This window comes from Cibotium barometz, chromosome 36 (genome assembly GCF_041138505.1).
Source record: "Cibotium barometz isolate CiBa-2024 chromosome 36, ASM4113850v1, whole genome shotgun sequence".
Taxonomy (NCBI): Eukaryota; Viridiplantae; Streptophyta; class Polypodiopsida; order Cyatheales; family Cibotiaceae; genus Cibotium; species Cibotium barometz.
In genome coordinates, this window is record NC_141081.1 from 37,947,053 (window position 1) to 38,091,231 (window position 144,179).

At 42.8% G+C, this 144,179-nt stretch overlaps 2 protein-coding genes across 7 annotated transcripts; both read left to right on the forward strand.

The window, feature by feature from the left end:
• Positions 1-25,919: 25,919 nt before the first annotated feature.
• Positions 25,920-89,041, forward strand: LOC147617867 (homeobox-DDT domain protein RLT2-like). Of its 3 annotated transcripts, none has more exons than XM_086776113.1 (18): positions 25,920-26,220; positions 28,058-28,479; positions 47,873-47,946; positions 48,053-48,556; positions 48,727-48,816; positions 48,977-49,129; positions 49,228-49,450; positions 49,584-49,684; positions 51,263-51,349; positions 54,456-54,608; positions 54,830-54,982; positions 55,135-55,341; positions 55,456-56,142; positions 56,239-56,766; positions 67,498-68,160; positions 68,278-68,382; positions 68,497-68,766; positions 87,287-89,041. In XM_086776113.1, exons 2-18 carry the CDS (start codon positions 28,170-28,172, stop codon positions 88,154-88,156), a joined length of 5,178 nt encoding a protein of 1,725 aa, XP_086632239.1. In that variant the 5' UTR covers positions 25,920-26,220; positions 28,058-28,169; the 3' UTR covers positions 88,157-89,041. The 3 variants fall into 3 exon arrangements, with proteins under 3 accessions (XP_086632239.1, XP_086632240.1, XP_086632241.1); XM_086776114.1 differs by having other exon boundaries at positions 25,942-26,220; positions 28,146-28,479; XM_086776115.1 differs by lacking the exons at positions 25,920-26,220; positions 28,058-28,479 and adding an exon at positions 47,542-47,763.
• A 26,154-nt stretch (positions 89,042-115,195) lies between these two features.
• On the forward strand, positions 115,196-121,669 carry LOC147617868 (filament-like plant protein 7). 4 transcript variants are annotated; one of them, XM_086776118.1, is made up of 6 exons: positions 115,196-115,358; positions 116,125-116,262; positions 116,376-116,532; positions 116,692-119,149; positions 119,269-119,335; positions 120,757-121,669. In XM_086776118.1, the coding sequence occupies exons 2-6, from the start codon at positions 116,149-116,151 to the stop codon at positions 121,240-121,242; spliced, it is 3,282 nt and encodes a 1,093-aa protein (XP_086632244.1). In that variant the 5' UTR covers positions 115,196-115,358; positions 116,125-116,148; the 3' UTR covers positions 121,243-121,669. The 4 variants fall into 4 exon arrangements, with proteins under 4 accessions (XP_086632244.1, XP_086632245.1, XP_086632243.1 ...); XM_086776119.1 differs by lacking the exon at positions 115,196-115,358 and having other exon boundaries at positions 115,378-116,262; positions 116,692-117,171; positions 117,376-119,149; XM_086776117.1 differs by lacking the exon at positions 115,196-115,358 and adding an exon at positions 115,378-115,912.
• The last annotated feature ends 22,510 nt before the right edge of the window (positions 121,670-144,179 follow it).

A 144,179-nucleotide genomic window follows, 5' to 3' on the forward strand; every position in this document is an offset into this window, starting at 1 on the left:
ATTCCAACAATTATCACTTAACTAGGATAAAGAAGGGTTGATTCTAAGAAGAGAGAGGGGGAAAGCCTTTCGATCAAGGCATAGCATCCATTTATCACTTCAAACAATCATAAACATTAGAAAAACATAAAATCAATAAAGAAAATTACAAGAATCTCTACTTACATAATTTCTTGGAGCTTTCCTTTGGCTTGATGGTTTGAGGGTTCAACTCTTGTTTGTAACAAGAGTGGCCACCAATCTTTGGAAGAGGGAAATGTCAAAAACTAGTGAATTATTAATAAATTCACACTTCTTGGCTTGGGAGGAGTAGAGTGACAGTGCATAAACACTATTATTTTTCAACAAAGGGGGAGGCTTCTATTTATAGGAAAAATTGAGCTCCTAACCAAACAAACTGATTCTAGAATTTTCCAAATCAGTTTGGTTAATTTTTTACCATTTTTAGGTCAGTTGAGCTAACTTTTTGGAACTAGACTTGAATTAGGAGAGAGGAGAGATGAAATATCTCAATTTTTGAAGATTTAAAACTCAATTGCACATGTGAAGTAGGCGCCTCATTCATGAGGGGGGAATCCCCCATGCAGAGGTGTCAAAAATACATCATTACTTTTAAATATCTCCCCTTTTTAACTATTAACCTTGTCCTTAGTCAACTCTTCATCTTATGTGAGTATTTACTCATTTTTGGAAGATTTTTCTTTTTTTTTTTCATTTATCTCCTCCCTATATTTGGATGAATCTTATTGTCATAGGAACCTTAATTTAAAATTTCAAAAAAATCTTCACTCCCAGGATAATGCCTCTTGAACCGATTATACTTAATTTCTAATGCACCTTCTGAAAATCTTTTTGAACTTCTGTTTCGAGGAAACTTATTTTAATAAGGAGAGTTATTTTTCCATCCAAAAATATTCAAAATCTAAATATTCTCTCTCTAGAATATTTTCTCTCTCTAGACTAAAACAGGTAGACACAAGATCTTTTATATTTCTGAAGAGGGAATTGATTACAGGGAAAGATGCTGGACATCTTGAGAGACTGGGGAGGAATCTTACAGTGAGCATTGGACATACAACAACAAAATGATCTCCTCTAAATCATAGGATAAACGACAAGGTAGGTAGTCTTTATAAATTAGGCTTTTACAAAAGTGATGAGTTATAGAGAAATGTGGTTCACTCCCAATTCTAGTAAGCATGCTTCACTCCTCAACTGGAAGAGTTTCTTATCATGTGAAGAACTTTCAAAATTTCCCTCAACCTTAGTAATATCTTTGGTACCATCTCTTCCATAGTGGTTTCGTGCACCACCCTTGTTGCTCCTTCGCTTTGATGAAACCATCTTCTTGCAAAAGATACATTTCAAGTTGGATTTGGACGTACCATTCTTTATTACATTGGCTTCATTGGTTGCATCTTCGTGCTTCTCTAATCCTTTCTCATGGTAGACATGCTTCATGCATACATGTCTCCTTCCAATCATGCTAGCTTCCTTAGTCCAGCTGTCACATAGACTAACACAAGGCTGCCACCCATGTTTCAATAGCTCATGCATATGCTTCTCAATATGCTTCTTGCTTCCACCTTCCACTTCATCATGATGCATAAATACATACACCAATGTGGACATTGATTTAGGAGAGGTCTTACCACTTGTTTATCAACACAAGGGAAGTGTCTAACTCCATTACAATGTAGTAGATAACTTCCATGTTGTTGGAATTAGGGTTGCAGAAAAGTACACAAAGCTTGGAGAAGAAGAAGCAAGAATGCACACAACACACAATGTATTAGATTGTGTCAATGTACAAAAGATAAGTTAGTCCTAGAAGGATGGGCGTATATACAAGCCGGGGGAAAAAACCTCCTAAAGAGGGAAAAAGTACCCCGGCGATCCTAAGTGTGTTCACATACATCACTGGCTATATATATATGGCAACAAATCCCCCCTGGGAGTGATGGTGTGAACGAGAGCTGGCACTCATGTGTAGGGAAGTGCCATGCCCGAAGTAGATAGCCCAAAGCTTTGCGGAAAGCTTCGAACTTCTCATGAGGAAGCGACTTTGTGAAAAGATCGGCGAGGTTGTCCTGTGTTGGTACATAGGCCAAGCTGATCTCTCCTGCTGAGAGTCTCTCCCTGACATAGTGATAATGCACCTCAATGTGCTTTGTGCGAGCATGAAAAACTGGGTTTCTCACAACTGCCAATGCGCTCTGACTGTCAGTGAAGATAGAGGTGGCAGACTCCTGTCCAACACCCAAGTCAGCCACATAAGCCGTCTGAGCCACACACTAAAGAGGAAAAAAGTACCTCGGTGGTCCTAAGTGTGTTCACACACATCACTGCCTATATATATATGGCAACACATGTATATGAGTTCATCAAAAAAATTTAGGATCGGATTTCATGCTTGATGCGTCGATTTTGCTTGGTTTCGAAAATTGTGCATACCTTGCACTTCCCAAGCGAGAACGGCAAAAATAATAATTTCTTCCTCCGCTTGTCTCGAGCTTGAAAGAAATGACGAAAAAAATCCGTTGTAGAATCTCTAAGGACTTAGAGAAAAAAAATGGTTGAGAACCTTAGAGAAAGAGAACCTTAGAGCAAAAGGTTTAAGGAGAGTTTTGAAAGGTTTCAAGAAGCTTAGTAGAGATTGGTTTTTTTTCTTCTTAAAAGACTTAGAGAAAAAAAACGGTTGAGAACCTTAGAGCAAAAGGTTTAAGGAGAGTTTTGAAAGGTTTAAGAACCTTAGTAGAGATTGGTTTTTTTTTTTCTTAAAAAAAACTTCATGAAAAAAACCTTTGGAAATGGCTTTTTTTTCTCTCTCTCTATATTGGCACAAGCGTTGTGCGCTCGTCAGTTGTCGTTTGCGCTGCCAGGCTATGCACACAGTGCACAAGGCAGACTTTGCTGCAGTCGGCGGGCGGATATTGGACGGCCGGTGCTGTTGGACGGAAAACGCACAGGCGGCCGTTTATGACGGACGTACAGACGAAAACGGAAACGAACGGAACATCAGCCGGATGGCGTTTTGGCGTTGCTGTGCGTTGATCCTTGCGCCGCGTTGCTACAGATTTAAACCCCTTAGCACTGTACTCGAGTTGAAACGCCCGTTGATGCCGGTTGCCTGTTGCTAAGGCTGCCTTGTGTTGTAGCCAAGCAAACCACCCAAGCACAAGGCGGCAGGCGCACCAGTCCGGTGAACGGACTGTGACGGAATCTTTGGACGGACGACGGTCGACGGTAAAAATGCAGACGGACAGATTGAAGAGATGCGTTTCTACCTCCTTGATGAGAGTTTCATATCCAAATAAATTTGCAAAGAAGCTCCAATGCTTTGTCTTCAAGCCTCCAAGGCTCCAAACAGAGATCTCGATGGACGGAATTGGATTGACGGAAGAAACCAAAAGTTTACAAATTTGTTTGTGTTTTCTTCTCCTTTTTCTTCCTCTTTTTCTTCTTCTTCTTCTTGTCGTTGATGAGGATCACCTTCTTCTTCTTCCATGCTTTCTAGATTTGCTAAAGATCTTGAATTTGAAGAATCTCCTCTTTGATGAAGCTCTTTTGTTACCATCTTTCTTGAAGTCTTTTTGCTTCTCACCTTCTTCTACCACCGTCCTTCTTGATGAGGATGTGAATGGCTTATGATAGTGAGAGAGAAAGAAAAGGGGATTGAAGGGAAACTTAGCCTTTGTAAGGCTCTGATACCATGTCAAAATAATGGGGAGTATGCACAACGGAAGCAATAGTTGATGGCAAGATAGAGCAACATATATGAGAGAGAGCAAGAACACAAGATGTATAGAAAGCAAGAACACAAGATGTATAGAAGGTAATATAGAAAGCTTCTATATTACCTTCTATTTTAGCCACTCCAAATTTGGCTTAACCTTCACCCTCAAGTGTTGTGTTACAAAAAGTGAAGCCTCCTGCCCTTTATATAGGGTTCACCAAGGGCTAGGGTTGGGCCAACCCTAGATCCCTTTTCCACCCACATGCCCACTTTATTTGGGGTGTGTTCACACCTACATGACCTCTTTCTCTCACCCTTTATCACTTGTACATCATATCTTTCAACAGGAGTTGGTAGCTAAGCAGGATTCGGGGATGGCCTATTCGAATCATGTACACTCCAGAGGGTCGCACACCAGTTCAAGGATTAAGGGGAGATCCACTTCATTCGTCTCTTATGGAGGCTGGGGAGGAATTTTTCCCTCTACCTAGCAGTGGGGAGTTTGGAAGTTGGGGTTCCTAGTGGAGAGGGTTTTTTGATGTAGAGGGTGTGGTGCCAAATGAGGCATCAAGGAGTGTAGATGGGTGCACTAACAAAGAGGGTTGGTCCTTGGGGAGTAGCGGTAGCAGGCCCAATCCTAGATGGAGAGAGGAAGGTGGCAAGGGTGGCATTGGTGAAGGGGGTGGCAAGAGAACATGAGGTGGGGTGGTATATGGTGAGGGAAATAGGGGAAGGGTGGCTGGGGAGGAGGTTGGAGGGGCGAATCTGGTGTCAGAGAGGAGTTTGGCATGGAGGGTGGGGAATTTGAGAGGACATTTGTGGGCACCAGTTGGGGGCAAGTTTCGTGGCAGTTGAGAGGGGGAACCTTTGTGGGCATGGGAATGAGGGCCGTGAGGAGGGTTCTGAGGGTAGGTTGCGAGGATGGGGGTCTCCACATGTGGGGGATCATTGTCATTGTCATGATCATCCTCACTATAATTGTCACACCACAATTTCCCACAGGGATTACAGCAGGTCATTTGGAGAAGAAGAAGGCTTTGGCCCATCGAACCTCTTTGAGAGAGTGAAATCTTGGGGGAAAGCCACATGTGAGTCATCTAATTTGAGTATTGCAGTGGCCGTGGGGATGATCTCCACAATTGATGGTAGATCCTACTGTATAGTACAAGAATGCCATGTGGGGGGAGTCAGGTTTTATGACACCGTGAAGAAAGGCTTTGTAGGCTGCGTAAACATCTATCCAACCTTGCCATTCTATGTAGGCGTTGGCAGTAACAAATTTGGAAGAAGCGTATGGGTACAAACAAATGACAAGGGGTACTGTGAGCGCGATGGAGACATTGGTGGCTTGTCCATATAGTAGGAGGTGGGCCCAATTGGAGAGGTTGGTGGTGAGGGGATGGATGGAGGTGGTGAACAGGATTGTGGAGGTGTCGAGAGAGATTTGTCTCTAAAGGAAGAGGGTGACAAGTAAGTTAATGCAGGGGGAGGGATTTGGGTGATGAGGTAGGAGAGGTTAGAGGTAGTGAGAGGCTCATCCAGAAAGATGTTATGCTGAAGTAGATTTAGCTGGAGGGCCTGAAGTGGAGCGCGAGGATCTGGGAAGGGTTTTGGGGTGGATAGGAGAGGGTAGGCAGCTCGGTGGCAACATCCATCAAGGTGTTGACCTGGCCCAATTCATGGGCATACCCTAAAGGACTCTGCAAGGGTGGAGAGGTTGCAAACAGTTAAAACGATTCACCGCACCCAACGTTCCTCCTCACCGCACGATTCACCCAACGTGCGGTGAGGAGGAAGGAAAGGGCTCTTGCTGGCATCACGAAGTCTTGGCGGGCAATGTTGTGCCATTCCATGCCATACTTGATCGTAGGGTGTCGCGCACATGCCTATTACATGGCTATAGTGCACATAGGGCTGCTTAAGTCTAGACAGTTGGAGTGCATCCCTGACTAGCTCAAGACTAAAGTGCACTGTGAGGGGAGCACCTTCTGAGTCTTGCACCTGCTTGGTAGCCTAGCCGGCATTGTAAGTTTTGATAAAATAGAGGCAATTGAGGAAGTCAAGTCCCCAGGGCTCCATTATGGGTAAACTTTTGAGCCCAATTTGCTCTAGGCATGTGACCACTACGGCATGGTAGGTGTAGTAGAGCAGCTTGTGCTCCAATTTGTACATGTTCTTCATGAGGCTACAAATGACCTGGCCGTTCGTCGACCTACTTCATAAGTGCCTCGCTTAGATGAGATATCTGGGTATGGTGCTTGCCGTATTCCTCAAAATGATGGCCCACGTGCCATCTCTTCTTCTGAGGAGTATGGGCGAAAACCTCGAGAGGGGAGTCAAAGTGCTCGATAGTTGCCATGTGATGGGCGGGGAGGCAAGAAGGCAAGAGAGTGCAAAAAATAAGAAGAAAAAAGGACAAGATTTTAGCTAGGGAGCAAGAAGAAAAGTGGAAAAAATGAAGTGTGGTGGGCCCTTATATACATTTCCAGGGGAGGTATGACCATGGCTTTGTTGAGAAACAATCATAGCTCTACATACAAAAAGGAAACGATTGTGGCCACAGCTTTACTGAGGAACGGCCATGGCTTTGTAGATGAACGATCGCGGCTTTGCTGAGAGGAATGGCCATGGCTTTATTGAGGAACGACTATGGCTTTGCTAAGGAACGGTCGTTCTTTCGCACTTACAATTTTTTTTAAACATTCTATTGAGAGGTTTTGTGCCCTTAGACTATGTGGTTAGCACCCCATTATGGGTTTTGTACTAACTCCTTGCACAATTTTCAAGGCTACAAGTTGGGTGGTCCAATTGGGGGTGAAGCCTAAGAGTCGCGTGATGACGGTAGGTGGGGTTGCCGAGGTTGAGGGTATATCACTTATGAAATTAGTTGTTGTAGTAGGCGTGTTCGTGGCTCCCTCATGTACTTTCCCTTTGCCCTTAGTTGGTAGAGTAGTACCCTCCAACAAAGCCTCATCACAACGACAAACTCCACAACACGTCAAACCTCGCCAATGATGCCTGCTAGCCCAGCTAACACTATTAACACTACTAACTACTGACACTAGAACTGCTAGTAGAGGTACCACCTCAAACCTTTCCCACCCGAACCCCCAAACCAAATTTCTCCACCCAATCCACCAATACTCATTGGTGGGTACCAAGAAGGTCCTCATCGCACAAGGTTACTATGAGGGTGCTACTACCATATGGATCCCCAAGAGATCCCAACTTCCCTTTCAAACCTCGGTAACACCAAAGGCTCCAACACATAGATAAACTACCACAACCTCACTTCAGCCTTCCACCAAGGCAACCACAAACCCACAAGGTCAGTGTAAACATCCAAAGAAAGCCACCACCAAAGCAAAGACATCAAAAAAGCTCACCTCGTCCTCAAGCCACAACCACTCAAAGGTGGGTACCTAAGGATTCCCTCATAGCCCAAAAGTTATATGAAGGCAATAGGAAGGTATGGCTACCTAAGCTGCTGCCAACGCACAACATCCTACCCCACAAATCCACCGCACCACTACACTCGGGACCAATGGCAGCCAAAGGTGGGCACAACCACCACGCCGAGATTTTGGTAAAGGATAGGCCTCTTTTTTGGTGGTACAATTCTATCTCTTTCGGTAATCATGGGGTTGTGGTTGGTGAAGAGGATTGTATACCTTATGGATGTGGGATTCACAGCCGTGCTTCTTTGTTCGTCATCATGAGGACCATAACTTGCCCTGAGGCAAGTTGTAGTGTTGATGTCCTTGTGTCCCAACCAATGTGACACCGATTGTAGCCCATCCATCCTCTTTCAAGGAGGATTTATTCTTGCATTGTCCCTACAGGCATGACATAGAACATTCCTACCAGGAGGTTATTCCCAATGTGAAATAGAATTATCACAACACCTAAGCACTTAACACAATTTAAAGCAACAATAGAAACAGTGGCCGTGGTGTGGAGTAAAATTGGTCGATCGAGAGAGTCCCATGTGTTGTAGGACATTAAATTCTGATTAGCACATATGTCTACAAGTGCTAAACTTTGGGTGAAACTCGTCGGTGTGGTCATTCCTAAAACCACAAATGGGTAGGTTTAAATTTCTAGTCCTCTTCTTTAAGGTCCACTACCTGAGCCATGTTCACAGAGATTTGCTTGCCTCTAAGTTTCGCTTGCCTTTACTTGGCTTCTCTTTGTGCTTGCCTCTAAGTTTCGCTTGCCTTTACTTGGCTTCTCTTTGTGCTACCTTTTTCATCTCATTCTGTTTTTGTTTTTCCTCCTTTTTGAGGCAAAATTCCCTCAAGGCGTTTTGCATGAGTGGTCCGTGATAGCGTCGCAATTTTCTACCATTGAAATAAATAGTCATCTTGACACCATCGAGTGTTTCAATGCGTATAGCACCCTATGGGTTATTTCGGTCACTAACCCTCTGTATTTAAGTTTTTTTTGTGATTTTTTGTGCTATAAAGAAGGATCATGTCCCCCTCATTCATCTCTTTGTCCTTGAGCTAGTCATCAAACTGGTGCTTGCACCTTAGTTTTTCCACAATCATACCATAAAGAGCCCTTAGACATGTTTTGTCGAGTTTCTTAAGCTCAAAGAGTCAGTCGGCTCAGAACATAGTCTTTCGTGTACTGCTACCGTAAGCTTGATATGAAGAATTCCATAGGCATGACCGCTTCAGTTCCATATGTTAGGTTGAAGGGTGGTGTGTTAATGGCCACTTTGTATGTTGTGCGATAAGCCCAAAGTGCAGGCGCGGTAACTTCATTTCCCAGTCGTTTTGCAACTCACCTCTACAGTCTTGGTTAAGATGGCGCATAGAGTCTTGTTAGTGCTTTCTGCTTGGCCATTAGCTTGGGGGTAATAAGGTGAAGATTTACAGTGTGTGACCAAGAATTCTTGTAGCAAGAATTGTATTACCTCATTTATGAAGTGGGTGCCATTGTCACTAACTCAAGGGGACACCCAAAGCGAGTGATTACACACAATTTAGCTATAGACCTTGAGTGGGATTCCTTATGGCTTGAGCTTCGACCCATTTTGTGCAGTAGTCCATTGCCGCTATGATATACCAGGCTTGAGTGTGTCGAGAGCCGGGCTAATGGGACCGACAAAATCAATGGCCCATTTCTCGAATGGTTATAAGGACATGACAGGGTAGAGAGGAAACCTGTCCTTATTGTGCGAAATTGCGATATATTGGCATTCATCACATCATTTGCCGTATTCGACCACGTCTTTAAACAAGGTTGCCATAAGCCTACCAACAGGAGTTTCCGAGCAATGGTATTTGCTGTGTGAAGTGTCCGCCTTCCATCCCAGAGTGGGCTTCTTCCAAAATAGAGATTCCTCATGGATGATTTGTCTCATTATTACATCTTTTCCCCTTGTTTGTACAACTACCTCATGATCAATTGATAGGGGGCGGCCTTCTTAATAAGACGTCCTTTTGGTCTCTGGTGATCTTGCCCATGGTGCAAGATTTATTCACTAGAGTAACTGTATAGACCATGGCTAACCTTTCTCTTTCTGTGGTGGTGTAGTTTCATTCTGCTTCGTTTGGCGATCTGACAATCCTAACAGAGAAGTCCTTGATGTGTTCTTCGGGTTGAGCCAGTATACAACCAATTGGGCGAAAGCAGAAGCATCTATGTGGACATGAAATAAGATTTCCCAATTGGGGGATCTCAAAATGGGACTGCTCGTCACGCCAATTCTTTTTTGAGGGTATCGTACACTTGTTGGCACTCCTCTGTCCATTTGAAAATAACTAGGAGCCCATAAAGGGGACAAGCTATAATGGTATACATGAAGATGAAGTGTCGATAATAACTAGGAGCCCATATAGGGACAAGCTATAATGGTATACATGAAGATGAAGTGTTGATAATAACCAACATGCCCCATAAATTGCTGGACTCCCTTAAAGTTGGTAAGGGGTGGTAGCTCGAGAATGAGTCACACCTTACTATCATACGTGGAAATGCCATGTTCTGAGACAATGTGTCCCAAGATCACTCCATGCTAGACCTAAAACTAGCATTTCATAGGGTTAAGAGAAATTATGTAGAGTCAACATCTCTCTAGCACTTTTCTCAAGCACCATAGATGTGCTTTCCATGTAGAATTGACACAGAGGTTGTCCATAAAGACTTCAAGGAATTTCCATAAATACTCCTTGTAGGATGTGCACATTAGAAATTGTAACGTTCCTGGGGCATTGGAAGGTTCCTAGGGCATTGGTCGACCAAACAGCATGACATGGTATGTATGTGTCCCATTCAGTGTGGCAAAGGCCATTTTACATTGATCTTGGGTCTATCAGCACTTGGTTGTAGTCGAAAAAACCGTCAAAAATTTGTAGGCCTCCTTTCCTATACGACGCAATCTAGCACATGTTCTATGAAGGGCAATGGATAGTGGTCTTGTATCGTGTTGGCATTGACCTTTTTGAGCTCCACACACTCTCACTTTTCTGTTTTTCTTAGGAACTATCACAATGGGTGAGACCCATTCAGTGTGCTCTATTTCGTAGATAAATCTGGCATATATGAGTCAATCAATTTCTTCACGGACCATCTTGGAGCAATTGGGGTGGTTCATAGGATACACTCTTTGCTTTAGTGGCCTTGCCCCTTCCACCATGGGGATAGTGTGTTTAACCACTTCTTCAGGAGGTACACCTTTCATATTAGTGTATTTCTAGGCTACGAAGAAATCTTGGAATTTGGTGAGGATGTCAGTAAGGTCCCTCTCTTCTTTTGCAGTAGAGAGATCTTCCCCAATATGAGCCCAATATAGATGGGTCTCGGATCTTCCCCTAGACCTATCAAGTTGATCTCCTTAACTTTGGTCAGACTATCATAAGATGTTCCAAGCTTTCCATCATGGATTCTTTGGGCCTTTTCATATTGTACAAAGCGGTCTTCCATCTTGTAGGCTTTGAAGTGCTCAGGGACCTATTTGGTCTCCTTAGCTTTAGCCCTTTCCAAATCCATTAATTTTTTAGGCCTCCTGCTTAGCTTGCACCAACTTTTTGTTTTGTGTTCTACGAGTAGAGCGACAGAGTTTTTGGGGTTCACATTGGGAGTCAGACGACTCTTCTTTTTTAGCGGTTACCTTGTTAACCGAAATGGGAACTGGTCGAGCTCCTTTTGCCAGACCTGGTAGAAGTCAAAATTTACATTAACAGTCCCTACATACCTCAACTAGTGTTCTTTTGATTCTATTGGGAAGATGTAAGCTTCCTTTCCTTTGAAGCTGTTTTTAAGGGTCTTACTGGTTGATTTTTCCCATAATGATCTTACTTCTTTGGTGCTTATAGGTTCATGGTTCATAGCATCGAGCATGCACTCACGCTCAACATGTAGAGGAAATATATCCATGCTAGCAAGGATGTACATCCAATTCTCATAGTCTTTTGGCTCTGGGGGATACCATGCTATTTCTTTCATCTTCCAACGTTTTGTGACATGTTTGGCACAAGTGTACTGTTATGGACCTAGCCGTAGTTACAAAATCTTTCGCCAAGGGTCCCACACTCATTGGATGGATCTTCCAAGTGCGTAGGCTCACCTTTAGCATTCAGTCTTTTTTCTAAATGTAGATGTGATCCGTGTTCCAATCATGGATCATCGTGGTTTCTCTCATGAAGGGCCGTCCTAGATGAAATCGTAGGAAACATGCTGCTAGCCAAAGTTCATCACCACAAAGGTGTGTCAAAAACTGGTTCCAAGAATCTTAATCCTCAAATCCCGCAAAAGACCTATGGGCTTCACGGTGGCTCCATTAGTTAGTTTCACAATCAGTACAATGTCATCCATAGGAGGTTTTTCCCATTTTTCTCATCAGTGCTTGGTAACAATGCTCTGTGATTCCATCTGGTTCTATAGATCCTTCTTCATCGAACTTGTTGGAACTTCTCGGTTCCACCTTCTCCTCCATTCTATCTACAAGCCTTCCTTCCATCGAATACTTTAAATCCTTTCAGAGACTCGGGCTATCTTAAAGTAAGGTGCCAATGGGAATCTGGACTTATGAAGATAGAAAGGATGAGAGACTAGCTATGTCTCTCAAAATGGGTGTAGGTTTGTGAATCTAGTTATCCCTATTCATGCTTAGGCTTCTCAAAGTGTAGGGTATAGGGATATAATGTCAGTTTTTCTTGGGCAGTTGTCCTTCAAATTCTTAAGATAGGTAGCAATAGGATCCACCTGTTATGGCTTCTGGTTCAACTTCTTGAGGGAGATCCTCAAAGAGTACTTAATGGTTGAGGCCTCTATTAAGCTCTTGGATTTCATCAATTGGTTTTATTTTGGGCATAGAGGAACTTCCCGCAATTTGAACTACCTAAGGTTTCTCCTCCTATCGAGCTTGGCATTCCTTGACTAGCTCCTGAGCGGCCTTCAGCTTACCCTTCTCCTCAATCGGGTTTCGATATTTAGCTAACTCCTTGGGCAGACGATTAGGGTCTATTTGCTCCCTTGTTTGAGGGGTGGATGGCGATATCTTTGCTTTATTAGATGAGGAAGATGGCACATTTGTGGTTGTCCCCTCGTCAAATCCACTTTTTATAGTAACACGGCTATCTCCCTTGAAGATCTTTGTGGCCTTTTTCTTTTGGGGGCACCTAGTTATTCGTGCTTGCTTAGAAACTTCCTTAGAAGAAAAAATCCACTTTTTATAGTAACACGGCTATCTCCCTTGAAGATCTTTGTGGCCTTTTTCTTTTGGGGGCACCTAGTTATTCGTGCTTGCTTAGAAACTTCCTTAGAAGAAAAAATCATCAGGTTCCCTACTTCAATGAAGTAGATGCTTGAGTAGTAGCAACAGCATGAGCTATGGCTCTCCTCTTGCTTTACATTCGTGCATGCATTAAGCGGCATTGTGTGGATGAAGTCATCTCGTACGCTCAACAAGTTAATGTTGGTACTCGGTTTAGCTTCATTTTATTTCCCCATTACACCCGTTCCTAATGGGAATCCTTGTACATATGGTCTATTCCACAACTTGTACATAAGGGAGTTAAGCCGAGAGTACCCATAGGAGTACTTGCCATCCCTGTCTTGACTAGACATTCAGTTATTCAATGAGGTCCCACACAGTGATAGCATTACATATAGGAGGTCATCTAGACATACTATTCAAGTCTCACCCCTGATGTTGCACAACTGCTAGGTATATGGGGTACATGTGCTCACCCTCCATCACATAATGACTTAGGATTTGTGGGGGTGGGCTACTTGGCTCAGGGGCCCCGAAGATGGTGTTGTTGGTTGCCTCTCTCTCCTCACCTTTTCAAAAAAATTTGTCAAGGTCAACTCATGAACGAGGCTCACTTGAGGTAACGCAGGTTGTGGTGGAAGGACTAGAGGTGGCAAACAACGGTACTTTGTGTTGGTGCTGGCAAAGCCATCGGTTCCCTCAAATTAGGCGGTAAAGCCTGCGGCGGCAGCGGTAGAGGCCTGGCATGAGCAGCTCTTTGGTGGTGGCAGTTTGATGCTTCATGATTACCTCATCTCTAGTAGTAGGTGCAGTAGAGACTTGGTCTATGTATCAAATGTGGACATTCCATACTAGTGTGGTTTGCTTGGCAAATCGGGCACCACAATAGTTCTCTTCTGGGATAAAGACAGCCTTGACCTGTTCTCCATTTTTTGGTCATTTTCTGCATCAAAGCAGCTACTGTGGCTGCTCCACCTATTGTCCTGAAGAAGATTCCTTTTCTTTTCCTTTAGATTTTGTGCTTGTGGTTTTGAAGGAAGCCTCATAAGTTCCCTCATGTAATCCTCGAGAATGAGTTCCCTTGAAATTGTCTTTGAAATCCATGGTGCTTCCATAGCATTGCTCCAAAGGAGGTATGTCTAAGAGCATATAGGGAATTATGAAGGGATACATCTTTAAGCCCTTCTAGGAATCAACTAATCAATCTTTCAGAGAACTTGTCCATGTCTACAGTGAGAATGAAGATATCTCACTTGGTTGATATAGTTCCAGATGGAATCTCCCTCTTTCTGCTTCAAGTATGCAAGTGTTCAACTGGGCTCCATCAAGTTCCTTGTCTCGAATATCCTACTTTAAAAGCTTCTTTCAAGGCATCAAAGGTATCCTTGTCTTCTATGTTTAGTGATCAGAACCACTATCCTACTTTTCCATCGAGGGTGAGGCTAAAGACACTCACCTTAACCTGATCTTCTACATGGCCAAATGCCTCACATATCTAGTTAAACATCTCTAGATGAGGTATGGGATGTCTTGACCCATCAAACTTAGTGATAAGTTTGAAGATATAGGCATGTTTATTCCTTCATGTTCTTTGCCATTGCATCGACTGCGTGAGCTGGTGATACTTCTTGAAGCTACCCCCTCCCTATTTCCATGGCTATCCTCAACATTTCGGGCGTCAATCTTGCCATGGCTAGAGCTGGTGTAAGTTGAGGTTCAGGTATGATAGGTGGGGAAGCAAGGCCTAGAGGATAGTATCCGATCTGTGGGCCATGCGTCAGTGGGTGGGTAGGTGTGCGGTTTATAAGGATCCATATGGTATTAGGGATATACCCCTCAAGGTGGGTAGTTACTATGCATGGGGGCCATGTGTCGGCTAGAGAGCTCTAGGTGGACTCTTTTCCTTTGGTAGGAGCTTTGAATTAGATTCTTTAAGCCCTGCCCCACCTCCGGTCTCAGGTCTAGCGAGGGTGTGACAGCTCTCTTAGGTTGACAATCCATGCTCATTTCCTTGGGGTGACGCTCTTCTGATTGCGTGTTTCTTAGGATAAAGTTTCTTAGCCTTGAGACAAGACTGCTCTATGAATGTGCAGGGGATCCTGGGGCTTTCTCTTGAGTCAATGGTCTATCCATACATTGGGTAACCAATTCTCCTATCTCTAAGTGAGGGGTGGTTTGTCATGTGCTTGGGTGTTCTTCACTTTCGTTGGTGCTATCGAAGACCAATACTGTTTGACTGCACGTGGTGTTGACTAAAGGGTCAGATCTACCAAGAGATTGTACATAAGAGGGTTCAGTGTCATCAAATAAAGGGTTGTTTTGCCCCAATTTCCCTGAGTGTAGGTGCATGAATGTGTTGAGCAAAGGTGTAGAATCACACTTTGGGAATAGGGAGAATTTTTTCCCTAGAGGTTAGGAATGGTCGCTCGTTCACAAAGGAATGGACGTTCTCTTGATGTGAGTACAGGACTGTCTTAACTGGAGCAGACCATTTGTTGTTCTCAGGTATGGTCGTGGGCTGAAAACAAGAACACGTGTACCCTTGTGAAGGAACGGACAATCGTACGTCAAAAAAGTGCAGCCGTATAGCTAACTAGAAGAACGGGCGTTCCTCCACAAAGGAACGGTTGTTCAATTTCAAGAAGGTGCGGTCGTGGCTGGTGTTACGAAAAGGACACTCACTAGTGAGGGGGAACAATCATGGGCTTTTGAAAGTAGGACGTTCGTCTGTGAAGCTATAGACGTTCACTCACATACTAACAAGCAGGTGTCTTACCTGCACCGAAATGGTATATCTATCACATCCGCCTCTAGATATTCTCCTGACATATTCTACTGCACAACATTTATGCTCTTTTAATACCCATTGAAGGTATGACCGTACCTCTTTGAAGTGAATGGCCGTTCACTTCATACAAATGCAACCCGAGAATGAGTTGCGTCTAGTTTTCTCCTCGTTTTTCCCTAATTTCTTCCCCTTAGTGATAATTTTTAAAGGTTTTCTTTTTATGTATATCTTAGGCTAATCCTAAGCTACCTAATGATGTAAGGAATGCCCAGTTTAACCTAATGACTTAGGATTAATAGTGTGATTAAGCTAACATGCAATTTTTCTATCTACTTGAAGAAATAATCGAAAATCAATGGAATCAAGGGCAAAATTAGGGAACTTACTTGTAGCTCCTGATTTTGGTATAGCCTCTGAAGCTCCTACTTCTCCCAATGCTCCATTGCAACTCAATTGTTCCAAGAAAAACAAATAAATAAAACACAAATCAAACAAGCAACTCATACCAAACTCCTACAACCAGTGGATTTGCATTCCATCCGGGCAAGATAAGTCTCTAGCTTAGGAAGAGATTGTGAAGGACCCTAAGCTAAGTTTTATCCCCCGTAGTGGTGCCAAAACGAGCATTCTCCTTCCATGAGAGAGGAAGAAGAGAAGAGAAGAGAGAGGATGCAAGGGTCAGTTTAGGAACATGCACTTAGCTAACCCTAAGTGGGTTAACTCCTTGATGTGAAGCCGCTAGGGTCTCACTCCACCACCATTTGTGTCACCCAAGTGGAGCTTTCCTTGAGCTAGGTAGAGAGTAATTAGAGAACAAGATATGGAAAGCTCAACTCCTATCTCAATGCCTTCATGTGTGCAAGAGGAAGAGAGAGAGAGAGAGAGAGAGAGAGAGAGAGAGAGAGAGAGAGAGAGAGAAAGAGAGATAGGGGAGAGGGAGAAGATGGGGAGAAGAAGAACCTACAAGCACACACACAAAATCAAGCAAGCAAGAATGCATCAACACACAAGCTTACCACCATAGCCACAAGAGATCAACAGGGGAGAAGAAGAAGAATCAATTGTGATAATGGGATTGTATCCTTTTCATATTACATAAGTCACTTATATACATGAGCTCACTTTTTACAATGGTTGGCGGCCACCTATTAACAATTGGGGGCCCAAAACTGGTTCTCTAACTCTATGTACACCTAGGCTTTGTTACTCATGGCCAGCATTACACATGTCATAAGCTCGATCATCCCATATCTTTTTACATGAAGTTATTAGCACGGTTTTGCACAAAAATAAATTACATGAAGTGTAACCACGCTTTGAGTAATGTTAAACCATTGTGGTTAACAATAATCAACATGGCTTATTCAATGTTCTTAGGATTTCAAATAGCGCCTATGCTAGAGATAGGAAGGAATGGGGGATGAGATTTTGCCTCTCTATCTTGATGGTCCAACCTCTACATGGTTTAAAGCTCTTGTTCAAGAGGTGAAAGAAGATTGAGATATGCTTAAGAGGGTGCTCTTGGATATGACAGATAAGAAACTATGGGGGTTTAACTTCAAAAGGTGGAGGCTTGTAGAAAAGACCCAAAGGAGTTCATGGTTACCTTTTGTACAAAGTTTGATACAGTTTGGGTGAACAACCTTTTAGGATTACATATTATGCAAGTGTGCAAAGGTGTAGGAAGTTTCCTTAGGGAGACTTGGTCCTTGATTTAATTGAATCAAAAGATAAGGCTTCGCTAAAGCCTACAAAAAGCATTGTACTCAAGCAAAAATAATCAATATCATTGAGTAGTGCAATCTTGTTCTCTCTTAAGCATTATCACATCTCTCTCTCTCTCTCTCTCTCTCTCTCTCTCTCTCTCTCTCTCTCTCTCTTACTTCTACATAGCTATGGATTTAATTTTTGAGCCTCTATAACTGACAACAACTATTGCTGCCTCCTCCTAGGGCTCTCAATCACTTCTAACCTCCCTGTTCATGTAATTTCTCTAAAATCTGAACAGGTTAAGCCCTACCCCCTTATACTTGGGAGGCCATGGTTGATCAAATCCAATGATAACGGGGTCAAGGGGACTTCCTTATTAGTGAGATAAGAAAATTAAGTATAACTATCCTTTGTAAGATCATGACACTTCATCCTCTTCTAGTAATAAAGTCGTTCCCCGAAACCAATGGAATCTCCTCCAATGAGTATGATTCTGAATCTGGCACTAGTTCTAGTTTCATGGAAGTTGATTTTGAATCTGGTTCTAGTTTTAGTTCTATGGCAGTTTATGGAATCTTGTTGTATGATCGTGATAAAGAGTTAAAAACAACTTTTGAGGATAGGAAGAAGATGTATGACAAGACGTTGTGTGAAGATCTTTCTCATTAAGAGAAAGAAGAGTATACGTATGTGTTGGAATGCTTTCATAGAATTTTTTCCACTAATACAAGGATTTGAGGGGTATTTAAGGAGTGAAGGATCACATCAATCTCAAGGAACTCTCTAAACCTCTGTTCAAAATTAAGGAGATTAGGGCAAGCTAGGGGAAAGGCTTTGAGGATAGAAATCACCAAGCTCTTGAATGTAGGATTTATTTTCCTAGTGGAAGATTCTAAGTGGGTCTCAGTAGTAGTAGTGGTTTCACCTAAGAAAGGAGGGAATTGGAGAATTTGTATTGACTTCAAGCCACTTAATGCTTGCATAAAAAGACACCATTTTCCTCTTCTATTCATATTTCTAGTCATGAAAGGTATACAATATGTGATGGATTTAGTGGATATTTTTAGATTCATATTGTTGGAGAACCAAAATAAGACCACCTTTGTAACTCCTTGGGGAACCTTTGTTTATTAAGTAATTCCTTTTGTTCTTTTACCAATGTTGCTGCCACTTTCCAAAGGTGTATGAATCGAGTTTTGGACCATACTTGAGTAAGTTCATATGAGTATTTTCTTGATGACTTTTGTGTCTATGGCTCAATCATAACTCATATGAAAAGCTTTACCTAGATTTAAAAAGATTAGATGATGCTTTTGGTTTATTGAATTCTAAGAAGTGTCATATAGGGGAGAATAAGGTTACGGTATCTCAAGCTCATAGCAATGGATCTAGAAAAAGTTCAAGCTATTTTAGCTCCAAAACCACCCTCCATAGCTAAACAACTCAAGTACATGCTGCAAAAATATTAGTTATCTTAGTCGTTTCTTCTCTTACTCGCCTCTCATCCTTTTCCTTTTCCTACTAGCCCTCATGCTCTCCCCCCACCTTCTCACCTATCCTTTTCCTACTAGACCTCATGCTCCTACTTGCCTCTTGTCTTTTTCCTACTAGCCACCTCCTCCTCCTACTCACCCACATCCTCCTCCTAGTTTTCCCCCTCATCCTTATCATATGTGCCCCCCCTCATTTTCCTACTTGCCTCTCGTGCTCCTCCCTACTCCCCCCTCCTTTTCCTACTCACCCCTCATCCTCCTTGTACTCAACCCCCTCCTTCTTTTCCTACTCGCCCACCTATGCTTTTCCTACTCGCCCTTTACTCCTCCTGCTCGCCCCTCCTCTTGCTCCTACTTGCCCCCCACTACTTCTCCAACTCGCCTCCCTTCCTCATGCTTTTCCTACTCTCCCTCTACTCCTCTTGCTCGCCCCCTCCTCTTGCTCCTACTTCTCCAACTCGCCTCCCTTCCTCCTTTTCCTCCTAGCCTCCCCTTCCTCATGCTCATCCCCAACATATCTAATAACCACCATAAAATTAGCAAAAGCAAAAATTAATGTGCACTTCACTTCCATGGGCCCTCATACGTGGTCCTCTCTTGATTTTGGGCTCCGCATACTTGGGCCCCTCCTAATTTTGGGCTCCTTCCTTTTTTTGTTTCCTTGCCACTGCCTCACTCCCCAAAATTTATATTTCTCTTCTTTGCTTTCCCCTTTTATATTCTTTTCCTCTACCACACTTCCCTCAAGGGTAGACAACCTTCCCCCTACTCCGATTTTTCATATACAAGCACTTTATCACCAAGTTCCCATGACCTTGATATCGTAAGCTCACAACAACATAGTTGGCCCTCGGTGCCCTTTCATCATCCATGACTCCCATGACTACACCTCCTTTGGTAGCTTGCTCAATGGTGGTGTAATCCACACAACTTCCACATCTAGCAGTAGTGTTGTAATGATGCATGTACAACCTTCGATCGCTTCCACATCATCCGAATATTCTTCAACCTTTGATCCTTAGTATCTTTCCTTTGAGGATGACGTTGCTAGTACTGCTGCATCCCCCTTACTTGCCCATCTACTCATCTCCGTCTTGGCTAGACCCCCTTTGCTTCCACCCTTGTTTTCATGCAATTTTTCATTTGTCACCTACATCCACCTCCTCATGTGCCACCCCTTTCCCCATCAATTTTATGTCAGTCCATCTCTGTTCAAACTTCGCCAATTTCTTACTTTGTTTAGTCAAGATGAAATATCCACCCTAGGCTAAACCTGTCTTGCTTCCATCCTGACTTCGCCTATGATGGATGCCTTCCTTTGTGCAACCCTCATCACCAACTTTCCAATAATGTCCAATGGTGGTTAGCTCAGCTGACTTCCATCCCATATCTGCCCACAATGGATGCCTCCCTTTGTGCCACCCTCATTACCAACTTTCCAACCATGCCCAATGGTTAGCTGGCTGACTACCACTTTCATCTCTTGCATCATTAGTCCCCCAAAAATTTTGTTACTCAAACACTTTGATCACCGGTAATCTACCTATTGAGGTATCTGTTGCCATTATTGTGCCTACTGCTGCTAGCTCCCACCTCTTCCCTTCCCAAATCCTCTTTGTATACCATGCACCTCGATATCCTTTTTCATTATTATTTTATGCTCAAAGAAATTCCCACATCACCTCTACCTTTCTTTTCCACCCACTACACTGAGACTTTTCACTGCTTTTGTACCATTTCCCTTCCACCATCTCCTCTATGAATCCATTTGCCTCATTGCCATCAATTTTGGTCTCAACTCAACAAGCTTGACATTGTACCATCATTCACTTGGCCTTGTGCCCATTCATTCACTTGACCTTGTGCCCATTTCCTCACCTACACTTCCTTCCATGCTTGTAGCCCTCCACTTCACTTCCCTCCATACTACCACCTTGCCATCCTCATTGTTCTTCTCCTCCCGCATTCCACATTTGACCTCAAGTGCAAGAAAGTTCCCTAGCCTCATCCTGTCACTCTACTACACAACCCCCTCTTGGCCACTCCTTCCAAATCCAACCAATCGGTGATCCCCTCTACCACCCTTCCAATCCACTCCACTCTACTCCCATTTCCACCATAGAGGTCTCTCTTGGCATATTATCATCCAACTACCATCCTTGCCTCTTGTGGTGGTCTCCACTCTCTCCATCTCGTCCATATCCTTGTCAGCAACAATTTTTGCCCCCTTCCCTATCTCACTTCCCAACCATGGCAACCTCACCACTTTCCCTCCACTTCACAAGGTCTCATCATCCAGATCTCTCCCAACTACCCCTTCAACTCCTATGGTGGTCAACCTCACCAATTTCCCTCCACTGCACAAGGTCTCATCACACTTCATGTGCATCGATCATAGCTTCCAAGGAGCCCTCTCTTTCTAAAGCTAACTTTTGTGTTCTACACATGAGGTAACCTTCTGTGTTGATCGAAGTGATAGTACAAAGTACCTTAAGCTTACCGACTTCCCTTTTTCTTACAGTGCTTTGGATATTTCCATTGGAGGTCTACCCTCTTTCTTGCAGTTCCCTGATCCTCTAGAGTGATTACCTTTGCCTTATCCTTGTTAAGCTCTCACCCCATAATCCAAGGTTTGGATAACCTCTCCTTTAATCTTTGCATTTACTCCACCAACCTCAAAGATTATTTCTCTGAGTTAGAACGAGTTTAAGTCTTCCTCTTTGCTGTGTGTGTGTGAGAGAGAAAGAGTTGAGAGTAGAGACTAGTTGCTCCTTAGTTCATGTTCCTATCTACACTTTGTATGAGAGAGAGTAGGTGAAGCAGCTTCCTTGGTAACAATAAGGAAGAGAGAGCTTGAAGAAGAGGACCTAGCAACGAGCTTGGAAGCAAGGTAAGTTTCCCACAACCATTGTTGCTTATCTTGAGCTCTTGCCAGTGAATGGGGGGATTTTTAGAAAGAGCTAAAATGGGCCATAACATTTATACATTTTACAAACTAATTAAAACTAATTAAAGTGTAAAGGGTTGTCAATTGATGGGGTTATAAGCACTTCAAATTTGATTCTTTACTTATGCTTAAAAAATGGAAAGGTGAATAAAATTAGAATGCCAAGTAGACTCTTGGTTATTCTTTTTGTGAAATGGTTAAGGCACACTAATGTATATTTAAGAGTTCTTTAATATTATCTAATGATGATGTTATGTGAAATGCCATGTTATGATTATGCTATGTAAGCGATGTATGTAAGCGATGTGCCATGATGTATGCTATGCTTAGCTATACTATGTATGCTATGATGCATGTGACAGTGATGCCATATGAGCCCATGAATGTTATGATACATGTATGCCATGTAAAGCCATGACCAAATGATGCCTCTACATGCAATGCCATGCTATGTCTGTGCCTATGTCTACACCATGGAAGTTAAAGATGTCAAAGATTCTATGTGATGGTGGTGATGTTATGCCACATGTGTCAATGACAATGATGCTGCTATGTTGATGATGACGAGGCTACAAAAGTCAAGCCTCATGATGAAAAAGCTGCTACCATGTATGATGTTTATGTGGAATTGTATGCCCCAATGATGATGTGATAATGTCACCCTTTGATCCTACTCCCATGCTATGATGATTATCTATGTTTATGCCCATGCTAATGCTATGTCCCATATGTTATGTCATGTAATGGGACCATGTATTCTCATGTATGTCTATGTCTATGTGTTGACCATGGCCACTCATAATGTAGGCCAGGTAACAAGGTCTGTGTACTCTTACCCTTAGGATAAGACTCATGTGGGCACACTAAGGAGGGGTACTCATGTATGTCTATGTTATGTGCACTACCTACCTTTGGATGACACCTCGTTTGGCACCAAGGGGGTTGTTGGAATAATGGTGCTGATCTATGTGTAAGCACATGTAGGTGTAGGCATGCGAAGTACATAAGAAACCTAGAGTGTGTGGATGATGAGTCAAGTTTATCCCATATGTGATGTCATAGCAAATGGGTGTATGGCTATGTATAAAAGGGCATTCCCTAATGTAATGCAATCAAGCTTTGTGTAGGTATTTCTCTCTTATTCTCTCTTTTCTTTAACCACCATAGCCTTCACCTCTAATCTATAATAATCAACATTGCACTCACTATACCATGAGCCCTCACACTTCGAGCCACCATAGCCTTCACCTCGTCCACCATCTCCACCATAGCCATGGTGAGCTTAATCCATGAATGTTAACATAGTACACAATGGGCAAAAATGTGCAAAACTTTCATAAAAAATATCAAGCATGGACCTTCTCCTTCTCTCTCTCTCTCTCTCTCTCTCTCTCTCTCTCATGTAAGCCTACATGGGCATTAGCATAGGGCGTCATTATTGCATACTTCATAGCGTCGTGGCATAGCATATCATACATAGACTCATACATAGCATACATTGGCACATACATCATAGCCATAGAATCCATAATTGAACTTTAAGAATGCAATGTATAGATACTTCTACTTATGCCGATTTTGATTTTGCAGACCATAAAAGCTAAAGTGACCAACCACTCATGCGATGCTCACATGGGAGACTCAAACACAGCAGACCCGATCGACAGCTAAATCCCAGACAAGGAAACCTTGAGCTTCAAATTGGTCATGACTTGAGCGAATTTAGTGCTTAATGATAGCTTAATCAACGATTAGCAGGCTGAAACTTCAATGGACTAGATTGAGCTTGAAGAGGGGCTAATTGATGGGAGTTTTACTTGAAGGAAGTTTTCCTTAGTAAATAGCAAGGCCCCAACTCCAAAAACACAGCTTAAACTGACCAACAATTACAGATTTGAGCAAAACAGCTTGAACCGGTCTTTTCACTACAATAGTTTACACAGAGAGCTTCAAAAGAGTTGAGAATTGGTGAGCAAGCTTCTCATAAGGTATAGAATGCTCCTCTAAGAGGAATTTAGCTAATTCAAAGTACAATGGGAGGACCAACATTCTCTGCAGTCGAGGAAGATGTGCGCAATTCAGGCCATACAGGGCGGTTCTAGAAGAATGCCATGGTGAGCAATTCCGCCTTGGTTTGCCAAAAAAATCTCCCAAGGTTTGAAGAGAAATGGTGAAGACTACAAGGTGCACTAAGCTCTACAAATGAAAGCCACAAGAGCTCTGATACCATGTTAACATTCATGTATCAAACTCACCATGGCTATGGTGGAGATGGTGGAAGTGGTGACGGCTATTGTGGCTCAAAGTGTGAGGGGCTCATGGTGTAGGTTGATAAGGATAGATTAGATGAACTTAAAGCAAAGAGAGCACAAGAGAGATATGCCTACACAAAGCTTGAATTAATTACATATTGTTGGGGAATGCCCTTTCATACATAGCCATACACCCATTTTCCATAACATCACATATGGGATAAACCTGACTCATCATCCACACACCCTCATCTACTTCACATGGCCATACATAAATGTGCTTACTCATGTATTGACACCATACATGTGCCTACACATATAGATCAGCACCAATATTCCAATATTCCAGCACATTTATTGATGAAATGCAAAACAAAACACTTAAACGACTAATTTTTGGTCAACTTGGTTTAATATCTACAAAGCAGCTTGTAAAAAATCATATCTAATAATACTTTTCTTTCCATCCAATTAATGAAGCAGACAAATGAAATGGCCCAAGACAATATTATTTATGCATTAAATGAAAGATGGTCCCATAAGTAAAAAGACAATTCAATTTTGTGAGGTTGTTGTAGCCATTTAAATATGCACAATACATAAAATCTTAAGTTATTTGAACTTGAGTACATCAACCCTCTAGAGAAGACTTATCCCATTCATTTGTCCTTTTGAACATAATGATGTGGGTAGGTACGCTCTTTCTAAACATTATTTAGCATTTACGAAGGTGGAAGTAGACCTTAAGGCATAGAAATGTTACACAATCATTTAGATGATAAATCTTGGAAATGCCATACATGTTAACAAGTTTGTCTCATTTTTGTTTGAGAAGGTGTGGTAGAGATTATGTTTGAGGGTTTGGCTCATCTTGCAGTGAGGCAATGCTTCACTTAATCATGCATATGAAAACTGACATGTAATGATGACATCTGCATAAAGAGCGAAAGGTGTTGGTGTTGTAAGTTAGTATAAGCGTTTCAAATGGTGGGCTTTGAAGGGTATTTATGAAACAATGGAAAAAGACACCATATACTTGCATAAGAACAAAGAAGTGTGTGGCATTTGGGTGGAGAAGAGCATCATGCAATTTGTTTAATCTCGACAATTACATGCTCTTGACATACTTTTCCTCCCTCTTAGTAAGATTGGTAGAATATACAAGCCAAGTTCTAAATGTGAGATGTCTAAAAGTAGGGATAAAGAAGTAACAAGGATTCAAAGAGTGATTGAACCAAATTTGAGAGAGAGAGAGAGAGAGAGAGAGAGAGAGAGAGAGAGAGAGAGAGAGAGAGATTAAAGGTTGGCTAATGTTGCTGTGTGTCTTCAAAGCCTATGTTAGGTGAACAATATGTGATCACATTATCTTTCCTATGGGAGAACCTTTATTGCATGCATGTGATTTCATGTTCGATTTGATTACGTGCTTGATTAAAGGTTGGCTAATGCTTCTATGTGTCTTCAACACCTGTGTTAGGAGAACAATATGAGATCACAATATCTTTCCTATAGGGAGAACCTTGATTGCATGCACATGCTTACAACATGTGATGTCGTGTTGAATCTGAGTAAGTGCAATCTTGTGAAGACTTGGGTCTTTACACACTGAGGAAGACTTGTCCATTGCCTACATGTGAAAAGGCCCTTAAAAAGCCCATCAACAACGTCCGGGTTAGAGAGCACTATCTCCTGTGGGATGTATAAACAGCAGAAAGTGTGAACACAGTAGAAAGAGAGGGTATCCGAATGGTGTGTACAAGGGGTGCTTCAAAGGTGTTGCATATACTATAGTAAGGAAAGGAGGGTGAGCAATTCCCATCTCAGTAGGGTCAAATATATACATGTAGTGGTGGTTAATAATGACAGAAAGAAAAGTACAATGGGTGATAACCACAAATATAATTATCATTTTGTGGGATTTTTAAGAGGTTGGCGTAGTAATTAATTTCCAGAAAGAGTTAGTAATCATCCAACATATTTCATGAAAAATTTCGGGGGAAATTTGATCGTTTAGTTACGCAACACAGCAAATTAAATCGAGATGGCCTGCTTGTGGAGAAGTTCAATCCACGCAGCCCATGATTTTTCCAAAGAAACCCAATTGATTTTCAGAAAAGCCCACATGGAATCGTATATTAAATCCTGGAAAAAGAAAAGGCATCGATGAGGGGCAGTTCTGAAACTGCTACGGCCGCATTAACACGAAATTATTTTTAAAAAAAGTTGGGGAGAAAATCGCTGTTCAAAAGTAAACACAAAAAAACAAAGTTTTTTTTTTTGGGGGATTTTCGGGGATCGGTTTCTTTCAATTTTAGGTTTTTGCCCTTCTTTTGTAAAAGATTAAAATCGATTTTAATGCAAAAAAGAGCAAGCCGGGCTCTGGAGATTTTTAGGTTTTGTGTTGGAAGCAAAGGAAGGAAAGCAGATCTTGAGGTAGAAGAGAGAGGGAAGATCGCTAGGATATGGTGTTTTTCCGGCGAGAATTTGAATGCTTGTGATGAATCGGAAGCCTCTGCACGTAATCCCAGCTCAAGTTCAATAGTCGGAGCTTCAAGCCAAGAGGTTTCCGGTAAGAATTCCCCGGCAAAATCACCATGAATTGCAACAGAGTTTACAGCAATCTTTTCTCTCCGTTTTGATGGCCTTGTGCACAATTTTGATCAAGTACAAGAAGGTAAACAAAAGGATTTTATTTTCCCTCCCCACTGTTTGCAAAAATTTCACATATTCTCAGAATTTGGATTTTACGAAATGTTGCATACAAGCCGTCTTTTCCTGAATTAGGGTTTTGGGATATCGTTTGCTCTGTCTGCTCTTATGGGGAAGCTCTAAATTGGGGTTTTAGGAGCTTGGCCTTGCACCTACAAAGTCTTTTTTGTGGGGAAATAATTTAGCATTTTTTTTTGATTTTTCAAAACCAGTATTTAGCACGCTAAGAAAACAAATGCAGGAGTTATATAAATTTTATGGTTTTTTTTGCTTGTTTTGGTCCTTTTTTTTAAATATGGCATGCTATGGAAGAAGGTACAACAAGCTACTGCATAGTTTTAGCAACCAAATAGTGGCAATTGGCTTGCTTTCCAAGAAATATTATACCCTGAGAATTTTGTTTGTATATTTTCAATCTTCACTATCACCTGTAGTCAAGTCAGGGTTCTGGCACTGTGGATAACAGTCTGCTGCTCCACCTTTACATTTATTGTGCATCATGTGCATCAGAATTGTGCCTAAGAGCAGGCAAGTGGGATTTGAGGATCAAGTTTGTTAAGAGTAATGTACTGTCCTTTTCCCGATTTGGATGATTGTCGCAAAAGAAGCATGAAGTGAGTTTTAAGCAACAATTCTTTTTCTAACATGGCAAAATCCTCTCACCAAGTTCTTAGAACATGGTTCAAGTAATTATGGGTTCAAGATAGCTTCAGTTTTGTTACATGTAGCTTCTGTAGGGGTTGTTCATATATTCAAGATCTTATTGGTTGGTTATCAGCCCCTATATTGCCTCACGGATATTACTGGTGGAAGCTCAGGTATTGATATTTTTCTTAGTAACAGAAAATGGCCGTTTCCTAGTAGCCAAATGTTGTGTTCTTAGGAGGAGCTGTTACTGTTTCCATTTTCCCATTCCCTAATCCCACCTGTGAATTTTCCCACAATTTTTCCCTAGTAAGTTCTGATTTTGCTCAATTTTCCTTGTTCTCTGTTAGATTATGATCTATCCCAAGTTTCTTCTCTGTTTCTATCAACTTTTTTCATCATTTCTGTTTACATCTACTATAAAAGACATGCCGTTTCCTAGTTTTTCCGTTGCCATTTCCATTGCATAGTTCTGATTTTGCCCAATTTTCCTTGTTCTCTGTTAGATTATGATCTATCCCAAGTTTCTTCTCTGTTTCTATCAACTTTTTTCATCATTTCTGTTTACATCTACTATAAAAGACATGCCGTTTCCTAGTTTTTCCGTTGCCATTTCCATTGCATGCAATTATGATATTTTTACCTCTCATATAAGCCAAAATCAAGCAATGAGCCATAAAAAGCCCATGCAACCACTAAGTTTGAGAGTGGCGGAGGGAACCTGAGTATTTTTGGGAGAAGTATGGGCTATGCATTATGTGGTCTATATGGCTCGTCAAAGCTGCAAGTCATTTTAATTCTTCTTGACCTTGAGATTACTGCTGATTATTATTATTTCCCTCTGCCCTTAATCATGTGTCCTGTGGCTTAAAAGGTTGCTTTTTATTCCTTTCTGCAAATCCATTTTTGTGCATGTGTATATGTGCACATGCAAACGTACATACATTTTCAAACTACAATCGATTTTTCGTGTCATTTGTTGTGGTTTCCTTGCTGCCGTAGTGCTTTGGTTGTTTTGGTTTATCTAATGTGTTTTCTCTACACTTGCACAGGGATGGCATTTGTCTGAAGTGCATTTTGCCCAAATTAGGCTTTCTTTATATACAGATGAGCTAAAGAGATGCAGTGTGTGCTTTAAAGGAATATTCTGGTGCTTGTGCACTTATGGAACCGATGGTCATGGCGGCAACTAATCATGACGAGCATATGACAGCCTTGGCTAGATTCACACAAGACAATTCGTCAAGTCATCCCAGAAAGCAAGGTGGGAAGAGAGCAGCGAAGGAGGTTGATAATCATTTCAGAAAAAGGACCGCACAGGGTTATTTCAGCAATGTGGATCCATGGCGGGCAGTTGAGCTTAGAGCGATAGCTGCAGTTGAGGCTCAACTGGGTGAACCGCTGAGGGAAGATTGCCCCATGCTAGGTGTGGAGTTTGATGGATTGCCACGTGGTGCTTTTGATACTTATGTGTGTAAGTCCTGACTACTTGTACCCTCATGCAAATGTGCAATATCAAAGGTCTTTATTTCAGAAGCGGTTATACATTAGGTGTTCTTTGTACCATCATTCAAAAGATTTTGAATTCTAGTGCAACATCTTGTGGGCAGCTTTTTCTTTGTATAATTGTACATAATTGTACACTAGTTTTACTTTCCCGTGCTAATTAAATAAATGTTAAATTAATGAAGAATAAGTTAATTTTTAGTTTGTTCATTTTTTATTTGACAATACAATTGTTTTCATAACACACCCCAATCCCTCCCTCACTTTTCATAACACACCACACTCCCTCCCTCTGATACTGCCATTACAGATTTCGTTAGTCTCATCAGAGCCCATCACCCGCACTAGCGGTCCAGCCCTTTGCGGGCCAGATGCCTATGACCGAGAGCATCACGACCCTCCACCCGACAGATATAGATCCAGGAGGCTCTCGATGCCATGACAAGATTCCATCACAGAGGCCTGATATTCTCTTGGCCATCAGATCGGTATTGGTGGAGGCGGGCGGGCATTACCATTAGTTGATCATGGTTAGTTTGTTAGAAATCTAAGGTGGTTCAAATGTAATTAGAGCCATGAGATTACTATAACAATATTGCTAGTGAAAAGAGATAAATACTTAATCACATGAGCAAGTTAATGAGAGCATAATGATGTAAAATGAGAGTCGATTTTGCATTAGATGTGTGCCAATTTATAGGCAAGTACAAAGGTGATTAGATCAAGCTAACTCATGGTCTCATAGACCATTGGGATCTTTTGTAGAAGTTAATCTCTCTCTCTCTCTCTCTCTCTCTCTTCATAATCATCTCCCTGATTCTAGCAGACAGGACTCCGAGCCATGATGTACCTAGACACAGGATCCTGACAGATTTCTTCGGCACCAGCACCAGCAGCCCATCCCACACACCTCCTGATACCTCCTCCATCGGGCCATCATGGCACTAGCCACGTTCCCAGGGAGTCACCACTGATAGAGCAGTCGTCTAATGTCGTGCTCGTCGGCCACGCCCACCAAGATCCCGACCACGACATCCTCACCATTGTCAGCTTAGAGCCATTATTGCTCGGCATCGGAGGTGCCTACCTCGCTTCTACGACCTCTCCATTCTAGACAGCCCCATGGCGGCGATATTTGATCTGAGGAGAGGGCAGCATTTCAACTGATCAGCATACATGGATCTACTTGATATACATTTTCCAGTATTTTCTACTCAGTATCATCTAGGAGTCTTACTTACAGTTCTTATAACTGTAAGACAGTCAGTTTATTGTACTTTTCAGTTTCATTTGGTTGTTCTCTTTGATGAGACACCAACTTCAAATGTACTCTCAGTTTTGGTCTCATAGGCCATTATGGCCTTATAGAGACGTTAATATATCATTTCATTTCTCTCTTTGCATCGGTGTGTGCATGTGTAGTAGGTCAGGTCTTTGATAAACTGCTTTCTGCTTGGCGCACCCCTCTGCTTAGCAGGGAGGGGTTAGTTTCCAGCCCGGGGGTGTGTGCATGCGCATGCATGTAGGTGTGGGTGTGCATGTGTAGCAGGTCAGGTATTTGATAAACTGCTTTCTGCTGGGTGCACCCCCTCTACCTAGTAGGGAGGGGTTCGTTTCCAGCCCGGGGGTGCGTGCATGTGTGCGTGGGTATGTGCATGCATTGTTGCATGCACTGAGGTTGATCATGATAATGCACAACAGGGCCTTCTTTATACCTTTATGTGGTGAGAATATGTAGCATCAACTCTAGAGAATAGGGAAAGAGTAGAGAATGTAGAATGTAGAAGATGACACCGGCTTGGGTCCCAATACCCAGTGAAGGGCCCCCTTGCAAGCAGGAGTATTTGCTTATATTATTCTTTGGAGAAATGATGTACAATGCTGAGTACAAATGATATGAATGCCTAACGCAAGGACGAGGAGGCCCAAACGTCGGCAGAGTATCTAGCTATCCCGAGGCTCTGTTGAAGACTCTCCTTGGCCGCTGATGCAAGTCGAGATGACTGAAGGATTGCACATATGCTGGCTGAGATGTAGAGTAACTTACTTGTTGCCTGGAGATGAGATGCTGCAAACTGTAGTCGCTTTCTGCTGAATACCTGAATATTGAAGTGGGACTGAGGCACATGTTTTTATATTGCCTCCAGGGGCTGGTCGGCTGCTTGAGCAGGCTGTCGGCCTGTTGTATTATTTCCCACAACTGCATAAATGCTCAGTCGGCTGGTATAGAACAAGTCGGCTGCTGTACATACTCCTCACGACTGTGAAAAGCCAGTCGGCCAGCATTAAATGCTGGTCGGGTACTGTACCACCAGTCGGCTGGTTCATTAAATGCTCACGACTGCCCATATGCACAGTTGGCTGCCCACAATACCTGGTCGGGTGCTGCCCGACTGTGAGGCAAGGCCATGGCTGCCTTTGCAAGGCTAGCCAAGCTGGGGCTGGCCCCCTTCTATGTGAACGCACCTAAAATGCTTTATATGCAACTACTGCTAAGGCTCCTGAATGATGCTTTCTCCAAGTGGGTTAAGAGGACTGACAACTGACTGACCTCTGAAGCTTAGAGACTGACCTATGTAGCTCGTGCCTGATTGTCCCTGGACGGAGGGCTCACAATGGGGTCACAGCATACGACAAATAATCCTAGAAAAGGTTCTACTTCTGTACAAATGCTACACTGAAGATCATGCCAGTGTGTCACTGTGTACCCCAGTGCAGGGTGCACGTGACATGCATGCATGCATCTTTGATAAACCGCTTTTTGCTTTTTGCTTTCTGCTGGGCGCTCCTCCTCTGCCTAGTTGGGAGGGGTTAGTTTCCAGCCCTGGGGGGTCCTCAACTAGAGTCCCCACTCATGGACAACCCTTATGATACTTGTACCCTTTTCTTGGAGTTTGTCCACCTCTCTCTTACACAAGCCCCACTAGGATTCTCTTGTAACTCCTAGTGTGTTGTGTAAACAAGCAATTAAGAATTAATGAAAATTAATCCTCACTAATTTTCCTTCTTTGTGATGCAATCTTTGGGCTCTAATTATTCTTAGTAGATTGATCAATGCATGCAAATGAACATATCATTAAATTCCTCACATAATTGCTAATGTTTTTAGTACTCATTTGCAAGTACATTAATCAAAAATATAAGATTAATTGAGTACTTAATTTGGCAACACAAAATGAGCTTAATGAAGCTCAAATCCATGAGTTTTGATTGATCTTTGAGTCAAAATGAAGTATTGATGTGTAGAAACACTCCAAATCGCCAATGGTTCATCAAAGAATCATCATTTGCACTCAAAGAGACACATTTTAGCTCATTTTTCAGTTTTTTAGTCACTTTTAGTTCACTTATCACTCCCTTAATGGAAAAAACCAGCCCATTAAGAGAAATTTAGACCGGAACCATGCTTCCATCTGTGGAGGAGAATTTTCTCTGGCTCTATGACTTCGGCTTCATCTATCATATTTGGCTGTTGCTCTTTTGATATATCCTGCAATGTTGGACCTACATATGGCTTCAACCTAGAAACATGAATGATGGCATTAGAGGCTGATGTCACACGTGTGGAATGGGGTTGCTACGGTTGCTATTGTGGAAGTGGATGCCTTAGTAGACTTTTCAGCTTGCAACTTAGTGCAATCTTTCTTCCCGTGTCCCACAGTGTGACAAAAGAAACAATGGTTCTCCGTTCAGTACCGTGTCTGTTTATCTGGTTGGAGACCTCCAGTGATGCCCTCCTTAGATTTTTCTTCAGCAGTCTTCTTGGGCGTAGAATCTTTCTTATTGTCTGATTGACCCTGAGAATTTTTCTTTTGGTCCTTTTGGTCTTTGTTGTTCTGAGCCTCCTTACCCTGGGTAGATGGCTGCCGAGTAGATGACTGACCCTGGGTAGATTGCTGCTGAGTAGATGACTGCTGTTGGGGCTTAGGGGAAGACTCTACCTGCTTAGGCTTAGCGCCGTTCAGCATTAGTTCTTGATTTTGAGCGAGGGTCAGTGCCCGTGCATAAGGTGGATCAGCCACATCTTTTGGCAAAGATGCTAATAAGAGTGACAATGGGAAGCCCAAGAAGAAGGACAAATGTAATTGTTGTCACATTAATGAATGCAGGAAGAGACTTACAAAAGAGAAAGAGAAGAAAGACTCAGGTATGTTTGTGGCCGATGCATCAATACCTAGTGCTGAAAAGAAGGAAACAACAACTAACTATGCTGAAGACGACTGGGCATTCCAGGTTCAGTCTAGCTATGATCCTTCTTTACACGATGCATGCTTACTGGTGCCAGATTCTCATGCATAGTCACAAGGAACGGGGGACGGTAACGGGGGACGGGGACGGGGACGGGACGGGGGACGGCCATAAGTAGGGAACGGGGACGGGGTAGGGAACGGCACTCAAAAAATACTTTTTTTAAAAGTTTTTCTACTCTACACTTATTCTACTTTGGAAGTACATCAAAATGAGCACAAATTTACATAAAATGGTAAGCTTTTGAGTCATATTAACACCGGATGGTGGCCGATTGTGGCCAGATAGCATGAGAGTCTGAGACGATTCTGGAGAAGGTTGGCACACTGCCAACCAGGCTACATGCATATGCGGTGAGTTATTATACACCTACTGCATATGGGCTGTAAATTTTGGGTCCGTTGCGGCGCGCAGTTTCACACCAGCCTACTTGGGTGAAGGTGCGGAGGGGGGCGTGAGCCCCTCTCTGCAGGGGGTCCGGGGGGGAGATGACTCCCCCCCGGCCCGAAGGGCCGTTTACGCTAAAGCCTAAACTCCATGCTTGTAGCCTTGTAGCCTTGTTCTTATATAGATATTAGATAGGCAAGTGAGAGAGAGAGAGGCAAGGGCCAAGCCTCAAGGGCCAAGGCCCAAGGCCCCAAGGCTCAAGCCTAAAGGCCAAACCTCAAGGCAAGAGAGCAAGGGCCAAGGCCCAAGGCCCAAGGCCCAAGCCTCAAGGCCCAAGCCTCAAAGCCTCCCCAAACGGCCAAGCCAAACGGCTAGAAACGGCCCCGCAAACGGCTAGAAACGGGCAAAAAAAACCACGGAATAGCTCCCTGCCGTCCCCCCACAGGGCCGTCCCCCACAGCCGTCCCCGTTCCTACTGCCGTCCCCTTCACCGTCCCTTGTGAGGGACGCCTCCAGGGGGACGTCCGTCCGTCCCCTGCCGTCCCCGTCCCTGCGCCGTCCCGTTTCGCCGTCCCGGCGTTCCAAGCCTCCGTCCCCTCCGTCCCCTGTGACTATGTTCTCATGTATGGTACTTTGACAACGGTGCTAGCAAGCACATTATGTCATAGTGCCATTTATTTGTCTCATTGGGAGATGTACCCAAGCGGGGTATTGTTACATGTGCTAACAACTACTCTTATGATGTCAAAGGAGTCGGGAAGATTGTGCTCACTATCGCCAATGGTGGGACAATCACGCTCTCAAATGTATTGTATGTACCAGGGATCAAAAAGAATCTCCTGTCAATCTTGGCCATTGCTTGGTCCGGCCTAGTTGTCCGTTTTCTTGATGACAGATGCACTGTACATTATTGCAGTGATGGAGATATCATAGTTGCATCCGACACTTTATGTCATGGTCTCTACAAGCTTGATGTATATGACAGAGCTCCACATGATGCACTTGTAGCTGCTGCCACATCCAGGATGACAGATGTTGAGCTATGGCATGTTCGGTTTGTTCACCTAAACTTTGGTAGTCTACTATGCCTTGAAAGGCATGACATGGTTTCAGCTTTGCCACCAATTGATGCAACCATCAAGCATGTCTGTGAGGGTTGCATATTGGGAACAATGCATCGTGCATCATTCCCCAAAGATGGTTCAGTGAGGGCTGCACGGAAATTGCAGCTTATATGGAGTGATGTATGTGGTCCGATGCGGACACCATCTATTGGAGGATGCCTCTACTTTGTCACGTTCATTGATGACCTTTCCAGATTCAGATGGGTCTATGCTATGAAGTCAAAAATCAGAATTTTTTATTCTTTTGTCACTTTCAGCACATGGCTGAAATGTGTCAGCAGGTTGCAAATTGCAGACTCTTCAAACAGATAGAAGGGGGGAGGACATGTCGAAAGAGTTTGCATACTTGTCAGAAATGGGCATGTACTGTGCTTTATACACCACAACAAAATGGTGTATTAGAGAGGAAGAATAGGTCTCTCATGGAGATGGCACGATGTATGGTTAAAGGCCAAAGTTTGCCTTATAGGTTTTGGATAGAAGCTGTTATCTGTGGAGCATATGTACTTAACAGTTGTCTAGCGAAAGCCTTAAAGGCTATCACTCCTTACAACGCTTGGCATGATAGAAAGCCATCTGTGGCCTATGCTCTTGTGCTTGAGCAACACCGTACCAAGCTTGATGACAAGGCAGTGAATTGTATTTTTGTGGGCTATAGTGCAGAGAGTAGAGGGTACCGTCTCAGCCATCTTGCTTCTTAGTGGATTTTGGTGAGTAGAGATGTGTTTTTTGTGGAAAACTTAGTTCAGCCCATGCTTCATGCAAAAAACAAGAAGTTGTGCCAAAATGAGGTGATAGCTCAAGTGGTGAAGGTGTTTGCCTAGAACCAAGAGGTCCTAGGTTCAAAACCCCCCTTGATGCTTCCTCGGCGGCATTGCCTACTGGTGGATAATTAAGCATCAGTAACTATAGGAGGATCTTAGGCCTAAGGCCAGTCGGGAAAAAAAAACAGCAAGTCGTATGCTCATTCTTCCCTTGTACAATTTGGGATACCCACATGTGGAGCATTTTGGTGCTCAACAGGGTGCTGAAATTCACCCCATAGACGGTGCAAATCAGCCCGCTTTGGCTGAAATTCAGCCCATTTTACAGCCCACAGATCATGCCTTAGATGAAGCCATTGTGGATGATATAGTGAATGAGGAACTGACAGCCATTCAAACGTCCAAACGGGTGCCAAGATGGTTGTTGGTGGATACACTCCATGATAGCAAGATCACAGGTCCTTTGTCTAGCGGAACACGTGGAGGTTCTCATCATGCATTTGGTTACTATGTGGATCATGCTCTCATTGCCACCACTTGCAATGACGAGGAATGTGTTATGAAGATGATAAATGGATGCATGCCATGTAGGATGAGTACGACTCAATCCTCAAGAATGACACTTGGTATTTGGCTGATTTGTCTCTTGGCAAGAAAGCCATTGGTACAAAGTGGGGTTACAAGCTCAAGCATAAGGCAGATGACAAGGCGAGGCTTGTAGTAGCAAAGGGTTATGCTCAGCAGAAGGGCATCGATTATGATGAGACCTTTGCTCCAACTTCTCGTATGACTACAATTAGGTGTATTATTGCCATGGCTGCAAATCATGGATGGAATGTGTATCAGTTGGATATCAAAACGGCCTTCTTGAATGGTGATTTGCATGAGGAGATTTATGTATCTCAGCCTCGTGGTTTTGTTTAGAAAGGTCGGGAGAACAAATTTTCTATGTTACGCAAAGCTTTGTATGGCCTTAAGCAGGCTCCCATAGCATGGTACAAGAAAATACATGCATACTTGGTTGAGGCAGCACATTGTACTTGCTGACTGTACTGCTCTGCCTGTTGTCCGTTTTGTAGAACATCACTGTATGGATTGCATTTGTTGCTGTAATATCTCCTGTATCAGCTGTACCGTCACCTATCAGCTGCTGTTTGTCACCTATTCCAGATGTACATGATTACGTACCTGCAATAGTTGGTGAAACAACATTTGTTGTACGCGAGCTGTACATGCTGGTTGTATCTCTGTACCAGCCATACCTGCTAATGACAACTTGGCACCTGTTTTGAAGACCTATTTATCTGAAAGATCAGTACCCACAAGTGAAAGAGAATCCTTGTGTTGGCAACAAGGAAAGAACACCACGATATTTGGGTATTTTGGTATTCTAAAACATTGGTGATTCTACTTGGATAATTTGGCATCTCTGTGAGGAGAGAAGAGCCCTCAATACTTGTAACTTGGATAATAGAATGTTCCAAGCTGGGGGTTGGCCAATTCCAGCCCGAGTGTGGTGTCCAATGTTTTAGTAGTGTGGCTGCTAGTCTTTCAGAGGGTTTAATGGCATTATTGTTATGCGAGAGTATTTTGTAGAAACCATTGAGACATGGTTACATTTTGAATGCACATCATATATGACTTAGACCAGCATTTACCATATATTGGCCTGCCAAAGGCAAAGGCCTTAGTGGTGGATTTTACAATTTCCCTAGGGGAACTCTCGAGAAAAAAGCCTTGGGGTACTTCTAGGAAGAGTGATGATAATTAGGATTTGTGGTTGGATTCTGTGTTCGTTTCTCTTGGGGTTTGCATTCTCATGATATGTGGTATGTCACACATTTATGTAAGAGATGTAAAATACCAAGATGAAGAGACTTTTCTCTCCATACCACTCTTGTGGGTCTTCCTTATATTATGAATTTTATTTTATTTTTTAAGGCTCTTTCAATTTGCTTTAGTATAATTGATTCAAAAATATCACTTTTTAAAGCCCCCTTATGGATTTGACACACTCTCTCTCTCTTCTCTCTAAATCTAGTTGGATTTAACTTTAAAATTTTGAAAACCCCTCATGGATTTGACAATCTTTGGCTCATGCGTGCGCGGGCACGGGCACACACATACACATAGTCACAAAATTCCTTACAGCTTCTATTTTTCTACTCTTCATGTGTGGCATGTGGAGCCTGACATGACATACATGTATGGTTGGTGTAGCCTGACATGGTGTGTCTGTGTGGCATATGGAGCTTGACATGACAGTACATGTATGGCTGGTGTAGCCTGACATGAGAGTACATGTGTGGCTTGTGGGGCCTGACATGGTGTACATGTATGGCCATGGAGCCTAACATGATGAAAGTCTCTGGGACTAGCTATCTTGGAGATCTTGTGTATTTATGTTCTGGGAAGGTTCCGGAAGGATCATGAGCCCTGGACATTTTATCGGATATAACTGAGTAGATGGGTGTTTCTTCCAATATAATTGCACTCATGTGTGTGCATGACTTTGATTTTATCTTTGGATGACTTGTCTTGTTTGCCTGGACAATGCCTGAGATTTCTGCCTGTGATGTCCATGGGGTTGGGGACGCCTAGGCACCCTGTGGACGTGTATGTGCACACCTATTTGGGACTGACCACATGTGTTTTGCAGGTGGTAAGTATTCCCAAAAACTCAATTCACAGCTTTATGAGTGCACATGTTAATAATTATGGGTGCAGGTTCACACTCACTTATAAGTGACCGGACAACTTATAAGTGAGTACACATTGAGCAGGACTTATTTAATACACGTGGTGGCCAAAGACCGGGCACTGGACATTATTTGGACTCCCTTCATGTAGGCGCCCCTTTTTGGACCAGAAAAGCACAGGTGTGGGCTATTTTCAGCAGGGGAGCCTCCAATATTAACAAAAACTCCAGATTGAGGGGGGCGCATGCTTTTCAGGAGTGCATGAGGGCTGGTCGGCTGGTTTTCAGCCCATTGGCAAGTTTCTACAGCCATCCATCGTGACTGAAGTTCACCGGATGCATGGGAGAAGCTGGCCGACTCTTGCTGCATGTTCTCCACTGCTGGGCGGCTGATCTACAGCTTGAATAGAGGCTGGACAGAGGTTAAAAACAGGGAGGAAGAGCTGGTCGTGGGCTTCTAGACAGTTTTCCTTCTGACCGGAAGTTTGCAGGCTTGTGCACAACTGCTGATCGCTTTCTTCTGTGGCTACTGAGGGCTGGTTGACTGCTGAAAACAGCCTATGAGGGCTGGTCGACTTACCCTATGAGCCAGACAGAAAGAAGATGAAGATGTTGAGTTGTCGCGGGCTGATGTGGGAGTGCTATGGGCTGTCCATAGTTGTCCTGCATGTGCTTGATGCCGGGAATGCTCACTTGTGCTGAGAATTGTCAGCAAATTTAGATTGTGTGATGTATTCTTGTTTTCATATTGTATTGGAAGAAACAGGTGTAGCCAGTGGTGAACCCTTTGCACCCGCATAAGTTGTATTGGAAGCAGATTCCTTTTTGGTAATCTAACCATGAAGGGGGGGGGGTCAGCCCATCTTCTGGCCCCTAGTGTGGTGTACTGTGCAGAGTTGTCATCTTGTTTTATCTGCCATGCATATGTGTATTTTCAGATTTCATGATTGATTAGATTTTCCGTGTTCAGTTGCCCCTTCCGTTTACGTTGGTATCAGAGCTTGGCTTTTTACACAGTTGTGCCTAATATGATGCTGGATATGGCTGTAAGGAGTCATTATCCGTGTGAGAAGGTTGGGATACTGAGGTAGTCCTCGTCTTATTGTCGCGCCTTGAAAGAGGTTACCTTTGGTTTAAGTGGCAGTGAGCGTGCGGAAAGACTTCGTGGCGCTCCTGTCTGTGTAGGGGCACTGGTGCAGCCTTGCAGTCTATTCGGTATCATACTTGGGAAACTGGTAGAGAGCGAATCCGGGGCACGGAAAATTCTTTTCTTTCTGAAAAGCTGAAAGATACATTATGGCCAGCCAGTCTGATCATTTTGTGGAGGACTCTATCACCCGTATTCGCCGCATGCGGGAAGAAGATAGAGACAGGGTTCATGTTGGGGCTTTGGCAGGTAACGATCCACCATTGTCTGCCAGGGCTGAGAATCAGCAGGATATTGATGCCTTGATGAATGAGCTTGAAGAGCTCGGTGCTTTGCAAAGAGATCCTGATGTACAGAGGGTCATTGCCCAACAGATGGGAATCGACAAACCTCGAGAGTTGGCTGTTGCTTATTTAAAAAGCCATGGCGAAGTTGTCTCCGATGATGAGGGCAAGTGGGTCTTCATACGGCAACCTCACATGCTATCCCGTGAAGGGAATTCCGATGATGTTGTGAGAGGGCATGCAGGCCGCACCAGTGATGTGAGAGGGCATGCAAACCGCACCAGTGATGTAAGTGGACATGTAGCCCGAGCAAGTGTTTTGAGGGGGCTTGCAGCCCATGCAACAGGTTTGAGGGGGAATGCAGCCCGAGGAGATGATGTTCATCGACATGCAGCTCGTGGGAATGATGAGGGGTTTTCAGCCCATTTGAGAGATGCAGAAGATCTTCATGCATTGTCGGTGGTATCTCCACCTTCTAGGTATGCTCTTGCTCGTAAAGTTCCATCCAGGGTGGAGGGTGTTACGCGGGAAATCAACCCTAGATCTGGGCATCGTCGCCAACGTAGGCATGATGAGGAGGAGGATGTATTAGAGCGTTGGGATGCCCGTCATGGCAAGAAGGCCAAAGAGTTCAAATCAGGGGACAAGGACATTACATTCGAGAGCTATAATGGAAAGTTGGATACTACCAAGGCACTTGCTTTCATAAGGCAATTTGAAATAGCCTTTTGCGCTGAGGAATTTACTGAGAAATCTATGCTCAGGCATGTGGGTATGCATCTTAAAGAGACTGCAAGTGATTGGTGGATGGCAAAGCTTTTGGATAGGACAACTGCCCGTACATGGAGTGCTTTCAAAGAGCAATTTTATGATCAGTTCCTTCCTCCTCACTTTGAGAAGGATGTACGAAAGGAATGGGATTGGCTAACACAGGATGAAGGCGAATCCGTTTCTTCTTATGTTTCAAAGTTTTGGCGGATTCTTCTCAAGGTCACACCTTTCATGACGATTAGTGAGGACGAGAAGAAAAGAAAGTTTGAGTCAGGGTTGCAACGAATCATTCAAAAGAGCCTTGCAGTGTACCCCCACAACACTTTCCAGGAGCTCATACACTCAACAACTATTTCTGGGGAGTTGCATGGCAAGGGAGCACCAAAAAGACAAGAATTCAGCTCATACAAGGGAAAATTCAGAGCTGGAAATGAACAGAGAAAGGGTGGACAGCCACCTAAGTTTATGTCTCATGAGTCCAAGGATGCAAAAGGGGGCTCAAAAAAGAAGCCGGGGGGTAAAAGCATGATCCTAAGCTGTCCAGACAGTATATCTTTGACTACATGAGAGAGGGGAAGTGTTTCTCCTGTGGGAGCAAAGATCACATGAAAGCTCAATGCCCTCAGAATCTCAAAAAGAATAATGTGCAGGATGCCAAACCAAGTGTGAATGTTATGTCTGATGTTCAGGGTAATACTGCACATGTACCAAAGAGCAGGATTTTATGCAAAGCTTGGGGCAAGTTAAAGGACCAAATAGCTTTATTCCTTTTTGATAATGCCTCAAGAGATAACTTCATATCCATACAGATGGCTGCTGCTCTTGGGTTAAAGCCTGAGGAATTGGGCATGGACTTTCATGCAGATGCTGCCTTTGAGGGCAAGGAAGTTAAGGTCACTCCCATCATTGGCAAGCTTCGCATACAGATTCAGGGATATTTGGATCATGAAGACTTCCTCGTGGCACCACTTACAGTAAGGCCAAGTTCTTTACCTTATTGCTCTCCAGTTTTACTTGTGCAGAAAAATGATGGGACATACAGGATGTGTGTTGGTTATAGGGCCCTTAACAAGATTACTATCAAGAACAGGTTTCCGATTCCCCGAATCGATGATATTCTTGATAAACTTGAGGGAGCTGCTTGTTTCAGTCGCATTGATCTTAAGAGTGGTTACCATCAAATTCAAGTGGTACCTCAAGATGTGCACAAAACGGCTTTTCGAACATCATTTGGATTATATGAGTATTTGGTTGTGCCATTTGGACTTACGAATGCTTCCGCCACTTTCAATAGAATGATGGACATAATTTTTAGACCTCACCGCAAGTTCACAGGAACTTTCTTTGATGATATTATCACTTTCGCAAAGAGTGAGGCTGAACATAAAGAACATCTTGCCATTGGTTTTGAAGAGCTAAGGAAACATAAGCTTTTCATCAATGGGAAGAAGAGTGAATTCTTCTTGTCAGAAATTCACTATTTAGGGCATATTGTTTCCAAGGATGGAGTACGCGTGGATCCCACAAAGATTCAAGCAATCAAGGATTGGCCAGAACTGCAGAATGTGCATCAAGTTAGGAGCTTTATTGGTTTATGCTCGTACTATCGTCGATTCATTCGACAGTTTGCTTTCTTAGCTTCACCGTTACATGATCTAACGAAGAAGAAAATAGCATTCCGTTGGTCGGAACCCGAAAAGACAGCTTTTCAGAAGTTAAAGGATGCCATCATATCAGGGCCAGTTCTTATTATTCCAGATTTGCATAGGCCTTTTGTGGTCGAGTGCGATGCATGTGGAGATTGCTTGGGGGCTGTTTTGAACCAAGAGGGACATGCAGTGGCTTTTGAAAGCCGCCGCTTGCAACATGCGGAATTGTATTTGCACGTTTATGAGAAAGAGTTGTTAGCCATTATTCATGCCCTTCAAACATGGAAGCATTATCTTTTGGGGGCTGAATTTATGGTAAAAACAGACCACCAGAGTTTACGGCATTTTCTTACAGAGCTTCAACTCTCGAAAAAGCATCTAAGGTGGGCAAACTTCTTGTCCATGTTTCATTTTCAGATTTTGCATACCCCGGGCAAGAAGAATTTGGTGGCGGATGCTTTGTCACGCAGGCCACAAGTGCATGCCGTAACTACCGCCTACCACCAGGACTTATCAAGGATGCCAGATATGTATGCTTTGGACACAGATTTTCAGCTTATTTGGGCTGATTTGAATCATGGTACTGCTGTCTCATCTTATTCGATTAGAGATGGGTTTTTGATGATGCAGAATCGTATTGTGTAGTGTGTGAATTACGTCAAAAGGTTATGGAAGAGTGTCATGCTCCGCCATATGCTCGTCATTGTGGTATTCTGGCTACTACACAGGCTTTGGAAAGATATTTCTTTTAGCGAGCTCTACGCAGGGATATTGAAGCTTATGTGCAAGAGTGCATAGTGTGTCAGAAAGTCAAGTTTGACAGACACAAGACACCTGGTCAGCCTTTACCCATTCCAGAGGAACCATGGGGAAGCATTGCTATGGATTTCATTATGGATCTTCCGAAATCGGCACATGGAAATGATGCTATATGGACTATTATAGATCGTTTTAGCAAACAGGCACATTTTATTCTTGTGAGGAAAACAATCAAGCCAGAGAAAGTTGTTCTTAGCTTAGATTTTCAAACATCATGGCATGCCCAAGTCTATTGTGGGGGATAGAGATCCTCGGACTACCAGTTTATTTTGGTGGGCATTGTTTGATATATGGGCACAAAGTTGAGTTTCTCATCAGCCTATCATCCTCAGACGGATGGTCAGAGTGAAATAGCAAATTCAGCTGTGCTTGACTTGCTTAAATGTTATGTATCTAAGCAGAAGTCAGATTGGGAAAAATATTTGCCATTGGTTGAATTTGCATACAGTAACATAGTGCATTCTTCAACTAATAAGGCTCCATTTGAGATAGTCAATGGCAAGGTGGTGCTTCCACCTATCTTACGAACATGAAATCTTTGCAGCAGATGAGTATGTCCGTGATTTGGATAGTGCATTTGCACAGGTTCGGACAGCCATAGAATAAAATAATATTAACTGCTAACATAAAAGACATGTGAATGGGAATGCATTGAGTGCAATCTTACCTTATAGCTTGGATTCTCTTCTTTAGGTCTCCAGAACCAGGCCTCAAGTTCTCAACATTTTTGAGCTTTCTTCTCCGTATGCGCGGTCCAATGCTTGTGTCTCTTTCTCTATATTTGCGGAGGTCACTTCTTAGTTTGTTGATTTAACACTCTTGTTCTTCCAATCTAACTTTCTATGTCTTGCATTCAGCAGACAAGCCAAGAAGCTCAGTTGCTAAGTGTTGTGAATAATGCCTCTCTCTTTCTTGCATGTAAGAAATCTCAAGCTAAGCAGAAAAAGGCAGCTGACAAACACAGGCGAGAGGTGGTTTTCAAGGAAGGTGATTGGGTATTACTAAAGTTTGAGAAAGCACGTCTTCGGAAGCGGAGGAAGGCCGGTTTCCTAAGCTTTCAAACAGGTATTACGAGCCATTCCAAATTTTGCAAAAAATAAATGAAGTGGCATATAGATTGGTATTGCCCGATCACTGGAAAATCCACAATGCTTTTCATGTCAGTTTGTTAAGGCCTTATGTGGGACCACCTCCTATGGAACCAGTTTTGGAAGATCCACCTGAAGTGGATGAACTTGAGGAGGCATTGCAACCTGAGCAAATAGTTTTTCATAAAGAGCGCAAGCATGCAGGTGGCAAGCTAGTGCGCAGGTATCTTGTGAAGTTTAAAAACTATTTGGCTATGGATGCAAAATGGATGGACGAGGATTATTTTACGGATTATCCGGAACTTCTGAAGGCCTACTTGGAAGCTTTTCAGTTGCGGTCAACTGCTTAGAAGCCGGGGGGGAATGTTACAAAATTCCTTACAGCTTCTATTTTTCTACTGTTCATGTGTGGCATGTGGAGCCTGACATGACATACATGTATGACTGGTGTAGCTTGACATGGTGTGTCTGTGTGGCATATGGAGCCTGACATGACAGTACATGTATGGTTGGTGTAGCCTGACATGATAGTACATCTCTGGCTTGTGGGGCCTGTCATGGTGTACATGTATGGCCAAGGAGCCTGACATGATGAAAGTCTCTGGGACTAGCTATCTTGGAGATCTTGTGTATTTATGTTATGGGAAGGTTCCGGAAGGATCATCATGAGCCCTGGACACTTTATCGGATACAACTGAGCAGATGGGTGTTTCTTCCATATAATTGCACTCGTGTGTGCATGACTTTGATTTTATCTTTGGATGACTTGTCTTGTTTGCCTGGACAATGCCTGAGATTTCTGCCTGTGTTGTCCATGGGGCCGGGGACGCCTGGGCACCCTGTGGACGTGTATGTGCACACCTGTTTGGGATTGACAGGTGGTTACATGTGTTTTACAGGTGGTAAATATTCCCAAAAACTCAATTTACAGCTTTATGAGTTCACATGTTAATAATTATGGGTGCAGGTTCACACTTACTTATAAGTGATCGGACAACTTATAAGTGAGTACACATTGAGCAGGAATAATTTAATACACGTGGCAGCCAAAGACCGGGCAAAGGACATTATTTGGACTCCCTTCATGTAGGCGCCCCTTTCTGGACCAGAAAAGCACACGTGTGGACTATTTTCAGCAAGGGAGCCTCCAATATTAACAAAAACTCCAGATTGAGGGGAGTGCATGCTTTTCAGGAGTGCATGAGGGCTGGTCGGCTGGTTTTCAGCATGTTGGCAAGTTTCTACAGCCATCCATCGCGACTGAAGTTCACCAGATGCATGGGAGTAGCTGGTCGACTCTTGCTGCATGGTCTCCACTGCTGGGCGGCTGATCTACAGCTTGAATAGAGGCTGGACAGAGGTTAAAAACAGGGAGGAAGAGCTGGTCGTGGGCTTCTAGACAGTTTTCCTTCCGACCGAAGGTTTGCAGGTTTGTGCACAACTGCTAGTCGCTTTCTTTTGTGGCTACTGAGGGCCGGTTGACTGCTGAAAACAGCTTCTGAGGGCTGGTCGACTTACCCTATGAGCCAGACAAAAAGAAGATGAAGATGTTGTCGCGGGCTGATGTGGGAGTGCTATGGGCTGTCCATAGTTGTCCTGCATGTGCTTGATGCCGGGAATGCTCACTTGTGCTGAGAATTGTCAGCAAATTCAGATTATGTGATGTATTCTTGTTTTCATATTGTATTGGAAGAAATAGGTGCAGCCAGTGGGGTGAACCCTGGGCACCCGCATAAGTTGTATTGGAAGCAGGCTCCTTTTTGGTAATCTAACCATAAAAAGGGGGGGGGGGGGGGTCAGCCCATCTTCTGGCACCTAGTGTGGTGTACTGTGCAGAGTTGTCATCTTGTTTTATCTGCCATGCATATGTGTTTTCAGATTTCATGATTGATTAGATTTTCCGTGTTCAGTTGCCCCTTCCGTTTACACACACACACTCACTCACTCACTCTAATTGGAATTTGGCAGGTCATCGTGGAAGAATTTCCACTTGTTTTTAATGCACATCATAGAAAGGGCCTTTCCCTCTCTCACTTTTACAACTTAATTAAGCTTGGGAAACCTTAAGACTTTCAAAACAGCCTTTAAGGGATGCAGTAGCTGTCACCATTTGGCCACCCAAATGGTTCACTCTTGCTTTCACACTATGTACATATTGGATTGGTGTCCATGGCTTATGGAATATGCCTATGCAGGTGATTGACACGTGTCATGCTGTATAGTTGGATATGATATTCCGCTGGGACTTGATGTTATCATGCCCGGAATATGTGGAGGACTTGGCTTTCCGCTGGGACTTGTGCCTTTGTGTACATGCCCGGAAACGCCTGGAGGATTGGCTTTCCACTGGGTCTGGTATTGCATATACTTGCCTGGAAACGCCTGGTCTTATATGGTTTCATGAACGGAAATTGCTCATGCCAATGCTGCATTGCATAGCATCTTTATGTGCTTGCCTGCAAATGAAATTGCATGCTGTTTTCATGCCTGCATGACCTATGTGTAGTTCCGGGTAAGGGGACGCCCGCCCGTGAACCGTGCGTGTGAAACTGTCTGCTGACATGGTTGTGTGGCATGTGAACAGGTGGTAAGTATTACCCAATCTAGGCTCAAATAGCCCTTAGGACTTAGCCAATATTTATAAGTGAGTGCGTTCCCACTTCATTAAAGTTTGGGCGCCCAAAAGTCACTTATGACCGCTTCCAAGTTCACACGCACTGAAGTCCCGAGGCGGACAAGACTCAATGTCCAGGACCTAATCCTCCCTTTTTACTCATAAATGGGCATCTCCCCATGTCCCTTCACCTGATTGGACCCCAATTCACTTACTTATTAAGAGAAATTCGTGTTTTCTCTTCATGAGGACTTTTGGAGGCTGAAAACTCTGTTTTTCCACCATTTCTCTCCATTTCCAAGCTCTCCATAGCCATACCCAACTTGCTAGGGTGTTTTCCAAGCTTCCAAGAGTGTTTCCAAGTGCTAATCACTCTCCTACTCACTCCCAATGACTGAAATTCAGCAAAACAGCACTCATTTTTGCTGTAATTTCTGGTCTTTCATTTTTGCTGTAATTTCTGGACTTTTGTCGCGAAGGACCAGAAATTACAGCAAAAATGAGAGCTGTTTTGCTGAATTTCAGTCATTGGGAGTGAGTAGGAGAGTGATTAGCACTTGGAAACACTCTTGGAAGCTTGGAAAACACCCTAGCAAGTTGGGTATGGCTATGGAGAGCTTGGAAATGGAGAGAAATGGTGGAAAAACAGAGTTTTCAGCCTCCAAAAGTCCTCATGAAGAGAAAACACGAATTTCTCTTAATAAGTAAGTGAATTGGGGTCCAATCAGGTGAAGGGACATGGGGAGATGCCCATTTATGAGTAAAAAGGGAGGATTAGGTCCTGGACATTGAGTCTTGTCCGCCTCGGGACTTCAGTGCGTGTGAACTTGGAAGCGGTCATAATTTATAAGTGACTTTTGGGCGCCCAAACTTTAATGAAGTGGGAACGCACTCACTTATAAATATTGGCTAAGTCCTAAGGGCTATTTGAGCCTAGATTGGGTAATACTTACCACCTGTTCACATGCCACACAACCATGTCAGCAGACAGTTTCACACGCACGGTTCACGGGCGGGCGTCCCCTTACCCGGAACTACACATAGGTCATGCAGGCATGAAAACAGCATGCAATTTCATTTGCAGGCAAGCACATAAAGATGCTATGCAATGCAGCATTGGCATGAGCAATTTCCGTTCATGAAACCATATAAGACCAGGCGTTTCCAGGCAAGTATATGCAATACCAGACCCAGTGGAAAGCCAATCCTCCAGGCGTTTCCGGGCATGTACACAAAGGCACAAGTCCCAGCGGAAAGCCAAGTCCTCCACATATTCCGGGCATGATAACATCAAGTCCCAGCGGAATATCATATCCAACTATACAGCATGACACGTGTCAATCACCTGCATAGGCATATTCCATAAGCCATGGACACCAATCCAATATGTACATAGTGTGAAAGCAAGAGTGAACCATTTGGGTGGCCAAATGGTGACAGTAGCTCACAACCTTGCAAAGCTTGCACACTTCAGGTCCCAGCCTTTTGGAAGGAACCCATTTTGCCGATGCTTTGGGGGCCATTTGAGTCTCGTGCCCCAATCAAGTGTGCAAGGAGGAGGTTAGCAATTGCCATTGGGTTGTAACCACTCTATCTTTGCTCTTGCTAGTAAAGCAAATACTCTGTGAGGGGAAAGAAGGGGGTTTCCATGATTCAAAGGTGGGTTGTAGCAGCCGATTCCTCTTCTTCTCCTCCTGGATATTTGTCAAAATAATGCAAATTTAAGAGGTTTTCTTTTGAGGATAAGTCAATAATTATCTTTTGGCAGCTTCTTTGCATATTCATGGAGCCATGCGAACACTCTCACATGGTGACAGAATCTTTCAACAACATGAGATAAAGGTAGCAAAATCTTACCCATTTTTTATTCAGGTTCGGAGTATGCTGATAAATGCTCAAAGTGATATTCTCTGAATTGTTTTTTTTTCTACCATGGTATTTTTGACAGAATGCAAAAGGTCAACATCCAAGCACAGAAAGTGGATACGTCAAAGCAACACCATCCGTCTCCTTCCATCCCGATGATCAGGGGGGAAGATCTCTTCAAGAATTCAATTTTATGCCTGAGCAGCCAACAGCAAGGCCGAAAACAGATGACAGATCAAGCCAGTCCACATTTTACATTCATGCAAATCAGAGCTTAGCTTCCACAGGAGCTCTTGTCCATGATAGTGAAACCCTCACAAAAAATGCAATGGGTCCTCAGGGAAAGTTTGGTACAGCTGGGGATGGTGGTTCTTTGCCTCAGATTGAAGGATGCACCAGTCATTCGCTCCCCAAAAGCATACCGAATTTGCAGCAGGATGCATACTCTGGATTTAGCTTTGATAATCAGTTTCCAGGCCATCAGACATCTTTCCAGCTGCTTGAAGGTGGAGGTTCTTTAATGGGCTCTGAGAATTACAATTTACTGCCAGAAGAAGAACAAGCTAAGATGGAGAAGAAACGAAAGGTGATGAAGTGACTTTGCATGCAAGTTATGCTTGTATTTCTGTTTTCATTACATCATGGCTTATTTGGTCCTGATAATGGGGTTTTTGTGACTATTTCTAGTTTGAAATAATTGGTTCAGCTTTGTAATGTGTATTCAAAATTGTGTTTGTCGGACTGTATGTCTGTCAGAATGAAGAAGCAAGGATTGCGAAAGAGGTTGAAGTGCATGAAAAACGAATCAGACGGGAAATCGAGCGGCAAGATATTGCAAGAAGAAAGGTAAGTGTAGACTGACACACTCTATCTCCCATCCTTGCATCAGTAGGTTGCCATAGGTACACATCATAAAGCAAACACCAGTTTCACATCTCACATCGAATTTTTGAATTGAACTTAATTATGATCAATGAGGACATCGGCCTTCGTCTTTGATTCTCAGAGGGATGAGCAGATACAGAAGGACATTGAGAGGCAACGTAGAGAAGCAGAAAGGGCTCTTCGAGATAGGCAACGGGAGGAAGAGCGCATTCTACGGGAGCATCGGCGCGAAATGGAGCGCAGGGAAAAGATAATGGAAAAGGAGACCAAACGTGTAAGTTGTACACTTCACCTCTATCAAAACCCCCATTTTAGAAAAATAGTGTTATGTGTGTGTTACTGATCTGTTTATGCTTTTGACTGTGTTTTCAGGTGGAACGCCAGCGATTGAAGGATGAATGCCGAAGACAGAAGGAAGTTGCGAAGCTGAAAATCGCCAGTGAGCGAGCAATAGCGAGAAGGTTGGCAAGAGAGTCCATGGATCTTATAGATGATGCACGTTTGGAACTGCTGGAGGCTGCTGCTGCTACCCAAGGCTTGCCATCTATCTACTTGCTAGATGGTGAGACTTTGAATGAACTGGACAGATATAAAGGTACATACACATAGCTTTGCACAAAAGTTCTATTAGGCAATTGTAAAGGAATGCATTGGAGCAGCTGAAAAATGCTAATGAGGTGGCTGTGCTTCCTTTCACATTACACTCTTTCATGATGATCGTTCTACAGGATTCTTGAAAAAGTTCCCACCTGCTTCAGTCAAGATGAAGATGCCTCTTGCAGTTCATCCGTGGGTTGATTCCGAAGTCCACATTGGCAATTTGTTCATGGTAAAGTGTGTCTGCATACTGCTATATTAAGTAATAAGTTTATTCCAGGTTGGGCTTTTTTCTGGGCTTTATGTAATCTGTTGTGGTTTCCAGATTTGATTCTATGAACCGAAAGTCTTTACAGCACTGTGAGTCTGTGTGATGGTTCATTGGCTAGGCAAGGCTGCAAGCTGACCGTGTGTCACAGCCTGGGTACAAGGCAAGGATCTCACCGTTCTAAGGTTCTAAATGGTGGGACTTCCATGCGTGCATGGAACATGTCTCTGAATTTTTACTGCCTTGGCTGGGGCCTCCTCTTGGGCTTCCTTTTCCTTCACCTCTCAAACAGAGATAACTGGTTAAAACCCTGGCCTTTTCTCAGCCCTGCTTTGTTGAAGTGCACAAAAGTATATGTAGCTGTTTAGGCACTACATGCACACTTCAGGCTAGGTAGCTTGCATCTGTCAGGGCTGATTCATGGGACACAGCAGGCACATCAGGGGCGAGTTAGACAGGAGCAGCCACCATACAAGCCGATTTGGGTGGCTCACTGACCAGTAGGCCAATTGACAGGATGGGTGGACAATCTGCTTTAACAGCAGGCAGCCAGCCTTGATACCTAAAAAAGGGCACTGTTTCAGCACTTAAGCCATTCACCAGTTCAGCATAAAAGCTCATAAAATGTTAGTCCAGCAGTGTTTCTTTATTATACCATTATAGTCGACCTTTACAGTACAATTCTTTGTATTTAGTTTGTAGGTTTTGTGCGTATCGATTGCTTTTACCCTTCAGTATAGTCCATGCATGCAGTGGATTTTTTAAACACAGGGACGAGCGTCATACACTTCACCGTATCCCAAGGGTCCCTCTAGTCACAGGAATGTGAATTTGGTCACCAGAAATACAGGAGATGGGGTTTAAGAAACCACAACTTTATTGGTCTAACAAGGTAGAGTGAAGGGCCATGCAAAGCACCTAAGTTGAGGAACCTGCACAAACAGCTTGGCCAGGAATGTGACCATACCAAAACATATACACCCAGGTTCAACAAATAATGCATTAGCTTGCAAGAACATGCAAGTTTACAAACACAGTCTCGGTTAAAAGACTATGAATCAGCACAGGAGGCCGGCATGAGAACTTGAAGCGGTGACAAAAGTCGGCATGATAATAGGGAAAAATAGAATTCTGACTGGAAATCATTAAGGGTTATAATCATTTAGCTACAAGCAGTTTGTTTTAATTATGCAAACACACTCTGGGTTAAAAGACTATGAACCAGCACAGGAGGCCGGCATGAGAACTTGAAGCAGTGAGAGTACGAAGTCAGGGCATGATATGTGAGGCATAGCAAAAAAAAGAGAATTCTGACTGGAAATCTCCAAGGAATATACTCATTTGGATACAAACAGATTGTTTTAGTTACAGATATCTTGTTTTTATGATAAATTTCTTAAGTACAGAATGTTCTTTTTCACAAAAATAAATACATCACAAGGCAAGCAGTTTGGTCAAAGTTTTTAAAAATTACTTTAAAATCTTTGAACTCAAGATGATATGGGATACATGCCTTTTTTTTTTTGGGTTTGCTCTTGACAGGTCTGGAAATTCTTGAGTACGTTTGCGGATATTCTCGGCCTCTGGCCTTTTACATTGAATGAATTCGTGCAAGCTTTTCATGATTACGTAAGTTTTTAACCTCGGCAGTTATAATACTTGTCGAGACAGCTATTGTAGGCCCTTTGGTTTAAACTCACCTCTTGATTGTATAGCAAAAGTAAAAATGACTTTACTCCTTCCCACTAGCTTTATTGCCTGGGAGGTGGTAGCCTGGGCTATGGAGATGGATCTTGCTCTGTGTTATGATTAAGAGAACCCTGGCATGGTGCTTATGCCTAGATCTTTCTTGGATCACCGTAGTTCACCTCTTTGGCACGCCTTGTGTGCCCTGCTATCCTTGGCTGCAAACTCAGCCTGTATGTAGAAGAGTCAAGTGCCCTTACCATGAATTTGGCTTATTCTGAATTTTCAGCTTGAGGTGCAACGAGAGCTGGAGCTCCCCCCCGTGCATGCACCTGCAGTGCCCCCCCCCCCCCCCCCCCTTCCCTTCCACTGTGCACAGCCCTCCGCCTTCGCCGCCTACTACCCCACTGTCTCCCGCCTCCCCTTCTTCACTGCCTCCTTCCCAGCTCCCTCCCACCTTCGCCTCCTTCGCCTCCTCGCTGCCTCCGCCTTCACATCGCCTGTCCCTTGCCCCCCCCCCCTGCCCCCCGCGGCCCCACGTCTCTCTCTCTCTCTCTTTCTTTCTTTCTTTCTCTCTCTCTCTCTCTCTCTCTCTCTCTCTCTCTCTCTCTGCGTGGGCCCCTCGCTCTTTCGTCACCTCCCAGCCCCTGCCTCTGCTTCTCTATTGCCCTAATCTGCACCGCTGCCCAGCCTTCCTCTGCCTACTGCCTTCTGATGCTGCCTTCCTGCCTTCCTCCGCCTCAAGTGCTTATCATTTTTTGGTGTTTTTTATCCTTGGCAAGTTTCGGCATCTTCTGTTCTTGAACCCCCAGGAGGACTCCATGGCAGCCTCTCCGTCATCCCCGACCGAGGCTGCCGTCCCTTGCCTCTCCTTTTCTGAAGAGGATCTGCAGCTCCTCGCTTCGACAGTTGCCTCTTTGGAGGCCTCCACCTTGGTATGCAAGATTGTGGGTGGGTAGCCACCTGGCGTGCGGACAGTTCAGGGATTTGTTATAGGCAAGCCTTCTCGGCACGCCTGGAAAGATCACAGACATTCATCCTCTGGGGCGTGGCTACTACTGCAGCTTCGGACAGAGTCATGCAGCTGAGCCCCATCGCATTGCAAACGGCCGAAGCCTTCTTTGCGAGGTGGCAACACGGCTTTGACCTGGTGTTCGATCCTTTGGCTGGCATCTTGGGCTTTCCTGTGACAGTCTGTTTTCCAGGTCTTAGGAAGGAATACCTTCTTCTCCTCCCGGTGATAGGTGGTGCTATTGGGAGGGTGATTGGAACCCCCCCCCCCCCCCCCCCCCCCGCCCCGGGCGCAAAAAAAAAAGAAAAACTGCTGACGGCTGGGATTCCATCCCTTCGTATTTGCATCGCCTCCTCAGACTCAGTGCCTCACATCATTTTGCTCCCTAGTCTTCGGGGGGACCCGATTTTGTAGAGAGTTGAGTACTCTGGCCTCCCAGGCCAATGTTTCATCTATCACCAGATGGGACACCTAGCTAAGTTTGCCCTTGTCGGCAGTCCAGGAGCCCGCCTCCAGTTGTCCCCCCGAACCCCAGTTCAAACCCTCCCCAGGGGGGTGGGCGGGATATGTTAGCATTCATCTCCTGTCTGTACCATACTGAGTGAGGGCCTGTGATGTGGGTGTGCCCACTCATGGGAGCACTCCATGATCATGTCCATTCTTGACCATTCTTTCCCAGTTCTATAGTCGTGTTGTGGGGGCTATTTTTTGCTTCCTTTGGTCGGCATGTAGGAGTGGACTGGCCAGGAGAGGCCCGACTAGGGGCTGCCTGACAGGGCTTTGCTGGCCGACCAGGTCATTCCTGGTCGTGGGCCAGCTGACCAGCTCTTACAAGGTCGTGGGTCCCTACAGGGGGCTGTCGGCCTGTTTTGACAGGGCCGACTAGCAGGCCTAGCCCATAATACTACTGGCACCTAGAAAATGAAACTAGAACTGGAAGGTAAACAGAAACCCTTATAGGGTGTGAATATAGTGGGGGGGGGGGTGGTACGCTATGGAGGTGAGTGGAGTACAGTGAGGGGATACAATATCATGTGGGACGGGGGGGTACACTATGGAGGTGCCTCCATCTCATAATATGTGCCGCATCGGACGCTGGCGGATCTCCTCAATATCCTCTGTGGTCAGCACCCTGACCGGGTGTCCCGCATGTCTCGCAAGAATAATCCGAATCCGCCGCTGCAACCTCCGTCTATGCTGGGATGCCCTCCTCCGTAGTCGTGGGCGTCTGGACCAGCCAAGCTCAATCGCACGATCAAAAGGCCAAATTGTCCTATGAGACCGAAGTGTTACAATGTCTCCATGATAAATCTCATCCTAGATAGTACAAAAATGAAATGAACTGAATGTAAAAGGGTAATAGCTGGGTACAATGATAGAGCTAAGTGATAGATGGGGTAATTACAGAGCTCCTTAGGGTGCACCTCTACATGGACCACTACCTCTCCCTGGTAGTGATCCATGTGGCCATGGAGCAATCAAGGGCAGCTGCCAAGAGGCCGCCTAGGTCCATAGAGTCAGATGGCTGAGTGGAAGTAGTTTGGTGCCCCTGTAGGATGTCCTGGATCTGGATCTGTAGACCAGATGTCTGCCGTGGGGGTGAGGGGCACTTGGCGTCCTGTAGTTCTGCTGCTCGCTTTCGTCCGACTCCTCTGGTCTGTCTCAACAGGATGGCTATGGTGGATGCATCAGTGGTGCTAGTCTCTGAAGAAGCTGGTGATGGTCGCCCATTGGGAAAGGGGTGGCACCTGAGGTGTGGGGTCTCTGGAGAGGATCCTCTGTTGTCTGCCCATCTCAAGTAGAAATATACCAAGTCATCTCTGTTCTGGGAAGTCCATAATCCTGGAGAGTAAACCAAAGCCCTCTCGGAAGAGGCAGTGAAATCTCCCCCGAATCTCATAGTAGATTGGGCATCGGCAGATGTAGTGCTTCTCTGTCTCCACCTCTGTGTGGCATAATCTGCAAATCCTGTGCTCTCTAATTTTTGAGAGAGAGAGAGTTTTGTGTTCCATCTAATTTTTGAATGACAAATTGCAGGATCCTAGGCTGTTAGGAGAAGTGCATATTGCCCTCTTGAAAACGTTAGTGAAAGATGTGGAAGATGTGGCTCATGCCTCGTTAGCTGGACTGGCTTCAAATCAGTATGCTCCTGGTTTCTCTGGTGGAGGTCACCCTCTTCTTGTTGAAGCTGTAAGTTTGATTTATTATCTCTTCAACTGTATCGGGTAGTTTTAGGTCCTTTGGCTTGTCAAAATGTGGTGTTATCTTATTGCTTAAAAATCTAATCAAACCAGATTGACTAGAGGATTAAGACGTCACATAATCAGATAATTTCTTGCATAAAAGCAGTTCTGAACAGACCAAATAGAAGCACTTTGTCCATGATACTGTCAAGTATTGAGCTTATGCAGGCTTTTGCATGGGGCTTTGATCTTTGCGAGTGGCAGCAGCACCTGAGTCCACAGACATGGCCTGAGATCCTACGTCAGTTTGCCTTGTCTGCTGGATATGGGCAAAGATGGAAGAAGCATACTGCGGAAGCTGATTTTCCATGTGATGATGAGGTCAGTGTGGAGCTATTTTTACCTTTAGGTCGCACTCTACACAGACATTTGTTCACGGTGTCAGTGTTTGAAAGAGTGATTATCATAGTTTCCAAACCCTTTGTGGGTAGCAGTCATGAGAGAATCTGGATTTCTCCTTGACCTCTTTGCAGGGGAAGGAAGGTGACGATATTGTCAATACCTTACGCTCTGGTTTGGCAGTGGCAAATGCAGTCTCTGTGATGCAAGGGAAAGGGAGGCATAGACGGCGAAAGCGACACAGGCTGACCCCAGGAACAGTCAAGTTTGCTGCATTTCATGTGCTCTCAATCGAAGGTCAAAGTGGATTGACAATTTTGGAAGTTGCTGAACGCATCCAGGTTTGAAAGAAGTCGTAAAAAGTTAGAAAGGCAGGTTGCCTGTCTATTTTAATCTGTGTTTCTGGGCATGGATTTTTTTGAGAGTTTTCTTATTGCTTCCTGCTTGATGTGTAGAGATCGGGGCTGCGAGATCTCACCACGAGTAAGACACCCGAAGCATCCATTGCTGCTGCTCTCTCCAGAGACACCAAGCTTTTCGAGAGAGTAGCTCCTTCCACTTACTGTGTTCGGACAGCCTTTAGGAAAGATCCAGAAGATGCAGACAATATATTGCAGACAGCAAGAGAAAAAATCCGGTTATTTGAGAACATAAACACTGAGGAAGAAGATCCAGAAAAGGAAACCGATTTTGCTGACGAGGCAGAAAGGGAGGAGGATACGGATGAGGATGTGGAGGATGTGGAGGGGGATGACCTGGACGGAGCCTTGGCTGAGGAAGACACTGATCCTTGCAAAAGCATCAATCTACAATGTGGTCCTTGCATTGAAAAGGAAGGACCTCTCTCAGATGGCCTTTCTTTGAAAGCATCCCACAATGCTCACTTAGTGAAAGAAAGAAATACTGACACGAGGTTGGAAATTACTGACAGTAACATGTCTGAAGGTGCAGAAAAAGACATATGCATACTGAGTGGATTTCCTGAAGAGACAGAAATTGATGAGAGCCATGTAGGTGAGTCTTGGGTTCAGGGATTAATGGAAGGGGATTACTGTGATCTGAGTGTTGAAGAAAGGCTCAATGCGCTGGTAGTCCTAGTTGAAGTGGTCAACGAAGGCAACACTGTCAGGGTGGCTCTTGAGGTCAGTCTATTTTGTGCAATTGAATCATATGCTGCTAACATTTTCTTGTCAAACAATGACATTACTTTACATGGATGATGTTTGTGGTTTCTCTAGGAGCGTTTAGAAGCAGCAAGCTCTCTGAAGAGACAGCTGTGGGCAGAAGCACAGCTAGACAAGCGCCGCTTCAAAGAAGAACAAATTATGAGGCCACAGCTGCAGTCAGATGAAGGATGTAGGACTGAGGCTACCACTAACGTCGAAGCTGAGCAAGAAAGCCTGCTCCGTGAAGAGTCAAAGACAGATTTGATGCTTGATTCAACCATTATAAAAGCTGAATCTGGAGGTGATCTCTTAGCGGTGGATAGAGCTCCAATTATGCAAAGAATCTCCTCAAACCAAGAACTTGCACTAGCACAGCAGGCTGGACATCCTGGCGATAAGTCTCGCGCACAGTTAAAGGCAGAAATTGGGTTGAGAGCAGAGGAATTGTATGCTTACAGATCACTTCCACTTGGTTTTGACCGCAGATACAATCGCTACTGGCAGTTTGTAACAAGCAATAATAAATATGATCATGGTTGTGGCAGGATTTACTTTGAGTCTTCTACAAATGCTCAATGGCATGTTATAGACACAAAAGAGGTACTCTCTCTCTCTCTCTCTACAAATGTTTTTTGGTCCTTCAGGTCTTTTGTAGACATTAATAACATCTCTCTCTCTCTCTCTCTCTCTCTCTCTCTCTCTCTCTCACCTCTAGGCCATACTTGTCAACCCCATGCTTGACATTTTGGAGAGTGGTATACCATCTACTCGGAGCTGATGTTGCTCCCATGTTTTTATGGTCTTAGTATTCCATGACGAGTTTCCATGGACAGTTTTGTATCACCCCAGTGAGATAGCTATATTTATGTTTTCATTCTGTTTTATTTTCCATTCCATGATGAGATATGCCATGGACATTATTGTACCACTTTGGTCTCATAGGCCCATTGGGTCTTTAGTAGACGCTTAATATATCTTTCTTTCTTTCTTTCTCTCTCTTTCTGTCTCTCTGTCTCCTAGGCCCATTGGGTCTTTAGTAGACACTTTATCTCTCTCTCTCTCTCTCTCTCTCTCTCTCTCTCTCTCTCTCACCCTCACACACACACACACACACACACACACACACACACGAGGACAGGAACCGGGCGATCTGATACGATCTATTGGGGCTATACACATGTAACACATGGATCACACTTACCGGCCCATTGCCTTCCAAGATGCAGTACTACAGAGATCATTTCCTGAGGTTCACAGCAGATGGTTTCATACATAGACCAAGTTATCTCGATGCCTTCATGTCCCGTGCTGTGAGGATAGCCATTGGCCAGCTTAGGGTATCATCCCATAGACTGAGGATATAGACTAGCAGAGCTGAGCGGATAACCAGAGAGAATAGGACATGTTGACTCTGTCAGACGGGGGTTGAGTTGGAGAAGCACTATGTTTGCCAGTGCCCAGTCTATTATGAGAATAGGAGGAGATTTCACTGTCTATTTAGAGAGGGCTTTGGATCCATCATGAAGTACCCAGATCAGAGGTGCCTTGGACTCTTCCTATTGGAGCTCAACTGACAAAGAGTCACTACTCAGAGATCCTCGCCCCCAACAGCCCTCCTCTCAGCTTTTTCAACCCACCAGAGCCCATCAGAGTGGATACGGGAGCCTATACCACACCAGTTTTTCCACCCTACAAGGTTGGATAGGGAGGCACCAAAGCCCATCACAATGGTTACAGGAGCTATACCACATTGCCCCCTCATAGCAGGCCCATGGGAGTTACATCAAATTGGGCACGCACACTCCAGAGAGCTAGACACCCTCGTCCTATCGGACCCCGACCACCCTTCGCTCATCAGCCCTGGATTTAGGAGATCCTAGCCCGCCATCGAGTAGCCTCATCCTCATAGCAGATTATCGACATCTCTAGCCTTCTTGTATCACCCATGATGGACATCCTGGATGGGTCCTTGCCTGACAAAACTTTTTTTATTCAGCTCTTCCATATCCCATCTGTTTCGTATCCTATACCTAGCATAGTAGGATTTAGATTTTTCATCTTGTATAATCTCAAAGTCTTAGATCTTAGCTTTCAGTTTTAAGTTTTAATCTCAAAACCATGGGAAAGTATTGCCATGGACTTCATCATAGGATTGCCGAAGACTCCAAAGGGGAATGATGCCATCTGGACAATTGTGGATAGATTTAGTAAAATGGCTCACTTTGTTCTAGTGAAGAAGACATTGGGGGCTGAACAGATGGCTACTACATATTTGGCTTAAATTTTCTAACATCATGGACTTCCAAAGACCATAGTGGGAGATAGAGATCCAAGGACTACTAGCTTGTTCTAGAGAGCCCTCTTTGAGAATGTAGGCACTAAGCTTGATTTTTCTTCTTCTTCACCCCCAAACAGATGGGCAAAGTGAGAATGTCAACTTACAGATTTTGGATGCTTTTGTACTGAAAAGAAGGCAACTTGGGAAAAGTATTTGCCGCTTGTTGAATTTGCATATAACAACATTGTACATTCTTCTACAGGAAAAGTGCCATTCGAAGTAGTCTATGGATGGCCGCATTTGCTGCCCATAATGCAAACCAAAGAAAAGATCTTTGCAGCTGATAAGTTTGTTGAAGACATGAACCAAATGCTCACTCAAGTGCACCACGCCATAGAGAGATCTCAAGCCGAACAGAAGAAAGCTGCCAGCAAACATAGAAGAGACATTGATTATAAAGGTCAATGGGTGCTTCTTCAAGTTTGAGAAAGCACGCTTGAAGAAGAAGAAAGGGAAAGAGAGTCAATTTATTAAACTCTCAAACAGGTACTATGGACCATTCAAAATCAAACAAATGATTAATGATGTAGCTGTTGGTCTTGAATTTCTCTCTCATTGGCAAATTCATAACGCTTTTCATGTAAGTTTATTAAAGCCATATCATGGAGAGGTGCCTACTTCTCCAGTCATAAGGTCCACCTGAAGTACATGAGCAGACTATAGAGGTATTACAACTTGAACAAATTGTCTATCATAAGGAAAGGAAGGACCCAAAGGAAAGCTTATCAGGAAATTCTTGGTAAAGTTCAAGAACTATCCACCCTTGGATGCTCAGTGGATGGATCTAGAAGACCTTGAAGATTATCCAAAGGTATTGTACCCTTATTTGGATGCCTTTCAGTTGAGGAAAACTACAATATAGGGGGGAGGTATGTCACCCACCTTTGTTTGTGAGAGACCCTAACCATGTACATGGAATCTTGTATCAAGAATCTTGAAGATAAATATAACTTTGACATGTTGTCTGATCTAGCACGACAGGCTTCATGGTTAGACATGAGTTCTTATTCTAGAGGAACCCATGAATGGACATGCTTCCATCCCTAAGTGGGGAAGTATGATTGGACATGCTTCCATCCTTGAGTAGCGAAGTATGATTGGTCATGGACATACTTCCATCCCTAAGTGGGGAAGTGTGATTACTGATTAGACATGCTTTATAAAGCATGATGGACTATGCACTCTTACCTTTATGGGGAGAGTATAGATGGATACGAAGTGTATTGAACGGATGGTTTTTTTTTTTCCAGAAAGGAGACTTCTATTAAGTATGGAAAATTTTACAAAATGGAGATTTCACACCAAGCAAGGTGGAGATCTCAACCAATCAGGAGCCCTGTGCTACCAATAGGGTCCCGAATGAGAGGATGTGAAAAAGATACCAATGTCCCACTCTCTCATAAACTGGGCGCGCTTCCTCTCCGCAGCCCTCGAAGATCCTTGGATTCTGGCCTAGGTAGCCATAATGGTGTGAATAATATCACTCCAAATCCTGCAAAGACACTGAGAAACAAGAACGGGAGTACCCTCAATGGCCTCAGTGCATCTAGCCTTCCAGATATTCCAGGCTGAGATACTAGCAATAATCTCCCAAGAACTGTCTAACCTCTGTGCTGGAGGGACAAAGTGTGCAAGTGTCAAATCATGAAGACAACACTGCCGAGCAACTCCTTGCCTAACCATAATGGCCAAGCTCCTGTCAGTCCCCTTGAAACTTTAGCTGAGGCCCAGATTGTGTCAACCAAATGATAGAACCAAAAGAAATGATAGCATCCCTCTTAATCCTACCAAAGAGGTGTGCAATTGCAGACCAAACCCTCTATGCTTCCCTGCATTCCCATAAACAATGGTAAACTGACTCCGAAACTCCTGCACATCTATCTAGGGCATGCTAGGCAAGCACCAGTAACAGACCTCCACTGATTGGTGGCCAAACCACCATGAAGGGAAACCCAGATAAAGGAGAAAATCTGTGGCTTCCTATAAGAGTGCCACAATCTCCGCCAAAATGCCCTCTGAATGTCAATCGAAATGCCGTAAGACTCCCAATGGGGTCTAAGAGTAGGGACACTCTGAATGTGTCCCAAGATAAGATGTCTGGCATTCCGCACTGTATAACTGAAGAAAGGCATGCACAAGCATCCTTCCACTCCCACTCACCGGGGTCCCAAGGCAAATGTCTGATAGGGCAGCCACCATACAACCAAAGGCTAACACTCTCTGTGATCATCCCTGGGGGGGGGAGGGGGGGGGTGGTCAACAAAGATATGCTTCCCTAACCTGCCAACAACTCTGACTGGACGAATCTGGGGGCCCCCAATAAGGTCCTCCACATCACATCTCTCTAGCTGCCATCCATCCTGTACAGAAAAGAAACCGGTACATCATCCTCCCTAGGCCACACAATGCAATCATAAAAGAGATTAGGTCTCGATTAGTGATATTGTTTAGTTTAATGTAGACGGAGGAGGGATGAGATACCCATAACATGAAGAGGAACACCTGTCCCAGAGAAAACCCCAAACCAAGAATGATGACGACCTTCCAAAAAAGATCCAGTAATCCAGTGGTTGGGAATGGCTGCAACAATGTGTGCAATCCTCCGGCTAGAATCTCTCAAATGCTGCGTGATATCCAATCTCTACACCTCGGTAAGGCTCTGAAACCTCTTCCAAGCTAGCACTGTGGGGCATAGGGTCTCCCAGCCAGCCTAGAGAATATGCATAGCTACCTCAAGAGGCCTACCATGCACATCTAAGATCAAATCATTCCACAGAATGGGTGTCGGTTAGCTTCCTCCGCTCAACGCAGGGGGATGTGTACCAAAAAACTCCTCAGGCAGTCCTAGGCCCGTAGGAGGGACCTAACCAGGGCGAACGAAGGGGAGCGGTGAATTGCATCTGAAAAAATAAAGCGTGAGCTAAGAGTCGAGTCACCTCCGCGAACAGGGACACACTTCGTGATCTCTTGCATGAGAAAGTCCTTCCACGGCTCAATGCCTGGAAGAAATTCCCTAACAACAAGCTTACAGAGCAAAGCCTTACATTGCACCTCGGGGTCAATGATATTCAATCCCCCTTCCTGCTTAGGCCTAATAATGGTTTCCCAAGCAACTTTGGCCCTAGTGTGTGCATTTCCATCAAGCCCTAACCAAAGAAAGTTCCGAATAAGGCGACGAAGCTGGCCAATGCAGCCCTTATGAAAAATCCAACACGAAGCAATAAACCAAGACGTGGCTAGCAAAACTTGGTTAACCACCAAAGCTCTAGAGGCCAAGTCGAGCTTTCTCCTACTCCAGTGATGAAGTTTGCTTTTAGTGCTTAAGAGCACTGGAGCAAACTGTTGTACAGGGGAGATGTCAACGCCCACCTGACAACCAAGGTATCTGGCAGAGCATCCTCTCTCAATCCAAGTAAAACCAACATCTGTACCCCAATGTGCAAGAGGAGAATCACTGATCCAAAAACCAACTGATTTATGCCAATTGATAGTAGCTCCTGCTGCCAAACAAAAGGCCTCCAAGGCTGTCCCAAAAGCACATAAACAAGCATGTGAAGCCTCAAGAAACAATGCCGTATCATCTGCTAACTCAGAGTCCAAAAACTCTTCCTTCGTGCATAAAGGCAGCCTGAGACCCACAACACCAGGGGCAGCCCGAAGAAACTTGCTCATAGCCTCAGCTACAATGAGGTACAGTAAAGGGGCGAGGGGACAGCCCTGCTTCACCGAACGGGAAATCTGAAAACGCTTGCCGCGCCCCCCACAAGCTAAAACAGTGCTATGAGCCTCCCTGTATAGGCAGGATACCCCTCTGATCTAGTTTTGGGAAAACCCCATATGTGCCATAGTGCCCTCCAAAAAATCCCAATCCACTCTGTCATAAGCTTTTTCAAAATCAAGCATGAACGGATGGTATTCACCTTAGGCACATGCACAATAAGTTGCTTGATGAACTTGAATCAAATGCTGTTTTGGGAATGTGTGAACACGTAGACATTCATCCTTAATTAAGCATCAATGTTTGCATGTTTCTAGTTGTTGATCTAGCTACTTGTATTTTGTAGGAGGTCAAGTATTCTTATCACTTAACAACTTTCAACTTCAACAAATTTTAAAGATATTTTGCAGGAGGTTAAGCATTCTTATCACTTAACAACTATCAACTTCAACAAATTTTAAAGATTTAGGATTGTTTTAGGATCGAAATCTGATTTAAGGGCCTTCCCTTCATCTTTTGGGAAGACAGAGGTCGGAATCAGAATCAGAACGGTCGAAACCCCCCCAAAAGAAAAAAAGAAACAAACTAATGATGTGGCGACGAATCTGCCCGCCCATGCCAGCTCAGTAACTTTCCCGAACCTGCAAAACTCATTTCAGAAGTTTAGTTGTTAGCATCTCTTTCTATTTCTTGAAGGGGGGAAGTTACTTGTGAAGAACCATGACTTTCTATTTAAAAAAAAGAAGATTAGACCATCTCTTTCTATTTTGAGGAGAGAACTATTAAGAAAGTTTCTCATGCACACTCGTTAATTCCATCTCTTTATTTTTCAAAAAGGAGATGCACTTTTAGAAACCATCTTTTTCTATTTTCAAGAGGGAGATGCACTTTTAGACTATCTCTTTCTATTTTTGAAAATGACAAAGAACTTCACTATAAAAAGAGGCTAGCTATCCTCATTATACACTTGTGAGAGGAGCAGCAAGAACTTCATAATCATTTTCTGGGAGAGAGAAACAACACTTAGAGCTTGAGAGCAAGAAGACAAGGAGGCTAAAGCTACTCTATCAAGTGTGGAGATTCTTTTGCAAAAAGAGAAGACCGTCACTTCGTTGCGGAGGTGCTGCCCAAGTGTATGCAAGAAAGTGTTTCAAAGCCCTTGAAGAAAAGCTAGCTGAATTCTTCTTCAAAGGACTACGCTCTTGTGTGCATCCAAAACACAAGAGAAGACAACCGGTTGTGTGACCCATTCATTGGAAGGCCATCGGGGTGGCACACAAACGGGTGAGTTTCTCCAACTCTTGTGCGTGTATGGTAAGCCATCACATACAAATTAGGGGATTCCAAATCAATCTTGTTTGATGGTGATAGCATGCTGAATTTAATCAGGCAATACACTTTGTAAAAATTCTGGAGGAATAATCTATATTCCTCTGAAGGGGCCCGGCTGCTTCGGGTCTATGCTGTGTCGGCTTTCTCTCTTCCATTCTTTTATATCTCTCAAGTGATTGCTGAAAATTCTGAGTGGTTTGCTTCAAAATTCAGCAGTGATTAAAGTTGGCTTTTGGCTAAGTGTGATTAGCAGTGAACAATTTGTTACGTGACTGTGGCGAGTTTCAGAGGGTATGCTTCTCTCGCTCTCATGGAGAGACAATACTTCTAGGCGCATTTCCAAGAGCCAAGGACCAAGTTGATAGTTCGTGGTATGCTTCTCTCGCTCTCATGGAGAGACAATGCTTCTAGGCGCATTTCCAAGAGCCAAGGACCAAGTTGATAGTTCGTGGCCTTCTTCCGAGCGGCGAGCCCTGGAAGGACATCCTCTTGGCTAGGATCTCTACTCGCACCCTGATTTTGGGAGGCCCTTGGCCCCGATGTACGAGATGGATCTTCAGAACATGCAGGCTCCTGGTTTTAGCCTTGCATTTGAGGAAAGATTTACTGCCAGCCTCTTGTGTGTTTGGGATCATCTCAGGCTGGCCCCTCAGCAATCCACTCTAGTTGCATTCGAGGAGCGTCTTCGACAGCCTCTGATTTGGAATCCCCTCGTCTGTTTGCCCAGTGGTCACATGTTGTGGGCTCACCCACATGTATTGTGGGGAGCTTTGAGCATGGGTCCCACTTAGTCACTTGGAGATTGGCTTTCATTCAGACAGCTGCCCTGAGAGGCCCAAGAGAAGAGCCTCACTGGGATACGAGGTATGGACAGACTTAGCCTCGACATTGACTCTTCAATCCCCTCAAAGTGGGAGTGTCACTATGCATGACATACCTTTAGCCGTCCATGGTGCTGATGAGAGCTGCGCCCTACTCACCTTCTTTATCGGACCTCATGGCAGGCTTGATGGTAGACTTTGAGAGCAGAGCCCCCTATGGAGGATTTCAGGGGGTGCACCTTGTAGAGGGTGAGGGTGATTGGTTTCCATGCACATGAGTGGCACATAGACCCTCCATTGGCTAATGTCTGGCGTTTGTGGGTTTGTGAGGTCATCCTCTCACGCGCCTCCAAGATCCAGGGGAGTGGACATGGAATGATCTGATGACAGTGAGAGACTCTTGGTACCCCCTTCTTTGCCTACACCGCACAACTGGGCCACAAGATTCAGATGAAAAAGGTTGAGGGCACTCTAGCAGTAACAGCAGGACACTGGCAGTCTCAGGTCTCCCTCCTCAATTTCTCTCAGATTTCTGGAAGAGGCTGTGGGATAGTTTTCGGCTGCGAAAGATCACTCTCTTTCTGTGGCAGCTGGCACATTGGAGCCTAGTGGTTGGCACTTGGCTGGCCATAGGAGGTAGGTCAGCAACCTGTTCGAGGTGTGGCCATCCCCAAGAGTCCCCGAATCATTGTCCTTGAGATTGCCCGAAGTCTGAGTAGGATTCTCTTCATCTTCACTGTGGACTAGGTCCCCTCCCACATAGTTACATGGGGCACAGTTGCTTGGGCCACTCTGGGGCCGAGGCCGTCATGTCATATGAGGAGGAGGGTGAGGGACTTGCTGTTCAGGTCTCTCACCTTGGTATATCTGTAGTGCCAGTCCAGTCCTAGCTCCATCCATTGGGCACAGAGATAAGAGATCAGCAGTATTGCTCGTGGCTTATTTGGAGAGCTCAATGCAGCAACGAAGCCATCGAAGGCACCCTCACCCCGCCAGCGGAGTCCATCTGGAGCATCTGGCTCGATATCATTCATACCCTCCTTGGACAGTGGGGGAACCTTCAGGGTGGCTCTGACCGCATGCGAAAGCGCCAGGAGGCCTTCCTGAGGATCTGGTGTCATGGTCCCTTTCTCATTGACAGTGATGGTTAGACCACCTGGCACTATAGACCACGTGTGTGGTTGTTTCCCTCTCGTGCCATTGTATGAGATAGCCTTCTCCCCCTAGAGTGGTCAACTGGAGGAGAGGAGCATCCTCCCCCCTTTTATGTTTCTTGACTCTCGCTTCCCCATGTGGAGCCGAGTTTGTACTAAGCCATTGTGGCTGTTTTTCTCGGTAACTAATAGAAGAATCTCTTTCTCGGGAAAAAAAAGGATGTGGCTATATGACACCTTGGTCACTTTGGCATTGATGTATGGAGCACCTTTTTGGGCACCGGATCTCATAGCGGCCAAATGGCTGAAGATAGAGAGGCCTCAAGTCATGATGCTCTCCCGTATGATATGCAATAAACCACGGGTTCCACATGATATTATCCTAGTAGAGTTTGCTACAACACCCATGGTAGTAGAGGCACTCTTCCAGACAGTCACATACATTCACAGGATTAGTGCCATGCCTCCCTGGAGACTCCCCAGGCTCGCCCTACGGTCCTGCCAGTAGTGGGGACGAGTCATGGTATAGCTGAGTATGCACGTGGTTCACGAGGCAAGGACTTGGGATGGATTGCCTCCGGCCACTCCAGTATGATCCGAACTCCCCATTCATCAGGCTGTCTCAGGATGACAAGATCAGATATGATTTATTTTTGGGACTATACATACAGGATTCCTGGATGATAACTCATGAGCCACTCACACACAAACGGCAATACTACATGGATACTTTCATGAGGCTTATAGTGGATGGTTTCATACTGAGGGCCAAATATCTTGAAAGTTGACATATATATGTCACATGCCATGAGGATTGCAGTGGACTAGTTGCGGGTGTTATCGCACTACCTGAGGATAGAGACAGAGAGATCCACGTAGATATGGATGACATACCCACAGCCTCATCGAGCCACACATTCTCGAGTGCCCGACCACCCGCCAAACCCCACTGTGGTGACACTAGATCGGTCCATGGCTCTATAGCGAGCCAAACGTCCCAAACTCCTTGGACATCGCCAACAATACAGACATCAGCCCCAGCTAAGAGCCTTCTACAGGCTACCTCCTTGATGATGATGATCCCATTTTGTATTTTATGGCTCAGATTTGACATTCCCAGCTCATAGCTCTCGTCTTTGTTTTCTTTTGTACCATGATGAGATTACTTGGACACCATTGCATCACTTTTGGTCTCATAGACTCATTGGGTCTTTTGAAGATGTTTAAGATAACTTTCTTTCTCTCTCTCATTTCTTCTCTGCAAATGTTACTATCTACTATAATGTTGATTTTAATAGAGCAGGGGCTAGGTTTGTCTCTCTTTTGGTCTTCGTGGATGCTTGTCGATGCTCATGAGTGATGCAAAAGAGAGAAGGGAGACATCTTTTGAAGCATTGTGTGTCTCATGGGCAGACCATTAGAATGTACAGATGGCATGGCATCCTTATGGAGAGGATCCAAATCAGGGCCTTGATTGTTGTCCTTTTTGGTAGGCGGGGGTGTGGGTGGTTTTGCACGAGCGAAATTGTGTTGTTGCAACCATGTGCTTCATATGCTTCTTTTGGGGGTGGGGATATGTGCACGTGTGTGGGTTTATGTGCTGCAACAGGGTGTGCATATATACAGGTGTACCTAGAAAGCTATTGTTTCTGTCTAGAATTATCATTGCAATCCAACTTAGTAAGGAAAACTCTCCATTGTAACGTTTTTAGCTGTCTTTTTGCTTAAAGGCTTTACAAGCTGTCTGATATTGTCATTCAAAAAATATTAGAAAGGTAGTGTATACGAAGTAGTAATACTGGAAATTCGAATGATGAAAAAGTGCCTGAATATGAGTATATCTAAGGTTTCTAACAGGTTATCAGGTTATAGATTGAACAAACAGTTTTTAAGTTGGAAGTTTTAAATGGAGACTTTTTGGTGTGTAATTTCATGATTCTGACAGGTTTCTGGTGCCTGAATTTACAGTCTTTTGATGCATTGATAGCGTCTCTTGATACAAGAGGTATTCGAGAAGCCCAACTGCACGGAATTCTGCAAAAATGCGGACATGTATTAAAAGAGGAGATGGAGAAATCAACTGCTTCAAACTGCAGGCCCTCTGTCACTGAAAAACAAACACACGCTCAGAAGTTGCATGTGGAAATCTCCAAATCTGATGGATTTGCACACAATGCAGGCTGTGTACTATCAGAAGAGAGAATCTCTGCTGATGTAGTCCCTCATAGTGGTGACTTACCACTGGATGCTGGTGCAATACATGTTGAGTGTGGTATGAGTCAGATTGAGAGGGAGAGGGCATTGGAGCGATATCTGGACTTTGACAAATGGCTTTGGAGCAAGTGCATGAGAGAAGATTCATGCCTGAGTGCAAAGAGAAATGGAACAAAAAGATGCTCAAATTTATTGAAGAGCTGTGAAATATGCCATGAGCTTTACTGGCCAAGGGACAGACACTGCTCACACTGCCATGTGACAATTGAAAGCTCTGCAAAGGTAGAGGCCAAATTCGTCCAGCATTCTTTGGAGTGTGACAAGAAGCGTAGGAAAAGAAGTTGGAGGGTCGAGATGCCTCCTGGATTGCTTCCATCTAGGATCCAGCTACTGAAGGTGGAGATTTTAGCTGTAGAGGTTAGTTCTTTTTTATTTTTTTGGGGTGTGGTTTTGTGGTTTATTATGACTATTTGATTAAAAAAACCAAATACTATGCTTATTGAAGACCTAAGTGATGTTTTGGGCTTTAAAAAGGCTGCCATTCCTCTTGAAGCTTTGAAGTCAACATGGACAGACGCACAACGCAAGACTTGGGCCTCTAAGTTAAAGCTTGCCTCATCTTCTGGAGAATTACTTCAGGTGGTTGTATGTGAAAAATTGGCTGGAAGTTCCAAACTCTGCGTCTAAATATCTTTACCAATGGTGCATATTAAGTTCCTTTTTTTTGAGGTTCTATGTTGGGTTGAACTGCAGTTGATGACAGAACTTGAAGCTGCTGTCCATCGAGAGTGGTTCTCTCCTTCTTATGAGACTACAGAGGAGCTATTAAAAGTTACCATTGATGGAAGCAGTGCTGCACCAGTTAATTCAGGAGGCAGAGTATCTTCAGTACTTCCTTGGGTGCCCCAAACCACTGCTGCTGTGGCGCTCCGGCTCTTGAAAATGGATGCGGCAATCTATTACAGCCAGGAGCAGAAACAGTCAAAGTTGAAAATAACAGACAGCAAAGAGCCTTCTGAGTTGGTACGTAGTGTCTACTTTTTAAATTTTTTCTCCACGGTTTTTTAGCATGGACCATAGCCTGCAAGTGATTGCTTAAGCTTTCAATTTCAAAACTTATTGGCGTTTTTAAGAGAAAATGATCAGGGGTAGACTGATTTGTGTGCTCTTTCTCAAAGGGGTTGGCTTGTGGAATCCCTTCTGGCTGATTTTTTTTCTTCCTTCTCCTGCTATTATTAGCAGGTAAAAAAGTACATCAAACTATATACTTGCAGCATATACAACTCAAGGCTGTATGAAATTCTGGATGCATTCAAGGATTGTTTTGTAGAGGCTTTGCCATGAGAATTACCTCCTGAAAGACCAAGATGTTCAATGCACGAAAACAGAAGTTTTGTAATCCTACAACCCCATCCCCAAATATGTGAATGTGCAACTTCCCAATGATAAAGGCCACTTGCACTTGCTTTCCCACAAAGGCGGCCTCTGCTTCAATTTGGGGTCTCATGTCCCCTACATCAATGTTCATTGCGGCTGCCATCTCCACATAGATAAAATTATCTGTGGCACAATCATCAAACATAAAGAGTGTGGGCTGATCCTTAATCTGTCCCCAAGCTTTGCAAACCACCCTCTCTTTTCATCATTCCTTGTAGTCCCTTGCACATCAGGAATGCCATGCACATTAACCTTTTGCAGCTTCTCATTGTCCTTATTCTTGCATTTAGGACACTCACGAAACATGCGATACATGAGGGGGTGGAACACGGGAGGTGGTCTCTTGGACTGGCAACAAGGACAAGCTCTGGCGAGATGTCCCATCTGCTTGCTTCTGTAATCGAGGAGCAGGAGGTCCGCTTCTGTCATGTGCACAGAGTGTATCTACCGTGTGCAACACGCACACAAGACTAGCTTCGAGGCTTGGGGGAGTTGGAGCTAGCAGGCTGATTGGCGAGCTGGGCTAAGGATAGATTGACGGGCGGGCACCCGAGTATGGACGAGCGGACGCCCAAGTGTGGATGCCCGGTGACCGGCCAAGAGCCTATAAAAGGGTGGCCAAGGTTAGTCAGTTGTTCATAGAGTCTCGCGAGTCTTTGTGAGAGCTCTAGCCTGGATCTAGTGTGTAGACGTGCACCTGCTACATGCAGCCGAGGCTGGCAGCAGTCTCAAGGCCCGAGAGGGTAGCTCCGTGGCGGTATGGGACGTCACAGGGTAGAGACTGGTCGGTGCATCTTGCTAGTTAGCTCAACTCGTGGCTCGATGGGGACAGCCAAGACTTGTGGTTTTTGCCCACGGCTGTCATGGTTGGGTGGTGAGTCAGGCCTGCACCCCCTTCACGTTATTTGGTTTTGTTTTGCAGGTTTCGAGTCATGTTTCAAGAGCGTTCTACGAGGAGATCCGTGGGGACTTGAAAGCTTCTGAGAAGGATAGGCAAGGGATGGCGGCCTCGGTCGGGGATGACGGAGCGGCTATCATGGAGTCCCCCTGAGGGGTGAAGACCAGAGGAGGCCGAGACTTACTGGATGTTATAATGCCCAAGGACTACAGAAGCTACCGGATGAAAATGGAGGGGACGAAGAGTCAGAGCCTCGGTACCCTTGCACTGTGCAACACCTAAGTCGGTACCCTTGCACACCTCATCACCTAAACTCATAAGTGACGCCCGTGCAAGTGACGTGCTTGGGCTATGGGCGGAAGGTGTGCCCTGTGTGTGTATGTAAACGGAAGGGACTGAACACGGAAAGTCTAATCAATCATGAAATCTGAAAATACACATATGCATACCAGATAAAACAAGATGATAAAGCTTCACAGTACACCACACTAGGGGCCAGAAGATGGGCTGACCCACCCCCCCTTTATGGTTAGATTACCAAAAAGGAGTCTGCTTACAATACAACTTTGCGGGTGCCCAGGGTTCACCACTGGCTGCACCTATTTCTTCCAATACGATAGGAAAACAAGAAAAACATCACAATATCTGAATTTGCTGACAATTTCAGCACGAGTGAGCATTCCCGGCATCAAGCACATGCAGGACAACTATGGACAGCCCATAGCACTCCCACATCAGCCCGGGACAACTCAACATCATCATCTTCCTCCTGTCTGGCTCATAAAGCAAGTCGACCAGCCCTCAAAGACTGTTTTCAGTAGTCGACCAGCCCTCAGTAGCCACAGAAGAAAGCGACCAGCAGTTGTGCACAAGCTTGCAAACCTTCGGTTGGAAGGAAAACTGTCTAGAAGCCCACGACCAGCTCTTCCTCCCTGTTTTTAACCTCTGCCCAGCCTCTATTCAAGCTGTAAATCCACCGGCCATCAGTGGAGAACATGCAGGAGGAGTCGGCCAGCGTCTCCCATGCATCCGGTGAACTTCAATCACGATGGATGGTTGTAGAAACTTGTGAACAGGCTGAAAACCAGCCGACCAGCCCTCATGCACTCCTCAAAAGCATGCGCTCCGCTCCAATATGGAGTTTTGTGAATAATAGAGGCCTCCCCACTGAAAATAGCCCACACGTGATATAGGAACAAGGCTAGCGATGGTCGTGATCAAAAAAAAAAGGGGAGAAAGCTTTCGGCGCTAGCGATCAAGGCTCTTACTGAAGATATGCAAGGGGGAGAGAAGAGTCGGAAGCTGGGCTATCAAGTGACGAGGATCTCGACATCTTTTGCAGCCATGAAGAAGAGAACAGACGAGATGGAGGAAGCTCGCACAATCGAGAGAGGGAAAGTTCGCCTGATCATGAGCCGGTTAGGTCACACAGTCAAGATGAGGTAAGTTCGCCTGGCCATGGGGGAAAATCGCCTCTTCCTCTACCTGCAAACGTGTAGCGCAATCTGACAGAAGTGGGAAAGGTACCTGTCATGATTGGCCTAATGCCATCCCCAGTAATTGATGAAGATATGCAAATGAAGGAATGGGCTGATGTCCAGGACGAGATGCCTTTGCTGGGGGTCAAACAGGCCATTAATAAGGTGAATGGAGTTAATAAATCTTTTATGGATTCTCTTGGACTTGATGCCATGGCTTGTCAAAGTATTGAGTGGGCTAAGAAGAGAATGTATCAATCTCTACAAGAAAAAGGCTTGTCAGAAGTTCAACACGTAGAGGGAAAGAGAGGAGAATCTTCTCCAAATTCAGTAGAAGTCTCTGTTTCTTCTGAATTTGTGGACAAGCAAGTAGCACTCTTTGCCCCTTGTAGGTTAATGTTATACTGTACAGGGAAGGTTCTTTCCAGACATAAGATTAAGGGCTGGCTAGAAAAGGAGATTCTACAAGCACCCGTGGTTAGAGAGATCTTCTATCTGAAAAAAGGGTACTACAATGTCCTTCTAGCTGATCCCACTTGGGTTCCCAAGGTGCTTGCCAAGGCCCCGCTGTTTTTTTATGAAAAGCTTTATCCATGTTTTACCATGGGACCCATGCTTCAATGTGGACAATGGGCTCATTAGTGCTTGTCCGGTCTAGGTGGAATTTGTGGACCTTCCACCTTGGCTATGGCCCTCTATTGGAGATTTTGCAAAAGCTTTTGGAAGACCCCTGTTTGTTCCCTCTAATCCATCCCTTGGAAAGGGCTCAAACAAGGTTTGCATTACTTGGGATACAGAGGTTCCCACCCCCTCAGAAATGAATATAAACCTGGGTCAATATGGTAAGCTAAGAATTAGCTTACATTTTGGTTCATTTGCAGGGGCTTGTTTCCATTGTGGGAAATTTGGTCATTGTGCTAGGGACTGCATGAAAGCAAAAGAACAATTATAGGCTGGGCAAGTGCAGGCTAGACAAGTGCAAGCTGGGCAAAGCAAGCACTTAACCCCAGAGCAAGGACAAATGAACAAGGAAAGGAAAAACTCTGATCAACATAAAACAACACAATCTTTGACATTAGAGCAGACGTACTGCAGGAGAAGAAAGACCTCTTTGCTTACCTCTGAGGTTCCATCATCCAGGAGGGATATTGGCAAGATAGGAGAACAGAAAGGCAAAGCAAAGATGGTGGATAAGTTTCAGCCCCGCTTAGAGGAAATGGTCCAGGAGAGTCAAGAAGATAGATGGCATGAGATCTTCAAGAGGGGAAGTATAAAAAACAGAACCGACTCTGCCTCCCCTATATATGTGAGGAATGCATTTGAAATCCTTGGTTAGGAGTCGTCTGATATGCAGGACATGCCCTCAAATCTTGATGTTCCGATGTCAGGAAAGGTTCTGCATAGCACGGAGGTCCTGAGAGATTCTGAATAGGGAAAGCAGAGAGTATTGGACTTTCAACCACAATAAAGTGTATGGGACTTTCAGGATGCTCTTGGAATGTTAAAGGATTGAATGCTAGACATAAGCGGGATGCATTTTGGGATCACATAAATGAATGGGGCGTGGATGCTTGTATGTTGCAGGAGCATAAACTCTATGGTAAGAAAGCTAAGAGGAAGTAGAGACTCAAGAGAATGAAGATTTTTTACGGGGGGTTGGAGTATGGTTACAGTGGGGTGATGACAGTTGTACATAATTCATGGAACCTCACAATGATAGCTAACCATCCCTCGGGCAGAATCTTGGTTATTGAAGTGTCCAAGGGAGATGAACAATTCTGGCTGATTAATGTGTACAGTGCACACTCATCTAAAGAAAGAAAGGAGACGTGGGAATGGATTTGTGGTCTTGATAATCAAAAAGCATGGATCATGGCTGGGGACTTTAACATGGTGCTTGGCCTCTGCTTTAGGCCCCAACATTACTCCGGAACCGTTCGGGGGCGAGCAAAAGCAGCGTACCAAGGAGATCGTGGACACTTGGCTACATAAGTGGCAAGTTCACTTTCAGTTTCATCCATATGATGATGGAAAAAAAATCTAGTTAGCAGCAGGTTTCCTCTCCGGCAAAACTTTGCTTTGGTGGAAGGAACTCAACCCTAAGCCAACAACTTGGGCACAATTCGAAGACGTCTTCAAGAAGGAATTCCTCAAGAAAGAGGATGATTATGATGTTGTTGCCCGGTTTTCAGCTTTGACCATGACCTCGCAGCACCTCACTTATGAGGTCTACCTCCAGAAGTTTAGGGACTTGCAGATGAAAGCTACAAAGATGGATCCCACTACTCTTTTGGGGTTCTTCGTAGCTGGTTTACCAGACTCATACCGTTTACAGGTTAAAAATAACAAATGCAAAACATGGGATGAGGCCATTCATTCAGCTCGTATCTATGATGATACATTGGGTCTCTTCCAAGTCGAAACCCGTTACCGAGAAGGGGAACAAGCATGAAAGAAAGTTCTCCGCACCTATGGCTAACACGACTGAAAGAAAGTCTTCGGACCAACCTTCGAAGAATTCAAGTTCGACACCAGCGAAGAAGAAACGACTCCTTAGGGCTTTAAAGCTCAAGAAGGAAGGACGTTTTTTTATCTGCGAAGAAAAAGGACACATGCGTAACGAGTGCCCAAAGCAAAAGGGTGCAAAGACCAACGCAGGACCCAAGCCAAAGACAGCTAACCAGTTGTCTTTGACAGAAATTGAGTTTTGATACGACACCCAGCGATCATACCTATGAGGTACGCCTACCTGCAGGTCGGCAAGTATGGGATCGAAAGGTGGAGATGCTTCCAATCCAGATTCAGGACTACAAAGATACTCTAGAATGCTATATTATGCACCTAGAAAATGTCGACTTGTTATTAGGGATTGAGTGGTTTAAGACTCTTCAAGTCCAGATAGATTGGTCTAGTCATATTTTTTCTTTTCAGCATAGGGACACCCAGTATAGTATTTTAGGTGATTGTATTCATCCCTCTCAGGGACCTCTTGTAAATACAGTTGATTTTGGAAATATAATGGATTCTTCTTTGTATACTGCTTTCCATTGTGTATTGATTCCACTTTCTTCATTTCTCATACCTTCCATGGATGTCAATGAATTAAGTGTGTTTGAAAGCAAAGAATTACAGAAGATACTTGATTCGTTTCAAGACGTATTTCCTAAGGAACTGCCGTTAGGTTTACCACCTGAACGGGCCGTAGATCATCGTATTGACTTGATCCCTGGTGCCCATCCTGTCAGTATTCCACCTTACAGGATGAGCCAAGCTGAGGAAGATGAGTTGGCTAAACAACTCGAAGATTATTTGAGGATGGGCCAGATCTGTCCAAGTAAATCACCTTGGGGTGCACCTGTGTTGCTTAGGAGAAAGAAGGACAACACCTGGAGAATGTGTATAGATTACAAGAGATTGAACAAGCTGACCATTAAGAACCGTTATCCTCTCCCTAGATCAGATGACCTGATTGACCGGTTAGCAGGAGCGAAATATTTCACGAAGATAGATTTATGTACTGGCTATCACCAGATACGTATTTATGAAAGGCATGTGGAAAGAACCTTATTCGCCTTCAGTGGGATCCAGGTGAGTGGTTTTGGCGAGATCCCTACTCGGCCCCCACCAGCCCAGGCATCCCCTTTTTTCAGTACACAGCAAGGCTGGGGCGGCGGATTCAGAGGCACAGGATAGTGAGCACCCCGGCGGCGGCCGAGCATTGGCGGCGATAGGGGCTCTCCCCTGCCTTTCTTAGGGACTTCTGGCAGCGCCTTTGGGCCAGCTTCCGGCCCCGGAAGGTGACACTTTTTCTCTGGCTCACAGCGCATAGAGGACTGGCTGTGGGGGCTTGGCTAGCTTTTGGCAGACACCCAGCGTCGTGCCCTCGGTGCGGCCATGCACAGGAGTCGCAGCGGCACTGCTTATGGGATTGCCCATAGGCACAGCAGGTCTGGCAGCGCGCTCTCAGGATGGTTTTTGCAGGCTCACCAGGTGAGATGCTGGTGACGTGGGGTGCGGTGGCTTGGGCCACGGACAGCGGCCCGGCCCTTGGATATGAGGACGTCCCTGGCAGTGCGACCATCCAGGTCTCTGACAGGGCGATGGCGGTGGTTCCGACGCCAGACTTCTCTTCGGCAGCCCCTCAGGAGGGGGTCGGGCACAGATGGGAGATGATCAGCAGCATGACGGCTTGGCACATATGGAGAGCCCGATGCAGGGAGGCCATTGACCGCCAGGCGACTCCACCGGCGGAGGTCATACAGGCCCTCTGGGTGGACATCATTCACACCTTGAGAGGACACTGGGGGAAACTCCAGGGCGACTCGGACCGCATGAGAGGGCGCCGCAAGGCTTTCCTCCGCACGTGGCAGCCTGGCCCTTTCCTCACCGCGAGGGGCGAGGATGTCACTTGGCACTATAGGCCTCCAGTTTGGCTTTTCTCACCTCCCACATGTACTACTAGGTAGCCCCCTCCCCAGAGAGCGGCCAACCACGGGGGTGGAGCTCAGGTGTTCACTGTGTTTTTATCCCTCCTTGCGAGGTGAGCTTTGTAGCCTTATGGCGTTTTCTCATTAACTAATAGAAGGATCGTTTTTCCGGGGGAAAAAAAAAAAAAAAAAGAACCTCCTTTCGGACTAGGTATGGCCATTATGAGTTTCTCGTATTACCTTTTGGGTTAACCAATGCTCCAACCACTTTCCAGCAAATGATGAACGATCTTTTTCGTGAACATTTGGGAAAATTTGTGGTGGTGTTCGTGGATGATATTTTGATATATAGTCGTACTCTTGAGGATCATGTTAGACACCTCACGATTGTCTTATCTATTTTAAGACAGAATCGACTATATGCTAAGTTAAGTAAATGTGAGTTTTTTATGACAGACATCATTTTCTTGGGACACAAGATCACTAGAGCTAGATTGAGCATTGACTATGACCGAGTTCAGAAGGTTCTGGACTGGCCTATACCGCGAACAGTGAAACAACTTCGTTCTTTTCTCGGTTTTGTTGTTTTTCTTCGGAAATCTATGCGGGAGTACTCTCAGCTCACACTACCGATGACCGACTTATTGAAAGGTCGTGGACGTAAGTCAAATCAGCCTATCACTTGGAATAACGATTTGGATATGGCCTTCAGGCTTTTGAAAGATAAAGTCAAGGAAGCACCTATCTTAGCATTACCCGATCCCAGTCGGCCTTATGTTCTTGAAACTGATGCCAGTGACTATGCCATCGGGGCTGCTTTATTTCAAGATGGTAGGCCGGTTGCTTTTGAAAGTAAAAAGCTAGACGACACTCAATCTCGTTGGCCAACCCTTGAGAAAGAGCTTTATGTTGTGATTCATGCTCTCAAGGTTTGGAGACATTATTTATATGGCTCCAAGTTTGTGGTATTGACTGATCATCAGTCAATCAAGTATGTGTGTGATGCGGATGATTTGAGAGGAAGGAAAGCTCGTTGGGCTGAGTTAATGCAAGATTTTGATTTTGAGATCCGTTATCGGAAAGGGTCCATGAATAGTGTTGTAGATGTACTAAGTCGAATTCGAGAGGTGAATACTTTGTCGTTCACCGAGATTTCTACTGAGTTATTTCAGTCATTGAGAGGGCTTTGCAGGACTGATAGTTATTTTGGTCCATTTTGGCAGAAGATCCAGGACGGGAGCTCATTGATTGACCAAGACTCAATGACTGAGCAGTCTACCATTCAGTTGGGCCATCAGGGCACCGACCACAGGGAGTCACCACTGATAGAGCAGTTATCTTATGTTGTGCTCGTCGGCCACGCCCACCAGGATCCTGACCATGGCATCCTCACCAACGCCAGATCAGAGCCATTATTGCTCGGCATCGGAGGCGCCTACCTCGCTCTTCTACGACCTCTCCATCCTAGACAGCCCCATGGCGGAGATACTTGATCTAAGGAGAGGGCAACACTTCAACTGATCAGCATACATGGATCTACCTGATATACATTTTCAGTATTTTCCAGTATTTTCTACTCAGTATTATCTCGGAGTCTTACAGTTCTGTTCTTATAACTGTAGGAGAATCAATTTATTGTACTTTTTAGTCTCATTTAGTTGTTCTCTTTGATGAGACACCAACTTCAGATGTACTCTCAGTTTTGGTCTCATAGGCCACTATGGCCTCTTAGAGACGTTAATATATCATATCATATCATATCATATGATATCTCTCTACTTATACTTAGTACTTAGAAGTTAGTACTCTGTAGACTCTCTCTCTCTCATGAATGATCATTGGTGATACACAGACTCTATTTTCAGCCTATTTTCAGCCCTCTATTAATTTGACATTTATATAGCATACATGTTTGCATTTCAATCGTTTTTTGTGCACCTTTGTGTACCAGTGTTGCTAAATTATGAATGATTTATAATATGTGTTTTTTTTATATACACATTTAAAAAAAAGAAGTGAACGTACTTAAAGTACTCATTCGGATGCGTACTTTGCATACTTGTACACATACCGTACCGCACCGCACCGTACCTAAAGTACTCAACCACTATGTGTCAAACCAAACTCTTTCATGCATCCCTCGGCCCCGAAACTTCGTGAGGAATTAACCCTCTTTACGGTTGGAGCCACGCTTGAAGTGGTGCAAATGAATCTATTATGGAATCATCACTTCGGCTTTGTCAACAATATCAGGTTTTGGTTCAGCTTGGACATCTACGGGAGAAGGTACGACATAGTGTTCAACCAAGTGACATGAAACACATCATGCATAGTCTAGCTAGATTTCATGGACACCTTGTTGATCTTCTTCAAGATGGAAAAAGGTCTTAAACTCCGAAATGACAACTTTGGGCATCGCTTGGCCACCTGTTTCAACCTTTGTTTCATGATCCTAAGATATACCCAATCCCCTTTCAAGAATTTCACATCCCTTCTTGTTCTTGTTGGCCTACTGAGAATAGGCCTCATGTGCTTTGGTAAACATGTCCTTCACAGACTCCAAAATCTCCTAGTGACTTGGTCAATCGGTTAGCGTTAGGCACTGAACACAATGTTCTGGTCAACAATGACTAGAACGCCGGTCTTCCAAACGCCACCTCATATGGAGTCATGTCAATAGCGGAAGAAAAAGAGTCATTCAAAACAGCTTGAACCAAACGTAAAATTGTTTCCACTTACCTTGTTGATCATGAACTTATATAACACTTCAGCACGTCAAATGCCAATTGATTGTAAATCTTTGTGTTTGTCGCTTGTCTGTGGGTGGAATGCACTATAAAAATTCAAGTTAGCACCAAATCTATCAAACATAACCATGTTTTAATGTGTAAATGATGCATGTTTAATATTGTTTTGTAGGGAAGGCAACATATTATAAACTTATATATAAATTTTGGGGCCTGTACCCCCCCCCTTTCTTTGTATGAAACGTTTTTGAAATGTCTGGGATTTGAAAAAAACGTTTATGTAACGCGTTTCATGAAACGCCTAGCAACTATGTAACAAACTTACATAAATGATCGACAATCGTCAAACACTACATGTTACGCTTACCTGGATTGGGAGACAAATTTGTCACAAAATTAATAGAGAGATCTTGGAAAGGGCCATCTGGAATTGGCTATGGTTGTAACAACCTGCTTTCTTCCCATATACGACACTTTCACCTTTTGACAAATCGGGCAATGTGACACATAAGCTAAGCACATAAATAATGTTTGAGATTAAGGGTTCAAAACCCAACTTGGCAAGCACTCTGCTAAGAAATGACCAATGGACTCTGTCATATGCTTTCTCTAGGTCCAATTGCAGCATGATGCATTTTTGCTTCTTCTTCTCTACCAGCTCTTTCCCTAATAGGGCTGCATATATGTTGTCCATTATGGATCTTCCCTTAATAAAGCCATGTTGTCTGGGGGAAATCACCTTTTGCAATAATGGAGTCATTCTCGTTGCCACAACTTTAGCTATGATTTTATACAAGACTGTAAGCATGGTGATTGGCCTCCAATGTGAAAAACATTCGCAGGCCACCTGTTTAGGAATCAGTTTGATTAGCCCTTCCTTCACACTACTCTCCAATTGTTGATGCTTGAAGGCCTTATTCACAATGAAGGTGACTGGATGTCAAATCCCCAAGGATCTCCTCGTAGAACGCTCCCGGTTCCAGACTCGAAACCTGCAAACAAACAAACAAACAACAAGGGGGTGCAGGCCTGACTCACCTCCCAACCATGACAGTCGTGGGCAAGCCCACAGACTTGGCTGTCCCCACCCAGCCACAAGCTGAGCTAACTAGGTTGACGTACCGACCAATCTCCTCCTCGCGACGTCCCATACCGCCACGAAGCTACCCTCGCGGGCCTCCAGATTGCTGCCGGCCTCGGCTGCGTAAAGCAGGTCCACGTCTGCACTAGATCCAGGCTCCAAGACCATAGAGCTCTCACAAACTCGCGAGACTCTCTATATCACTAATGACTAACCTTGGCCACCCTTTTATAGGCTCTTGGCCGGTCATCGGGCGTCCACGCTTGGGCGCCCGCCCGTCCATACTTGGGTGCGTTAGTCTATCCCTAACTCAACTTGCCAATCTGCCTGCCTAGCTTCAAGCTTCCCCAAACCTCGAAGCTAGTCTTGCGTGCGTGTAGCACACGGTAGATACACACTGTGCACATGACATACTCCCCTTCCTCTAAGAGCTCACTCCTGAGCTCACTAAAAAGCCAGGGTAATCTCTCTCAAGAGTAGTCAATGTCTCCCATGTAGCGTCCTCCTCAACACGATCCTTCCACTTGATCTTGTATTCCGTGATAAGCGTATTACGCAATCTTCTTTCACGAAATCCAAGAATCTTTTCAGGTTCGTGCGGAACAAATGTCATATCCTCGACATCTATAATTTCTTGAGGAGTAACTAACTGATCTGTTCCACCCAGTACTTAAGTCTATTGACATGAAATACAGGATGAACTTTCACATGAGAAGGCAAATCCAATTCATATGCAACTGAACCAATCCGTCGAGTAATACCAAATGGTCCACAGTATCTAGGGGATAATTTCGGAGATCGACCTGTCCGTAAAGTCTCGGAATCTTTCGGAACTCACAAATACACCATCGTTCCTTCAGAAAACTCTCTGGGTGAACGATGTCTATTAGAATAAAATCTCTCTCGATCTTGAGCACTTCTAATAGATTCTTTCCCAACTTGTAACATTTCCTACATATCTTGCAAAAAATTACGTTCTGCATCATGCTGAAGTCCTGAGAATCCTACTGTAACACGTGATCTAGGTTGAAAACCATACATAAGCATGAAAGGACTAAAACCTGTACTCGTATGCTTAGTACTGTTATATGCAAATTCTAACATAGGAAGATAATCCTCCCATAAACTCTGTCTTTTGGATACATATGCTCGAAGCATATCCTGCAAAATCTGATTCACTCTTTCAGTCTGGCCATCAGATTGAGGATGATCAGAGGAACTCAAATTCAAAGTTGTTTCCAACTTCTCAAAAACAAGTTTCCAAAAATCACTCGTAAACTTGGAGTCCCTATCACTGACTATGTCCTGCGATAACCCGTACAGTCTAAACAATTACTTGATAAACTGTCGTGCTAATTGTGGGCTGGGTTGTTGGTGCTGGTGCCGAAGAAATCTGTCAGGGTCCTCTGTCTAGGTACATCATGGCTCGGCCTCCTGTCTGCCAAGAGGGTCTCTCTGTGTCTCCTAAGCTCAAGTAGAAACAATCCCAGGCATCTCTGATCCTCAAACTCCATGACCCTGCGTAACGGTCCAAAACCCTCTCGGAAGAGGCAGTGATATCTCCCTCGGATCTCATAATAGATTGTACCTCGGCAAATGTAGTGTTCCTGTGTCTCTACCTCCTGGTAGCATAGCTGACAAATGCGGTCATCCAAGATCTGATGCACATATCGCCCTGTCTCAATCCGCAACTGGTGTGATGAGGTCCGGATCTGTCCAATGGCACAACGTATCCCATGTGATAGGTGTACATCCATGTACGTCGGACGGGTGATAAAATCATCCGGTGATAGGTGTAGAAAATGGCTCTTGTAATGAGCCTTTTTCGTGCCCAAGGGCTCAAGGGGGCTAGTCCATGTCCTCTCTGTGTCCACTTTGATGATATCCATCCTGATCACGCGGTTTTGCTCTAAGCGGGTGAGATCCAAAAATGGACAATAGAGACTGTACTAAAAGGGTGGTAGTACCTCTATCCGCAAACCATATAGGTCAAACCATGATCTCATCTGAGCATACCAACAATGAGTATCTCCATCCTCTGCCCCACCTGCAGAGAGAAAGAAAGAAAGAAAGAAAGATATATTAACGTCTGCAAAAGGCCAAAATTGGCCTATGAGACAAACAAGTAGTACAATGATGTTCCTCCAGTCATCAAGAGGAAAATGTGGAGTGAGAATAAAATGTACAAGTATGACAACACAACCATAGAGAGAGAGAGAGAGAGAGAGAGAGAGAGAGAGAGAGAGTATATACATGTATGTATATATATGTACATATATATATATATATATACATGTATGTATATATATATACCTGTATATATATACATGTATGTATATATATGTACATGTATGTATATATATGTACATACATGTATAGAGATATATATGTATACATGTATGTATATATATGTATACAGATATATGTATACATATGTATATATATGTTTACATATATTTACATACATGTATATGTATACATGTGTATATATACACATGTATGTATATATATGTATACATATATATATATATATATATATATATACATGTATGTATATATATATATACATGTATGTATATATATGTATACAGATATATACATCTATGTATACATATATATATATCTATACATATATATACATGGATGTATATATATGTATACATATATCATACATGTACATGTATGTATACATATATATACATCCATGTACATATATGTATACATATATATACATGGATGTATATATATGTGTACATATATATACACATATATATACATACATGTATATATATGTATACATATACATATATATACATGTATATATATGTATACATATATATACATGTACATATATATATATATATATATATATATATATACATATACGTATATATACATGTACATATATATACATACATGTATATATATGTATTCATATATATACATGTATATACATACATGTATATATATGTATACATATATATACGTATATATATATATGTATACATACATGTACATGTATATATATACATATATATACCTTTACATGTATGTATAATATATACATATATATACATGTATATGTATGTATATATGTGTATATATATACATGTACATGTATGTACAATATATACATATATATACATGTATATGTATGTATATATATACATATATATACACATGTATGTATACATATGTATATACATGTGTATACATATATATACATGTATATACATATATGTATACATGTATGTATACATATGTATACATGTATGTATACATATATGTATACATACATGTATATATATGTATATACATATGTATACATGTATGTATACATATATATATGTATGTATATATATATGTATATATATATATACACATATATATATATACACATATATATATTTATACGTATACGTATATATGTATACGTATACATATATACATATATACACATATATACATATATGTACATATATATGTATATGTATATGTATATATATATATATATATGTATATGTATATGTATATGTATATGTATATATATACGTGTATATATATGTATATATATACGTGTGTGTGTATATATATATATATATATATATATATATATATATATATATATATATATATATATATATATATACATATATATATAGAAATATATATATTATATATATACATATATATATAGAAATATATATATTATATATATACATATATATATATACATATATATATGTATATATATATATATATATGTATACATATATATATGTATACATATATATATGTATATATATATATATATATATATATACATAATATATATATATAAATACGTATACATACATACATACATACATACATAAATATATATATATATATTACGTATACCTATATATATGTATACGTATATATATATATGGATACGTATATATATATACGTATACATACATATACCATCGTCGGCTGGCCATCAAAAGCATCCACATGCACCCCCCAAAGTTGCTTGTTGTTCCACCATGGAGTAGAGGATGAAGAAATCTCAGCAACAGTGCAGGGAATCAAAGAGTATAGTGTTAGGATTCGGAGCCTGATGTGTGAACAGCCCCTAAAAGGGTTATGTGTGTATGTTTAAACTTATTCATGTATATGTGTGTGAACACACCTGCTTAGGTGCGAACACCTTTATATCTTGATAAGATAAGTGTGACATGTGTCATGTGTGTGTTTGTGAGTGATTTGTTTGGGTCAAAAGATTAGGTTGTAAACCTATAAAAAGGCATGTACTTGGTGTACGAAATCAATCTAATCAAGCCAACATTGAGTGGTGCAATACTCTCTCTCTCTCTCTCTCTCTCTCTCTCTTTTCTATCGTATTTGTTCCTCACTGTTTGCACAACAACCAACCATGTAAATCAAACATGGTATCAGAGCCACGTATGCTACTCGTACACCATGGTTGACTCGTTGTGGCTGTGCGCGATTGTCTCTGGTAAGTCCATAGTAACAAAAAAAACCCATTTCTTACTTTCGAAACCTTGAAACCATGAAAATTCGAAACAGTTTCAAAAACCCTTGAAACCCTCTACAGTACGGTAGTTTTGTCCAAATTTCAAGATTCGTTTTCTTTCAGTTTTTATTTTGATTTTTTAGGTTTTTGAGGTTTTTTGACGTTGCCCTCTTGGTCCAAACATGCCCCCGGAACTTGCCAACACGTGGCTGCAAGGAAAAATCATGTCCATGTGCAACTCCCCTTGGTCTAAAAAACCTCAAAACTGAAAGAAAATCATGTCCATGTGCAACTCCCCTTGGCTAAATACATACCCTAAACTGATGATTCTCCTGTCCCACTGAACAATTATTAGAGAGCTACCTTCTAATGACCCATAGCTTGCCCTTTGTTGTAGTGGATTCTGGTTTTGCATATTCTTATAAAGGTGTCTATAGGACTGGTCTACCAACTATGAACATGACCATAAAAGGATGTGTCAAAACTGTCCACACCTCTCCGGAGCATGGGCGCCTAGCTGCCCACTATCCTGGTGCACAAAACGTTGCCCTCTTGGTCCAAACACGCCCTTGGAACTTGCCAACAGGCGGCCATGTGCAACTCCTCCTTTGTCTAAAAAACCTCAAAACCTCGAGGTTTTGTTTCGTCATCATACTAGGTGGCTTTTATATGTTTTTTTTTATATTTATAATTAATAGAAATATTGAATTTTCGAAACCTTGAAACCTTGAAACCTTGAGGCTGAGGGATGAAACCTTTCGAAACAAGTCCTCAAAAACCTCGAAACGTTTCTTGTGACTATAGGTAAGTCTCCTGTGCTGCCAAACCAATCTGCTGCCCTGCTGCGCCATCTCCGCTTGGTTGCTTATGAGCACAGCTGCCAGCCGCGCATAGGTTCAGATCCCTGCTGGCCACCGTTTCCATTAGCACTCGCCGGCCGCCTTGCTTTGCCTAGTGAAAATCACCCCAGTGGCAGGAGCATCAGCCACTTTGATGAGCTTTAATTTGTTAAGTGTACAAGGTGCGGCCCCTTTTTTCACACCTTGTGCCTGCCTGCTGTTGCAGCTAGCCTTTGCTCCGGCTCTGGGATCGCCGTTGCTCCGCCCGGCCAGCGCCCGTTGTCGCCCAGTTGCCGCCGTTGCCACCTCTGATTCCCACTGCTGTGGCCTCTAGCTTCCGCCGTCGTTGCTTGCTCTCTGGTTCTCACCGTCGCCCTCAGCTGAATCTGAGATCAAGACAATGTTGTCAGCATATAGCAATATGGGCACTGGTGTCTGGACTCCGGGCCAATGGTGAGCCTTTGCCTCCAATGCTGTCCCCATAGGCTGCAATCTGATCAATGTATAGACTGAAGAGTGTAGGTGAGAGTGGGCAGCCCTACTTAACCCCAATAGTGCTACATATATCTCCTAAGAGTCCACCAGGTGCATGGCCTTATATAGTGCCCATCACACCCCAGATCATCTCGTGTGAGAACTCGAGCTCCTGTGGGCATTGTATCAAAGGGGATTGGGGGACGGAGTCAAAGGCTTTGCAGAAATCCACAAAGCGGAAATATACGTCCCTTCTGTGAACTCGCCACCTCTATGATAGCCCGTAGAGTAAGAATATGGTCTAGTGTGGAGAAGTTTCTCCTGAAGCGTGCCTGGCCTCATGCTGTGTCCCATCCTCTCTACCACAAAGCTCATCATGTGCTCTATTACTGCACCATAGATCTTGGCCATTGTGTGGCCAATCATGATAGTCCTATAATTACCCGGATCCATTGTGTCTCCAGCTATGGGAATGGGGACAATGGTGTCGGTGGTCCAAGACGGGGTGAGGCCTTCACAAAGCGTTCTGTTAAAAAGACTTGCAAAGCGTTCCGTTGGCAAAGTGTTCTGTGGGTAGATCCTCATGATCTTTCGCTCTCCCATTATGCAACTTTTTAAGAGCCCTAGTAACATTGAGATCATCGAAGAGGTATGATGATGTGGGCCAAGGAATGTGACATTTGTGGCATAGGTTGGTCTGGCACATCATACAACTGTTCTGCATAGGCTTTCCAAAGGCTAGCGTCTGTGATAGGTGTGGGGAAGCTTTTTTTCTCAAAGTGCACCAAGCTCCCGAGTTATCCTCGCTCAAAAAGAGCTAGTATAACTCATGTTCTTGTCTGGCAAGAAATCTCTCGCATCTTTCAATGAGTGAGTATGGAAGATGCATTGCATCTCATGTGCTAAGGGGTTCCCTCTCGTGTAAGAGACGGAGCCTGGTGGTTTTGAACTCTTCATCATACCACCCATTTTTGGGCTGGGAACCCATTGGCAAACTTCTTGAGAAGCATGTGGTATAGGGAAAGCTGGAGTGGGCACTGGGCAGTCATGGATGATGGAGGAGAGTGGGGATGTGATGGTGGAGATTGGGAAGGATAAGTCCAAGGTTGAGATGTGGTCAAGATCATGATGGAAATGGATGCAGGTGGCAGGGGGTGTGGATGTGGGGGCTACGGTGGGGCATGAGATCGTGAAGGAGATGTATGTGTGGTCAGCTAGTATGGCGGAGGGAGGGATGTTGAAGATTAGGATGTTTGGTATGAGAGCGGGGGACCCCATGAGGTAATCCACCGTAGTAGAGCCTCCGTGATGTGGAAAACATGTAAGGCCGTCTGTCTGATTGTGACCATCTGGACATCCTGTTACATACACACACACACAAGTTTATTACGTCAATTTGGAGGTTGGAAAAGAGTTGAACTATGCATCAGGTTTTTTTAAATGAGAAGAGTCTTTGTTACATAAACTATCTTTTTTTGTCTGCTGCATTGAGCTAATTTGACATAAACTTTGCGGTTGGGAAGGAGTAAAAATATGCAGGTGGCTTTTTGGCATCCAAAGTGTCTTTGCTACGTAAACCATGTTTTTTTTATGCTGCAATCAGCTAAGTTGTGAAGTCTGATATTCTTTTTGTTACTGTGTAGATAAATAGTGGACCTGCTATTGCAAAGATTGCAGAAGAGACAACAGATGAAGAATCGAGTTCTTCTGATGAAGAAAAGAGTGATGACGTAGTGGATGTTGGGCCATCTGGCCGAGGCGGTGGAAGAGGTAGTCGTGTAAGAGGTCGTGGTGGAAGGGCCAGCTCTTCCAAGAGTCTTGCTGTAAGTGAGATGCCCAAAGTATCAAAGGGGAGGTTCAAGCCTTTGGGAGTAGAAGTTGTTAATGATCAACAGGGTGAGAAAGAGATAGGAGGAACACGAGGCCGTGGTGGGCGAGGCCGTGGCCGAGGCCGAGGCCGAGGGCGTGGGTGTGGCCGAGGTCGAGGTCGTGGTCACAGTCGTGGTGGCCGTGCTAGCACCACAAGGGGTCGTGGGCGTGGTAGTCGTGGTAGGCAGTCTCCCGGAGTGAAAAGAGAGCCCAAGCTGGTTAAAGTATCTGTCTCTACTCCGCAGAAAAAGAGAACATCTAAACAGGTCATTGAACAAGAGCAGCAGGGTGATGATAGTGATCAGAGGGTTGAGTGGAATGGGCAAGACTACGAGGAGGAGCATTATGAAGGACATTATGAACATTACAGCAATGAAGGGAACACAACCAATGGCTCTGAAGAGGAGCGTGGTAGTGAGCCTGAGCAGGAAGAAGAGCCAATGTTTGACTATGATGATGATGATGATGATGATGGTGATATTGGAAGACCATATGAAGCTGGGGGATACATGAACCTAGAAGTGGGTGAAGATAGTGTTGATGAAGATGATCAACTTGAAGGTGGGTTTATGGGAGGAGAGGAAGATGAAGAAGGTGAAAACGATGAAGGCTTTCAGTCTGACACTTCTGCAGAAAGTGAGTAAGGGTGAAGTTACAAAGCTTAACACATTCTAAAATGCAGCTGACATGCGAGTTCTATAGTGTCAACTTCCAACCAAGCACTAAGGATGGTTTTTGACTTCTTAGTGTTTCTCCATGGAGGCAATGATGCACACAGATTCGGCCATAAACCTCACTTATCAAAGTCAATGCTAAGCTGAGTCTGATGGGTAACGGAAACATACTTCTCAAGGCATCACCATGGAGTTGCCTTTTGAGAATGTTCTGGTATCTGCAAAGGAGGATCTCACGTGTATGGCTCCTTGAGAAACTTGAGAATAGATTACCTCAATCTGCAGCATGTTAATCAATGTAACACCGCCTCTTCAGCATTATGCAGGGAGATCTTAGGAGAGATGATGACCAACAGAACTCTCTCACTCTTATATTCCTAAACACAACAGGGTGAAAAGCTATCCGGTGACACATTTCAAGAGTTCCCATCTCTGGTGGGGCTGTAGGAAAATCTAGAATCATGGAAGCTTTTACCTAGCCTTTTTTCTTCGGGGTGTGGCAAGGAGGGGACATGTTACCACTATCCCAACTTCATGTTGTAACTTGGTGCGTGTTCCTTTACAGATAAAGATGATGTGTCATCTTTCTTAGTGACTGTACAGCCATCAAGCAGAGGGAAAGAAAAGCTAGGGAGACGGCTTTTACCTCCTTTGGCATTCTTGTTGTGTCGAGCAGTAAAATTAAATGTTATTAGCTTGGTTTTCATTCAGTGCATCTCTCCAACCAAAATGTATCTTTTTTTAATCAGAGGTAGTAGAGTTAAAAACCTGATATATTCTTTCCGATTCATGATTCGCATTTGGAAATAAAAGAGATCTGAATGTCGATGGTAGTACATTGCCATTTTTGTCTTACTCAGAATTTTGTTTTCTGCCTGAAAATGCATTCTTCATCATCATGCTTTTTTGGAAGGCTATCTATGGCAATTTAAAATTTGTTTTTTCTTGGATGTATCAAAACTTCACCTCAATCAGTAATGTTCATTATGTAGGGGGGTGATCCATTTGAGTTGTATTACTCATTTTGATCGACACCTTGATGGTGTATGTGGACTCTGGAGTCTGACATGGATATTCTAATTTTGTGTTGGGTCATTGTTATGACTCAAGATATTTCTGTTTGTTGATTTTCTATGAATACAGTGGGATGTGTGTGCACGTGCATGCGTGGAGACAGAAAACAAGAAAGAAAGAAAAATGTATTAATGTCTTACAAAAGACCACATGGATTTATGAGAGCAAGGTGGTAAGTCAAGAAATGATTGATGCTTATTTTGTTTTTTAAAATGATGTAGAACGAAATGTTCTTTTAAAAAAAATCATATCAAAACTTAACCACATACAGAGTTATTTCTTTTTGCAGAATTAAGTTCATTGGTTGTAATCTTAAATTTAAGAATTTGAATGTGTTGTTTTGTTTCAACAAATTGATTTCACAGCTTTGTTGGAAGTGGTTTCTATTCAAGGGTAAGAAAGGTTCATACACACTTTCATGCAAACACAATCAATATATGTGTACACGTATAAATATAGATTTTTCTATGTACAATATAACCGCTTGGATGTGGGTGGAGAGGTTGACACACTTCTCCTCCAAAAATTACAGGACTAAGGAGCGTGTTCTTCGAATAAAACTTTTTGTCCTTGTAAACATAGTACCATAGATTTGTGAGTTTGATTTTGTGTAATTCGATTCTCATAGTACCAATAAGGATCATACGAGTAAGAAAGAACAATAACAATCATATACGCACGATGCTTGACGAGCATTTTGATGTCAATCACACTTAAAGCGATAAAACCTTACAAAAGTCATAAAAATACCTGAGTTGTGCCTCACAAACAGTCAAAGAGAGATTTACTTACCCATATATGGGTCTTATTTGGAGGTGTTCCCTTGTCTTTGCATAGACAATGCTATGGAAGGGATCATAATCCAAGCTTTTAATACATGGGTCTTCAGTAGGAAAAACTAACCTTTTGTTTTCACTTTCCAATCTCTTGTAATCGGTTTTCAAATCTAGCATCTTTTTCTTGTAATCTAAAGCTTTTTCCTATTTTAGGCATGATGACACATGGCATTAACAAGAGAGCTACTTAATTTTAACACAAAGCTTCACTACAGGGGACTTAAAAGATTCCCCGAACACAAGACGTATCTTGGACCTTGGAAACTTCTAGATGATCTGGAGGGTGAGTGGGTCAAATTTAGTATCTTTAGATTACACATCGCCATACAAGTTAATTGCCTAAATTCTTTCCTTTGCTTTTTGTGTGGAGTCTATTGTGATGGCAAAGGTGATTTTCCATGTTGAAGCTCATGTAAGGGACTATTCAGGTCAAGCATATGCATGAAATTGTTATGAGTTGCTGTTCATGCTCTGGCTTATCATGTCTAGCACTATCTGTTTGTCTTAGATGCCATAGTTTTGTTCCACATCCTCTAGTTCCACCTTGATGTTCACCATAGCATTATTAAACTATGAATGGCATGCCATCGTCTTTGATAGGCCATCAAAATTCTCGGCCATGCTAAAACACCCCAAGTAAGTAGTCCACTTACATGTGTGTCCACCTGAGGTCAATACTCACATAAACATGTCCAAGAAGCTCATCCAAGCATTTGCAATCCATGGTCATCTACTCCTAATAAACATTAAAATGTATGATGTCATAGGTGGATTTGGCTAGCACTCGCCACCCAATGCTACCCCAACGTAGCCAATGTAGCATGCACCCTCAAGGCATGCACACATCCCAACAGCACACACCCTTAAGACCTTGCAAATGTCACTATGTCGCTAGCCAGTGGGCTAACCAATAGATGGGTCCCCTAAGGGGCTCCTCTCCCAAGGTTTGAGTTCCTTTGTGGGACTCGCCCACAAACACGATTATATCATCTATAAACCAATTCACACTATCATGAACCATCCGGTCATCCTTCATGCTAGCCTCGTTATGTTTGGACATGGAACATAACATTCTCCCCCTCCCAAACAACAAGAGGAAGAGTCGAAAACAAAATCTTGATCTCATTTTATGTGATATTTATATTAAATTTAACTTTAAAACTTGTATTAATGTGATATTTGAATGATGATATAGTCTAGTAGCTCAAATTAATTGGCATGAGAAGCTAAATTGCATCAATGAAGAGCAACTCTATACCCTAGTTGTATATGCACATTGCCTAAGGAGCACAAAGTTAGTATTTTATCAGTAATGGTGTCTTCCCAACGAGAAGAAGAGACTACAATTGTTGAAACTTTCGTCATGAAGATATTAACTATGATATATATTATTTAACTACATTTATAATGTATTAGGGTACGATCCAATGCTCATTGACTTTATTTTTGCTTGCAGCTAGTACTAGTCAATGGCACGTCTAGTTGAAAACTAAGGTTGTGGCATCGTATTATGGAGTACGTCATGAAGCTCATCACAAAAATAGAGGATGGTTAAAGGTGACGTTTCCCCAATCATAGACAATGGACACTATTGGTTAAATAACATGGAATTACTATATCGTGCCCGAATCGCGTGAAAACTCAGTTGTGACAAAGTTAACTCCACACAAAATTATCTGCTTTCTTTACCTAGGAGGATGCCTTAATCTGAGAGAGTAACTTCCATGTCTGCCTATAGCTCTCAAAGCTACCAAAGGTGTTGCTCCAAAATCAAAGAGAGAAAGAGATGGAAATCCATGAACTACTTCTTTACTTGCTTGTTCTTGCCTCTTGCTTACCTCCTTAGCTCTCACATGAACTGGAGCTCTGATATCATAAAGAAAATGCGAGGGAGGGGAAGAGCTTGAATTCCTTGCAAGCAAACATACACACAAGAGATATGGCTGAATTTTCTTCTATCTTCTTCTCTTCTCTCCAACCATAAACTAAAGACACAAGAGTACATACTACAATGGTCATTCATCAATAGTGTGAGCTCAACTATATGAGTTGGCGCTATAACTATGCTATACTCTAGTAATCCAAATGTGGTTGTCACATGGCATGCCATCCACTGGCAGTGTATTAACCACAATCTCACCAACCGTGCTAGTGGCATTCACTAGATGATATGGTTTTGGTGATCTTGAATGGTCTTGGCATAAAGGGAATGCAAGGGAGATGGAGAGCTTGAGTTCCTTGCAAGCAAACACACACACACACACACACACACACACAACAGAGAGCAAGACACAAGAGAGACATGGATGGCTGAATTTTCTTCCATCTTCTTCTCTTCTCTACAACCATAGACTAAAGAGATAAGAGCACATAATATAAGGGAAGGTACTCTTCTACTATAGTAATATACAATGGTCGGTCCATAGCATGAACCCGACTATATGAGCTGGTGCTATGACTATGTCATACTCTAGTAATCCGAATGTGGATGTTTAGCTGTCACTCATCAACCTGTCATCCAATGGCATCATACCAACCATAATCTCATCAACCGTGCTAGTGGAATAAGCGCAAAAGCTATCACCTAGGTGGGTCATCAATGACCACATCACTAGTTGAGCTCGATATCTTGACACCTATGCATATGGCAGTAGGGTTCTTACCTCTCGAGCAATATCGAAAACCTGACTTGGCACTATAGGCCACCGGTTTGGCTCTCCCTCCTCCCTCCTCCCCATGTATGAGGTAGTTTCCTCTAAGAGCGGCCAGCCATGGAGGGGACTATCATCCCATGTGTTTTGTCTTCGTTTAGAGGTTCAATGTTTGTATTTCAATTATTGGTTAGGCTTTCATATAACTAATAAAGGGATCTTTTTTACCAAAAAAAAAACGAGTCTTTCATTAGCAGATGAGTATATTAGGTACGTTGATACTACACAAGTATAGGTTCTAAAGCAGTGGAGAAAGAAAGGGTAGATGAGATTTTTATAGCAGATGAGTATATGAGGGATGTTGATACTGCACAAGTACATGTTCTAAAACAGTGGAGAAAAGAAAATAGAATAACTAGAAGTCTATGGAATGGGCTAAAAATCTAGACAAGTGCTTTAGAGTTTAAACATGAAGCAACAACAGCTTCTACGCTCCAAATTATTATGTAATTAAGCCATTTGTGGATGAAAACAGATGCAAGTGATAATGCTTTTGGAGCAACTCTATTCCAAAATGGTAGGTTGGTTAAGCATAAAAACCTAGCTGATCTTTTTCACTCCCACTCATATGGGACCTTGTTGGTAGCACAAGATACCAGACTCGTTGAGATTTCCACCTTATTTGGTTTGAAATCTCCCTCTCGTATATATATATATATATATATTATACTTAATAGAAGTCTCTTTTCAAAAAAAAAATCTAACTTACCTACAATTTTAATTATTCTTAGTAAAGATAAAATTTGAGCTATGAAACTTCCTTAATTATTTGTTTCCTTTTTAGCTTACGAGTTGAATTTGTTGGTGTGATCAATATCCTAAGTTCACTAGACATTTCTAGCATAAAGTTTTCAAGAAATTGGACATAAAGCTAAGTATGAGCTTGTTAGTCATAACCTCTATGGGGATGACTATTATTTTATTTTGGGATATTTTATTTGGATGCATCTTTCATTTGTATCATCTATTAGGAATAAATTTTTTAATCAAGTTGTGTGCACACTGGTATAATGTCCACTAGGATTAATGTGTCTAATCAGCTATGTGTGCTGGCATGATATGGTACTAATATTATTTTGGATGAAGGCAATGATTTGAGTGGCGGATTATGTGTTAATTGCGAGTGGAACATGTGTTGGACCACTATGGGATATTTTGGAAGACATGTGAATAGCTTTTATGGTTTTATATTTAGGCATCAATATTTTTGTAAGGCTAAGGCCTCATATCTTTGTACATACCAAATAGTATTCTATACTTTTGGTAGGCCCAAGATTTTATATTAATGCTTGCTATATTTTTGTAGAGCTTGCATGCTCATAAACTTAAAAGCACTTGTGCTTTGTTTTTGGAAATTACGTTTCCTAAAAGCAAGCTTTTTTTAATACTGGGTGAGTGGTACAAGGGCCACACTCATCCCAAGGGAGATCCAACCCAATCTTGTGTCAACGGTGACTTCTACTCTATACGTTATGTTCTAATTTTTGTGTTGAGAAATTAGAATTTCTTCTCCAAGGGTCTTAAAGGTCCTAACAGATCCAAATAAAATATCCTAAAATAAAATATTGGGTGTCTCCATATAGAGGTTATGACTTACGGAGCTCGTCTAATCGTCCCAAGTTTGATGGTGGATAGACAGAGCATGAGAATCACATAACGGAGGACATGTTGCGTGCATACATCTTTGTGAGATAGTTTAATTGGGAAGAGTATCTTCCATTAGTAGAGTTTTGGTGGTGAGCCAAAGGCCGTACCCTCTCGTGGTAATGCCCGTAGTGGCGTTACGGGTATCTAACACTGGTATCAGAGCATCGGTTCGATTGGGTCGTCAGGGTCCGCGCGTGACCGGGGGACTGGAGCCCACTCAATGGTTTTCAACCATTTATCTTCTTATCCTTATCTCCACAATGGAGTGTGTGGAGGGAGACGGCCAAGCCATTTTTGAAGGGAAGAACTCTCTCTCTCTCTCTCTCTCTCTCTCTCTCTCTCTCTCTCTCTCTCTCTCTCTCTCTCTCTCCCTGTCACACACAACAAGCAAAACGCAGGTAAGCAATTTTTGTTTTTTTTTCTTTTCTGCGTTGAAGCGGTCTGCATGAAACTGTTGTGAATGGCCGAAGAGTTTGCGTTAAACAGTCTCATGAAACTGCTGTGAATGGCCGAAGAGTCTGCGTGAAACTGCTATGAATGGCTGTTTTCTTTTCTTTTCTTTTCTTTTGCCGCGTGAACTAGTGTTTCACGTCGTGAAACGGTTTTCATGTCGTGAACCGGACTTCATGTGCAAATTTAATTTTAAATTTTTTTATCGTGTGAAATGGTGTTTCACGCCGTGAAACGATTTTCACGCGTGAATCGAACTTCACATGGAAACTCAATTTTGATTTTTTTTTATTTTTTTATTTTTTGTCGCGTGAACCAGACGTCACGTGGAAATTAAATTTTGATTTTATTATTATTATAATTATTTTGGAGTCTAGGAAAAAATACAAATTTTCCTTTTGGAGGGGAATATTTTTTGAATTTAAAATGAAAGGGATATGGGTATTTTCCCAAAAAAGGTAAGTAGAATAAAAAAAGTCAACTTTTTAATGACATCCTTTACACCCTTCATAAATGACTCCCAAAATGGACAAATTGACAACTCATGAGCATCTTCTCATTGAATGCTCATTAACCTTAATGAGTTATGTAAAAAAATGATTAAGAATTAACCTAAGATTAATCCTTTCATCACTAATCTTTACCTCTTTTACACTAATCAAGGACTCTAATTAATCACTAATCCCTAATTAATTCACACAATTGAGCACATCATTGGATAGAACAAGGGGAACCTAATCTTTGTGCATCAACAATTGTGTAAATTAATCTAAATTAGGAGATTAATTAGACTCTCTTTGCTTAAATTTGCCTTAAAAGAGGAGACTATAATTAAGAGTCAAAGAGAGTCAAATTTCTCTGATTAATCCAAAAATTGATGTGATTAGGTGTTTTGATGCATCTAGATGCTCTCAAAACACTCAAAAACTCCAATTTCAACTACTCATATGATCAATTTAGACCCCAATTAACACATTTTCTAATTTTTTGGCCTTTTAAATAAGATTAATCACCCTTAATGACAAAAACCAGTCCATTAAGAGAAATTAGTCAAATTCAAGGATTTTTTTATGGTTTTAAGAAATTTTTTGAAAGATTAAGCTACTCCTAATGCTTTCTAACACTCTAATCCAAACAATTTCAACAAAAAACACACAATTAAACTAGAATTAATGATCTTAGATCTATGTTTAAACTAAAGAGAGCTAACATTCACTAAAAATTGCATTCTGTTGCATTGTTTGATGCAATGGATGCAAACTAAGCCTAATAAAAACTATATGCAAGCCCTAAGAACATGAAAAACCACCAAAACAACAATAAAAATAGCAAATTAATCTAAAAATTTAGCAAAAAGCATTCTTTTTCAAAAACAAAAAAGAGAGCTATTCTACACCAAATCTCAAACAAATCACCCAATACACACTTTTTTCATGGAAAACCACTAATCAAGATAATGGAAAATGGGTTATGCGTAGATTAGAGACAAAACGATGAACCAAGGGATGGCTCCCCAGCAACAGCAATGCCAAAAATGTTATGGCTCACCCTAACCCTCCTTGAAACACATCCAAAAAGAGATTACCTGGTGAACCGTAACTGTCGTGAATCATTCCACGAGCGTTGTTATACCCCTGTGTTGCACTACGGGTCCTCGTCCCTCCTCTCACCTCACTTCACTCACATACACTCACTAGCATGCATTAGGGAGATAGATTAGCAAGAGGATTAGCAAGAGCAAGACTCAATTGCACAATGGTAGAGTATGTTGTATTATGAGAGAAATTCACTTATATACATGGCCATAAGTGTTCACACTCACTTAAACTATGGCCGGCCAGGCACTTTAGGCTCATAACAGGCCTCATGCTATTACAATGACTACTCTCATAATATATCCATGAAGTACATCACTTAGGACTTCATCCTAACTTGCTACCACACACTCTTGAAGTGAATCACCATAAATACTCTGTCACACCATTACGGGCGCCCGTTCGAGTTGTAGCTTTGGACACTATTGCTTTATATCTTGAATGTATGACCCTTTGGCGTATCTACCATGACTCCTTGATGTAAGATAATGGCAGTAGCTCTTGTTGATCCTAGAATTGGATTAACACAAGGGTGATCCCATAAACCTCTCAATGCGTTCTAGAAGTAGGGACTCTCTAGATTTGTCCCATAACCAAGTGTCTGGCATTCCACACAGTGTAACTAAAGAAGGGCATGATTATCATGGGGTTAAAATCATCTCTCCACTCCCACTCACTAGGATCCTAGTTCAAGTATCTAATAGAACACCAATCAAACAATCAGAGGCTTTAAGAGTTCATAATCATCCCTTGAGTTGGATCAATACAGATGTGCTTTCCTACCCTTCCCACCACTCTCTCACTAGGCATACCACCAAACCCTCAATGATATCCTACTCAAGACTTCTCTCCAAGAGCCATCTATCCTGAATGGAGTAGAAGACTTGTACATCATCCTCACTCAAAGTGGGTTCCCAGTGGTTAGGTATGACTATATTCATCTGCATAATTCTCTAACTAGTGCCTCTTAAGTGCTGGTTGTGAAGCATTCTCTCATCCTCCATGAGACTCATGAGCCACTTTCAATCCAACAACACTGAGGGGAGAAGAGTCACCCAAGTAGCCCACTGGATATGCATGGTTTCTCCAAGAGGTCTACTAAATTCATCCAAGATCTAAGTCATTCCATAAAACGGGCTGCCTATGAACAACATCAACCAACCAAGGAATATGAACCAAGAAGCTCCTCATGCAATCCCAAGCTCGTAGAAGAGATCTCACCAAGGGCGAAGAAGGAGGTCGGTGCTCTACATCCAAGAAGATAAAACGTGGGCGAAGAAGGAGGTCGGTGCTCTACATCCAAGAAGATAAAACGTGGGCTATAAATCCAATCTAATCCCCTAATCAAAATGCATCTCATAATTTGCTATAGAAGAAAGTCCTTCCAAGGCTCAGTGATGGGAACGAATCCTCTAACTACTAGCTTACAATAAGCTTGGAGAAACAAACATAATGGATGTTTGCAAGCCCAGCCCAAGTAGTCCAAACAGTCAATTAGGCAACTAAAGGGCCACCCATGTATAAGGCACCTACCCCCCTAAACAATGCAAACTACACGTCATAAGAGACTGGCCACTGTGGTCATTAATATTGATGATGAGGCAACACATCGTTCGGAGTATAATGCACATGTACGAGATTGGAAATATGTGGATAGGCCATTGAAGATCAATTTTACGGAGCATGATACAACCACTACTCATCAAAGAATAGCAATGGAAGCCACATAGTTTTGTGTGATTGAGCACAAGGTGAATGAAGAAATGTAGGAAATCCACTGAAGAACATGTATTGCAAGGTCACTGTTTAGGCGGAACTCCTTGTGGTGGTAAGAGGTGTGGGCATAGCCGGATCTGCAAAGGGTATGACTACACCATGATTCGAAGGGTATCTCAAGCACCCTAATGGCCTCATCAGTGGATGTGGTTTTTCCCAGATCACATCCGTCATTGCTATATTATGAATGCCAATATAGACCCAAAGCTCAATTCGCCACCTAAGATATGGCCAATTGCTGTGGGAACTAATATGGGGAGGTGGATACCAAGTGGAGAGCAAGAATGCAGAGAAGGTTTCATGCCCACCCTCCTACTAGCTGTAGTGCTACAAGGTCCTCTAAAATGGCAAGTAAGAAAGAAAGAACCACCGTATAGGTCCACTATATGCATAGAGGCAGGTGGCTGAACCACCGTATCGGTCCACTATATGCATAGAGGCGGGTGGCTGAGCCATGCGAAATGGCATTAGAGTTAGGTACCACACGTGAGTATCAGAGGAAGCGGAAAAAAAGCTAGCTTTGAAAAAGAAAGCTAGAGTGGTAGAAGAAGTGTAGAGGTTGGAGGACAAGCATGATGGGGATGATGCACACATTGGAAAATATGAGCTGTATTGTACGTGTCAAGATTTTGTAGATAGAGAATCCAAGAAGAAGCCTTATCTTTCATGAAAGCACTTGTACTCCATATATTTACGTGTTCTTGGCTTAAGCCCAGAGAACAAGAATATGGTCATCCACCAACTTATCCTTACTTGGAGCTCTACAAAGCCTTGTCTCATATAGGAGAACCTACCCTAATTTAGAACATTGAATGCATGGAATTTCACATGCCAAATTTTGACATTTCATGTCCTATAGTATTTTGGGACTTTTGTAAAAGAAGTTCAATTAATGTAATCTTTTTTTCCCCATTTTTAGTTGTCTTAGAAGCAACCTCATTATAGAGGGCTTAACTATGCAATATCTTGTTTTGTGTTACCTCTATGGTAGGCAATTGAGAAAGTGTGTGTGTGTGTGTGTGTGTGTGTGTGTGTGTGTGTGTGTGTGTGTGTGTGTGTGTGTGTGAGAGAGAGAGAGAGAGAGAGAGAGAGAGAGAGAGAGTTGGAGGGAATCTTTATGAAATTTGCTCGCTTGATTCCAAAAAACAAGAAATAGCTTGCCATATAAAACCCCTCAGTGAGATGTCCATGGGGCAACCTGACAGCAAAGGTAGTGCATCCTCTCTCAATATAAGTAAACCCCATATCTAAACCCTAATCAGTCTACGGAGAGTCACCAATCCAAAATCACAGTGATTTGTGCCAATTAATGGAGGTGCCTACTACCAATCTCCAAAGCACTGTGGAAAGCATAGAGGCATGCCTACAAAGCCTCCAAAAGCATAGAATTATCATCTACTAACTCAAAGTCTAGTAACTCCTCCTCTATGCAAAGAGGCAGCTTGTGGCGGAGACCTGTGGGTTAACTCTGAGAAAATTTATCATAGCCTCCGCTACTAAAAGGTAGAGTAGTGGAGCCAAGGGGCATTCCTGCCTTATGGAGTGGGAGATCTGAAAGTGCTCACCACGTCTGGCTAAAACTATGGTGTGGGCCTCCCTATACATGCAAGAGACCTGTCTGATCCGCTCTAGGAGAAACACATCTGTGCCATCATGCCTTCTAAGAAGTCCCAATCCACTGTGACATAAGCTTTTTCAAAGTCTAGCAAGTGGGAGTGGGCTTTAAAGGGGGGATATGTGTGCATGCGCAAGTGTATGTTATCATGTGTGCATGTACTTGTACAAGTGTGCGTTGGGGGTGCATGTATGTGTGGGTACACATGCATGTGATTGTCAATACAAATGTCAATGTAGAGACTATGCACATACGGGCATGGATGTGGGTAAGGCCATTGCACATGGGCAAGGTACCACTCCCTGCTTAACATCCACCATGGTCTCCTCTCACTTCTTTGAAGGTGGTGTCAACATATGAGCTTAGGTGGAACCCACTTCTCTCCCTTCTTACTTAAGCTTAGGGTTGGCATCAGAGATATGGCTTTTAGTCTCCACTCCATCTTTGTTCTGGAGTTTAATGCCGTGGTTGTAGAGCCTTGTGGTGCTTTCTTGACTTCGAAAACTGAATGTAAGGGTTCCCTTCGTAGAAGCCTCATGATTCTAATATCCTGGTTGGGATCCAATGGAACGTTGGCCACTAAGCTCGCGATGATGTTCAAGGTCACCAATTAGGATACTATATGTGAGGTTCTTAGGATGCAAACAAACGGGTTTCTATCATAGAAGCCTTGAGCTTCTAACATTTTGATAGGGATCCTACTAGGGTGTGGGTAAAACTCTATTTCTTGGGGCTCTCCCACGGCAGATCTCTACTCATGGATAGGCTTCTGGCTAAATGGTTGCCAGATCTTTACTTAGGCATTGTACTTTCCTTGGCTAGCCAGAGTTCTCTTATTAGGTACTCACTCCTTCTTGGCAAAACCTCCTTTTTTGAGGTTGAGGTTGGGGGTGGTCTTCATTTTCATCTCAGTGAGGTTTTAGATCTCCATAATAGTTTTAGGGGATGGTTGACGCGTGGCAAGGCGAGAGGAGTGTTGAGTGTTAGGGGTTACTTGAGAGCACAAGGCTTGGATGTTGACATTGATAGGTCCGAGGTGCCCTCATCCACCAAGGGTATGGTAACCATTCCATGAGGAAGCTCAAGTGTTGTGGTTCTTTTTCCCCAGTTGGCTACACAATCAATGGCTACAATCCCATCTCCTCCCAAGCATGATAATCTCTTTCATATTTGTAAGACACATGTTTAGCTCCAATATAAAATCTAGCTTTAAAACAACCGACACATGTTTAGTTCCAATATAAAATTCAACTTCAAAACAACTGATGGTCATGGATGGGAATTGTTTACTCCATGATAATAAATTAGGAATTGTTTGCCCCAGTAATGGTTGTTGTAGTTGATGGTATGAGGGGTGGGTGGCCTAATGAGGTCCACGTCTTCCAAGGTAACATGCAGTGGCTAGCCCTAGTGTTAAGCAAGGTGGGCGGACTAATGAGGTTCATGTCTCCTAAGGCAACATGTTGTGGCTAGCCTTGGTCTCAACCAAGGGTGGCCTAATGAGGTCCACGTCTCCCAAGGCAACATGTTGTGGCTAGCCCCAATGTTAACCAAGGCGGGCCATGAAGCTAGGTGGTCTTTCTAGGGAGCTCTAGCTCAAGGAAATTGGATTCCACCCCTAGTTCTATTTCAAATACAGTAAGCATGAGTAGGGATGTGATTTTGATATTGTCCACCAATCATGAAAACCTTGTCCCAAACTTATGTGGAAGAGTGTCCATGTTCGCCCAAACATGAATCCAATCCTCAGAGTCCGTAGACTCTAGGAGGGGCTCATATTCTTTTTCCTATCCATGAGCTTTTACGTTGCATGCTCTATAGATATCAACTAAAGTGGTCTGAGTGGCTGTGTCAGACTCATTGCATGCTCTATAGATATCAACTAAAGTGGTCTGAGTGGCTGTGTCAGACTCATTGGTGAGAATGCCTTGACCCATGTGATGATTCTTCCATTGTTTCAAGTTTATTTTCAAGGATTGGTGCATTTACATATGTAAATATGATTAGTTTTTCCACGTAAATGTGATTGGTTTCCCAATTGAGAACCAGCTTTATGTCTATCCTGTAATGCCTTCTGAGAAGCATGGTGTATGACCCTAGACTCTGAAAATTCATCACCACAAATGTATGATGGAAGATTAGCCTGAAGGTCTTAATATTTGAATATCCTACAAGATGCCCAAAGGTTTAGTTGTGTTTCCGTCAGCAAGCTTGAGACTTGTGCCTATGTGAGTGGCCGTGTTTCCCAAGCATCATCCTCTACAGGTTGCGCATCACTCCATACCTGCAGCTACTGTTGGCCTCCCTCTCTGGATGAGCAGCACTTGTACTGCTTATTCACAGGAGCTGTATTACACCTCTGCAGCAGCCTACGTCTATCTGCTGGAGGCTGTGTTTCTTCAGCTACAGGCTACGCATCATCTAAAGGCAGTTCAGTTCTGCCATCGCTTCCTCTTGAAGAATCTACAAGGTACTCTGCATTGTCTCCTTCAGTTTGCTAGTTAGTCCTTTTCTTATCCTCATATCTGCAAACTGCTAGTTCCTCATGCTTCGATGGGCTATCACATGCTATGGCCTTGACAAGTGGTGAGAGAGCCGGCTTCTAAAAATAGTTTGGATCTCTTCTTTCATTCATTTCTGCAATCTTGTAAGGGAACAGACACTACCCTTGCATTTTAGCAAAAGGTAAGACCTTCCCACATGGCCTCTTCTACTCATTCTCTCATGTCTATCGACAAATTCAATGGCTCCAACTTTCATACTTGGTGTTGTTGAAATATACAAGTGAATAGGGTGTGTGTGGGAACAAGCTCTTGGATAGAGGCTGTAAAAGAGAAGATGTAATTGTGACAGAACCTGTGAAAAGGTGAGAAGAACCTACTGGGAGAGAATGATGGGTAGCATGAGGGAATTTAGGAGTGTGGAGATATTCTGGGAGAAAATCAGGGAAAAGAGAAGAGGTGGAGAGAATCAGGCAAGAGGTGGAGATATTCTGGGAGTGAATCATGGAGAAATCAATGGGATTTGATGCTTGATGTAAACTCTATAAATTGAGGCATAGTCCTAATGAGAATTTGCTGGTTTTTGAGTATCCATGCCTACATTAATCTATGTGCTAATTATTCACTAATTACGTCTTAATCACTTGCTAATCACTTTGTTAATTATGTTGATTCTAGTGTTTGATCCACCATAGCTCATCATTTAGCTCAAATTTCAACATGGTATCATAGCCATGCCTAGAATCAACCAGATTTATGAACCCACTAGTGAATTAATCAGGATTAGTAAGTAATTAGCAAAAAAAAATCAGTTTTTAGTGAGTTTTTCATCTTCCCCTTCACCCCCAGCCAGTGGAGGACTCCATTCTCCTTGCACACATAACATTAGGCTAAGCCCTCTTAGGTACTCATAGTAGACTCATAGGGCTACACACATCTCAAATCTTGTGGGCTAATTCAACGCAGAACGCCGGCGGGAGCTCGATTTGCAGGCTACGTTTTTCTGAGATGTTTTTGACATTGCAACTTCCACAAATCAAAGCTCTCTAATTCCTCTTAGCCCAAGGGGTAATCAAGCATGCTCTACAAGCTGGTGAAGACAGAAATTAATTTCATCAAGTCTACAGAGAGATCCAAGCTCTTCATCAAATCTGCAGGTGACTTTGGTAAAACAGAGATTAAGCTTTCATTATTTGGTCAAATCTTGTGTTTCTTGGCTTAATCCTCTACTAGACTCATTGCTATTGATGCCTTTGAAAGCATTTGAGCTCATTTGAAGTGGAAGGCACCAGATCTGAGCTCCCCGCATACTCTGTTTTTTGCACACAAACCAGAGCATTAATTTGCTAATCAGTGATTAATCAGTGCTAATCACTGTACTTTGGTGCAATTGAGGGTTCAAATTAACCATTAGGTATCTGATACAGATCCCTATAACTTCAGATTTCAAATCGGAGTTGGTTTGATACTCCAACCATCCCGTACAAATTGGTTACCCTTAATTTAGTGTAATTTCTAGAAAATTGTGCTGATAAAAATTGTGAAAATCATCATTTTGCATTTAACCCTTGGTTAATGCCTGTAAATCTCACTCAAATTCAAGATTATTAACAGCCAGAGTTGCATTTGGAATGTGCATGAGAATGAATGCTATACGCATTATGTATTGGGCACATTTTATCAGTGTAAAAATGGGAACAGACACTGCCCTTGTCCAGATTAAGGCAAGAGGTAAGACCTCCCGCATAAATTTGGGTTTGCATTGCATAATGATAAAAGATGAACATCAAAAGCCCAAAGGAACTGTCAGCAAAACATTGAAACATGTTGCTCACATAGAGCAAAATGACCTGACGAACGAGCTCATGGCCCCAGCCATGAAAGAAGAAGAATATCTCTTTCCAAGAAGAGGATCCACACCAAGAAGAAAAGCTGAAGGAAGACATGGACACGAGAAGAGAAGCTGCCACAAGAAGAGAAGCTGCCCCGAGAAGAGAAGCTGCCCCGAGAAGACTGAAAGAAGAGACGGACGCGTGGAGAGATGCTGCCACGAGAAGAAGACTGAAGACAAGAGAAGATGTGAGGCTCCAAAGAGTGAGGAGCCATGTGAAAATATCTGAGAGAGAGAGAGAGAGAGAGAGAGAGACCCCACAACCCAATGTAACCTGCCCCAATAAAGTAAAACCACCTCTGAGCCACCGATGATGTAGGCCACGTGGTAGATGTATGTGTGAGCACTTTAGTCAAGGTCGCGGGCAACTATAGTAGCCTTGGACACATAGAGAGAGAGAGTGTCAAGGACTATGGGTTTAGGGATCTGAGGCACTGGTTGCAGGCTATCAAGTAAGAGAGAAACTTGATATAGGGTCCAGGTGTGCTGAGATAACTTGAGGGGAGGAGTAGACACTGGTCGCGGACTGCCAAGTAAGGGGAGGCAAACTTGGTATAGGGTCTAGGTGTGCTAGGATTATTCACTTGAGGGGAGGTGTTGAAATATACAAGTGAATAGGGTGTGTGTGGGAACAAGCTCTTGGATAGAGGCTGTAAAAGAGAAGATGTAATTGTGAAAGAACCTGTGAAAAGGTGAGAAGAACCTACTGGGAGAGAATAATGGGTAGCATGAGGGAATTTAGGAGTGTGGAGATATTCTGGGAGAAAATCAGGGAAAAGAGAAGAGGTGGAGAGAATCAGGCAAGAGGTGGAGATATTCTGGGAGTGAATCATGGAGAAATCAATGGGATTTGATGCTTGATGTAAACTCTATAAATTGAGGCATAGTCCTAATGAGAATTTGCTGGTTTTTGAGTATCCATGCCTACATTAATCTATGTGCTAATTATTCACTAATTATGTCTTAATCACTTGCTAATCACTTTGTTAATTATGTTGATTCTAGTGTTTGATCCACCATAGCTCATCATTTAGCTCAAATTTCAACAGGTGTGAGGTGAAAAAAAGAAGAAAGAACCTGCCTCTATAGCCCTTCCACCTCGCAAACTTGGAAACACTACCACGAACGGGGCACCACCAGCCACCGGCTGGAACACTCTCTCACCATGCGCCACCCACCCACACCATTAAGACAGCTCAGAACCACAATGAACAGATGATCATTTAGCAAAAAACATATACAGCATTAACCATGTACAAACTCAGCAAATACACCAAAGACCAGGACTTTGGCCAGGATTTACTACCAAAGGAATACACCCTTACGTCTGACAACCGAGCCTCTGTCTCCCGGTCCCTGTAATCTCCAGAGGGCGCCCACACCAACAACCCTTCTTCACTTTCTCTGTAGCTCGGCTACTCTCTGTCTCCAGCTGCTACCTGCCAATTGTCGTAGGCGAGCCCCACTATCTCCAGCCCACACATCAGCACCTCTTCTGCATCCACCAACCCACACAAAAACCCAAGGCTCCCTCTCTGGTCAGCATCCACGCACTGCTTGCAATCATCGCCCACACAAGACCAGCTACTCTCACCAGAAGGCGCCCACACCAGCTAACCTTCATCTCAGCAGCTCCCACTCTCTGTATGTCGTGACCAGCAGCTTCACCAACCACCAGAGCCTCTGCACAATCCTTAGCACCACGACTAACCGCTCACCGCAGCATCACCTTCCCTTGCTCTTGTATCTAGCCCAAGCCACATCATTCAATCCCTTCCTAACAGCAGCCCTCTCTTGCTGCTTCAATCATCAGCCCATACTGTCACGTTCACCTAGAGGCCTGTAGCCTCTTCTGTACAGTCACCAGTCAGGCAGCTATCTCTGAAAAGACCTGGGCACTCTCGGCTTATGCTTCTTCACACTTCTTGCAGCTCTCTCTTCTTGTGGGGGCTGCATACGCTCCATAGCCCCTCTATAACCAAGGCGCCTGCATCTCCCATGAGGCGACCATGCTCTTCACCCAGCAGAGCTATGCCCTGCGCATTCTCTTCACAAACCCAGCCCCTTTGGTGTCCACCTTGCCACCAGCTGCTCCTAGGCGGCCTTTTTGCAAGTCGTCAGCCTGTCTACAACAAAGCGGCGGATCTCACCAGGTTCTGAGTCACCTTCGAGCACCTACTGCAGCTGCAACGCTTCAGCAAGCCTACTCGTTGCCCAGTCACGCCAAGGCCTCCAGTCACCAACTCTCTCTCCAGACGGCGTTACAAGGGCCAGCCTCTCTTGCCTTTGCACTTCAGCCGTCGCCAGTCTCTTCTTGTCTCGCCAAGGCCAGCAGCGCTTCTTCTTTCTCCACCCGGCTCTCCTTCAAAGCGGTCCTTGATATCTGCAACACCTCCGCCAGCCTTCACACACACAAGGCAGCCGCTCTCTGCTTCAGCAAGCCTACTTGTTGCCCAGTCACACCAAGGCCTCCAGTCACCAACTCTGAGGTGGCCTCCACTTCATACAGGCAAACCCCAGCTCTACTACTTCTCCCCCCCGTTTCTCTACAGCCAGCCCCTCTTCTCATCGACCCCCGTCACCTTCTCAAAGCGGCCACCTCCCTCGCATCTTCCAGACGTTGAGCTGGCAGCCAACCCAGCCTTCCATGTGGCCATTAAAACCATGGCCATGTGGATTATATATATATATATTATTTTTAAAGCTTCAAGCCACAAAATAATGACCACACTAATGCTAAAAGAGCCCCTTCTTCTCCACTTCGAATCATATCACCGCGTTCATAACCTTCCAATACTAGAACTGCTCCCGGCCACCCTCATCAGCATCATAACAACCAAGCCCATCAATTTCCAGTCGGTGCCCTCTTTTTAGTAACCACCCGCACACCACATGTTACAATAGAAACTTCAGATCTCCAGCACTTTCTCTGGAAAAAACACGTGCAAATATCAGCTCACAACCAAACCACTCGGCCTGTACACTTGCCAGGGCATTCAGAAAAAATTTTATTCACACACCACACGCACCATATGTACACTGACCAAAAACCCCTTTCAAATTTTAGCCTGACATACTTTGCCCAACCCCTAGCCTGCTGAATCATTTATGATCAGCAGAAAGCATATGACCACGTTTCCCTCCATCTATCCTCTGAGCATCATACAGTGTAACCAACACATCTCTGTTCCAAATGATCCAAGAAACTCTGTCATCCTCCCAAGGCATGTCTTGCCATCCCATATCCCACAACACAATACCAGAGCCTCTGGAAACAAAGCTCCTGACATACACACCATCCTGCCTCATCTCAACTCCAAAATCACTGATATGGTCAGCACCAATATCGAAAAACCAATGCAGCAACTCCTGCTGAGGGTAAAAATTGATGAAAGCCTCATAAAAAAAAACCTGTTGTACCATAACATTTTCCTGTCCATCCACATAAGAAACATCACCATCAAAACCAGCCACCACAGGCAAAACAAACTCCTCTTCAAAAGGCACCATTCCCAAAGCATCCACCTCAATTCCTGTATGCTCATCTTCATCAAGGCCACCAAGAAATTCACCTATTACAGCATCCCTCTCATCCATAGCATCAACACCATTCAAAGACTTCTGGTGTTTCTCTTTCTTCATAGCCTCAATTCTGGTCATGGCTTTTTTAATATTAATACACATCTGGTCATCTAGCTCCAACTCAAGCTCCTCATCCTGTAGACTATCTATATCCCACTCATCCCACACAGGTTCATCATCCAAAGATTTAAAAACAGACTCTTTCACATCACAGGCATACCTTTGCTTATGATTCACTTGTACCTCCTCGCATTCCTCATGTATGGCTTCTTCTTGTTCAGCAACCTCATCACTAAGCACTTCTTCATCAATAACCAGGGCATCCATCTCTGCATCCTCCTCACTGGATGAAGTATTTCCTGTTCCCTCACTAGTAGTGGTGCTACTAGTCGTATCATCACTCGAATTAGCTTCACTTTCCTCTTCATCATTGACAGGCTTCTGGTTATCCATATTAAACTGCTTCTTATATCCTCTCCTGTCATATAGAGTAATAACCCCTTTCCTCCAATCCTGAACAGCCTTCACCGCTCTCAGCCATGGTCTTCCCAAAATGATGGGGAATGCACCCATTCCTGCAGGCATAACATGACAATCCACAAGCACCTTTACATCAAAAGCTTCCAATTCTAACTCCTTAATCATACCTAAGCATTTGACTTTCTGATGATTAGCTAGACGAATACGGAAACCAGATGCTTCAGTGAAATTAAGACCAAGCCTCTCCACAGCTGCTAATGTGATCACACAAATCTGTGCTGCACCATCTATGTATGCCTCTCCCAGATTCTTCCCTTTATACCACACATTCACCCCACAAGACATATATCAGGCAACTCCTGAACAGATAGAACAGTCACTATCCCTTTGGCAGGCTCCTTCTCTCTCGGGTTCACAAGTCTTTTCCATTGACGCTTCAAATTGGGAGCTAACTCTATCAATTGCCCAAAAGTAATGTTAGCCTTCCTTCCAGCCATGTCCTCCTGCAAACTGTAACTATCCTGCCCACCCCCTAGTGGAAAATCAGTTACCTGAAACTTCCTACGAGACTTCCGCTTCTGCTTAACCTTCACATCCTCTCCTTCCTTCACTTTACCTTTCTTCTTGCTGGGCCCTGCAGTATCCTTGCTTTCCCTTTCTTGTGGCATCCATTTCCCCAAAGGCATCACATCAACTTCTGCCTCCTTCGTCTTCTCAAGGGTGACCACATCTATCACCTTAGTTTTACCCTTCTCCTTAGCTGTGATTCCACTGGGGCCTGCTTGATCCCTGATATCAATACCATAATCATTTGACTTGTGAGGTAGCTGTGAAGGAAGTGGGTACATATCACCACCCATTTGCTGAGGCTTATCACAATCTGTACTCAAATGACCAAGCTCACCACAGTTCCAGCATGTAGGGATGAAACGACGGCCCCTACCACGACCACGTCCATACCCTGCTTGTCCATCTCCCCCTTCAGGATTATTGCCCCTGCCTCTACCACGTCCACCACCTATACTTCCCATTAAATTTAAGCTCAAATTCTTCATAAGATCAACCATCTGCTTCATATCCTGTCGCAATCCCTCATCAGAACCTGCAGGAACCATAGGTACTCCCTGACTAGCTTGAGGCACCATCTGCATAGCTTGGGCTTCAGTGGGCTTCATCCTCTCAATCACTGCATTCATGGGTGTAGCCTCCACTCTATGAATCTCCGGCTGTGCTACCACTGGAATCATCCCCAGCTGATTCATCCGCTGCAGCTTCCAGTCTTTTGACTTAGCAATTTCTACCGCATCCTCATAAGACCTGGGCTTCTTCAATTCCACTTTCCAGTGAATACTCCTCTTAAGCCCGGCTACAAACTTGTTTTTCTTCATCATGTTAGGGGGTACCTGGTCTTCCCCTAAAGCCCTGCATAGAGTCTCCCATAGCAAAGAAAATTTCTTCATATAATCATCTATTGATTCAAACTCACCTTGTGTCAGAGTTTGCACCTCATGCCAAATCTTGTCAGGGTCTTCCACCTTCTTGAACCTGTTGCTGAGTGCTGTCTTTAATCCATCCTCAGTCATCTCAATGCGTGGAACAGCATCCCTTAACGACTCCTCATAAGCTCTGTACCAGGTCCTTGCATCTCCCTTCAAGCAAATGCTCAATAGCCGCAACACCTGTATCGACTCACTGATGTGGTTGCTTATGCATGCAACCTCCATCCTTTCCAAGAAATCTGCCACATCCTCATTCGAACCACCATAAAACTCTGGATAAGACATCACCCTCAAGCTTCACCTTCAATCCCAACAAAAACCCAAAAACACCTTCCTTCAATCTCTCACTCTGGGGCATACACCCTCGTAAGAGAAATCCCTGAGCTATCCTCAGTCAAACAATGCCTGAGCAAACTCCTCAGTGGGGGCACTAGAAGGATGTGAGGTGAAAAAAAGAAGAAAGAACCTGCCTCTATAGCCCTTCCACCTCGCAAACTTGGAAACACTACCACGAACGGGGCACCACCAGCCACCGGCTGGAACACTCTCTCACCATGCGCCACCCACCCACACCATTAAGACAGCTCAGAACCACAACGAACAGATGATCATTTAGCAAAAAACATATACAGCATCAACCATGTACAAACTCACCAAATACACCAAAGACCAGGACTCTGGCCAGGATTTATTGCCAAAGGAATGAACCCTTGCGTCTGACAACCGAGCCTCTGGCTCCCGGTCCCTGTAATCTCCAGAGGGCGCCCACACCAGCAACCCTTCTTCACTTTCTCTGTAGCTCGGCTACTCTCTGTCTCCAGCTGCTACCTGCCAATTGTCGTAGGCGAGCCCCACTATCTCCAGCCCACATATCAGCACCTCTTCTGCATCCAACCCACACAAAAACCCAAGGCTCCCTCTCTGGTCAGCATCCACGCACTGCTTGCAATCATCGCCCACACAAGACCAGCTACTCTCACCAGAAGGCGCCCACACCAGCTAACCTTCATCTCAGCAGCTCCCACTCTCTGTATGTCGTGACCAGCAGCTTCACCAACCACCAGAGCCTCTGCACAATCCTCAGCACCACGACTAACCGCTCACCGCAGCATCACCTTCCCTTGCTCTTGTATCTAGCCCAAGCCACATCATTCAATCCCTTCCTAACAGCAGCCCTCTCTTGCTGCTTCAATCATCAGCCCATACTGTCACGTTCACCTAGAGGCCTGTAGCCTCTTCTGTACAGTCACCAGTCAGGCAGCTATCTCTGAAAAGACCTGGGCACTCTCGGCTTATGCTTCTTCACACTTCTTGCAGCTCTCTCTTCTTGTGGGGGCTGCATACGCTCCATAGCCCCTCTATAACCAAGGCGCCTGCATCTCCCATGAGGCGACCATGCTCTTCACCCAGCAGAGCTATGCCCTGCGCATTCTCTTCACAAACCCAGCCCCTTTGGTGTCCACCTTGCCACCAGCTGCTCCTAGGCGGCCTTTTTGCAAGTCGCTAGCTTGTCTACAGCAAAGCGGCGGATCTCACCAGGTTCTGAGTCGCCTTCGAGCACCTACTGTAGCTGCAACGCTTCAGCAAGCCTACTCGTTGCCCAGTCACGCCAAGGCCTCTAGTCACCAACTCTCTCTCCAGACGGCGTTACAAGGGCCAGCCTCTCTTGCCTCTGCACTCAAGCCGTTGCAGTCTCTTCTTGTCGCCAGTCTCTTCTTGTCGCCAAGGCCAGCAGCGCTTCTTCTTTCTCCACCCGGCTCTCCTTCAAAGCGGTCCTTGATATCTGCAACACCTCCGCCAGCCTTCACACAAACAAGGTAGCCGCTCTCTACTTCAGCAAGCCTACATGTTGCCTAGTCACACCAAGGCCTCCAGTCACCAACTCTGAGGCGGCCTCCACTTCATACAAGCGAACCCCAGCTCTACTACTTCTCCCACCCCGTTTCTCTACAGCCAGCCCCTCTTCTCATCAACCCCCGTCACCTTCTCGAAGCAGCCACCTCCCTCGCATCTTCCAGACGTTGAGCTGGCAGCCAACCCAGCCTTCCATGTGGCCATTAAAACCATGGCCATGTGGATTATATATATATATATTATTTTTAAAGCTTCAAGCCACAAAATAATGACCACACTAATGCTAAAAGAGCCCCTTCTTCTCCACTTCGAATCATATCACCGCGTCCATAACCTTCCAATACCAGAACTGCTCCCGGCCACCCTCATCAGCATCATAACAACCAAGCCCATCAATTTCCAGTCGGTGCCCTCTTTTTAGTAACCACCTGCACACCACATGTTACAATAGAAACTTCAGATCTCCAGCACTTTCTCTGGAAAAAAACACGTGCAAATACCGGCTCACAACCAAACCACTCGGCCTATACACTTGCCAGGGCATTCAGGGCAAATTTTATTCACACACCACACGCACCATATGTACACTGACCAAAAACCCCTTTCAAATTTTAGCCTGACACCTGGCAAATCAAAATCAAGTGCCATCTTATGAAAGAAGGTCTTTGGGACGTTGTTCACCATGCTGCTCCCGAAGATTCCGACATTGAGCAAGTTATCACTTATGCTCCCACTGCCAAGAATGACAAAGCCTATGCTATCATCCTGCTCGGTCTTGGAGATGATTACATTCATCACATCTCCCCGACATACAGTCTGCTTGTCGAGCATGGATCACTTTGGATACCCTTTTTGGACCCCGTTCTAAAAACTCTAAGATTGCACTTATGATCTCATTCTTTGATCTATATATGCAGGAGGGAGCTACTATAGCCTCTCATGTCAATTATTTTCGCAGTCTTATGGTTCAGCTTGCATCAGTGAAGTCCCCCATCTCCAAAGATATTGCTATTGCTGTGCTTCTCAAAAGCTTACCTGACACCTATGCTACTCTTGTCACTACCTTCAAGTATCACAATAATCCTACTCTTGAAGGTATCATCAATGCTCTCCAAGAAGAGGAAAGAACAAAACAACAAAAGGTAACTGACACTGCATTTTTAGCAAAGAAAGGAGGTTCTAAGGTAAGAAAGCCTTGCACCCATTGTGGGAGAACTAATCATATGGAGAAGGACTGCTTCAAGGCTCATCCATGCACCATTTGTGGCCGTGATAATCACCGGGAGAAGGACTGCTACTCTAAAACCTCTACATCAGCCCCTGCATCTACCTCAGCCCATGTTGCTGCAGCATCTACATCAGCAGATCTTGCTGTTCATTCCTCACATGATGAGGAGTGGGCTTTCTGATTACTTCACCTTTTCTTGTCTACCACTTTGACCACCGATGATGTAGGTCAAGGGGTTCTAGTGTCTTACTCATTATGCTTTTTGACCTCTCTCTTGTCCCTACCCAAGAGGCAGAGATTGCCCTTGAGGAGGGGATGTCTTCAAGGTCCATTAATGGGATTCTCTCTCACTAAAAGAGGGAGAAGAAGAAGAGATAGCCTTCACAACAGTTCTCTCTCACTAAAAGCGGGAGAAGAAGAAGAAGCTAATGTGAGAAAGAACCTTAAAAACAAACCTATCTAGCATGCATCCATCAAGCAAGTAAGAATCAATAGCATACATGCAAACAAGAAGAGAGAAGAGAAAAGCTCACAAGTATTATATTACAAGGGTGGGTAAAACCATGTTAACCTATGGAGTGGTTAACATGGTTTTACCCACTCGACCTACTATAAGGCCACTTTATATGTTCCAACACCATCTTACAAGTATCTGTCTGAGTGGGTAAGATGGTAAAGCATCTTACAGTAGGTCGAGTGAGTAAAACCATATTAACCTATGCACGTAAAAAGTATCACTCAATTGCTTGATGTTGTAGTGATCTCACTGGTAGAGTATGGTGGTTTAACGAGTGGTATTGTAAACATGCTTTTTCTTCTTATATATCATAATTTTTCCACCGGTGTTGTACCTTTTTTTTGGTGTGGGAACAACCTTTTAGGTATGCAGGAATCTTTTCACAATGTCTAGATGCACATAAGTCAAGTTCTCTTTCTCAAAAGGAATCTTATCAAAGAATGGTTAAAATATATGCCTTTATTGAGTGATGTAATGGGCATAAAACCTTGTGTGCTTGCACTAGGTCCATGATGTGGGTGAAGTGTCCCACCGGAGCTAGTTTTGCTCAACATTGGTTGTGATATGGAAGATTGGGTGGGCCTTTAACAGAAGTCATTCATGGACCGTGTTAACTTGTTGTTCATTTTTGTTGCAAATAAAACTTGCCAAATAGATATAAAATTTTGATCGCCGGCCAAGGCATAAAGATGTGATAACAACCTAGGTGTGTGCTTCAATGTTGAATCTTAAAACCTAGGGTAGGGCCCCTCTCGTTAGAATGTTTATAATAGGTAAGAGGTCTAGACTCAATATGCAATGGACTCTCAAGATTCTCAGTTTTACATTTTTTCAATTTCAAAAAATATGCGAAAATTTCCCTTTGTGTTATTCTCTATGTTATTTGGACCATTTTGTTACCTAAGGTATAGCTAATATATAAAATTAGATTCTCTATGAAAAAAACATTTAAAATGTGTAAAATTTAAAGTAATCTTTAAAATGTTATCTATGAACAATGCTCTAAATTTAAAGTAACCTTTAAAATGTTATCTATGAACACTGCTCTAAAATTTTCTTCACCCTACCACTAATATGTGGGAAAAAACGTTTCACCAAATTATGAAAAGCATTCATCTGTGGGGCCATGTTTGGGAAGCCACCCATAGTTCCTTGTTTACCAATGTTCATGCCAGCCTAGGTGTCCTCAATTCTTCCATTCTCATGGACAACAACCCAACCCGCCTTATCGGCCAGCCCCGTTAGTAAAGGTAGTTTTTTTAATTCAAATGGATTTTTGACTAAAACCTCCTGAAATCTAGGAATCGGGTTATTTTCTTCTTCTTTTTTTCGTACACACCCGGGGCCCACTCAAGTGGGTGGAGCCGATTAGGTTATTTTCTAATTTCACAAGTGCAAAATACACTCTAGGGTAGTTTTGTTTTGTTTTTTTTCACACACTGGAGTCTAGCACCTACCTTGTGTGGCCACATCCTTAGGGCATCATTACCATGAGGGGCATCAATGATCTTGGCACATGCGTAATGGCATGAGGGCATCAGTAAAATGATGGGTGAGCATTTTGTCTCTTGTAATGCATGCTTAATCAAAGGTCAATGGCATGCTTTTGTCGCATTGCATGCACTACTACTCCCATTTAAAAAAAATTGGTCCCCCTTCACCCCTCTCCCTTTCATTAAGATCTCTTCATGTACAACTTGAAAGTTACAATGAAGGCTCTCTTGCTGCTAGTACAAGGATAAATCTTAAAAGGCACTGAAGATGCTGCATCGTATACTTGCTTTTGTGTGCAGAGAAGCTATCATTACACACCCACAGAGCCCTTTCAGCACCCAGGCTTGCCACCATGTGCACTTCCATGTGGTCCCCTGCTGGCACATTTTGCAGAGAGACTAGATTTCAACTCTCTTTATACGGTAGCCAAATTATTTCCCCCCCTCCCCCCCAAAAAAAGGACAGAATTTGGCCCTGCATAATGCTCTACCTCTGCAACCAATTTTGTCAATGTGTATTGTTAGTGCCATTTTAATCAATTCTAAAATCCTTTGAAAAACCTATGGCTAAGGTAGCAACTGGTCGAATAATTAGCAGCATCAAAAGCTTAGGTGTTGGTTTACATAATTAACAGTAATGTTTAGCTTAAATCTCTGCCAATTTTTATTTTCTAATGGACAGTATGAGGCGCGCTGTGTGTGTGTGTGTGTTCACTTCTCTCTGTGAATTTAAGTTGAGCTTAATCCTGCTTCCCGCTCGAAGAGCTTCTCTTAACACATTTTACACCAGTACACTGACTATTGTATTCTGTTGTACTCTAATCTCTGAACACATTCTACACTAGTACACTAACTATTGTACCCTAATCTCTTAGCACTGCAAATTTCCAAAACACTATAGCCCTCATCCAGAAGCTTTCTAGCAAGTAATGTTGGACAATCCTCAACTCGCCTAGCATTTTCTGTCAAAACCACAGGTACTTCTCTTCATCCAAGGTAACCAGCAGTGGAGTTGGTGCCAATCACTCCATCAAAATGAAGTTTTTTTAATGTTTTGATTCAATCCTCTGCTCTATTCTAGCCTTGGCCTGTGTCTCCTGTAATTTATTTTTCGTATGACAGACTTTGAGTTCTGGTCAATCATTTTTCTTTATATGCTTCTGAGAGTCTCTGTTAGATGGATTCACAGAAGCAGGGAAAAAAAGGAGGTGAAATGGAGAGGAGAAGCTGGTCATGGAAAAAGAAGGTCTTCGAGAAGATTGCATCCGCGCGGTTCAACAATGATTCGTCTCAACCAGAGGATTTTAAGCAAAACATGGAGGAACCGGTAACAGGACATTCTCCCCTAATCAGGGCAAGCTAAATACAAGGTTTTCTTCTCCTTCATCATCATCATCATCATCCTCATTATCATCCTTTCTTGCATTGTGTTTTATGCAGGTCCATTTAAGGACCAATTTAGGACTCAGGGACCAGTTTAAGGCATCTGATGCTGTCACTCAAGCAGAGATCAAGCTTCACATCCTTAGCGAGCAGCTCATGGCAAGGGACGAGCTCGTCCAACAACATGCTAGGGTTGCAGAAGAAGCAGTCACAGGTGAGAACATTGCTTAGGAACCATTCTCTCACCTGCAAGTCTATGTGTTTAGATTAGTTCCTCAGGCCTCTTGTTGCAAGTTCTGTGTTCAGGATTGTATCTCAGGCTTGGCTTCTTGCTGCAAGTGTTTTATGCGGACCTTTCATGCTTCTTGTATAGGCTGGGAGAAGGCAGAATGCGAAGCTGCATGCTTGAAGCAGGAGCTTGATGATGAAATCCTTAACAAAGTTGCCATAGAAGACCGGGTAGGGCGTCTGGATGAGGCATTGAAGGATTGCATGCGGCAGTTACAGCATGCCCGAGACCAGGAGCTGAAACTTCATGAAGCAGTGGCAGCAAAAAACCAGGACCTGGAGGAGCTTCGCAGTGAGATGGAGTCAATGGTGTCAAAATTTGTCAATGAGAGGGCGAGGGCTGCTAAAGAGGCCGATGCAAAAAGCAGAGCAGAAGAGAAGGCCAATGTGCTCCAAACGAGGATGGAGATGGCAGAGAAGGAGCAGTCCAAGTGGAAGTATGAGCTACATGTGCTGAGCAAGGAGTTGGAATTAAGAAACGAAGAGCTCGAGTTCAGCAAGAAGGCATCAGAGGCTACAAATAAGCAGCACCTGGAGAATGTGAAGAGGACTGCAAAACTGGAAGGTGAGTGCCAACGTCTCCGTCTTCTTCTTTGTCAAAGATTTCCAGGGCCTGCTACCATGGCTCAGATGAGAATGGAATTGGAGGCCTTGCCTACATTTGAAAGAGCTAGCCATGCATCGGTTTCGAGTCGATTCACTGAATTCTACATAGATGTATCTCCCACTGATGCTTCTCAAGAGTTGACAGACCGCTTGCTTGCCACAGAAAAAGAAAACAAATCATTGAGAGAGGCTCTCACGAAGAAAGATGAAGAGCTGAAGTCTGCTAGGTTTATGTGTGCCAAGACTGTCAGCAAGCTCTCGGCTGCCGAAGAGCAACTGGAAAAGGCTTTGCCATCACGGCCCCACAACATCTTCCACAGATCCACTCGATCGGCCTTCGAGGGGTATACATCATCAGTAGAACAAGCCCTCCTATTAGGTCCCGAGGATGGAGGTGTAGAAGATGAAAGCAACTGTGCAGAGTCATGGGCATCTGCCTTGATCTCAGAACTAGCACAAATCAGAAATGACAAAGGAGGTGCAGTTGCACAAGCAAGTATGCATTTGTCCAGTTCTGACCTCATGGATGACTTTGCAGAGATGGAGAAGCTGGCGTCAATGCCTTTCGAGAACCACACCAAGGTTTTGGGAGCAGAAATTGAGAAGATAGATGTTCTGCTCAGACCAACCAGCCAGGATCAGTTGGACGGCTTCAGCAAAGCCAAGGACTCTGAGGATAAACTCAAGTCACTAAACAGTTTATGCACTGACCTCAGGACCAAGCTTACTTGTGCTGAGAATGAGCTAAATGCCACTAAGCTCGAAAATTTGGCGGCCAAAGCTGCCCTGTGGAGCATGGAGAAACATCTAGTAGCACTGCTTCAAGCTGAAACAGAAGGGAAATCTCAAAATGATTTATATGAAGAGGTCAGAGCTGCCTTGGATACAATGTCTAAGCACTTAAGTGACCCATTTGGACCCTCCTATGCATTATGCCATGGAATGGAGTCACCAGAAGTAAGGGATACAAGAGCTTGGTCGCCCAGTGGTCAATCTAGTTGTCAATCAGAAGAAGCCACATTCAAGCAGGACATCAAATTTCCATCAAAGAAAAATCATGCTGGTTCAGAGTTATCTAACGCTGTGCATAAGGTGGTTTGCCTTTTTGAAGAACTTCCTCAATTGGATTGGAAAGAAGGTTTTTCTGAGTCACATTCAGTATCAGACATCAGTGACTCTTTAGCAAACTCTTGCACAGCAAAGCTATGGAGAAGCTCAGAATTTGAATCTTGTATCAGAAGCCTCATCATACTCTGTGATGGAGTTTTACATGAGAAAGTGGATATCAATGACTTTTTGGAAGAAATTGCGTCTGCCTTGGAGTGGTTGGTAAGCCATATATTTTCTTTGCCATATAAACTGCCTGAAACACACAGAGTAAGGAGGCGCCTTGAGTTTGGTAGAAGCTCAGCCATTGCCGGTAACCCTGGCAGAGCAAGCATGGCCTATTCGAAAGGGGACTCTATTTCATGTGTTATACAAGAGTCTCTCGTAGGTCCAGAGCAGCAGCCCAAAAAGCTTCATAATCATCTGTGTTCGAAAGAAGTGCATGCAACTGATCATGTCACTAGGAATCAATGCATTGAAGAGCAGCTTACCCAGCTGAAAGGTGAGAAAGAAGAAATTGATGCAAAATTGACTCTAATGACAAAAGACCTTGAACTCCTAAAATCTCTGCTACAAAACTCTGAATCTAATGCCGTAGAGGTGCAAAAGAGCCCAATGGCGGCCGACAACAAACAATATTTTGGCAATGATGTAGCAGACTGTGTTGCTTCTCAAAGGTCACTTAAACCCCAACCAAGTGGTGCCAGAGGAGAACCAAAAAAAGGTGTGAGAAAAGCTGGATCTCAAGAAGTGCAACTCCAGGGTGAGACACCATGCAGTAGAGAGGTGGAAGGAGGGTTGTTTCAACAGCAGCAAGTGTGCTCCACCATGTAAGCACTCCAAAGGAAATATTTGTTTTTTTTTCATTGCTTTTTTAGAAGAGAGTAGATGATCTCTTCAATATAAGACCTGAACACTCATTAGCATGGTTTTTCGTCTTGGTTTTCAGGCTTACTGTTGTAGACAATAATGAATCAATCATGTCCGTGGCTGAAGTGGCAGAAAATTTAGCCAAGGTCCATTTCTTACATCTTCGCTTGTTTTTTAGTGGAGGATCTTCGCTCTTAAAGAGAAGTAATTCAGAAGCTGGATGTGCCCCAGTACAGAAGCTGCAAATGCTAATAATAAGATTAGCCAAAGGATGCTATGTGCCCTTTCCATTTAGATTTGCGAAATGACTTGGGAGTGTGGTTCCTTAATCGAGGACCTAATGTACTTGCCACCTTATCACTTGGAGCCCCCTGCAGGAAGGAAGGAAGGAAGAAGGGGGGGAAGGGGGGGAGGCGCGCGTTGTGGTTAGCTTTTATGGAGCAGCTTGTGGACTCTCAACATATGGTTGGTTTTATATAAGTATATTGATGGGTTAAATTACATCTCGTACAGACTTACAGAAGTCTATACAAAGTATGGAAAATGGATTCAGAAACCTTTTGTAAAGACAGCAGTAGAGACCTCATACACTTCACATGGGTTTGGAGGGAATTCCACACTCGTGTTGAGATTTTGTCCTTGCATGATGAGACAGCAGAGCTACTTCCTTGGATAGGGGCCAGGGCTGTGTCAGACATCAACATATTTCTCCGTCAGGAAGCTGGTGATACACTTGCTTCTGCTTTTGGGAGGCATTTAATCCACTGTCCAGGATTATCAATTTCCCTGGTCAGAGATGCCTAGGAATTTGTTGGAGAAAGAAAGAAAGAAAGATATATTAACATCTCCTGAAGGCCGAAATGGCCCTGAGACCAAAACAAGGTACAACTGATGATGATGATGTCTCATCATAACAAATCTGAAAGAAAGAATGAAAATAGTAACATCCTAAGAGAGCTAAGAGCTGAAAGCTGAACCTCTTTGCAATGCAGTTTTTCTTCTTAGGCAGAGCTTAGACTTCTGAAGGAGACTTGTGTATACTACGTTACACTCTAGCCTTGTTTTGGAACGTAGGATTTTTTTGCCACATGTGGCGGATATTCTGCCCACGAGGTTGTATGATAGCCGCCGTGAGCTGCAGCATGAATCTGCAACGGTAAGGAAGATTGCTACTAGTTTTTAGCATAGGCTCCTCATTAAGAGACAGATATAGTTCTGCCATGGCAGGTGGTTGCTGCACCTGTGAGAGAGAGAGAGAGAGAGAGAGAGAGGGCAATGGAGGCCCCTTTGCTATGTTAATCATCAGACAAACACTGCCCTTCTGTTCACTTAGGGACTAAGCTCCGCTAAAGAAAATATGTGTGCACACTGCATACATTAGGAAATTTACTCATCCATAGCTAGCCTGCTTAAGCATGGTTTCCAACAAGGCTACAAGCTAGAAGGCAGTCATATGGCTTGGAAAAGTACGTCTTTGAGTGGGGCATTTCTTCCTGTGAAGCCTCCTGCTAAAGCATTTGAGGTGTACTCTTCAAACCTTGTGTTTTTTTTTTTTTTTTGTGAGCAGGATCAAGAACTTGGTGGATACGCAGAAAAGCTTGCCGAATGTCAGCAGACTATTCTGGTGTTAGGGAAGCAGCTACAAGCTCTTGAAATGCCTCAAGATCGCCGGGGATTAGGTTATGCATCAGAGAAATCAGAGCATTCTTCTATCAAAACCTTGAAGACCCAGCAAAAAGTTTACTGTTTGAGTGAAAAGCTACAAACTATAAGTGAAAACAGTGGGTCATTTGACGACTCACAGATAAACTTAGGTCAGCTTTCACCTGATAAGTCCATGGGCTTTGCTATGGTTTCACCTGATTACCACAAAGATTCTACTTTTGCAGCATCTTCTCCTAGAGATCTAGTGATGGGTCCTGTAGCTAGGTCCCCTGGAAGGTTTCTAAGAAGCAGAGGTGACATAAAATCGGATTCATTTGCTGAAAAGCATGCCACCGGACTTAGCAGGTTCTTCTCCAAAAGCAAGCTCCCTAATGATAGCAGGGCCTAACTGTATCAAAGGGATGTATTCTCTACGAAAACAAGCAACTCAATGATGAGGCCACAATTGCATTAAACACACAGAAAAGGAAGCAGCTCTCGGTGGCAGGCAGCAAGATGTCAAAAAAGCAGCTGCCCTCAAAGGAGATGGATGTAAGCATGACAATCTGTGGCAGACCTCACAACTGGATGGAGGGGTTATGGCTTGATGAAGGGCAGAAAAGACTGTGATCAAGCTAAAGGATGTCTGATTTAGACAACTTCTTTTGGCCAAGGATTTCCCAAGCCACTGTCAAGCTTCAGGTTGGAGTCTGAAGAACCCAAATATATATTGCAGGCTTCTATGTAAGCCGCTACATGATTTATCAACCGATGAGATGCTAAACATTAGTTTATCAAATCCAATGCAATTTCTCATATGTTGAGGACTTTGTAAATGCTTCTGTAGTCCCACCAGTTGTTGTATAATATCTATTTAGGTTCTGCTAGCTTTGAGGGATCAAAACTCCTTCTGTATCTCCCAACTTTCAACAAAAGTTCGTAACATAAAGGTAATGAGGTTGATGTGGCCTATGCCTACTGGTGCTATCACATGACTTCATAGAGAGATGCCACACACTCTCTGCAAGGAAAATATTTGCAAAAAAAAAATATATGTATATGGCTGCTGAATGACTACAGGGTTCAGACTGAATGTAGTTTGTTAGAATCATGGGGGGAATGCCAATGAGCCACTTTCATAATATGAAAGACTACTTGATTGCATTACTTAAAATGAACTAGATACATAGGCTTATATAGCCTTTGAGGAGGTGCACTGCTGACATCACTGATGATAGTGTATATAATCATCTTCTAATGCAGTGATAATGATGCCTAAAGCTTGCTCATCCTTAGCTTGCAATATAGTAGTGGTAGCTCTAGCAGTAATAATAGATGCTTCATCCCCTCCTTCTACTTGAGGTCTAACAAGACTCCATACATTCTTCGTCATTAGATAACCCTTAACCTTGGTTTGCCATGTATGGAAACCAGCGCCATTAAATTTGTCTGGAGATTTTGATGCCATGATTAGGGTGGTCTTACCACTGGAGATATTCTCAGGGCAAGGTCTAAAAACCCTTCACAAATACGGCAATTTTCAATGCTTTAAGTGCAAAATGAGCTTATGTGAAGAGTATGGCATGTAAGAACAGAGGTTTACAAAGATTTTACTTTCCTTCACATTAATCAATCACTTAATTTTAAGATTTTACTTTCCTTCACATTAATCAATCACTTAATTTTAAGTTGGTTTGTCAAGAGATTAACCAAGTGATTAATTATGTGTAGAGAGTGGAGCTAGTGAGGAAGTTAATCTTTAGTAATTAGATAAGCTTCACATATCATATTTCAAGTTGGTTTGTCAAGAGATTAACCAAGTGATTAATTATGTGTAGAGAGTGGAGCTAGTGAGGAAGTTAATCTTTAGTAATTAGATAAGCTTCACATATCATGGCTATGTTGTTTGAAGATAATTAAGCACCAAAATTAATTTTAAGTTGGTTTGTCAAGAGATTAACCAAGTGATTAATTATGTATAGAGAGTGGAGCTAGTGAGGAAGTTAATCTTTAGTAATTAGATAAGCTTCACATATCATGGCTATGTTGTTTGAAGATCATTAAGCACCAAAATTAAGAAGATAATTACTATTCAAATTAGTTTTAAAGTACTTGACAATTTCTGGCAACTTGATAGGCGTTGAGAAAATTAGCTCATTCTCCTCATGTAGATCACCATTGAAGGAGTTGCTTTATGGGCTTGTAGAGCACCTAGGGGCGCTAATTTGGCTAAGCGAAAATGAATCGATTTGAAACATAGAAGGAGAACATGTCTCTACACCAATCTCGTGTGAAAAATGCATCTATTTTGGGGGTAAACGCAATGCGGGCATGTATGTGTGCAAAACTGAAAAATTGTGGTGATGAACTTCAGCACATTAAGTAGCTCTGCAACTTTTGTGAAGGAAGCTCAGCGAGATTGGCCGTGGAATAGGTGATGGAGGCCCTCCAAGTTAGGGGTGTTCTTCCTAGAATATATCCTAGAATGTAGGATATGTATTTAACTTATTAATTAGATATTAATTATGCTTAATTGAGGCCTAATGGACCTAATAGCTCCAATACAATGTTAGAATCATAGGGGGAATGCTAATGAGCCATTCATAATATGAAAAACAACTTGATTGCATTACTTAAAAGAACGTAGCTGTGGACGAGAAGCCAGGTCCTCCACACTCCACCAAGAGCTTCCCACCATCACCTCCGACATCTTCGACTGCTCCTACCATCGGTGCCCTCCGATCGCTCCGACCGCCACTGTGCTCTGACCGCCAGTGCCCTTCGACCGCCGTCACCGCTGGTGTGCTCCAACCGCTCTGACCCCCGGTGCCCTTTGATGGCTCCGACTACCGATGCCCTCCGCCTACTGTCGTTGTCGGTGCCCTCCCACCTCCGACCGTCATCACCGCCGGAGCTCCCTGACTGCACCAACTGTGGTCATCGTCGATGCTCTCCGACACCTCCAACCACCCTGACCGCCGTCACCACCGATGCCCTTTGACATCTCTGACCGCTGGTGCCCTCCAACATCTCCAAGGTGCATGGCCAACTTTGATGGCACTCATGCAGGCAACACTCCTCCCCCTTTCCCAACGCAAGGAGAGATCCTCGGCACCATCTTCCTTTCCCCTCTCCCTTTCCCAAGGCAGGGAGAGATCCTCTTGAGCACCACCCGAGGAGGAGGACACCCAAGGAGGAGATAAGGGGAGCACTCTCGGTAGTAGGACACACACAGTCTCAGACACACTCTCACAGACGAGGACACTCTCTCTTGTATCACATTCATTGTAGCACATTCTCTGTGGGAGCAGAGTCTCTCTTGTATCATTCCTTTCAGTATCTTGACATACAGTGTTACACTCTTGTGGTGTTTGGTCTGTCTCTCTATGTGAGCGAGGTGAGTGAGTGGTCAATGGTGTGTGTGGTGTGAGTGAGAGGCATGTAGGGATACTGCGGTGTTAGGTGGTGGTCCGAGAACACGATAGAGCATAGGTCTTGCATGTCTAGCCACCAGTGAGGTCGACTCATCCTTAGCGGGTATACTTCCCTACGGATCCACACTCCCTTTTCCCCAACCCTAGTGTTTGTGTCAGTAGTCTTCGAGTTCCATAGCGAGGACCAATGGAGTTATCCATATCTAAGACAAAATTTGGCGATCACAATGGGACTCTTGTAGAGGTCAAGGATAGTCTCAAAAAACTTTTCTTTTTCTTTTTGTTGATTTTTGGTGAGAGGAGTGTTGTGTATGCCCCCGAAGACTAGAGCTTGTGGAGGTGATTCACCCCTTCGTTTCCAACTAGTCGTTGTAGGGTTCTTCCTCGTTCCCTTACTCTTCCCTCACCATCTTCCTCTTCTAACCCTATGGGAGCTCTAGGGCCATAGCCATTGGCTACTGTCCTTAACCGCATGCAAGTTAAACTACCAACAACCTTCAAAGGTACCATCACTGAAGATGTGGAAGACCATGTGCGACGGTTCCTCACTATGTGTGACTTAAGAGGTCTCAACCAAGATGATGCACGCTTGGTCTTATTCCTGGTTCCTTTAGTCCCGGCGGGGTAGCTTCTACATCCGCCTCCATGGCTGAGCTAGCCAAGCTCAAGAAGGAGCTTGAAGATTTCAAAAGGTCACAACCAGGGATTCCACTGAGGTAAACGAGAACATGTGAACATGTTAATAACATATGTTAATAACACAAAAAATCTTGTGATCACATGTTATATTCACAAAGCTTTCACAAGGGCCTAAAAAATTTATCTTTGTCGGGCATAAAAAATCTTCTTAGGTGGCCACTGACCTGCTATTATGTGAAGATGGTAACATGAGAACATGTGAATAGCTTATTCCCATGTGTAGCCAAGCTTTTAAGGGGTTCCCAAATGGCAAGTGACCTGTTATTTTGTGAACAGTAACATGAGAACATGTTTATAATTTAAATTTGCGCGGCTCTTTACGTGGTTGTGCTCTTCATTTGTTGTAGTGGAGGAGTCCAAATTGGGGTAAACCCTATGTTCCAAAACTAATTTAAGGTTTATTTCACATAATTTATTAAATTTAAAGCCCAATTTAGTGTTTTTTATGTGAAAAATTTAACAATAACAGAAAATAGAAAATGTAAAAATTGACCAAAAACTTGAATTGCAAAAATCAAGGACACATAGTTTTAGGACAACATGAAAAATTGAGCAAAGAATTCCTAAGATAATAAAATAATGCAATGAAAGTAAGAATATGCAACAAAATCAAAGGTTTTTTGATATTTCCTATCTACTCTTTTCTTGCAAAAACCAAAAATTTGATCAATTTAACCATTTACTAGCACTCAAAATGCATTGTTACTATGTGGTGGGGCTATTCCCCAATAACAGGCACCACTTATGGGAAGCCCCGGTGCTATATAAAGAATGCAGGGAACAACCCAATGTCGTGGAGATTTTCCCAACCACACTCGGGAGCACAAACAACTCAACCGAAAAACTAGTTTACCGTGGCCTAGCACACAAATGCACAATTGGGGTGTGTCACTCACCTCATGAAAGATGGTTTCCTGGGATTAACATAGGAGATGATGTTTCCATGTAGCTACACCTAAAATATCCACGCTCTGCCATCGTATTCTAATGGAAGCGCGACCCTCCTCACCACTCAATCTTACACACTTACTCTCTCACATGCATCTCTCACATGCATGCAAGCAAGAACACATAAGAGATGACTTCTATCACCATGTTGCATACTAGCTTGAGGAGTATGCGATACATTTGCATCATGTGAAGCTCCCACCACAAAAGGTCCATAAGCTTATGGCCCCATTGGGTGAAACGTGTTTGGTGCATATGGATGCAACATAGGTCCACCATAAGCTTCTTTGGCTTTATCTGCATCTTACCTCAAACCTGATCCTTGCTCATAGAATCAAACTTGTCCACCATGAGTTGACATATGTGGTTCATCCTATGAGACATGGTTTGCATGAAATACATCATGTTGTTCATGTTCATGTCCCCACCATCCTTAGGAATTTTTGGAACATTAGGCATTTGTGGGACATTTACCTCTTGATGGATGCCTTCATTGACAATACCATTTATTTCTTCTTGCATAGCTCCTTGGGAATATTGTCTTACTTCTTGTTTTGAATCCGATGTGCCTGCTTCTTGCTCAAGAGCTTCCTTGTAGTTTCCTTTGGTGGGTTTGGCCTTCTGCATCATCTTAAATGTCAAAATGACTTTTGAAAGGGTTCCCAAACTCCAATTTCAATGATCTTGGGCTCTATAGAGAGGTGATTCAATGATCTAATCACCTATGTAGTTGCCTTTAACTTAGTCAACCTTATAATATTATCTATTTTGGTTTTTTTGAAAAGTTAACCACCACAACTCAAAAGGTAGGGTAAGACAAGCTTAAAGTTTAAAGTTATAAAGTGCAAGTATGTACTTGAGTACTATGAGAACCTGGGATAGTCATGCATCGTCCAAAGAAAAACTCCTTTCACCTCCATATCATGCCTATTTATTGGCCTTGAGACATCATGCACTTTGATACCTCGACATAGTGTCTCAAGCTTCTCAAACAAAGGCTCAAGGTACACATTCATGTTTGCCACCTTATACTTGCTAGTACAAGGAGGGAAAGCATGATATGACCTTGCTTGATTGCCACCCATGGGAGGTTATAATTCACCAATACAATAGGCCAAGTAGACCATGATGTGGACTTGAAGCCAATGGATTAACACCATATGCCTAAGCCAATACAATAGGCCAAGTAGACCATGATGTGGACTTGAAGCCAAATGGAGTAACACCATATGCCTAAGCCAAGATGTAAATGATAGGGCCAAATGGATTAACACCATATGCCTAAGCCAAGATGTAAATGATAGGGCTCATATTTAAACTTTGGCCACACGGATGCTCCACATGTTGCCATGTCGGTGAATCAACTAAAATCCTTTGATGACATTGGTTGAGCAATGGGTTGCATGCCATGTCATGAGAATACCTTTTGGAAAATTTTGTCTCCTTGCAAATCATCTATCTCTATATTAGCTCTCTCCACATTGTAGACATTGTGTTGCATCATTATTAACCCTTATAAATAGCATGCAATCATTGGGACATGAGATTGCCAAAACTATTTTAAAATTGAGATGATTGAGAGGTAGAGTAAGATAAGTTTAAAGTTATAAAGTGAAGTATGTACCTAAGCACTCTCAAAACTCGGGATAGTCATGCATCGTCCAAAGAAAAACTTCTTTCACCTCCATATTATGCCTATTTATTGGCCTTGAGACATCATGAACTTTGATACCTCGCCATAGTGTCTCAAGCTCATCAATCAAAGGCTCGAGGTACACATCCATGTTTGCCACATTATACTGTTTTCTCCTCTTCCCCTTCTCCTCTTGCTTTCTTATATGTTAAAATGTAGTATACTTTCTAAATTTTTGTTATATTTTGTAGGCTTATTCAAGTCAAAAAAACCCACAACCCTAGCTTCTTGAGGTAAGAGCTCACTCCTTTCTATCATGTTTTTAGGGATTTTTAGGGTTTTATTCTTTTAGGGTTTTATGCTTTTAGGGTTAGGTCTAGGCATGCATAAAGCTTTCAATACTCTCAATGCATGCATAGAGCTCTCAATGCATGCATATATCTTTTAGGGTTTTGCATTTTTTAAGGTTTTATGCTTTTAGGGTGATAAGCATGCATAGAGCTCTCAATGCTCTCAATGCATGCAGAGAGATCTCAATGTGTGCATAGAGCTCTCAATGCATATATGGAGCTCTTAATGCATGAAAGGAGATCTTAATGCATAAGGAGATCTCAATGCATGCATAGAGCTCTCAATGCCCTCAATGCACTAATCACTTTTTTTAATCTTATGTTTTATAATCACTTTGTTTAGTCATGTTGTTTAGTCACTTTGTTTAATTTACTAATCACTTTGTTTAATATTATGTTTTGTAGGTCTTATACTGATTCTCTCCTTTGTCTTCACAAAAAAGAAGCAATTTCTCTTTTTATTTTAATTGTTTATGCTTTTCTTTACCTTTATTACACCCTTAGGTGTCGGGTTTAGGTTTAGTTAAGGCTTGCATAAAGCTGTATATATAGGCTTGCAAGCTCTATGCATACACTTGCATAAAGCTTATGCATAGGCTTTCATAAAGCTCTATGCATAAGATTTCAAGATTTATGCATAGACTTTCAAGATTTATGCATAAATCCTATGCATAGGCTTGCAAGATTTATGCATAGGCTTGCTAGCTTTATGCATACGCTCTATGAATAGGCTTGCATAAAGCTTATGCATGAGCTCTATACATAGGCTTACATAAATCATATGCATAGGATTGTACGCTTTGTGCATAGGCTTGCATAAAGCTTATGGATAGGCTTGCATAAAGCTTATGCATGAGCTCTATACATAGGCTTACATAAATCATATGCATAGGATTGTACGCTTTGTGCATAGGCTTGCATAAAGCTTATGGGGATAGGCTTGCAAACTTTATGCATAGGCTTGCATAAAGCTCTATGCATGGTCTTGCAAGCTTTATTATGCATAGGCTTTCATAAAGCTCTTAGACTATGCATAAAGCCTATGCACAAATTTTATGTATGGGCTTGCAAAATTTATGCATAGGTGTGAGATCCCTATCTCCTCTGTGTATCAAACTCTAGAGTGCTGGCAGCAGAAGTAGCAACCTTGCGTGCACGGTAGAGCTTCCCACACTCGGGGCCTCACCCACGAATGTCCGGACAAGAGACTAATCCGGCGGCTCTTCCAAAATCAAACCCGGAAAAAACTTCCCTCGCCCAGAAAGCATAGGCGATTCCTCCAGGAAAATCTTCTAACGTAGTCAAGAGCCTTTACTATCCTTTGTATTCCGACTGAACCCGCAGGTCACATGGCCGGATCAAAGGAGGAACTTGTGCACTTGGCTCATAGAGACCAATGCTTTTTTCCCCATCAAAAGAGGCACAACCGTTGATTATTTTCCATAGAATAAGGATTATCTTATGACTTACTTCAACTATCATAACTTGAACAGAATTGAATTTTATTATAGGAATCCATCGATCCAGCCTAACCCTATCCAATCCCATAGGTTAGCCAACCGCCCCCAACCACTGTATTGATAGGATCCATTATAAAAATTTGGTTATGTTTTGTCTCGGGTACCAGGGAAAAGAGTTCCCAGGCCCCCTAGTCGGCACTCATGCAAAATTTAATTAGACACACTACTTACGCACCCGATATGAAATTACCTTTTTATAGATTTAACTATTTCCAAAACAATATTGCAATAAAACCACAAAGTTTGCATCCTAATCCTCAGTATTCCATTTCCAGGTCCAATTTCCAACTTTTCCACTTTCCAACCAAAAAACCCAATTTCAGTCATTCCTTCCTCAGCATACCTATGGCATCATCGGCAAACCAGAATGCTCACCACTTACTCACTCAGAGGCCTTTTCAATAGTTCCTAGCCCATAGTACCTAGGAGTATAATCACATAAAATCCATATGGACTCTCCGTTGAAGATCAGCTATATCAATCAACAAGATCCATGTAAAAGAGCCATGAACTCATCCGTTGAAGACCAGCAAGGCCAATCAACCAGATCCATGCCCGTGTTCAGAAAACAACTCCAACTCATTTTTTTCTTCCTCGTCGCATGCGTGGGTATCCTGGGCGACCCAGAGCCCAAGCACCATATGGTCAACATCCTCTAGGCTGCTTCGTAGGTCACCTAGCGCTTCACTCATAGGCCGCTTCCTTGGTCCCTCATCCACCGTATCGGAAACTCACCATTTTAATCAAACCGAGGCTGGTCAGGACCTCGACTGACCTTGCCACACACGAGACGTCCTCCTTTGACTCTCCGTCAACTGTTGCAACATTATCCACTTAGGTCCCCATGACCTCATTCCATAAGATAGTCAAAATGCTTCCTCCAGCATTCTTGACGTAAAACAATCTTTAAAAACAGGTTTCACATACAAGTACAGTTTCTAAGCAAAAATTTTATCTTTCCTCATCATTCCACATCCTTTCACATCATTCCTAATCATCTCTCATCATTCCATATCATCCCATGTCATTTCTCATTATTCGATATTTTTCTACATCCATTCACATCACACCACATCATTTCACATCCATTCACATTATCCCACATCAATTCACATCCATTCACATCGTCCCACATTAATTCACATCTATTAACATCATCCACATCATTCCCACATTCATTCACATCATCCCACATCATTTCCACATTCATCCTCCACATCATCCCACATCATTTCCACATCACTTCACATCATTCCACACATCAATCCACATTATTTCATACACCACCCATATCATCCTCATCAATCCACTTCAATCAAATTTCTACAAACAGGATGGTCTCTTTTCACTTTGAGCGAATCAGGTTTGATTATCAACTTTCCTTGATCTAGTTATCAAAATTTTTATCCCACAATCAACCAGATTAAAAGTACAGTTACTCTACTTTTCATACCAATAAAACTTCTAAATCTCCGCCATTACTTGGCTAAGTTAAAGGTAACTTTTTCTCGGCTCAATTTAAGTATAAATTTTCGTTCACTTTTGGATCCTCGATCCTTTCAAGAATTCTAGATTCCTTTTCCAAGGAATCTAGGAATAAGTCAGTCACAATGTTTACGTTCATCCAACTACGCATGTTTCTGGTCTTTTCTTTGGGAAATTCTTTTCTCGTTTTCAGAATGTACCCAAGATTCTATTTCTTGAGAATCTAGATGTATTCTTCATAATTTCAAAAGTTAATTATATTTGTGATTCCTCTTTCTGATTAAAATTTATCCATAATTTCTTAATGCATCCCAATGAATTATTTTCACATTCTCTTCTCAGTTTTCTCAAAATAAAATATCATGAAAATTTCTCTTTTAGTATAAAATATTCATGCACACATACGAATTTATTTTTTTTATCTAAATGAATTATATTCATAATCCTTTCCATAATTCTCTATAAAAATTTATGCATAACCTCCTTTATTTTTATGGCAAATGAATAATGCTCAAAACTCCACTTTTAGCATAAAATTTATTATGCGTAAACTCATTTCCTAATGATAAAAATTTTACCATAGCTTTCCTACATATTCTATGAAATGATAATGCTTAAAATTCCACTTTTAGCATAAAAATTATTATGCATAAATTCATTTTCTAATGATATAAATTTTGCCATAGCTTCCCCACATTTTCTATAAATCGAGAATGCTTAAAACTCCACTTTTAGCATAAAAATTAATTATGCATAAAATTTATTTTTTTAATGATAAAAATTCTGCCATAGCTTCCCCGCATTTTCTATGAAATGAGAATGCTTAAAATTACACTTTTAGAATAAAATTTATTAAGCATAAACCTTTATTTTTTAATAATAAAATTTTGCCATAACTTTCGCACATTTTTTATGAATTAAAAATGCTTAAAATTACACTTTTAACATAAAAATTAGTTTATGCATAAACCTAAGCTTAAAAATAAACATAATTACAAAGCACCTTGTTTATTTAAGAAAAAAATACCCAAATATGACTTCCATATGAATTTAATTATAAGAATGTTAGCTCAAGCTCTCTTTCACTTTAGAATGAATAAATATGAAAAAACAAGCTTAAATGAATTAATCCTCATTTTAATTAGATTAAAAAACATAAAAAGGCTTAATCTCCATCTCTAGCTTATTAGGCCTAGAGTTTTAGTTAAGAAAAAAATATTGAAGAAGGATGGCTCTGGAACCTTTCAAAGGCACATTAAGAGGGCCTCAATTTCTCAAAAGTTTGTAAAGCAAAAATAATTGTTAGAATGACTAAAGTTCTTTCTTGAGACAACTTAAGTAGGATACATGCACAATAAAGAATAAACTTATGTTTCCTAGAGTTTGTAAAGCAAAAATAATTGTTAGAATGACTAAAGTTCTTTCTTAAGTAGGATACATGCACAATAAAGAATAAACTTATGTTTCCTAGAGTTGAGTTCATTTGTGTACTTGGAGACTTGATAATCAAGCATTGCCTAGAGATTTGATTAAAAGGTATTGTGAGTCCAGTATAACCACCATCATGATTCTTTCTAGACCTTTGAATTTCTATTTACTCACCTTTTGATATCTATTGTAAAATAGTGATATTAAGAATAGAATCCACATATTAATATAATGATAATTACAAAATAGTGATATTAATAATAGAAGCCACATATTAATATAATGATAAATGAAATTTCTCTTTGTCTCTCTCAATACTAAGGTTCTTATGCCTATTTACAATATGCAATTATAGGGGTATGGTGCATGTATTAGTTGGGAAGAACATAAGTAGAGACTTTATGTTTAAGATTATCCATATGCAGTGGTGGATGGATGGCATTTGGTTTGCAATAGAGGCTTGGGTGAATGATTACATATCCATTTACTATACGAGTAATATGGCAGTGGAAGAAGATTACAAACTACAAAATTGGCGTGGTTAGAGATCAAAGATAAAGGGCACAGTGAGAGAAGAATGAAGATTGGTAGTAGGTAAAATATGAGAACTAGAGAGAGTTGAAGGAGGTTTTTGTGGCATTGACTTGGATAGCTTTTGCACATCATGCCGTGGTGAACTTTGGCCAATGTGGTGGTTTCATCTCCAATAGACCAACAAGGGGAACCAAGTGAAGGAACTAAAGAGTACCAAAAATTTCTTTATAGATTCCACTCAAAAGTTTTACCTAGACTCACTATCAAATCAGAAGCAAGCCACAATTGTGATGGCCACACTCAAGATCCTCTGCAATCATACAACTAATGAGGAGTACCTAGGACAAAGTGCCACTCCCCGTTGGCTTCGAATGAGATTTCTTATAGATTCCAATGAAAAGTTTTACCTAGACTCACTATCCAATCATAAGGAAGCCACAATTCTGATGGCCACACTCAAGATCCTCTGCAATCATACAACTAATGAAGAGTACCTAGGACAAATTGCCACTCCCCATTGGCTTCGAATGAGACAGTTCTTCAAGCTTTCAACAAATTTAAAAAATGCATCAATGAAATGGAGAAGAATATCCATAGTAGGAATGATGACCCAAGATTGAAGAACAGGCAAGGGATGTCAAAGTTCCCTGAACCTTGTTAATTCTAAACTCTTCACTCACGAGGGTTAACAAGGAGAGATGTGCCTGATAAAATTTAAATCTAGCATCATGATTAGCATAAGTAGATGAGCCCACTTGAAGAAGAATATTTCATAATATGTTCTATTGTGTAGTGCTATCTTGGTTTTAGGAAAGATCAAAATATGGTCTTCTTATAATATGCTTGTGTAATGATTTTAAAGTGGAAATTCCTCAAAAGTCCTAAGTGGTACTTGAACATGTGTCTCTTAGTAATTTATATAAAAATTGAATACAAACGTTTGTATTTCTTATGTTTTAGTTCTTCATGGTGGTTAAGCTTGGAAAGGCCAACGTGAAGAAAAATCTATACAAATAGTCATTTTGGTAGTTGTCATAGCTCACATGAGTCCTTCGCATGGATTAAATTTTTCAAAAAAAACCTCTCTCTCTCTCTCTCTCTCTCTCTCTCTCTCTCTCTCTCTCTCTCTGTTTCTCTCTCTGTCTCTCTCTCTTACACACACAAATGTTTATTTTACATACATATCCACTCTAAAATTTTGATTTTTTATGTGTGTGTGTGTGTGTTCAGAGGGGAGGTGATTGGGTCATGTATGTATATAGATGTGAATGCATACACATACACATATATCTTGACAGAAAGGGCCTTGTCATGATTCTTACAAGCCTAAAGCAAATGCCTCTCATGGGGGAATTCTTCTCAACGTAGCCTACATTTGAGAAAAGCCGAATTTATACTCTTGTAAACATTTAATCACATTCTAGTAAAATATCAGACAAACACTACGATATTCTTTTTTGAGACACACTTGTGGTGCATAATATCTTCATTGTCTCATATGTGGATTTGGTCCTATAGGTTATGTTGGAATTTTTCATATATTAGTACATTATTTATGCTCTTTCTTTCTCTTTTTCTCTCTCACACACGTTGTTCAAACATTATTGAAAATATTCTCTTCATTGACAAGTTTTTTTAGAATTCTTTGTATATACACATTCAAATTCATGTGTGTGTGTGTGTGTGTGTGTGTGTGTGTGTGTGTGTGTGTGCGCATGTGTGTGTGTGCACGTGCATGTGTATTCATGCACCCTTGTGCATTTCCATACACACATACAGGTTTTACATATGTCCAATCAAGATAGCTATAAGATGAAAATTTATAGAAAATCAAGAATATAAGAAGAAGAAAATCTTAAATAGCATTATCAATATTAAAATAATGAACAAAATAATATTATTTTTACATGCTATTTGAACTGAAAAGTACTTAGGAGCTCTTAAGAAATGCACTACAACATTAGGGGAGCATAGTGACAGCTCGTAATGAAGTAGCTATAGGTGTCACTATGCGACATCCCTATCAAATGTTTCGAATAAAAAATGCATATTTTTAAGAGGTTTTTTAAAAAGGCTATGAGCATCACTTAGCAACACAAATTCTATCACTAGAGGTGTCAGTATTATTTTGTTACTCTATAAGCGAAAGCCCCAGTGACACAACAATCATCTATTACCGTGACATATATTTCCCCTATTGATTATACTTTAAATTTTCATTTCTCTCCCACCTTTCCTTGTAGCTCTTGAGCACCTGTAGATGTGTATAGCTCCCACCTACTTCTCCTTTCCTTCTAGCTCTTGAGAACCTATAGCTATGTATATCTCCCATCTTCTTCTCCACACCTAGCCACAAACTTTCTTGTATTCCTTCCTAGTGTCGTTGCATTCACACATAGCTTGGCATTATAGCTCGTTCATGATCCTAGCCTACCTGGATCCTGCCACCCACTGCCACTTTATTGATCTTGGTTAGGCAGATCTTGGTTGATGTAGGTGTCATAGGGGCTTTTTGGAGGATGTCATGGCCTCTACCTATGGCTAATTATTTTTGAGATTTTATTACCTTTTTTAAAAGGGAGATTAGTAGGCAGAGCCACTTACATACATCTTGGTTGCATGTTCTTTGGTCTAACCATCTTCTTTGCAATCTCCTTCCCAAGACAAGAAGGTATCGAAGTAGGTGTCAACGTCTCACCATGGGCTCTCAAATGGTAAACCGATATAGGTCCCTCTGCCTATATAACAAATATTCCTACATTTTAAGACCAACATTTCAAGTTCAAGACCAACATACATGATTATAATATACTCTTGATTATCCCAACATTCCATTGATAATATCTTCAACTGTAAAACAATTTAGGTTTCATTTATAATTTGCAAGACACCTCAACAACAAGATACAACAAAGGATGAGGTTAAACTCTCATTAATAGAGAACTCTATGTTTATACCATGCATAATTTTCTATCAACCAAGACAATTGAGTTCCTAAACTCAAAACTTGCTACAAATAATTCTCTCTTTGTAGGCACCACTAGACTACACAAAATCACACTCATCGTCTATAAGCAAGCTACATTTCCCTCGATGCTCTTGATGATAGATGCGGTCATATAAGGGATCCCCAACATGTGTTTAGTAATTTCCTCTGCATACTCTAGTAGTGCACTTCACATAGATAGAAAATAAAATCAAAGAAGTTTAGGCAATTAGGGTTTTCATTTAGCACACAATTCACCAATACCCTTCTCACAATGTCATTATTTGCAACCTCAAATCTACAAATCCAAGCACATATTATAGGTACATAAAGCAAACAACAAAGAACACATTGCTACAGTACCATAAGACTACAATCTAAGTCAAGACAAGATGTCGCCATAGTATCATAGAGAAAGGCTCACTAGTTTTAGGGGTTTTCTCCCACAAGCATGTCCACCCCGTCCTCATCCACATGAGATATGCTGGTCTCCTCAAATACAACTCTCTTCTTCCTATCAAGAAGAGGCTACACATAAGACATGAGAATAGTGTCATCGATATCATTGCAACACACATGCACCCTGTGTGGAGACATGCCCTCAAGAGAGGGGCAATGCCACATCCCAACTCAAGGGTTACGCCACCATGATGGCAAAACACCTCTAGATAGCAAGCCAAAAGCACGTCTCCTCTCCATGCTCCCATGATACTCTGCACCATCTCTAGTCCTGGCTCTATTGGCTAATGTGACCAATGATGGTATGCTATGGAATCCAATGATTGCATATGCATGGTCTCAAAAAGCCGCACACTCTCTGACACAAAAATATGAGGATCCATCCCTCGACAATGGAAAATAATAAATAATGTAGATGTGCTATACTGCAAGGGCACCAAACCTACAATAAATATACGATAAACTGATTAGCCAACAAATGAAATGTGAATGAGTACCACAAACCACAATCGAAGCTAGAGTATAACCTCAGTCCATTCTATGCAAGCTCAACATAGCTATAGGGAGTGTGATGAATGATGAGAATGCAGTGCCAAATCTTAAGCTGCTCCCAAGGGTGGGGATGATGGCCACACACCAACAGTTCCAAGTTCAGTCAGGCCAAAATATAGAGCTAGAAAGAAAGTCTATTAGAGGAGCAAGTTAACTAAAGCATTTTGTGAGAACATAAAGAAAGATTGAAGCATATAGAGAAGACATGGCTCGATATTTTATGTGAACTTGATTTTTATATTTTTGACTAGTCATAGATGAAGGTAATCACATTAAACTACTTCATGGTCCACATGGCCTCATAATTTTAGTTAACTCAATGATTGTGTTGACTTGCATTCTGTGCAATCACATTTCCACTTACATCAGCCCCAACAACGTCTTTTTCAGCAGCATACCAACTACTCATCGCATCAAATACAACATCCATGCTTACCCTCAATTTACGTGTAACACAATTATAACATCTATATCCTTTTTGTTCAAGGGAATACCCTATAAAGGGTGGTTGCAAGATGAGGTTATCTAGATTCGTTTAATGGGCGCCCTTGGGTTTAGCCTGAAAACGCATTTTTTCAAGAAGAATAGCCAATCTCTCCTAATTAGCCAAGGAATTTCACTTCAAGGTCTCCTAATGAAACATCATATGAAAAGTTGAGCATCTAAAACTATAATCTGATCGAATATCTAATAATTACAAATCTCATTTTCTTTGGGAACCAAAATTATATAGAGCCATGTCGGAGGTTCGGACAAGTATACTGAATGTGAGTAAATTGCCTATAACTTTAACATTATTACTCATATGTTGTTCCCACTTTGCATATCACAAATTCAAATAACATAGAGCTTAACTTGATTTAACGAGTAATTTTTTATGTGTTCTACTATTTTCTATATTATCTAAAAGGCATTAGAATTGTTAAAAAAACATACTATTTTATCCTCTCACCACATCTACCATTTAAAATTCTCAATTTGTATGAATCTACTGATGATAGATTAGGAAAGATTAGTAGAATGTGGGTCTAAGATAAAATTATAAATCTAACGGTTGGATTTTTGTAGATTTACTTTGGAAAATTTGTTATGACTGTTAGAGGCCCATTAAATCAATTGTAATTTAATTCTAAAAAAATAAATATTTAATCTTTTAATCTAAAAACTCTAGGGATCAATATACTTGTTTCCATGAATTTATTTAAAAAATTAGCTTGATTTGAGTATGGGAAGGTCCATTTTCAATCCTCCCAAGTGAGCATTCCCGTATTGTGTGTCCACTCTCCCCTTTTCAAGTCTAAAACCAATCCTAGTTAGGTTTGGAAATGTAGGCTTGGTAAACTTCAAAGCCTAGATATCATGCCATGTGTGAGGCTTGGGTAGGCACAAATCTTATATATGCATGCCACTTTATGTCCACATCAGCTTCTAGAGGATCCACATAAGCACCTTGCCACCTCCACCCACCATGTTAACATGGTCAACCTAGTTGACTCCCCACCTCATCATCCTAGTCATCATTAATGCCATATCTTCTTGCCAAGTACCGCAATTGTATGGAATCCCTGACTTGCTTAAGACCTAGACATGATGGTATTTACCTTATAGTTCTAAGAACCATGACTACCCGTATATACCGAGGGTATAATTGCAGCTCTTTACTAGCAGTATATACGAGTAAATCTAAGACTTGAAATTATCAGCATTAATATTATCTAGATGATGAATTCGAATGTGGTTGATATGATTTTAAATTCTGATTGAAACGATGAGTTGGTTTGGATTCTGGTTGAAAAATGAAGATTTTTGAATTTTGGCTGAATTGTAATAACTAAGAAAACCTCAATGAGGATGAATGAGAACTATTCTCAAACCTTGAGGATACCCCCTATGCATAGAAGGTTGACAAAGGAGATGGATATGGGTATCGTGCAAGCTATTTTGTCAGCACCAGTGGCTTGTACCTTACCTTTGCTTGATTTGATAAAGCTTCGTCTAGAGTTGTGGAATGATATTGCCACATGTTTGTCAGAGCAGGTATTGCTAGAAGTTTAGTGTTGGACACATTTTTAAGTGTAGCAACAATTGATTCATAAGGTTCTTTATCAACACTTTTTAGCAATACAGCAATAGATCCATCTTCCTCAATGACTTTCTTTAATGCACTAAGTTGTTGTTTTGATACCTTTGAATTTACTGATGTGTTGTGTCATGGTCTCGGTCTCCTTCTTGTCGAGCTTGTAGAACTGCATGAGAAGGTTGATCTTTGAGCTCTTTGAGTGCCGAAAATCTTGTTGAGTTCCTGCCATACCAACTTGCATCCTTGATGCCAACAATGAGACTAATCACATCATCATCAAGATTTTGCTCTCATAATACAACATACTCTCCCATTGTGCAATTGAGTCTTGCTCTTGCTAATCTCTCTTTAATGCATGCTAGTGAGTGTGTGTGAGTGAAGTGAGGTGAGAGGAGGGACGAGGACCCGTAGTGCAACATAGCAGTGTGACAATGCTCACGGGAGACACGGTGGAATTGCTTCTCAAGGAGTTGTAGAGCTTGGAGACCTCAAGGGTTACGCGCTCGACCATTGGAAAGATCGTCATGAGACAGTTGCAGTTCACCAGGTAACCACTTTTTGGATGTGTTTCAAGGAGAGTTAGGGTGAGCCATAACACACGTCAATTCCACCTAATTGGGACCTTATATTTCATGTGCATATCGATGCATCGAACTTTGCTACTGGATGCATATTGGCATAGCCTGGTGAATTGGACTATCTAGTTTGCTTCACTAGAAGTCAATTGAATGATGCAGAGGTGAATTACACTACCACAGAGCGAGAAGGGTTGGCCATGGTTTATGTAGCCAAGAAGTATCGACATTACCTTTTGGGCCAACAAATTCGTGCTCTTTGTGGAACATCAGGACTTATTATATTTGGTGAACAAGCCTTACACCACGGGAAGAATCCCATGTTGGTTGCTTTTACTATTGAAATTCGACTTTACATTTACGGTGAGAAAGGGGACACAACATGTGTTGGCTGATCATATGTTGAGAATTCCAAATGGGGAACTAGCAACTGGTGTTGATGATGACCTCTGTGATGCTTGTTTGTTCAAACTAGACATGGTACCCGAATGGAGCGAGGAAATATCAAATTATCTAGCTTATGGTTTTTCGCAAGAACGAACTTTCAACAAAGATAAAATGCCACGGCTTATCAAGCTTGCTGCACCTTATCAATTAATTGCAAGAGAACTATACAAGCTAGGTGTAAGGACAATGTACTAAGAAGATGTGTGAGAGAAGATGAGTTCGTCTCACGATATTGGATGAAGCAAATTCAGGGATAGCCGGAGGACATTTTGCTGGAGAGATTACAGCTTGCAAGGTGCTTCAAGCAGGACTATGGTGGCCTACATTGTTCGGAGATGCCATAGAGTTTGTCAAAAGGTGCGAGGAATGTCAGCGATTTGCTATCCCACAACAAAGGAATAGGACAACCTTTCGAGAAATGGGGGATTGATTTTGTTGGACCTATTAGCTAGAGACCCATCCATGACAAGCCCGATATGTAATCGTGGCCACGGACTATTTCACAAAAGGGGCAGAATCCAGAGCCTCTAAGAGAGCTGAGAGAGGACAAAAGAATAGTACATGACTCCTCAAAGCCCAATTGATCTTCGTAAATCTGTCTCCCCTGAAGAATTCCACAATGTCAGACACACCTGCAGGGTTGTAACTAGAGCCTAAAAGCAGAAGTAGTGCCAGTAGTAGTAGAACCCCAAGGACTTGAGGAAGGTACATCGCTCCCAGTGCAAGTCACAGAAGAACCATTGGATACAGGCAAAGGTCAAGAACTAAAGATACACCAAGTCCAAGAAAAAGGAGACGTCTAGTGGATGAGGAGGTGATACCAAAGACTTCATTCCTACATAATCTGAATTAGGAAAAATTCTTTCAGGAAACCGTGGAAGGACTGGATAAGCTCCTGAATCTGCCACATGCAAGACTAGAAGGGGCATCAGCCACAAGTGCTTCACTATGGGAGTAGGAACAACGGGTATGGCGGTGCCATCTCCTCACGACCCATATGCTTCATGATCGCAATGCCACACTCTGGAAGAAAGTTCAAGAGGCAAACAACCAAGCAAGAACACCTAACAGTGGTAGAGGCCACCCATAGGGATGTGGTCTTAAAGAGTTTAAAGGCAACTGAGGAGCAAGAAGCCAGGTACCAAGCACTAGGAAAACAATAATTTGGTTCTCAGAGCAGGCCAAAGAATAACTTTAGAAGGAAGTCACACATAACCAAGAGCAAGCAGCTACCCATGCCCAGTAGGTACAAGAGCTCAAGCACACTTCCCTAGCCAAGGAAGAAGAGCTACAAGGCTTGATCCAAACACTATCCTTAACTCTAAAGGAAGTAGAAAACAAAGTGACCCACTTGCAACAAGGAAGAGAACAAAACAACAAAGCCAATGTGGAGAAGATTAGAGCACTTAATGACACCATAATCACAAATCTATCAGAGATGCAGAGATTGATGATTGCACACTAAGAAGCAATGGCGCAAGTCACCCAACAGCTATAAGACAGTCACAAATTGGCTATAGAAAGACTTCAAAGGATCATTGAGGCTTAGGGAAGAGAGACTACCGCTAGACGAGTGCAAGAAGAAGAAACAAGGCGCTTTGAGGACCTAGATGCTACCAGGATGGTCAGGGAAACAACAATTTCAAACATTCTCATCACCAAGGATTCGGGCATCCAAGAATTGGAACGTCAATTGGCCATCAAAGAACGAAGTCAATGATAAGAACCAATAGATGAGATGCGCCTACTCCTTGAGCGAGCCTCAAAAATAGGTTAGTTGCCAATAACTCCTCGGGCCCCTCCTCAAACTCTTACTCTCTTTTTGTCTACACTAACCCTCTCATTACTTCAATATGATATAAACCGTCTAAGGACCTAAGCCTAGGAGAACTAACACTCATTAAGTAAAATACCGAACATGATGCTGATCCCACTATCATTATGGGAATTTTTAAGGGGGACATAGCATTAGCTGATCCTCAGGATATTTACTTTTATCCCTTACACCCAATTGTGCTAAACCTTCGTAGTTGGTGTCAGGTGTTCCAGAACTCTGAAATCTTAGACAACAGCGTCGAAAAATTAGACTTGTTTGTTCTAGATGATATTCCTGACACACCGGCCAACTACGAGGTTGTAGCCTAGAGTTATCAATGGATCATAAGCCATGGGTGGCTAGAGGTATACAATACTCACCAGCACTTAAACCTATGTGAATCTTCTTTATATCACCCTTTTGGTATTCTAAAACTCTATCATAACATCTACAAGCATCTAGAGGCAATGTAAACAAACGTCCTTTATACTTTTGATAATACACATATTGAATATCCTAACATAAGTCTTGAGGATATAACTGAGCTCCAAGACTTTATGAAACTACACAAACCTAGCCACCCATGCCCAAGTTTTGGCCATGGTCAAGAAGAGACTTCAAATGCATCATCTAACCCTACTTACCTCGTGTATTCTAATATCGCTAGTAAATTAGTTAATCTGTATCCTAATGCTCCGCCTATTGACGTCTCAAGTAGACTGCATTTTTTTCTACTCAACCTTTAGAATTTCCCACTAACACTCTCACCCCCGAGGAGGCACCGGCACCTGACCCGTCTCCCCCCCATGGCAAACTCAAGAGGTACGTCACACTCTCCCGAAAAACATCATTGAATCTTTTATTGATGATACTATTCTGGAGTCCTTGTCTAGTGCAGAGTATGAAGGATTCATAAGAGCTGGGAATCCACTGCTAAAGCCAAAACTTATGTTTAAGGTGTTAATGCAATAACACCATTTGAACCAACTCGACGGATTTTACCAAAGGCATACTCAGATGTCACACCAACGAAGCAACCTTATGTACCGTATCCTCTCTGAGCACCTCACCCGAAATTAAAAGAACTACTACCTTTGGTTGAAGAGGGAACTTTATGGTCTAATGTAGCATGTCATACCAAGTTAGCAAATCCACAATTGGCCCATGTGTTGGAAATCAAAATGGTGACATTTATGATCAGTTATTCCTTCCCGGAGGTTCCCGGAGGTGTAGGAAGGCTCACCTACTCCATGCAAGAGGAGGGTATACAACAATTATCACAGATGATGTAAACTCCAAGCTGGAAGATTTCGGCATACAGCCAGAGACTGGAGAAAGGAGTTCCTCACAATCCCATAATATAGCCATGAATATATGTGTGTGCCACCAACTCAACAAGTGGATCCCTTGTATATGCCACTAAAGATAAGATGGACACCTTTAGAGTTTCAAGAAGCCAAGCAACGGGATTCACATGTCTGTTATAACTTCCCCATATTCATGCCAGCCACATTTAGAGATATAAGAGAACAAAGAAAGCAGAATTGAATATAGGCATGGCGTCGTATCCTGGACCCGGCAATAGTGGCCAATGTTCAATTCCTAAAATTGCTCGTGGTCAAAGGAACGGTATGATGGGTATGATGCTAGCAGCTGCAATTTGACATGAATTAAGGACCCTCTAACAAAGGCATGATGTTGTATTATCATCACCTAAGATGTCTTCCAGCCTATATGCATGACACATTCGAAAACATGGTCGACATGGGGTTCTAAAGATCACACTTAGCATTTAGAAGAACCCTAAAAAAGCTTCAATCATGTCATAATTTCTACCATCATACGAGTTTGGTGACCAAGTCTTTCAACCTCGGTAATAGGTTCTGAGGACAGAACCTACATCAGGTAGGGGGAGATGTTAATCCCATTTCGGATTAACAAATATGCTCCTCCATTTGAGGACATTAATAAGTGTCATATGCAAAGGCACTATAAAAGTTATACATTATGAGATATTGGCCACCCAAGGCTTTAGTTAAGTAAGTTTTGGGCGCCTAAGTGTGAATAAGGGCCAATTGTATATAAGGCATTTTCTCATGATGAATGGACACAATCTCCCTTTGTGCTATGAGAGCTCTTATTTGGGTCTTGAGAGAGAGATTAAGAGAGAGCATTCTAGCACTTGTGCCTCTTCTATGCTTTTATGTTGCATGCTTGTGTTGAAGAGTGAGAGAGAGTGATTGCCTTATGTGATGGTGCAAGCTACTCTATGATACACAAAAGAGTAGAAGGTCCTTTTATAACATTAGTACATTACAAAAATCTTATGGTCTCACAAAGATTAAACAGACATAAAGGTTTTTCTTCACCAAATAGTGTTCTAACCCTTTACACAGTTTT

Bases quoted from the DNA above. Each gene is read 5' to 3' on its own strand.
- LOC147617867 (XM_086776113.1), top strand. From the start codon at position 28,170: ATGGAACCGATGGTCATGGCGGCAACTAATCATGACGAGCATATGACA. The intron at 28,480-47,872 runs GTAAGTCCTGAC...ATCTTTTGGCAG, and splicing joins TGCTTTTGATACTTATGTGT to CTTCTTTGCATATTCATGGA. The intron at 56,767-67,497 runs GTACTCTCTCTC...CTGAATTTACAG, and splicing joins ATGTTATAGACACAAAAGAG to TCTTTTGATGCATTGATAGC.
- LOC147617868 (XM_086776116.1), top strand. From the start codon at position 116,113: ATGGATTCACAGAAGCAGGGAAAAAAAGGAGGTGAAATGGAGAGGAGA. The intron at 116,533-116,691 runs GTGAGAACATTG...CTTCTTGTATAG, and splicing joins TGCAGAAGAAGCAGTCACAG to GCTGGGAGAAGGCAGAATGC. The intron at 119,150-119,268 runs GTAAGCACTCCA...CTTGGTTTTCAG, and splicing joins CAGCAAGTGTGCTCCACCAT to GCTTACTGTTGTAGACAATA.